The following is a 106,282-nucleotide window of genomic DNA, read 5'->3' as shown; positions in this document are numbered from 1 at the left end:
ACAGAGGCCCCTCCCCTCAACCCACAGGACCCAAAGACCTCCACTAACAACATCCTATTGCCAGACACTACAGGACACTCTCAGAAAGCCCATGTCCATTCTCTGATGAGTCACAACTGTTTTGGAGGCACAAGGGAGACCTACACAACATTAGGCAGGTGGTCATAATGTTATGACTGATGGGTCCAAGTGTTTGATTTGTGGTACATTTTATTTTGCACCACTGACCTCAAACCAGAGTGGTCATAAATACATTTTATTCAGAGGTGTGTTTTTCAGAAAGTTGCCTAGCTCTTTGTAGTTTCTTCAACAGTCACTGAGACTAATGTGTCTTGATTAAGCCCGTCAGGAGCCAAAAGTCCCAAAGTCTAAGGGAGGCGTATGTGCCTCTCCTCCGTGACAAGGTCAGGATAGATGTGAGAATTTTAATGCCGGTTGAATGAGGACAGAGACAAACCCAGAGCTTAAATTTGGGGATCTTAGGAGTTTTAAACACTTTGAATAGGGAGTAAAATAATCTGGTCGCTGCTTCAAAGTAGAAGGAATAAAGATAGTCTACACTTCCTTGCCAAAACAGAATCTTCAGCTTCACAAATCTTATAATGTTCAGTTATATGTTGAAGCAACGTCAGAAAGGTGCTAAGTCGACCTATGTACCTAATGAACTGGTAAGTGAGTTTACACGCATTAATAGAGTAGAGTAGATCAATTGAGGCATTAACCATTTCTTGACACCTGTCGCACAACAGGGATTTTCTGGGATTTTGCCAACAGTTCATTGAGAAAGTTGGTTATTTATTTGCGATCGTATCAGATGTCAGATCAAGAGAAAAAGAAATGTCAGCCAAAACACAAAGAATAACTCTCTTCTTCTCGAGCATCACCCCTCCTCCTATTTCTTCTCATGAATCCGCAAATCACTTCTTACTCCACCTGCTGCTTTATGTAATAATCTGTGGGTGACTCCTTACAAGCCCACCAAGTTTCGTGCAATACGGTCTATAGGGGGCGCTACTGGTGACATGTACATATTTGAGTTCTATCAGAGCCCGTCTACGGAGAGCCTTGGCACTTCCTATTAGCCCCATTGTATCTATCTTGATTGCAGTTCCATTAGAATTCCACTGGAGGTGATCGCGGGCGAGTGCAGACTGAATGGAAGTCTATGGAGCTAGACGGCTAAATGTATCTCTTTCTCCTGCTTGTCGTTGAATCAACGTAGATTTTAGTGTTGATTCCGCAAGTTCAATATAGATTATAGTCCAAAAGTCGAATGAATGAGTACTTATGCCTTTTCAATTTCTTACAGGTTGGGCCGTTGTTGGCCGGAACACGCTAGCATTCTGCTAATGAATGCTGATTGGTTAGTGACGGACTTGCGACTGATTACGACCAGAGACCTCGTTTGATGGCACCTGAAACTAAAGCAGAATCAGAAACATTTTCTTAAGGAGGACTTTGTGTCGAAGTTAATTTTTGTGTGCAGTATTTATGTTTTCCTGCGGGCACTTTTATTTTCATATCGTTATATATGTGCTGTAAAAAGTACACGGGTGAAATTGCCATAAAGCAGCACCTCTGGCAGTATGAAAATATGTGACGTCATCACATTTTTTGAACGGATTTTTAGAACAGATAAATGAACTTAAAAATGCAATTTTCAGCTGAGTGTATTATCTTAGCCCCCCCTTTTGAATGCAACTTCCAATTACTTGACAAAAAATTACATCCTGAGAAAAGTGGATTCTGGGGGTGAAACCCCATCAGCTCCCATTCATTCTGTACTCGCCTGCGAGCGCCCCATGGACAGAGACGTGTTACTGCAGCCAGTCCAGAAACCGGAAGTCCAGAACCAGAGAGTGCCAATTCTCTTCCTATTAGACATTCTCTGGTTCTATCTCCTACTCAGTTGGCAGACCCAGCTTTCCCCTAGTCACACTTGACTTCCTGTCAGGTGTTTTCCCACCTACGTTAGCCTTTGACTCCCTCTAGTGGCAGACTGAGGCAAGGGCATCTGTGGAAGACTGCATTCAAGCCAACCAAATTTCGCTGCTACCGACCCGCCTGACTCTCATTCACTTGTCAGCCAAAGGATTCCTCCGCAGACACTTTGCCTCCTTTCAGGCCGTGTCCGACCCGCTTATGCCTCTGCGTCCCGCTCCGGTACAGCTTGCGATCATCTATTTTTATTTTTATTTTTACACACCTACAGCTCCTGCTTCTCCTCTGACCTCCCCTAACTATTTGCATCACCCCTTTCCCCTCTTTCAGGGGTCTGGTCCTCGTGTTTGACCACTTGCATGTTCTTATTGCAGCACCCTGCTTAAGAAAACAACTGTCATCACACCACAGGGAGTCTTTCAACTTTGACCCCGAGACAAACCTCCCGAAAGCTTCTCTCTAAATAAAGTTGGAGCTGCTGTGCCTCCTCGTGACCACGTGGTGTCGCCCTCCCGTCACACAGACTCCGCTTTAGGGCGGTGGGGGAGAGACCTGACCATTGGGCATTCAGCTTGGGTCAGGTGGAAAAGCACGGTTGATTGGTTTACGAGCCGCCATCCTCTCTCCTGATTGGACGGAAAGGTGTGAAGAAGGAACAGGGCTGAGAGGGGAGAGAGCAGGGATCCAGCAGCAGCCTGTCCCCCTCCCCGTCAGTCCCCGCTGACTCCGCCGGTTCCGCACGCACAAACTGCGGACTGAGATGTGACTGTTCACCGGAGGAATACGGCGTCTTTCTGTTGGGATTGGGATTTTTTTTTTTTTTTTTTTTTTCCTTCTTTTAATTTCCTGTGGATAATGGGAGAGGACAGACGGGGAGTCGCTGTGACCACAGTGCCGGCCACTTGGGCAGCGCTGCTTCTCAGTGTGATTACTTTGGTGTGCGCAGTGGAAGGTAAGAAGGGAGCATTTCTCAGTTGATGTAGGGTGAAGCCTGGAATTAATTAAAGAGTGATTAAAGCAGGAGGCTTCAGAAGCTGCAAAGCCAACTCATCTCCTTTTCATATGATTTAACTTTTGCTATCCAAAGAAACCAGTTTTGTTGTTTTTTATGTGGTGCTGCTTTAAGATGAAAGTTTTCTGGTTCTGCAGGCAGGCAGGTGAGCTGGCTCTCTTTTCAGTAGTGGAATGTGGGATCACTTGCTTCCACTACACCTTACATTTAGTGTGCACAACGTTATTTCATGCGCATATTAAAAATACGTGCATGGAATAACCCTGCACTGTGTTTGCCCATCAATTCTCTTCTAAAATGATGTTTATTGTACTTTTACTCAGCTGTATCAGAGCTGCATCCAAATCAGTGCATAATGTCCTTTTGATATGGATATAACACTGAGTGGTGTTTCCTATCAAACATTACCTCCTGAGTGCACTGTTGTGGCTCTATTATCCCGCAGGCCGCCGCTCACCTGGAGCAGCAAAGTGAATCATAATTACAGCTCGCAGGTGCTCAGTGGCTCCTTGTCGCTGCTGCCGCCTCCTCCACCCCACTGCTCGTCCCGCTGCTCCTCCCCAACATCACCTCTTGTTCCTCCCGCTGCTTTCCCCCTGAAGCGCCGTCTCTCCCCTGTACGCTCCTTTCCAAACATCACCTTCTGCCTCTTTTGTTGCACCTCTCCCAGCATGATTTCCTCCTACTCATCTCCGAGCATCGCACACTGCTGCTGCTGCTGCTGCTGCTCTAGCTCCTTACCAGGCTTTGCACGCTTGCTGCTCCTTCTGAGCACTGCCTGCTGCCACTGCTTCTCTCCAGGAATACCCCTGGTCCTCCTCTTCATCTACACCTTCTTCTGCTCTTTCTCCTCAAGCGTGACCTTACCTGCTCTCTCTCCGTCTGCACCCCACTCATATTCTGCTTTCCTTCCAGCTTCATCTCCTTCTGCTCCTCTCTATAACCTCACTTCCCTATTCCTTTGCTGCAGCTCTCAAAGCATGACCTCCTCTGCTCCTCGCTGCTTCTCCTCAAGCAATATTTCCCCCGCTTGTGCTATTTCCTTGCAAACATTATAATTGCTGTTGCTTTTTAGAGCGCGTCATAATGCCTCTGCACATCTCCAAGCATTAACCTGCTCTTCTTCTTGCTGTTTCTCCTCAGTCATGATCTCCTCTCCAAGCATCTCCTCCTGCTACTGCTTCTCTCCAAACATCATATTTTGCTCCTGCTGCTTATCTACTATTTCTGCTCATGTTCCTCAGTCACGACCCCCTGCTCCCTATTTTGCGACGCCCCACTCATAGCCCCCTGCTTCTTTCTTTGATTTCCTTCAGCATCTTCTGTTCATCCCCTGCAAGCATCATCTCCTCCTTTTCTTTTGCCCCAGCCCTCCTCTGCTGCTCACTACTTCTCCCCAAGCATTGCCAGTTGCTCTTGTGCTGTTTCTTTCCAATCATCACCTCCTAATCCGTGTGTTTGCTCATGGTGAGCATCTCCTACCTGCCCCCCCTTCTTCACCTCAACCTCCTCCTTCCTCTATCTCGACACCTCTCCAAGAATCCCATAATGATGCTCCTTCCTAAGTAGTGCCCTTATTCTGCTCCTCTTTGAACATCTTCAGTTCCTTCCATAGCTCCTGCTTCTCCTCCAACTCTTCATCCTCCTCAGGCGCCACCGTCTTCCTCCTCTTCTCCCCATGCATCGCCTGCTGTTTCACCCTTTACTCTTGTCTCCTGCTGTTTCTCCTCATGCATCACTTCTCACTGAACCTGCTGCTGCTACTCCTCTGACATCCCAGACTGTTTTATCTTTCTAATCCTCCTTCTGCTCTTTCCGCCGCTGCTCTTCCTCGCAAGCTCCTTCGTTTCCTACTCTTTTCCAGCATTTTTCTTTGCAACTTATTTGCTTTACCTCCACTTCTCCTCCTGCTTCTTTCTCTGCCTCTTCTACCACGTCCTCTGCTTCTTCTTCTTCTCCTTCTCCTACTGCTGTTGTTGCTGTTGCTTATGGAAGCACTAGATTAGTCTACTGCTGTGTTTTAATGGTGCACGTAATGACAGGCTCCGTACTGAGTCCCCCCCCTCCATTACGAGACATGTAAATGTGTTGAAAGGCCAGGTCTATTGTGATTAAACAGAATGCTGCTTGTCTCTCTATGTGCGTTTGTATGTATTTGTGTGTCTGTGTGGGGGAGAGAGAGAGAAAGAGGGGGAGGGTTAGCTGCAGAGGAGAGACAAATAGGTACAGTGTGGGTGGTGGGTTGTTTGGTGGTCACGGTGGCCTTTTCATGGTAAGTAGGTGCCTAATGAACTGATGTATAAGCTGATCTTAGTCTGTCGGTGTAAAATAGACCCACTGCTGACACAGTCACTGTTATTATCCGTGCTCTGTGTATGCTTTGACACCGCTCCTCTGTAAACTCTCCGACTTTCTCCACCGCCCGCCAGGATGCAGACAAGCCGCAAATATTTGCATTTGAGAAACTAAAGCTACAGCATGGCTGCTTTTTGTGTTGAGATCTCGAAACATTAACGGGACAGTCTTAAAGATCTTCGTCCCAGTTGATTTGGGAGACACCTGTGGCTACTGGTGGTAATAACAAACGCTACAGGTGGCAGATAATGCACAAAGGAAATCATTCTGTGTGAAAGCAGCTGATCAATTCTCTTAGAAGTGGGAGGTATGCAGCCTGTCACCTGCAGCTCTTCACCGAACAGCTCACTATGGTCGCTCCTTCTTATTTTTTTCCATTACTCCCAGCACCTCTTTCAACTCATCCACTGGGAAAAAAAATAAAAATAATTCTCTTGTTTTGTAGACACACAGTGCTTATCTCGCTGACAAACACATTGCATTGAGTATTTTCCTAATGCTAAGCCGCTGCAGTAGGAAATGTTCAGTTTGCATTAGCAGAGATCTCTAGACACATCAGCCATTTTATTATGACTGATTAGCATTCTGCATTCACATCCAGAGATCTGCTCGTAGAGATGACATTAGTTGCAATTTAATGCGAATGTGTCCACGGATACAAAGTTAATGTTAGTGCAAATGTAGAACTATTACAGGAAATGAATCAGTGTGTCACAGGCTCAGGCACCGTAGCGTTGCCTCATTTGGAAATAGTTAGGTAACAGACATTTATTTATTTTAATGGAAAACCTCGAGATTTGGATATTTAATGCTCTAAACAAAGTATGAATGAATACCTGTCGTCCTGTGTTAATGCTAACCAAAATATATGCAAGAAAAATATATTAGAAGAAAGTAGTGGAAAGTGCCCATTTGGATTTTTAAGAGCCCCAAGAGGCCTCTTTGTATTTTATGCTCCGTTTATGTTCATTCTCCTAAAACCTACAGAGATATTTAGTTTCGCATCACACATAACAGTGAAGTAAACTAGCAGAGAGTCACACTGGAAATGCTAGACCCAGACCAGCTTAAGTGTAATCAATACACCCAGTCAGTTATTAATCCTGGGTTTGTGTGACATGGAGTCACTTTAAAAACAAATATGCACCAGTGCATCATTAAAAACGGATTAATCTCTCACTTCAGGAATACAGGTTCAATCTTGTTCTGCTGGTTTTTGTGTATCAAGTGAGTTCTTTTCCAGATTTTAAAGCTCTCTGACTTGCTCATATCTGTTTACAAAAGCAGTTTTTTGAAAGTGTGAAGTCAAGCGCCCTTTGCAGATTTGGAGTAAGAGTGGAGATGCGGGAAAATAGCCCAGCACACTCAAAAAGAGTGCTATCGAAACATATTGTTCCTGCTTTATCTATTGGCTGTCATCTCCATAGCCTGAAAATGCTGCAGTTGTTCAGCGACCTTTACCTTCCCCCAGGATTTTCACCTATTCAGCGAGCCTAAAATGCAGCGCAGTAATCCGGCGCTTGACCCTGTTATTTTGAAAGTCAATGCAAACCCTGACCCAGCGGATATTGTTGGGTGTAAGTGCTACATATCCCGCAAACAAGCCTTGCGAGAGGTGGCAAAGTCATCTGTGTCAGCAGCGGGCTCTGTCACCGAAATTGCTGATTTGTGTCAGTGTTGAGTGTCGAGGGGTCGAGGAGTTAATTTCCTTCGAATTTCCCGTCCAAGAGCTGCTAGTTAGGGCCCAATTTAGAGACTGCGAAGTGGCCTCACCATCCCATGAACCTAAAAATGTGAACTGAAAATATGATTAGACTATACTATTATTTATTTCCCTAAACTATTTCAGTCCTTCTCCCTGGAGGCTGGACTCATACATGCCCATGCCCATGCCCCATCTGCCACCTAAAGGTTAACCACCGCTGATCCAGTTTTAGATGCTTGTTGTGTTAACATGTGACAAGCTGTAATTTGTGTTCAGCGTGTGTTTACGTGCAACAAACGAACAAATGATCGCCTCGGGGGAAACCTATCACACCCTTATTGTGAATGGATATGCAGATGACACACTGGCCCGGCACACACGCGTGCATGCATACATACTGTGGCCTGCTCCACGCTCTGTCAGCTCATGTTTTAAAGATGCTGTTTTTGTATTCGTCTGGTGACAGGTTATCAATGTGACAGACAGATAGTTGAACTGGGGGAAAGTAGGAGCTTGGAAGGAGATCCTTCGCACCCGTGCTGAGGCTTTTACTCCAGAGTTACCCAGTCTATTTTTCCTCAGGGCTTGCCTTCACTATGAAATATTTATTTCCACACAGCATTCAAATTGTTTCAGAATAAATTTGGTTTTGTTCTTCCTCAAGGTACTTTGAACCTGTGGGAATATTTACCTTTTGCTCAGAGCCCGAGAGTCCTGGGCTCTGGGGGTGTGTGTTTCCCTCAGCGAGTTGGGCATTAAGAGGCAATTTTGGATCAGTCATGTCTGGTAACATACCCACAGGCTATCACACTTAACTGTCACGGCTTGCAGGTGTACATGAAGTCACTGCTAACAAAACATGCCCAGCGTTTACCGGGATGTGATTAATAAATTATATTAGGGGCGAAAATATATCCTTAACTATGAACGTTCACACCTTGGCTGTGAATTTTCACACAACAATCCTGTTCTCATGTTCAGGAAGAGCTTGTTGGTCCTCTCTATCAGCGGTGAGTCACGTCAGTCACAGGGGAAATATAGCATTTCTAAATGCATACTTCTGGCAGCATCTCTATACCAAATGTTTGGGTCACGTCCCTCTCTGGTGACTGCAGACGCAACCTGTGCAACATGTTCGAAAGTTGTTTATGCTGTAGCTGAGGGCGTCTAGGTCAGGTCACCGTATCAGCTTGAAAATCCAGTTTTAATAAGCAAATTGCAACACTAGATCTAAATGACAGAATTAAAGCATTTTCCTTTCAAAGTTAATTGTTATATAATATAACCCTAGTGTCTGAATCACTCAGGCCAGCTGTGCATACACATGGTCTCCTAACGTGCCAAAATAGCCAGTTTGGTCTAGTCGGTTTGTCAATTTCGATGCTGAGCCGTGACGCTTTAAACATCATGTTGACCAGTCACTTACCACGTCAAAATTACAACATGGACACCTCCGAGAAGACGGATGAGGAGCCCAATGGGTTGTTGCAGGAAACTAGCGGCAGCAATACTTCACTAAAGATGAAGCCTATTCTACTGTGACATGCAAAATATGTAAGTCAGTCCTGAAATACAACAAAAACACTACTGCAATGCACACTCATCTGAAAAGGCATCCGCTAACGCTAGCAGAGGAACGGTCCAAATCCTCTTGACAGCAGTCAGTTAATAACTTCACTAAATGCCTGTGGTGACAGAGAGAAGGAGCCTGCAAATCAACAATTTGTTGGTAAATTTCATTGTCAAAGTTATTAGACCTTTAGCTGCAGTACACGGAGAAAAACACTTTTAAACGCTATTGATGGTGCTGAGTTGCAGCCTGTTTTTATACAGGCTATACATACCTGCAGTGCACAGTATGTAGCGCATGACCTGTCTGTTCTCATAATATGTATACAGGTCAAGAATGTAAATGTCATTGTTGCAGAGCATTACTTTCTCCTGCGTTTTTATTAGCGGCGTCATCTGCGACTAGTCCACTTGACTTTCATTACATAACTTTAAAAAAGTAGCTGCTCCGATGTACTCAGCTATTTTGGCCCTGTCATTCAGCAGTAGTAAGAGGCCGAGTGTTTAAAATGATTGACAATAGAAACTGTATTTGATTGATTAAAAAAAATTGATTAAGATCCTGTGATGGTGACCAGTAACGCTAAAAATTTCCAGTAAGTTGACTTTCAGTAAACCATGCGTTTGTCATTTTTATGATAATATGCACATTAAGGCATTCTCCACATACAGTTTTCCAGAGCGTGCCATATCATTCTTCTCATTTACAATCTAGCCGTGTGGGATCTTTGAATTTTATCCTGAGCTTTCAGCGCTCGTTTCTGACACTCCAGTAACGCTGATGCAGATATCACTGCATCACTTGGTTTGCCTCTGTGTGATAAATTAGCAGTACTGCGGGCGATAAACAGCCGCGCGTGTTACGGTTGTGCGCAAAGACACCTTTTCTGCCGACGTGACACAACCGGTGAAACTGCTCTTCTTCATCCCGTTGACAAATCCAAGGAGCAGCAAAAGGTCACAAGTCTCGATTTCAAATGGTTGTTTACGGCCTCTTCTGCGTCCATTTAAAGCCAACCGTGGGACTGAAAATGAGGCTGCACAAAGATCGTTTCTATCAATTTCGGTCACAGATCTTGACTTAGTTTTGTGTGTCTGTCATTAGATGTTTTAGCAGCCTCTGCATACTGCAAGATTTTGAGGAATCACATTCAACTTGAGGTGATTTTTTAAAAAATATGTTTTTGCCTTTGCGATGACCATTTAAAAATGAGAGAGAGATGGAAAATGATATGCAGCAAAGGCCCTCATTTGGAGGTGTACAGCGCAAATTGCAGTTCAGGATCTCTTTTGAAAAAGGTCAACAGTTAATCCATTTATTGACGAGCTGCTCATTGATTTGATGCTCACTGGGACTTCTCTTGTTCAGTCCGTGAGGTTTTTCTTCTTTGTTCTTTGTATAATTTAAATCTAACATCTCTAGACGTTAGTCAAACCAAAAAGCAATTTAAATAATAATCTTTCTTGTTTGGTATTAAAAAGGGCTTAGAATTGTTGATTTCTGCTCTTTTGTAAACTAAGAAGGCTAAAATGCAGTCAAGTAGTAAAACCTTTGTCACGAAAGTTACAAAATCTCTTCTGACGACTGATGTTTGATGCTTATATAGCTCTAACAACATGAGTGATCCCTGCACTATTTAACCTACTTCTGGTATGTCTCATCCGTATGAGTCAATGCACAACTAAACCCCCTTCATTACATTTAACTACGTTCACCGTCTCTCTTCTGTAGCTGTCATCGCTGACACGATTGAAAAAGCATAAATTGATTTCGGCTTCAGAGAGCAGCAGAAGGCTTCTACATTATAAAACACTTCACCGCCCAAATTCCTCAGGTTATTTGCATAACAAACCAGTCTAAATAGATTATATTTCTCTGATATGAGACTATAATTGATACCGTTAGAGAACAGAGCTCTGGTGGGCATAAAAGAAATGAAAGAATCCTTTGTTTTCACCTAAATTTCTTCCTTTCCTTTCACTGGGCTCCATTATACTGTCACTTCAACTAATTTGCAGCTCAAAGAGTCACATCAATACACCGCTATGTTAGACAGACGGCAATGGCAAGCTCCTTGAGTTGTGCTGTCTTCTGTATTGATTCTTTCTTTCTTTTTTTTTCCTCCAACATGCAAGGTAAGCGATAGCATCAATTAGCCTTTTGTATCAGACGAAGCCGAAATTATTTCACCACACGTAGACTTCGCCGGTTAATTGACCCTGACCTCAGGCCTCCCACCAGCTTCTCCAACCAACCGGCCGGAGGTTAAGAAAGAAAACGAGGCATGAGAGAAATTTAAATGTGCCAAGAATTATCCTGGAAGAGGATGGCAAACCAGCATGCTCCCACTTCAGGACACCACGCATATAACTTATAAATTTGTTATGCTGACATTACACAATATATATGTTTGTACTTTAATGGTTATTATGTCCGAGAATTATGTATTTAACTCTGAACAGAGTGCACCTGCATGTTTTGTTATTATTAGGACTACATCTAATCATCATCACAATAACTTTAATTACTGATTAATCACTCATTTGTTTGTTTTGTCTTAATTGTGTGTGCAAATTGAAGAGTACACTTCACATGTGCCACATCCTCAGATTGCTTGTTTTGTCTGACAAATTGCCAAAAGTAAGATTTGCTTGGGAAGAGCTGCTTATTTGACAACCTGGCATCAGTAAATGTTTTTCGTTTCTCCCTCACAATTCTCCCATATTTAAAAATCAAAGTGCCAGCTTGCTGTTTCGAATAATTGAAGATATAATTTGTAGAATTAAAATGCTTAAAAAGTTTAGAAATCTGTAAACAGCAATACACTATAAAATTTATTATTTGGTTCTGTGAGTGTACCTGACTCCTTAATAACCGCTACTTTTAATGGAAGTGCAACAGTATGTCTGATTTTTTTTTGGACAATAGAGCCATGTTGTATGGAGTAAAGTATATATCAGGCTCTGACCCTTGCAGAAGGACTGCGGTCTATCCTGTTTTTCCATCCTCCATGTTGCATATACTGCAGCTCTGAGCTTTAGACCTTTATAGCTCAGCATATGATTGAACATAATGGCCCATTATTTATTTGCTGGTAGTGAGTGGGCCCTCTGCCAGCCTCTTCAGGGTTCCTGCCGTGGGCATATGGTCTCAGAGATAGCCATGCTGGATATTAAGGGCTGTGTCACTGCTGGAGCAAACGCAAAGTGGGAGAGGATATAATGGGTGAGACAATGTACATCAGTTATTTTGCCTCACCTTGAAAAGGTTGCGGAAGAGGAAGAGCTTATTCAAGAATTTTAATGTCTCTTCATTTGATAATGTTTTAAAGGATGTCAGACATCTAAAGTACATCAAGGGCCGTGCATATATTTATTATTGATTACCGCCACAGAAAATTTTCAGCCTTGGATGTCTACACCTAAAAAAATGTTCAACACAACTCATAAAACTGTCGCATATGAGGAGCATTCATTGCCATGATAACGGTGAGGAAGCAGCTGAAATATTTAAATGTCTGGATGAATTACCATGAAATTATTCATGTTATACAGAGAATTATTTGTTAATAAATGTGGAGATCTCCTTACTTTTCATCTAGGTTCATGACCAGACCTGCAGAATTCACATCTGCCTCAACCGCTGCTGTTTTTAGTGTGTGAAGAGCTACTTAGCACATGTTAGCATGCTTTAGATCCATAAACCAAAACTGTCCCTGTAGCGTCAAAATGTCTTCTTCCTCTTTTGTTGTACTGGTGATTATCTAGCGTCAAAGCTTCCCCAAAAAAAACAAAGAAGACATGACTAAACATGTCTCCAGTGTGGAAGAATTTCACTCCTAAAAATGAAGTCAGACAGAAAAACATATATTGTGCAATGTGGATGTTTGGCGAGGTGGTAGTAGTTGATCAACCTCTTCTACACTAACAACTTGATTTGCCACCTATAATAAACCACAAAACTGAATGTGTTGAGAATACACTCAGGTGCACTGAAAGCTGTGTTTAAAGGAAGAGAAAATTTTCCTCAAGACTGACTTAAAGCAAATAGCATTACGGAGAGGGTTATGGAGTTTATGACGTCGGATAACCAGAGAGAAAACAGGTTTTCTGGAGCCAAGGAATGAGCTACCCTCTCGACACTGCATTAACTTTGATAGCCCTATTTATTGCACTTAATCCAGCTGTGTGGTGCACACCTGATCTAGAAAAATACAAGTAAGATAAGAAAAGCCTTTATGAATCTCCATGGGAGGACATTTTGTTCATTTAAGATTGGATCGGGACTTTGTTGGCTGACACTCAGTATTAAAAGATTGGTATTGGATCGGGGGCAAAAAACATTTTAGGAAAATATCACTATTGTATGAATCAAGTTTTCTTACCGTCACCGTTCTCTGCCAGCATTGCTCCATCTGGGTTCACCCAGTACTCCACATCTGCTCATCAGCATGATGAATTTGGTGGTAGCAACCAAAGTCGTAGACGTTGTTTCATTGCGTCCCTTAAAGTTGAGATTAGCTCATTTGGGTACCAGCCCACTTCACGTCACCAGTAGTTGGCATTTAGCTTGAAGAAAAGTAGTTCTACAGCCTCACAGAGCTGCAACAGTTGTAGCCTTCAAAGTCTTAAATGATGAACGTCCCAAAGGATTAACTGATTATCAAACAAGATGTTAATTTTGCTGTCAAATTTGTGATTGATTATAATTGTTTTAACCCCCAAAATCTCATGTTTTCAGCACCTGTGAGGAATAATTTACTGTATTGATGTGTTTTGAAGAGTGTGTTTAAAAAGCATTTCTCACCTTTAACGGTGTCACTTCTTAGATTTAGCTCTCCACATTATTATTTTTAGCTCTGTTGTTTTTTTAGCTCTCCACCTGCACAGTCTTACATTCCTCTTCCAGTTAAAACGTCATCTACCCACGGTAGGTTGACCAAGCGTCTGTGCTCTTTTGCAGAGGTACCCGGCTTCGCGCTCGCTCAGTTTCATCCACACCTGCCTTTTACAGCCACAGGCTTCTGTTCTGTTGGCCCGCTAAGCTGCTCTGCCGGAGCAGTGGGGCGTTCAGTGCTTCCACTCAGGAACAAAAGGAAAGTGACCGCAAGAAAAAAAGAAAAGAAAGAAAGATTACTGTTCGGGTCCGACACTTGTTCCCCCAGCGCAGACTTTTGTCTGGCAAAATGTCACACACTTAGACTGTTCATGTATCATGACCCTACACATCGGGCTTTTTGTGTTCTCATAAGCTCATCTTGTTCTCCTTGATAGTTTAATAATACTACAGGAAATACCAGGGCAGAGAAGACGGGACAGGTACTGGGACGGACGACTGGGACAATTTTACAGCGTTGCTCTGTATGACAGCAGTTATGATAAGAAGTCTCCTGAGAGATGAAGACCGTTAAAAACGCTGAAGGAGGATGAAAATAATTTGAAGCAAGAAAGAGACATAAAGAGATGACAATGAACCCAGTGGACAGTCCTCTTCAGTTTTATATATGGGGCAGAGAGACAAAAAGTGTCAGGTCCCTCTCACTAAGAGCCATTTTAACAAGGTCTTTGAATCCGAATCGCCATTTGCAGGCTTGTAATCCAGCCTGGAAATGTCTTTTACTGCTCAGAAATTTTACTTGTAGGTAAACAGAACATATAGGATCAACTTTTTATCAGTCCTACATGATTATTATTCAACATATAGTCTTTTAGATAACCCGGAGGAAATGAACAAAGAGGAAAAACTGCGAGATCCAGGGGTTGGCATGCAACATCCTCGCTGGTCACGAGCCAGATTCAATATTCACTCTGCAAACATACAATGCACTGAGTGCTTTCAGCCTCCGGTTCACTGGTACGCTTCGTTTCAGTGTGTGAAAATTACTTTTTTTTTGTTTGGGCCTTTGCCTGAACCCCTGCTGCAGGATCCAGAGTGTGCACACTAGTGAATGGTATAGATAATCATTTGTGTGAAAACTTCAGTAGGAACATGAAGCTGTTTGCTGTTTTCTACATTCTGATGTCATGGTTACTCTATGTTCATGCCATGATATTGAGTTTTGGTACCTTTTGTTATCCAGCTTGGTTACTTTAATTTTGCTTCCTTTCCTTGTCTTTTCCACCTGTCTTGCCGTGGGTCCATTGTCTGCATGCTCATTAGTGTATATTGCCCTGCCCCTCCCTCTGCCTTTTGTTGCTGTTGTTTTAGTTTTTTTGGATTATCCTGGATTTCTCTTTTGTTTGGACTCACTTTTGGAAGACCTGCTTTTACATACCAGCACTAAAAGGGGAACTACTGTTTCGTACAACATGGGCCTTATTTCTGGCATAAAATATGATCGTTTACTCACCCATATAACTTTGGTGTAATTTGTCGTTCGGGAGATATTTAGATCCACATATATCCATATAGTGGGAGTGACTGGGGCACCGAAAACGCAGTCTCTGTGCGCAACGCACAGACATGACATCATCCAGGTCAGAAGACATCATCTGGGGTCTGTAGGTCAATCTACAGACCCCAGATGATGATAACAGGTAACTCCGGACTCAGTGGGGAATAGCACTAGCGTATCATAACAAAATATTGGTGAAATGAACGAGTTTCATGGCATATAATGCGTTATTTAGATTCTGCGTTTCGGTGCCCCAGTCACTCCCACTATATGGATATACGCTCATCTAAATATCTCCCGAACGACTACAAATTACACAAAAGTTATATGGGTGAGTAAACAACCGGATTTTATTCCAGAAATAAGGTCGAAGGTTGTAAAAAAACAACAGTTCCCCTTTAATGTTACCACCTCAAGTCTTCATTAAACTGAACTTTGTTATTTTATACCGTCCCTTGCTTCTTTGTGTGAGTGCCCTGCGTTTGGTCCAACCTTTCCTGCTATACCTGTGACAGTTCAATCAGATTTATTACATTTTTAAAATGTTTACAGCTCAAAGTAAGCAACAATCAAAATATGCATACATGAAGGTACGCTCTAAAAGTCCAGAAATGTCTCTTTTGATCCGAGGTCCTACATCCTCCAGTAAATTACGTTTAAATTGAATTGAATTAAATTTATAAATACATTTTGGTGACAAACTTATTTTCTGCATGATATATATTCAGAGGATACCCTTTGCAGAATTAATGGTGTTGTTGTGAATTGCACCTGAGGAAGGAGGTGATCATAGATGGATGGTGGGTGTACACAACACAGGATTGTGATGCTGGATTTCAACAAGCGCATAGCCGGCAATGCTCGGCCGTTTTGTAACTTTTGTCGTCGTTGCATTACTACAACTTCCACGTGATTCACAATTGTGCAAAAAGGAAAAAAGAGAAACCGAGCATCTCAAGGCAAATTGCACCGAAGGGTTTATTTCTAATATACTATATATAAGTCGGTGTAGACAGTTACGTGTATTTTGGGGGGAAAGTACATTTTTGATGTAATTTTGGACAAAATGCAAAGAAATAAACAGCGAACAAGATCAATATTATCTGTTAAACTAATAATCATCTTCTGGGAATTGATACAGGAGCAAGTTACCCAATAGCTATCATAAAAAAACTAATCTAAATATGTATGGCATGTTCTTAAAAAGTACCTGACTGACAAACATGACTAATATTTTTACTTTTATTTTCACTTATTCTGCACGGATTCAGAAGGCCACAGCAAAGACTAACAGCTAGTTGGGGATTCAGTTTATACTTAAAGGTTGATAAGCCAAGCGCCAAGGCCCACCGGAGAAAAAGAAAGCGAGATGTGAGGGAGGGAAGCTGAGATCCGCAGAGGAAGAGCAGAGCTGGCTGCAGCTGTTGTATTGATGTCCTCAGGGTCGATCCGAGAGGAGACATGGGCACATCTTTGTGACAGCAGGTCAAACTGTGTGAGTGTGTGAGTCAGTGTGAAAGAGTGTGTGTGCTCTCGAGTGAACCAATGCAGTTGACTAGACACCAGCACTTGACTTCGACGACCCTCTAACACACACACACACACACACAGGAGCACACACTTTACACTAACACAAAGAGCAGCTTCAAGGCACACATGATGATCAGTGTGACAGCAATCAAAGTGACACGGATAACACTGCTGAGAAGAGGCTGAAGAACTGAGATTTACATTTTAGTCGTTCCTAGTCATTTTCCTGAAAGTGAACACAGTTTTAACCTGCGAGTCCATCCTCATACCTTCAACCCACTTCAGCAACTGATCCTCCTCAGGTTTCTACCTCAAGGAGCAAAGAGGCCGGCGAGCTTGAAACTTCCCCTCCCGAAGCTAAACATATCTCTCACATAGCTGAAATACTTTGGGAATGCTTCTTTACCTTAGCTCGCGTGGAGAATATACGTGGTCATTCCTCACTGACTGAAAACGTAGCTGCTGCAGGGTCACGGTACTGGTGACCTTTTGCCAAATTCTGGTGCTGAAGTTACACCTCACATCCTCGATCGGATCCCTTCACCCCCGTGACTCCTAATCTGATGAGAAAAATGGGTTTTGAAGAGTTTTTCGCGGTCATACTCGCACTTCATTTTGCAGCACCTCTAAAACGTGTAGAAGTGGGGCTCTCAGCATTTGATTAAATAACGGGATTTAAAATGATTCACTTTCAAGCACTTTGAGCTGCGAAGAAAAACGTTTATTTCACTGTGTGAAAGAGAAACGATCAAATTTATTCTCACAGAACCTGTAATTTACAAGTTGAATCATAAACTGCTAATTTAGCATTACGTGGTTATCCGAATTCCTACTCGAATTCCTTGGTTGTTTAAATGGTGTAAAATCTCTTTTTAATAAAATGTGTGACAGAATAACATGATTTCACTAACAGCACTGACCATTATAAGATTTTTTGATGACTTTTGCTGGTTGTTGCTTTGAAATGTAAGAAAGAAAATCGTATAACTAAAAAATCATATGTTTGAACAATGTCCTACAATAAAGTCTGTCATTTCCTTCACTTGATATGTGTTGATAAGATGCTAATTATACAAAAAAGAAAAATGTAATGCGGGTTCTTTTTTTTAGATGCTTTTAACGAGAACCATTACTTGCAGACTAAAATAGTTTTCACTTTCTGTGTCAGCGTCAGAAATAATGAAACGGTTTTCTCAGCACTGTGACATTTGATTTGTGGATAAGAGTTAACCAGCTAAAATGCTAAGGTTCAAATCCGTCTTAACTATAAATAGATTTAATTTTACACATAGCTTTCTGGATATTTTTGACGTATATTCAGCCTCCACCGCTTCAACCTTATTTTCCCTCTTAACTCTACTTAACTTTGGATTGTTTCTCAGCAAACTGTTCGTAAGTTACTCGGGCTACCAAATATATTTGGTTCAGATGACATAGATAGATAGATTAAAGATAGAGTGATACCTTATTGATATCATGGGAAATTCAAGGATTCAAGGAGTTTTATTGTCATTTCACACATGTTGGAACATGAGGTGGAACGAAATTAGTTACTCTGGTCCTGGTGCAAGCCAATGGCAGAAACAGTAAAATGTATTCAGTATCCAGTAGCATTATCATACAGATCAAATCAATAAAAAGGTAAAAATAAAAAGTGAAAATGGGATGGAACCGATGAAAAATTTATATATGAAGTATAAAAGGAAACACAAACCAATCAGGCATAACATTCCTAATATTGTGTAGGTCTCCCTTGTGCCTCCAAAACAGTTGTGACACATCAGAGAATGGACATGGGTCTTCTGAGGACATCCTGCGGTGTCCAGTAACATAATGTTGTTAGTCGGGTGGCTTTGGGTCCTGTGGGTTGAGGAGAGGGGCCTCTGTGGATCATCCCACAGACACTTGATCAGTTTGAGATCTAGTGAATTTGGAGGTCAGGTCAACACCTTGTGCTGTTCTTCTGAGTTGTTCCTAAACCGTTTTTGTGTGTGTGTCTGTGTCAGGCTGCATCCTGCTAGGGATGGCTGCTGCCATCAAGGAGTGTCATTGCTATGGGGTGGGGGTGCCTGGTCTGGTCTAGGTGGGTGCTACATGTCTAAGTAACATGCGCAAGAATGTCAGGTCCAAAGGTTTCCCAGCAGAACATTGTATAATAATAATATGGGGTAATAGAAATGTACATACACTGTATACAGTATATAAGGATGTAAAAATGTTGGGCAAATACTGTAACGACAATATATCAGAGTATATAACATGGTATGGACATGAGATATATTGTATACATTTCTAGATAAATACGTCTGATATAATGAATTGAGTTTAAGTTGATGTGAAAACAAGGAAAAGCAACAAAGTGTCACTCTGGATAAACTGGTGCCACAACATGTCAATGTCAAAGTTCTCTTTCAAAGTCAAAGTCAAAGTCAGCTTTATTGTCAATTCTGACATGTGCAACACATAACAGGATTGAACAGGATTTCGTTATTAATTTAATGTTTAGAGTTTATGCATAAATTCCTGATCGATCTAAAGTATCTACTGGTAATATTTAGTACACAGTGTAGCTGACAGCAACAGAGTGCAGCTCCACAAAGGTTTCTTCCACTCCAGGGTGGGCCAAGCAGTCACCCCACCCTTCACATTGTGTGTGTCTGGTAGCGCGAGGCTCCACACTGACATGACCGGGCTTCACACTGCGCGAGCATGTGTCGCTAAGCCGTGCTGCACATTCAGAGTTAGCAGAAGGTGTCTCACTGAGCTAGCGGATGTCTTTTAGGCGGGTATTTTCGTTGTAATATCAGTCAACAGATTGACCTGCTGATAGATTGAGACTGTCAGGGGAGATGCAGCAGAGGCCTGGTGGCATGTGGTCAGCTGATATCTCTTTCTCTCTCTTTGTTAATTTCCGTCTCTCTCTTGCTGTCTCCGGGGAGACAAGCGGAGACACATGCTGACATGTGATAAACAGATCTGTGACTAATGGTCTGCTTTAATAGAATACAAATTAGATGATTAGACGACCTCTTTTATGCCAAGGAAGGAAACTCTGCTGACAAAATAATGCTTGAAGCTAGAGTGCTGGTTTTAATTATATATTCCATCTGTATAGTGGGGGGTGGTAGTCCATTAAAACTGGAACATCAGCTTTGTAGCAAGCCTTGTTTGGGGAAGTTTTGATTTGCTTGACAGGTTACAACGTCCGTAAAATAAATTATATATTCAAGTTCAAATTACCCTGTCACTCAGTGACATTTCTCCTGGCATGATGTTTGCTAGATAACAACAAAATCCCTGCAACTCTATAATTTCTCCTGGAATTCCAGGTGATTTGTTGACCTCTGTAAAACCTGTGAAGCGTATTTTTCACTGAAGACTAAAAACAAATGAATGAAATGTCTGAGTTCATTCATTGTTTACTGTCATTTAATGTCATTTGATGACAGTAGACAGTGAAGGGCTTGTCATTAGAAAATGTATTCAGAGTTGTATGTTGTTAACCTGAAGAGCCAGATGGTTTGTTGCACGAACCATCTGGGCGCTTGTCCATGGAACCCGTTTGGAAAAGGACAGGCAAAAAAAATAGTTGGCGGGTGATTGGAAGAGCCATCTGTCTATCATTTAGTCAGATCAATGAACCATATCTTATACACCGATCAGGCATAACATTATGATCACCTTCCTAATATTGTGTAGGTCTCCCTTGTGCCTCCAAAACAGTTGTGACACATCAGAGAATGGACATGGGCCTTCTGAGGGTGTCCTGTGGTGTATGTTGTCAGTTGGGTCCTATGGGTTGAGGGGAGGGGACTCTGTGGATCATCCCACAGATAATTGATCAGTTTGGGATCTGGTAAATTTGGAGGCCATGTTTTTTTTAGTTGCTCCTAAGTCGCTGCGTGTGTGAAAGCAGCATTACCGTCTTTGTGAGGAAAATTTGTGCATAAGAGGCACTCAGAGTTGTGACCGACACTACTTCTAAGACAGCAATCGTAGCTGCCAGTTCTCTGTGGACAGTCACGAATGCAAATCTTGAATCCTGCTGAGATGGATTGTCATGTGATTTTATAATCTCAAGTAAACTGTGCCAGCGGCGAAAAATACTTCCATTTTTTCTTATTTAGAAGCATTAGCATGCCTAATTATGTGAAACAAAATTGTGGCTAGACAAAACAAACATATTGTAGGAAGAAAATAGACACATACCAAAACAGGAAAAATGTTAGTGCCATTCTTTCAAAGGAAATCATTAGGAATACTGTCTTTCTTTCTTATCTTTAGCTTAGCTTAGTATTTGTTTTACCGTCATTTAAATCTTGATTCTTTTTTTTTAATGATTTTCTCCCCCTACAAATATAAACATAAATAATAAAACAGTTTTCCTCCTAGGCTCATGGTTTCCGTTCTGTGCCTTCACCCTAAGTATTTACTCTGGCATTTATGGTTTCTGCACATTTAGCTGTCCGTGTCGTATCGGATACGTCCATTTCATTCAATGAAATACGCGGATGTTGTTTGAAAAGTTCTTGTTCGCCTCACAGGACATATTTGAATTTTTTTTTCCAGCAGTAGGAAGCTTTGGTTCACTTATTCTCTTCCATAACAGACAAAAAGGCTCAGCAGTTTGTTCGATTTATTTAGCTTTTATTGCGCTAAATATTAATTTTAGCCGTTTGCCTTTAGTGTTGTTTAAAGTGCCCTATTTTTCTGAGGTTTGCTTAAAAATGAGCTTATTTGAAGAACTGTGCTGCATTCAGAACAATTCAAATAACGTGTTTTTTCATGCGAAGATGTACGAGTGGCTGAGTGTAGGCTCGGAGAAAAGGTTTGGCTCGCTCTAGCTTCCATTATGCTGGAATTTTGAATTTTTCTGTATTTATTTTTTTCCCCCTCTGTACAGTGCCTTCTCAGTGCACTTACATAAACTTAAGAAGCCGTAATGCTGTTGTGGGTGTATTCGCTTTGAAGAGGATGAGCTTGTCACCGCCGGAGTTTCAGTGTAGATGTACTTACTGTAGACGCACAATACAACGGGTGGCCCATTTCTTTTCAGCTGTGTTTCATTCATCTACGGAGTCGTTTTCCATCAAGCTTTTTCTGGTCGCAAGTCACATCCAAAACGATGCTTATGCCCCACTTTGACAGACTCCTGTGGCTCTAAATTCCGATCAGTTTACACGTCTAAGTCCAAAAGAAATATTAAATGGAAGTGTATGTACTCAAGATTGATTTGATGAAAAACGTGCATGGATTAGGGCTTTAATGTCGGGGCTTGGAGATTTCGTGTTGGCGCTTGGAGCTGTAACACTTTGGTGTGGAGCTCGCAGTTCTGCCTCGTCTGATTTCGTTTCCCATTCATCTTTCATTTCTGACTGGCAGCTCAGAGACGCACACAGTAAAAACACCAGAAATCTCTTGATGCTCTTAAAACCCTGCTGGAGTTTGTCTCATTTAAACTGTACTATATACGCCAAGTTAAAAGCCGTGGAGTTTACCAGATTTTGACTTTCAAACTAAAGTTAACAAGTTCACTCAAGTTGCTGAATTATAATAAAAATGTATAGTACAATACATGTTATCCATTAAGTCCATTAATAGAAGACTGGATACTGACAGTAATAAAGATAATTTTCAGTTAATCGCTCATTCATTCAGTGATTTGGTCTATAAGAAGCGTGAAAAAGTCCAAGGTGATGTCTTCTTTGTTGTCTAATCAACACACCAAAAATAAAACTATAAAAACCAGCAGATGATCACAACTGGGAACTAAATCAACTTTATTTTGGCCAATGGAGTGGTTGACGTGGCAACTGGTGGGCGCCATTATGTCACATCCTGTTTCTACAGCGTCAAATAGCTAACTAAAACGAACAATTCTGCCGTTTTCACTTATTTACTTACTTGTTTCAAGCATACTAATTCACATCAGAGTGACAGTAGTGCGCTACCATCTTAAATCACATGATCTGAGTTGCATGATGAGGTCACATGCTCTTATACCTGTGTAATGCTTGACATAGTTCTTTATAAAGTCAACAATTCATCTCTGTACAAAGAAGTTAGAATAATAATGTTAAAACGATGAACCCAACATATGATCAAAGCTAAAATAAAGTCAACTGGACTTGTGTTTTCTCAATGACCTTTCAACATCATCCAAGGGGATTCTTCAGCTCTGAACGACTCAGTGGCACCTGATGCCTCACAGCAAGAAGGTCCCGGGTTCGAATCCATGGGCCGACTGGGCCGTTCTTTGTGGGGTTTGCATGTTCTCCCTGTGTCTGCGTGGGTTCTCTCCAGGTACTCCGGCTTCCTCCCACGTCCAAAGACATGCTGGTTAGGTTCATTGGTGATTCTAAATTGTCCGTAGGTGTGCATGTGAGTGTGAATGGTTGTCCGTCTCTCAGTTACGGAAGATGAAGACAAACGACTCAGGTGGAGTTTAGGTTTTTAGTGGACGTTGTTCAGATTAACCTGGGTGGTATTTAATTATTAATGGTTCTCGCGCGGCCTATCAACATCCAAAGTAAAAACGTGAACCAGTCATTGAGACCTGAAGAAGCTACGGTCTTCAGCTGGACTTGTTTCGCTGTGTCTTAGACACCTAATGACCTGGATGACTAAGAATCTTCACAGACGTATTACTGCATGCTGTATTCTAAGAACCATGTGCACCAAACCTGTGTGTTTACCAGAGAATATATTTAGAGCAACACTCTCTGTGGGGTATCCCTATTCAGCTTCGGGCTTGTGTGCTGATATCAATTCCAGGAAAAACACGGAAAAGGCTTATCTGTTTGTCCTTGACAGGGAGTGCAATATTATTATCTACAGACCGACAGCACAAGATATAAAACAGAGATGATCAGTAATGTTATAGGCAGATAATATACTGAGAATATGCATTGATATTCGATTCAGGGGATTCACACAAAGGGGTTGATGTCCATTTCCTCATTTAGGCCCTTAGGTGACATAGTGTCTAATCAGTCGGTTTGCTGAGTACTAAATGATTTTCTGTCACTCAACTAATCAATTGTTCCAGCTTCAGTGAAGGAGAGACACTGATTTTATTCATAAAGGTCAGTTTTTTTTTTACTCCTGAGCAGCATTGCAGCCAATGAAGACAGTTGGATGATGTCTTGTGTGGCTCTGGAGGAGATTAGTGAGATTTGAGAAAATAACCCCGATTGTGTCATCAGTTATCTTCCGCTCGAGCTCGGAGATTACGCATTCACACCAGAAAGCCTGCAAGTTATTGGTTGCATTATGGGTAAAGTGTGTGGAGGTTGATTCTTTTGAGAGACTAACAGTCTGGATATGTCCAGGGCTTAAATTTGATCTTCAGACTGCGCCTGTACAGGATACAGGAGCGCTGCGAGGAAGTCACGGCAGTTTTAACTGTGCTCAACCAAATCAGCATGTCACTTTGGCAGCAAGACATACAGTAGAGGTGAATAAGCTATACCTGTCGAAGGGAGGACCTAAATGCTGGAGAATGCTGCAAGGCTGGGTGAAATAATTAGGTTCAGTTCAATGAGACGGTACAATGAAGGTAACAAAAAGCGCTGCAGAGTGAGGCAAGGGAAATCCAAATTAAGTCAAACTAAACACGACCCAACTGAGTAAAAGAAATAGACAGGAGGGAAAGCTAGGACTATATTTACAGACACTCAGGGTAAGGAGAGACAGGTGAAACAAATTGGGGAGAAGCAAGCAAACTACAGACAAGGAAGGAGAGTTGACAAGACGCAAGTGAGGATCAGTCTCGTCCCACATTATTATAGCTCCATACTTAATGTTACCTTCAAATGGTGTGGTGTTTACTGTGGTCATGACAAGACGCCATATAAACAGAATCCTCTTGTGGTATTCATAACCTTGAAATTGTCGGGGTTTTTCGGCTAAATGTTATAATACTGTATGTCTGAATAAAATGCCCTTGTCCTTTCCTACATTAAATTCTGAATGTGCATTTTCTCGCTAAACTCTTTGGATTCACTGGATTCTTGATGGTGAAATTGAATGTTGCCACTTCAGGGCCAAACATTTTGTGTACACAACTTTTCATTTTGGTCCCTAGAGCTCGCAAGTTTCTTTTTAAGGCGGCACTAAAGCGCAGACATGTTAAATATTCTAGGCTAGTCTTCAACAACATGAAAGACACATGGTGAAAGCTGGTCAACAGCGAATAGGCTAAGCCTGTATTTAAACATGCGGTAGACAGTCGTCATCCTCCTCAATCTCCCATATTTTCCCTTCATCCCGTTCACCATATGTCCCACAGCAAACAGATAACCTTTAATTTGCGTCTACAGAAGCTATATCATCCCCGCTCATGCCTCGCTCATGTAGCCCTCTGAGTAACCCGCCCTTATCGGCGCTCTGAACATCATTTCAGAAAATGAGCCAGCGTGTGACAGTGTCTAATGTGGCATCTACACTCACTCTCCTTAAAAACACAGCATGTCAGTTAGAGGCATGTTCCCCTTGTGTTAGGCACAAAGGCACAAAGGATGCTGCCACAGTGACAGACTGGATGCTTCACACGGCGCCTGTGTCTCCGAGCGAGCGCCCGCGTTTGTGTATGCGCGCGTTTCTTTTTGTGGTAGTGTGGCAGTTTCATGTTAAGTTTTCTTCCAGAGAAAGAGAGAACGACAGGCTTCACCGAGGTTCTAAAAATAAGACGACAGTATGTTCTCGTTTTATTGTTGTGCCATTGCTCTTTTCTAAAAGACAATAAGTTATTCATTTATTTATTTATTTTACAGTGACTAGCACATCCTGTTGTCTAAAAATTCAATATGCTGCAGTTGTATTTATAGTGACAAGCCTCCACTGTGACAAGAGCTCGTACTTTAGTGGGCCACAACACGTAGCCTGTTTTGCTGTATTTTATTGAATTTACCGACGTATAAATAGTCATCAAACTCTTGAACTTTATAGACGCCACGGCAGCAGCAATTCTCTTGTGTTGGAAGCGACACAAATGATGCGGAAAGCTGTGAATTGTCAAAATGTGCAGGTGTCAAGGGGGATTCGACGGGCCCATTTCAGTTTCAGAAAAGCAGGAGACAGAAGGTTTCTCTCGGACAGAGATTAGACGTTATTTTTTTTTTATTTTTTTTGCAGCGGTGATGAACATGTCCTCTTTCATCAAGTGAAATCATGACACCGCAAATTTTCTAGGTCAAGGCTGTTAACGGCGGAGTGGGGATTGAGAGGAGAGGTGAAATCGGAGGGTGAGGCAGAGACATAAAGCCGGAGAAAGAAACAAAGACAGGGACCACAAAGTCTGAGAATGAGATTGACTGTGTGTGTGTGTGTTTTGTGTGGGATACTTGTTCAATAAGAAAGTGTGACACAGATAAGTGCTCATGTGTGACAGCTCGGTTGTTCTTTTTAACGCGGCGGCCCCTGTGCTTCCATTCACGACAGCAACGACGTGTCATGAAGAAAACAACAATCTGATACCTCAAGGCATTGGTTCCACTGGTGCACACGTCTAATCTGTACGATCTGTTGCCGTGAGAGACCACTGTTTAGTGGGCACACTTGGCCTGAAAATGTCTACCTTGAGTTTCCCCTCTGATGGATGAAACCTGTGTCCATGCATTTTTTTTTTTTTCGGATTGGATTACTGCTTCACCACCTGTTGTTTGCTGGGCAGTTTTGGCCTTGTGTTTGCTCCTTTTTCTACAGCAGAAAATGCCTTTTAACAGTACGTATATATAAGTAATACTGCATAAAAGAAGTCGACATAACAACATGATGTTACCATGTTACCATAGACTGTATAACTATGCATTGACCAAACTGACGCTTTTTTCCTGGGGATACGGGCAGCGCCATCTTGCGACTTTGGATCCAGAGTCTGTGCAGTACAGTCCCAGTCTGGAGCCACACGGAGCCGCGATATCAATGACTTGATCACACTTCCACCAGACTGACACGCATTAACATTTAATTAATACTACACCCTGCTCTACCTCCACCAGTTATAAAGAAATGTTGGATTATACATTGTATTTTTTTTTTTTTAAATTTTGCCACAGTCTCACTGGACCGCTTTATGGAGCGGTTGGCAGGGCAGCTCGTGGTTGCCATTATGTCACATCTTGTAGCGTCAAATAGCTAACTAAAATGAAACTTATCCAAAAAAATAGCACATGAACATTCATCAGCATTATATTAACTATCTAAAGTGACAAACACACGTCAAATATTTTTTTTCAAGGATGGTTTCTAAGTGTTTAGTTCGGCTCAAGTCCCATCCACTAACATGGAGGGGGTGGAGCTTATGACCTATACTGCAGCCAGCCACCAGGGGGAGCTCTACTTGCTTTGGCTTCACTGTTGAGAAGCAGTTTCTCCATCCATCTTTATACTCTCTATGGATTTTACCCATTGGTTTGTTGACAACTATTTTGAAGCCTCAAGTTTGCATTTTGGTTTCTTTAGAGCAGAAAGTGCTTTAGACAAGAGCTGAAATGGATCAGGGGTGGTGGGTCTGACTGAAAATCTGAGGGAAAATTGTATGCTCATGGGGTTGCAACTTGTCAGTCATAAGGTAGCCAAAACTAAGGTAGTTTTTTGCTTCTACTTTAAGTGGAATATAATTAACAAGATCCATAGCATGCTGTTTTGAAGTACACCTGAAAACAGCTTTAGGAAGATTTATTTTTTTAGTTTATTGAGGTTTAAAAACGTGTAAGAAGTAGGTTTATTTTTCTAGCTTTTGTCTGCAGCCACTGGATTTGCCGTTGAAAATCAAATGCATTTTAAGCAGGAGTGGATATATTGAAGCATTTTCTCAAAACATCCACCAGGAAGTTAAAGCTTGGTCAAATAACAGGGTTTGCATGTGGGTCACGATCCAGAGCATACTTCTAAAGTTGCGGCAAAACGGCTTAAGGACAACAATGTTGAGATATTCCAGTGGCCATCACTAAGCCCCAACCACAATCCAATTGAAAATTTCTGGTCAGAAGTGAAAAAAAAATATGCGTGAGTGAGTGAAGAGGTATACAAGCCTGACTGCGTCACAGTTACAGTTCTGTCAGAACTAAAATTCCTGCAACGTATCGTAAGAAGCTTGTGGAACGATGTCGGATATGGATATAAACAATTTAGAGGCACTGCTACTTCTAAACTTCAGACCCCCAGGGAATGCGATGAAAGGAATAAAAGCAGAAATAAATCTTCCTCCACGCTATCCCACATTTATAAAATAAACTAGCCATCACAACTGATGGGAAGATTGGGAATGTTTACAGATTAAATCTCAGGAATGAGTTTAAATGGTCAAAGTGCATGTAAACTGTACATATCCATATCTATGATAAGCTTTTTCGTTCATATAAATAATGGCAAAATATGGCAACAACACTTTATTAAAGATAAGAAAACCATTTAGCTCCACGACACTCTATTTGCTTTCTGACCTTTCTACATATATGGTTATAATTACTTTGTTCAAACACATTTTATTTATGGATTTAGTTGTTTGTCAAGGAGAAGTACCTAAAAACATTTACAGTTGCAGAAGCAATACTTGATGTGTCTGTGTGCGTAGCTGAAGATAATTTCTAACACAATTCCCCTGATGGACACACTGATAAGCTACATCTGTAAAACACATTATTATTTAGAATCAGTGTTGTGGATGTATATTAAAACAATGGCATCCACCTGCAATAGACAAAGAAAGTAATAATAAAAAGTAAAAAAATAAATAAATGAGCTCATATACACAAGTAATGGTTGCAGTTCCAACAAGGCTTTAACCAGGTCTTTGTTATTGTTGGATGTGTAACTTGTACGGAGTGAATTCCCCACCATCTGGACCTTTGACTGAAAATGCTGTCCGTGCAATGGGAATCTTTTAAGCATCTGGTTCAGCAGTGTTCTTCTGACACTGCATGGCATATGGGGTGACCCAAACCCTTCTTGCTGCCTCACAGAAATCTGGGTCTGGGTTCGAATCCATCGGCGTCCAAAGACATGCTCGTTAGGTTATTTGGTGATTCGAAATGTGAGTGTGAATTGTCCGTCTCTCTGTGTTAGCCCTGAGATAGACTGGCGACCTGTCCAGAGTGTACTCCGCCTCTCACCCACTGACAGCTGGGATAGGCTCCAGCCCCTCCGCATCCCTCCAGAGTTACAGAAAATGAATGAATAAATGTGTTGCACATTGCTGTCCTCTTCAGAATCTTTGTGTCGCGGATTACTGTTCTTGAGCAGGGATGAAGGATCTTGAACCCCCCCCCCCCCCCCCCCCCCCCACCACCACCACCACACCCCTATGAAGTGAAATAAGTCGAAATGTGCATAAATAAGAGCGGAGCTGACAGTAGTCGAGAACAAAAAAAAATACTTAAAGAGCTGTGGAAGCTAATTTAGCATTCAGAAACTAGAAAGCAAATGCTAAAAACCTATAAAGAGCAATTCAGCAACCTTGAGAGAAACTTTGACACTGTGATATTTCATCACGGAGACTGCTCTTGACATAAATGCACCTAATAAAGCATCGCTTAAAGGAATCAATCTCTAACAGAATCTCTAAAATCTCCAATATCTCAAGTACTCCCTGCAAGGACTGTGAGCGAATATACGAGGATTTGATTTTTATACGCTCATACACAGGTGTGATGCATTGTGCTTCTTATTAACTGTAACATAAGTAGATTTGCCGGTGGCGCACTGTTCACAGAGCTCAGTGTTTCATGGGAAATATAGTGGGTTGTAGTAGTAGCTATAAAGCTGGAAAGACACTGAGTTTTGGACATTTTCTATCGAGTTACTGACAGTGATGATAGACTGTATCAGTTACTCTATGTTCAAATCACACGCAAAACATGTGAAAACATCCCAAAACAAACTCCCACTTTAATTTTACGACATGACGGTGTCACGCCATTGTAGCAGAAATGGAAATTTTGTCCACCACATCTGCGGGCCCCACGTGTGACTCCACTGTTGTTGCATAGTGATGCCTATTTTTGCTGATGCGACGCGTTCTTAAACACGCTGAGCACACTCTTTTAAGACAACAGTGTCAGCCCATTAGCTGGTGCGTCAAGAGTGATCTTGAGACTTTGCAGGTTGTGTACATGCCAGAGTTTGGCTGAAGGGGAATTGCATATTGCATGCAGATAAGAGGATACAATACAGAGCCTGTTGTCGCTGCTGCTGTTGCTGCTGCTGCTGCTGCCAAAGAATGGGGAAAATAGTTGGACATGAGACCATGCGTTTTCTTATTATTCAAGCCACATTTGCATCTCTTCATTCATGTTTAAGTTCAATTACATAATTTCCTGCGGCGCTGCTGAACGTCCGGCCTGTTTTTCTTGGTGGAAGAATTATTTTAAGATTTTAAAAGCACTACCTTGTCTTCCTAATTGATTTCGCCGCATGAGTCCTGCGTATTTTGCGTGTGCATGTATATTCAATTCTAATAAATGCACATCTGCGTCTGAATGTGTGCGCTCTCGACTGAGTTGTCCTTCCGCGACGCTGTGTCATTCCACTTGAACGCCTGATCGGTCAACAAATATCTCTGCGGGCGGCTCGCCGTCTTTCTCCCCAGGTGGGCTTTTAGCGTGTGTTTGGCTTGGAACATGTGAGCTTCCTTAACCACGAGTATGAAGCTCCCGGCCTTAATGCATTCCCCTTACTCCTTGACAGTATATTTACAATGATTAGCTAAATGCATAAACCCAATTCTACCTCTCAAAACCTGCCAAAAAGCCCTCGCTATAATGGTTTTACCACTAAAATGTGTCAACACAAACAAAGAAAGACATCAACACACACAGACACACACACACACACACACACACAGAGGCATATAAATCAGTACTAATTGCAGTCTTTGAGCAGCAGACTAATCTGGTTAGAACACACTTGGCTAATTAGCATAAGATGAACCAACCTCACTTGCCATTTGACCACCGGTACTTATACATCACACAAACATAAAGGGAGAGAAAAGAGAAGCAGGCAAAATTACTTCTAATCCAGCATCTGTGGTGGAAATACTTTTATTTCTCCCTCGTGGGCCACAACAAGGATTTAACAGCCTCCTCGACTGCTACAACATCGCGCAGATTTACCTGCTGCTTCCTCCGCCATAAAATGGCTTTTGGTTTCGTTCAGTGGCGTGGTACTGGTTGTGTGAGGAGGCGCACCACTGCGGGGGAGGCCGGCACACTGCGATCACAGCCTCCAATACGTCAAAAGTAATTAGGCTGATCAGAGAGTATACCCTATTATAAGCAGAGAGGTGTGTGCTGTTAATTAGACTGATGAGCAGATACACTCTAATAAGCCCAGCGTAGACCGTCAAATGCATGCCTCGTTTTGTTCTGATTAGACTTCTGTTCTCTTTTAAGCTGAGGATTCACAAGGCATGTTTGCTGGTGTATGAGAAAATTTGAGATGAAATGATTAGTAAAAGAGTTGATGGGGAAATTTAATTGGCAAATACAACAATCAATCACTTGTTTTAGTGTATTCCAATATACATTACATCATATTCCAATATATTTCCCTCGTCGTACATTGAACATATGTTGGTTCTGGACAAAAAAAATAATGCACTAAAGAAAATGTTCAGTTGATTAATTGTGTTTGTTGTGAATATTTGATGGATATAAAATAGAACTGAGTTTAAAAATAATAAATTCTATTTTTAATGTCTACATATTACTCTCCCAGCGCCGGGTCATAATGTGAGCAAGCTGTGAGCAGAATGTAATAACGGGAAATGATGAATCACATCGTCCTGCCAAGGGTTTTCTGGGTACGACGGTGCAATCAATTTTCAATAAATGTATTAGCCAGCAAAGTCCGTATATAGTATGGTAAAAATTGCCTGAGAGTATTCCTTTAGCACCCTGTTTTGAAGCAGACAGATTCTATTCTCGAAGCAAAGCCTTGAAACAAATCCCTTCTTGCAAGACTTTGCTGGAAGGTATAGCTTGTAAGACTACACGAGCTATTTCAACATATCTTCTGTCAACATTGTGGATTTCTCTCTATATTACCATATTTCCTTTTAGCCTCTTTTTTTTTTTTTTTTTTTTTTTAAACCCAATCTTCAAAGACTTCCGAATAGGCAAAATATTCAAGGTAGAAATAAACTGGGTCTGTATTTGGCTGCTGATCGTTTTTTGAAAATCTTTGTTGACAACATGCCACAAGACGCTCTGAAGCTACAAATTAGACAGTGACACTTGTCACCGTTTGAATAAGCTTTGGTCCAAGAATTTGATAGTCGACTACATTTTCGCGTGACAAGCATTTCATTTTCCAAAACGACCTTCCCTCTCGGGGGAGAGCTGGGAAAAAGTGGGTTCTGCTGTAATTAGGCTAGCTCGCTGACAAAAAAAGAAGCACCCAAGGTAGTGGAGGGATGAAAGATAGGGAGGCAGAGTGAAGGAGAGGATGAAGGTGGGGAGGGTGTGAGGAGGAGGAGAGCAGATAATGAGAGGCAGGGTGACAGTATGAAAGAGTGCAAGAGGAGGAGAGCATGTCAAGAATCAAGGGGGTGGGGGGGTGTTTGCCTGCGGCCACCTCATGGTGTGATGTCGTCGGATCTTCTCACCATGTTTTATCACAAAGGGCTCTGTTTGGGTCCGTTTTGTCAGCATGCCAGCTAACTTATGTTGGCCCAAGCGTCTCAGCGTGTCCGCTTGCTGCGTTGTCACACTGTTAATGTTGTTTAGTTCATCTATAAAGGACGCAGAAGAAATAAGAAACCCACTGACGTGCAAAATCATGTTTATAAAAAGAACATTAATGAGTGCACAGGCATCGTCTCACAATGCAGAAGATGAACCAGAAAAAAAACTATTCGCAGCAAAGTGGAATTCAGACTGTTTTGAGCTCCGTTTCTATTTTTTTATTTTTTATTTCAAGCTTCTCTGACATCTGACGAGTTCATTTCTTCTTCTGAGCTTTAATGGTAGAACAGAAGTAAAATATCATGCAAATTGTTGACTCTAGATTGACTTTGTGGTTTATGTTGATTTCCTCCCACTTGCTCTACTCTATTAACTCTAACATGCATGGATATGTTAATGCTAATTAATCATTTCCTAATTAAATTTCTCTCAATTTCCAATTTCCTTGCATCCAAGACTTTGCATATGCAATGCTTAAAATATTTCTTTATGTTGCTCGCACATTAGTGTTTCACCATTAACGTGGAGGGATCTGTAGTGCGGAGACATATTGTGACATGTTTTTCCAGTGAGCGCTACCATCTGGGCTTTTGCTGTCAAGTGGCTTTGTTGTCGAGTCCTCATACGGTGTATTCTTAGGTTTCCTACACCTTTTTTTTTTTCGCAATCTGAGAGGACATGATTAGCTTTGTGAAGTACATCACTGTGCCAGTATCACCCAGCTGTGATTTAATCAGTGTGTCAGGTTAGTATGTGAGGTTACGGTAGAGGATAGATCTGACGGTGTAGGTTCAGGTGGGGACATGAAGTCATTAGCGGTACACACATCCGCTTGGTGCTACCTTCGCACATTCACATTGTATTCATTTATTTAATTGCCACCAATGCCGCTGACTGGTTTCACCTGCATGTAATTATTATTTAATTTATGCCAGTGTTGGGCAGTATACGTTTAATTTATGTGATTACTGCAGAGGAGGAATTATACTGAGCAGGAATAACTCTATAATGTGTATAAAATCCTCTGTTTATGGCAAGACATTATACATGGAATTAAGTTTTTTAGAAAGTTAAATCCTAGACAAATCAACGTATGTAATCACACTGGTGAAAATGTAATTTGAAAATTCAGTATAGCCTCATTGCACTGGTAGAAGTGCTGCTTATCATTTTGAACCTAATGTGCACAATTATCTGTAGCCCACTGTACAGTGCACATAGAAATGAATAGAATAGAATAATTAACTGCTAGAGCTTCTAAGCATTTTGGGTTGCTAGCTGCCATTGTTGTTGGCAGACCTGACCTCGTAACTCATGCTTATCTGAACATATTAAGAAGGCTTTGTTCGCTATTTCTGTAATGTCAGCAGGATTTTGTAAAACTCTTAGTTCCTTAAGTTTGTCCTTAGGTTCTGGTTTTAAATCAGCTTGCTATAACTCCTTCCATTGCCAGGGGTTCTCGGTAGCACTAACATATTTCCACTGTAAACTGGTACTTTAAGTTTATGTGGTGTAAGAAGTACCTGGCAAATCAAATGCTAGAAACAGCTATCAACATGTTGTTTAAGTGCTTGGACTTGGACAAAACACACCACATCTTGTAAGTAGTCCATGTTGTTTCCACAAGGTCATTTAAACGCACATGAACACATCAAAGTCTTAGAAACTATTTCTCATCTCTGGAAGTATGACCACCCGAGGAGCATGTGAATGGCAGTTCTTCTTTTGTTGCTAACTATTATAGCTGTTGTTAACTTCCATCCATTGTTAATTGTTATAGATCTGACCATTTTCCTCTTATTGCTGTTATGTCTGTTAATGTCCACCTGTTGCTAACTGCTAATAATGGCTTCTGACTTCTGACTAATCCATTGCAAACTATTACCGCTGTTACTAGCTTCCATCTATTTCTAACTGTTGCAACTGTTGCTTACTTCCTACCACTGCTAAGTGTTGCAGTTGTTGCTAATGTTCATCGAATTGCTAACTGTTGCTAGCTTCCATCCATTGCTAACAGTTAGCCAATGTCTTTTGCTAAGAATCATTCACGGCTAATTGTTCTAACTGTTATAGCTGTTGCTAACTTCCATCTGTTGCTAACAGTTATGTCTATTGCTAACATTCGTCAATTGTTAACAGTTAAAGCTGTTGCTAACTCCCATCCTTTGCTAACTGTTATAGCTGTTGCTAACGTCCAGCCATGGATAACTGTTACAACTTTTGCTAACTTCCATCCATTGCTGACTGGTCTAGCTCTTACTAAGTGTCATTGCTTACTGCATTTTTAAGATATTGCAAACTGCACTCCATTGCTCATTGCCCTTCATTGTTGCTTTTATTTATACTGTACGACACAAATCTTGGAAAGTAGGCTTTGATGAATATGAATGGCACACATCATGATGAAGCAGAACTTGGCACTGACTACTAATTAAACCCATACCTGTCCTCTACCTGCAGCTCCCCCTTTTCACCTCTTTCTCCCTGTCTGTTTCTCTTTTCGTCCGACAGAGACAGTGATGGATACAAGGACGGCGACAGCTGAGCTTGGCTGGATATCGTTCCCTGCCAATGGAGTAAGAACAATGTGCAAAGGTGTACTGTATGTGTGTGTGTGTATCCTTGGGGAAAGCAGTTTGAGTACACTTTACAGTGGTCCATTAACGGATCTGTCAAAGTCTTAATTACAGTGGCAAGGTGACACCAATTAACCACTATTGATGCAGAACAGAGTTGATTCCAAGAGACCAGAGAGGTGCAGAAAAAAAACAAGTCTGTCATAGATGAATTAAAAAAAAAAAATGAATAGAATAGAATAGAATATTTACGTCCTTCCTCTTTTTGTTGAACTACTTGGCTTTTTTAAATTCTGGCCTGGCATCTTGCCGGTCACAATGGTCTGCTGTGTGTTTGAGGTGAGTGACTCTAATTGTGATGAATGGTTGTCCCTGTGCAGCACAGAACAAAGTGGAGGAGAGAATGAGGGAGGCAGGAAAAGAGAGGGAGACAAAAATGGAAGGGAGGGATAGAGAAAGTTTAATTTGTGTCAGGTCTTGGTAAACCCATTAATCAATTTAGCCTCTCCCCTCTCCGTCTATTTCATACCCCCTCGTACCCCCTGTCCCTTCTTGTCTCACACACACGTTCCCTAGTGGGAGGAGGTGAGCGGCTATGATGAGAACCTCAACACCATCAGGACGTACCAGGTGTGCAACGTTTTTGAGCCCAGCCAAAATAACTGGCTCCTCACCACTTACATCGACCGCCGGGCTGCACAGCGAATCTATGTGGAGATCCGCTTCACTGTACGCGACTGCGCCTCCATACCCAGTGTCCTGGGGTCTTGCAAAGAGACGTTCAACCTCTACTACCTAGAGACAGACAGGACTGTGTCTGATGCCAGCAAAGGGGTGGAGTACTGGGCCAATGCTCCCTTTCTGAAGGTAACTGCCCAGAAAATAGACCCTTTTAATAGAGGAGCAACATCTGAGGATTCGCTGCTCTGGGAATAATATAACAGTATAAATCAAAACGTATAAATTTAAACGATACTGTTGAGCTACGTACCCTTAGTCTGAACCTGGTACTCACGAGCCTCATGTGTTGCCGTTGCCAATCTGGCGTGTTTGCACCCTCAGTAAACTGTATGGAGTTTAAAAGAAAACGTGAGTGCTGTTCAAGAATCTATATAGATTGCCCCAAAAAGAAGATTTTATGAAAAATGTTCTGCCAGCCTCAAGCTTTAACCTCTACCAGCTATTAGAATTTAATGCTTATTGACTCGGTGTGTTTTTCCCAGAGCTCGTTGAGATTCATGTCTGACTTCTCCACTAAAAATGTCATGCACACGGTCTCACACATTTGTTATTTTTCAGTGAATGTTCTCCAGCAACAAAAACAGTTTCCTTTGATAAATCAGAGTTACACATTCAAATGTTGACATTCCTTACAAGCCTTTTTTTGGAAATTTATGGTGGAAATAGATTATGATATGATGAAAATGTATTGGTCCCAAGCCCATTTAATCAGCATTTTTACAGCAACTTTAAGCATTGCTTAGCAAATGTTACTTTCTGTTATTTTACTTATTTCCTCTCTCCACCAGGTGGACACCATTGCAGCAGACGAGAGTTTCTCCCAGGTTGATTTTGGGGGAAGGCTAATGAAAGTGAATACAGAAGTTAGGAGTTTTGGGCCGCTGTCCAAAGGCAGAGGGTTCCACTTGGCCTTCCAGGATCTGGGTGCTTGCATGTCCCTTTTGGCTGTCAGAGTGTTCTACAAGAAATGCCCCAGCGTGGTGCAGAACTTTGCTTTTTTCCCAGAGGTATGGACCAGAGCTAAATGAAAATGTGGTGATTTTGCAGCAGGGGGGATTGACATTTAACTTTTTTGTTTTTCTTCTAATTGTGCAGACGCTGACTGGGGCCGAGTCCACCTCATTAGTCATCGCCAGAGGAAGCTGCATCCCAAACGCTGAGGAAGTAGACGTGCCCATAAAGCTCTACTGTAACGGAGATGGAGAGTGGATGGTGCCCATCGGTAGCTGCAGCTGCAAGGCCGGATATGAGCCAGACAATAGCAACGTGTGCCGAGGTAAATCCACGTATTAATAAGACTGTGCTGGTTCAGACTGAGCATGTAAAAACTGAAGATGAAAACATCAGCACACGTTCAAGTATGCTAATGTTTGCACAGGTTCAAGTACAAGACAACAAAATGCAGTTTGCATCCAACCAGAAGTGCAGATATTTGTATAGATGTACATATACTGCCGCAGGATATTTTACAGTGTAAAACTGTACTGCATCACACCCATGTAGACTCAATTAATTTGCTGTTTTCAAATCTATTCTGGTGACCTCCGCTGAAGCGGACCCTGTTGCATGCTGTGCAAACATGTCATATTCTTTGGTATCAAAAGCTAACAAGCTACTATGACAGCAGATCAATATCCAGCATACATGTATCCAATATTCAGCCACAGCAGCCATGATACTGCTGCAGTCAATATGTCAGAAAGCATGCAAGCGCTAACACATCACACAAATGGAAGACAACATTAAAATGTCATCACCCTTCGTTTTTTTATATTCCTGGAATAAAATGTGTGTGTAAATGTAATATAAATATAGTACATTACACTGTATATTTAAGCACTAAATTGGTTTACAGTATGTCACAAATGGATGAATATGTGCTGAGTAAAGTCTGTAGGGAATGCAAATGGTTTATTGAGTCAGGGCTAACAAAGTATTTCTGGCAGTCTAAGCTAAATAATTTCAGGCATGTATATACTTCATGATGTATTCCTGCCCAAGGGTGCTGCACACCATGCTCCATATGTTAATATTTGTAGAGGCAGACTTGGGTGAACGTACAGAAATAGCTCCTCTTCCGTCAATGCTCCAAATATCACCACCTCTTTTCCTTCCTTTTTATATCTGGCCTCCTTCCCCATTTCCTCTCCCGACGAGTACCCATCATTTCTTATTCTCCCCGGAGAGTCTCATCCATTAAGCGTGCGTATGTGTGGGTGTGTGTGTGGGCGTGTGAGTGTGTGATGTATGTACATATGGTGAAATGATAAGTGAGGCCGCTTCATCCCATGTTAATTAGTTCAGCGTGTTCCAGCCAGATTAGTCTGCTGCAAATTAGACCCGGACTGTCGGAGAGTGTCGAAGAGATAGAGGGGTGAATGAAAGAAAGAAAGAAAGACCAGTCTGTGAGGTTGGATTGGGAGGAGAGTAAGGAAATTTGAGCAAATCAAGTACAGAAAGGTAAAGCAGGAAGCAAGCATGAATATTATTCTACCTGCCACTGGTGAAATGCAGTAAGTGCACTGCACAGAGACGGTTTCATCTTGTGATGTTTGTGTGGGTGTGTAGAAGGTGAACCAGTCATGATTCAAGGAAGATGGTGATTAAATCTGACAGTATGTGAACTGTCATTGCTGAATGACTTAAGTTCAAATCTTGAATTATTTAGTCTTCCCGGTCCTTTGCTGTGGGTTTCTAAACAATACCAGGCTTGTTATCGCTGACCTTGGAAGAACAAAACTTGAAGCTATGGCTGTAACATAAGGCAAAACTTTATATAACAATATATATATATATATATATATTGAGAGCGAAATTTGGAACATGAAAAATGATTTGATGAGTTAAGCCCATATCTTTTGTCAGTGTTAGTGTTTTCTGGCATCATGCATTTGCTTCTTGTTCCTAGGGATGAGTCTAATAAATTGTCTTCTTTATTATCAGATAGGGATGCTTTAAGTATTCGGTCTTTTCAGTAATGTTAGCCGAGCCCTGTTTGAGACTGATTCATATTCCAGAGAGGCCTAATGGGACTTTAAAGGGACCTAAGGAAGAGACTAACATCGAAGTGGCGACAAGAGACTGAATGAAATGTTACGCCAATTCAGCCAGTTGTTTCGATGATGGGCAAAAACACCTTTGGCAATGGAAAGCTTCCATGTTGGCAACAGCCAGTGGAAGCGCCTGATACAGTTCATGCACATATGATGAAAGCAGCGGATTCCTCAGATGTTTACCCCAGGGAAACATCTTTCATGACTTTGGTCCCTACCACCAGATTCACCATGCCAGTAGCCGGCTTGGAGCGTCGGGTAAACCCAGAGGGAGCTATACTTTCTTCTCAAATAGAGAGTGCTGATGGCAAAAAGAGCTGTCTCCACCCATACTCTATCCCAACCCTTTGGGGTGGGGAATATGCTAGAGGGTTACCATGGTGACCAGAGCCTGGAACGTTCACTAGCGACCAAGCTACGAAGTGCTGGTAGACGAGAGGGTTGCTTTATATGTGGACAGAATAGGACTAAACTAATGCTGCGTTCCAGAAAGCCGGGATGTCGGATTTATCCCACTTGGAGTGTACTAGATGCAACCTCAAACAGTTCCAGGAGAACAAAGCTGAACATAAACAACCAACATGGCCGACCGCGATAAGATAATATTTGTTTTGTTTTTAAAGTTACTGACAATGGTCGAAATTAAGGTCTCCCAAAGCTTTTCCACCAACAATAGGTAATATACTTCTCTCTGTGCTGAAAGCTAACGGTAGACCAATCAATGCATTAAGGGAAGCCATGGGATTGGACATTGACCTTTACAATTAAGTTCTTAATTTATTGCACAATCGACAACTGGTCAATCCTCTTTCAAAAGCACAACTCAATGGGACATTCTTGAATTGTATGATGATCTTTTCAGTACTAGGTTTTACAGTTTCTGCAGTGTGTTGTCTTCATACACCTGCTACACGTGCTTCATCTAAAGCTTCTGAGTTTAAGCGGTGATTTAAGGTGTTTCGGTACCGAGCACGTCCCGCTTGTCTTCTCTGAGCTGGCATCTTTTTGGTGTGCCTCTCTGCCAATCAGCTGATAACAACTTGGCAGGAAGCTGCACTCACTATTACAGCAGATGGTTGTCTTTTATGCGTGTGTGTGTGTCAGGCAGTGATGGTATTTATTTTGCACCAAATCAGCATATTGTGCAAACCATACGGCAAATCTGGCTCGCGATCAAAGTGCTGCATGATTGTGTGCGTGTCTGTCTGTGTTTTGTGTGTGTGTGTGTGTGTGTGTGTGTGCGTGCGTGTTTGTACAAAGTAAATATTCAAAGCCCTTACTTTAAATGCATCACACTTCAAAAGTAAGCACTACCACCAAATACACACAAACTTCTCCTGCTGCGAACCCCAACAACGCTCCCAGAGGTTTTTAAACCAGCAGGCTTTTAACACACTCACACAGACACCTGCACATGCACACACACACACACTCATGCGAGTCTTTAATAATTGATTAGCGAGCCTGTATGCCAGCTTTCGACAATTGTCATCCACATGGGCTCTGCGTGACTCCACACAGCTGGCAAAGGGCACAAAGGGAAACAGAGGAACAATCTTTTTTCCTTTGTCCCTTTTTTAACGCTTTCTTTATTCCTCTTAGTTTTTTTTTTATCTCTCTGGCCTTTGGCATTTTCTCTCTCAGAGCATTCCTGTCTGTTGCCATGCCTAATACTCCTTAAATTTAATGTCAAACTCTAGAATTAGATAATTCACGTACTGTTGTTTATCAGACCTGATTCTCCCTGTAGAAGTCTGTGCGACAAAAAAAAACAAACAAAAAAAAAACATGTGGGCTTGCTAGTTGGAAACCTTTTGACAGTTGGGACACGGAGAGAGAAACAGATAACTACACAGAGAGGTATCTAGAGATAAGTAATGGAGAGAGGGAGCAAGACTTGTTGCCATGGTGACACGCCCCATGTGAATGAGCGAGGTTGTTGAATAAATGACCTTGACAAGCCAGATGTCTATCTGCCTATTCAAGACCGAAACATGCGCACACACACACACACACACACACACACACACACACACAGAAAGAAAGACACTCCGACACACCTGAGGAAATGGCTTCAAAGAAATGTAGATGTATTTATATTAGGAAACTAGCAGAAGGGTAGGCAGACATAGATGGAGGCAGTGACTCCTAATTTAAGACAGAATTTGAATATGTTGTATGTTGTTTTTTTTAAAAAATCATTTCCAGTATTGCACACACTTTAAAAGACGCTGGACTCTTAGGGAGTGTGCTTGCATCGATAAGCCTCGAACATTATGACCACTGACAGTGGCAATACAACGTTGCGCTGGGAAACTTTTGGACCTGGCATTCAATCGTGTGGATGATACTTAGACATGTAGCACCCACCTAGACCAGACCAGTTACCCTGTCCCCATAGCAATGACAACCCTTGATGGCAGCAGCCATCCGCAGCAGGATGCAGCCTGACACAGGAACACACACAAAAACGCTTTAGGAACAACTAAAAAAAACATGAAGAACAGCACAAGGTGTTGACCTGGCCTCCAAATTCACCACATCCCAAACTGATCAAGTGTTTGTGGGTTGATCCACAGAGGCCCCTCCCCTCAACCCAAAGGACCCAAATGCCCCCACAAATAACATTGCGTTGTTCTTAGACACCACTGGACACCCTCAGAAGGCCCATGTCCATTCTCTGATGAGTCACAACTGTTTTGGAGGCACAAGGGAGACCTACACAATATTAGGCAGGTGGTCATAATGTTATGCCTGATCGGTGTATTGCTATCTTTGCTAAATCAAAACCTTTTTTATCCTCTTCAACCTTCAAACCTGTCTCAACACTTTAACAGCTTTACTCTTTTCTTTTTCTTATAATATGGCAGTCATGTTTATGCATTTACTGCAAAGTGTGGTGGAGTTAGCAATAAATATGACTTTTAAAAGTCAAGCAGAGCACACAAACCACTAGCTGCAAGGGCTCCCCGCAGCTTTTTACTCTCAAACTGTCACCATAGTATATTCTAACCTTTCCCAACTAAGAAGGGCTTCTTCAAACAATTTATGTAGCTTTCTGAAACCAAAATTGCCTTTAGCAAGTAATTAGCCAGGAGCGTGAAGGTGTGAAAGTAAGTAGGGACTGAACGTCTCTACCAGGGTCTTTTTTTAATTACTATTCAACTATTTATCTAACTTGTTCTGTATACAAATGTGTGCAACACCACAAATGTCTCCCACGAGAAATTATCCAAGTGTGTTTGCCATTATCCACATTTCCACATTTATACTCAGCAACACAGCTACTACTAACTAGTTCATTTGAGCACACTGCAGCCTTTTGGGTCTTTAATCGGTTTATTGGGGATGGTAGCCAACGGCACTGATTGACTAGTTGAGTTACAGCTGAGATATACAGGGAAGAGGAAAATGCAGTGAACATGTTAGGGGACTAGACGGGAAGCAATGTGGAGATGAGAGACCAAGAAAATGTAGTGAAATTCAACAAGTTTTAGCGATGACACGCAAAAAAAAACCCAAAAAACTTCAGCAATACATATACTGTAGGGAAACACCGTCCATAACTTTGGTTCCTACCACCAAATTCACCACATCGTCCAAGGCCACTATCAGCGGGACTCAGACGGAGTGGCGGCATGGTTGATGGTATTTTCTTCTCGGACAGAGCGCAGTGACGGCGAGAAGAGCTAGCTCTGTCTCTGAAACATTTGGGGTGAGAAATATACAAGAGCATTACCTTGGCAACGCCAGCCTTCAAATGTCCACAAGCAACCAAATGTCGGATGTGAACAGATGCATGTACTGTACTGTATGCCAGTATCAGTACGTACATTCTGGCGTACAGTACATGTGTAGGATGCATGCTATATTCAATCTGATTAATCTGAAATAGTTAATTTCTTTTGATTACTATTTTTTTGATCAAAGACAAACATAATGGGATGAAATAATAATTACTGACTACTCCAGAGACCCTCTGCTTATATTCAGTTTACAAAAAAAAAAAAACAGCAGATGGTCATATACGAGGAGCTGGAATAAATATATCTTTGGTATATTTGTTCAATTAAAATATGATGAAAACAGTTTCTAAAGTCATAAATCTACGAATTGTCTCAGATTGCAAAGCTGCGGGATGTCAGGAAGAAGCCCTTTAAACCTAACAAAGACATCGCTGCCTCTGATAGCGTATAATGTCTAAGCGGTTAAGTCGTTTTTCTTGCTATCATTTAAGGCCAGGTAAGTATGAAATTGTTCACACTGAACCCAGGCTTGATCAAGCCCTTTAGTGTGGTGTAAAATACACTTCCACAGTGAGACCTGAGTAGTTCCATAAAGCTCCGTGGCCCATGTACGACATAATATGCAGTAAAGTGGGACAAAGGACAGTTTCCTCCATTGTAAATCATGTTAGAACAAAAGCATCAGCAAAACCAAGAAATGACAATATAACATTCCAGGGACAGCAACACAATAGAAGAACAGTACTGCAGAAATACAGAGACATTGAGGAGGAAGAATAAAAACAGCAGCCTTGTCGTGTTTCTCTTCATCTTATTCTATTATCCCCCATCATTTTCTCTCCTTTCCTTGAATATTTCTTTGCTTGCGTATTTTTTTATTTTTTTATATAATGTCTTTTCTCCTGAGCCTCGGACTCTTTGAGAATCTTAACTTCTCGCCTCGTTTTGCTTCTGCGTCATCGTTTTGGACTTCATTAAAAGGTTGTGCTCGTGCAGCCTTGCACCATAAATCTCTGCAGCATTTGCATTTTGATCTCACCGCGACGAAAGTATCTCGCGGATGAAGTGAACATTCATTACAGAGGAGGAAAGAAAACAAAGTGCTAAAGATAAATCAAAACTGAAAAAGAAGGAACGGTAAAAAAAAAAAAAAAACTCATTTTGGTTTGTCAGAGCTTTTCGTTTTAGTCTTATTCCTCATTTCACACCTCTCTGTTTCCCTGCAAGGCTTTTATTTATTTATTTATTTTTTTAACGTGAAGTCATATTTGAGAATGTGTTGCCCTCACAAAGATGCACTTATGGAATCCCACGTGTGAATTAAAAAGAGGCATCCGTCTGGAACACAGTAACGTACTCTCAGGTAACATGTGATATGTTTAACTTCAGATGTGTCATGAGGTTACTTTTGAATAAATTTTACTTTTTCTCATCCAACTAGACCGCTGTTTTATTTGGTTGGAGTATAGAATAGAATATTTTCTATTCTTTATATCGTACACAGGATTAGTCATAATCATGTTTCTTCGACATGTCGTCAGTGTCAGTAGCACTGGTGCTAGCATGTCAAACAAATGTGCGGTAGTTTGCTCAAAGAGCCAGCGAAATGATTGCTCAGCCCTGCTTCTGCTCCGTGACATCATGTTCAGGCCGAGAGGTCGTGCTTTGTTGGGATTAAAAATGCATGTTAAAAATTAAAAATTCAACACTACTCTTGCGAGAGCGGCCGATAAAAGCGGGATGATGCATGTGAGGGATCATAAACCCGCTGGTTTTGGATGAAAATATGCACGAGAGTTGGTGTGCATAGGCAGTTCTCCTGCAGCGAAAACTTTTAAATAAGTCAGTTGTTTGTGCAACTTTTTTGACTTTTCTTTTTCACCACATACTCGTCTAAGATCCTTTGACCTTATTCACAAACACTGCACATTCATATGTCTGTACTTAAACCATGCACACAAATACAGGATTAGTATTTCTTCAATTTATTCACGCTCCAGAAACAAATTTAGAACTGCCTCAGACCATGCGTAGGCACAAATGATGAAACCCTGGCTCCACCGTTTCACTGAATGCATAGCTTATTAAAGGCCCATTCATTAAGAAAACGGTTAATTGGACAACAGTATTAATTTACAAATGCATTCATCCTCATCGACTACTGTCATAATTGATATATTTATGTGCCCTGTTCTGTGCCATTTACATTTGAATAAAAGTGTCACTCTGATTGCATCTTACAATAAAACAGACAATTGCAAATATGTACATATCAGACATTATCTCTCATTTGAGAGATCAGGTTTCCTTCTTCTTCCTCTCGTCTGTTTTTTTGTGATCTGCATCTCGTCTTCATCTCAGAGTACACAACATTCATTGCCTCATTTATTGCAGCCCGAGCCTTTTATTTAACCAGCCATTTCTTGTGTAAATAATTTTTGGCTATTTTCCTTTAGGTGCCACAACTTAACATAAGCAGACGTATTACCTTAGACAGAGGAATTGGGATGTGGCAAATGACTGCAAGCGTACTATCTATTTTAATACACTGTGTGCATGGTAATACAATAACATGAAAACTGAGGGGTGCGCTGTTAAATTTGTGCAAGCACACTTATTTTGTGCACAAGAACCTTAATGCACGGTTAGTGAATAAGGACTATAGTTTTTACGCTTTGCTGAGGATTTTGCAGGTTGAACCGGGAAAACATTCACTGCACGGCGTTAATGCAAAGTATACAGATGCGTGTAAAACTTGGAAAGTAGCACGCAAATGGCTCGATGAATTTTTATCTAATTAATCAACTCAATTAGTCAAAAATCTGTAGTCGTGAAACCTCTAGTATTTAATCCCCTTGATTGGTATAGCTCTCGCTTGTCTTGCTGCTTTCAGATTGCTATTGGCAGCCGTGGATGATGATTCTTGTCACAGAATAATCCAATACATACTGATTCTCACTACCATCGCTAGGCTCATCTTATCCTAGAAGAACCCTAAAGAATTCACATATGCGCTTCACGTCATAATTTGGTTAATATGTATGAACACAAACATCTCTGACCCAGATAAAGGAGCCAGAGGAAACTTACCATAATCTGCATCACAGACGATCGGTGCGACCCTGATTTTGTGCGATCGTGCACAAAATGTTTCTGTGTATCTTGTCATAGCCAGATAATGTGCTGCTATCCTCACAAAATCCCCCTCTGTGCTGTGTCAACCTTATAGTACCAATAATATCTCCACTGGCACGTCGCCTTTCTAAAACAAAGTTTACCAAATGCCTCATGATCAAGACAAACAAAAGGCACAAAAACACGATTCAAGCTAAGAACGATATTACTTAGAATTTGTTGTGTGGAGTTATGTGTTTTATTTATGTGTCTCTCTCTCTCTCTCTTATCTCCCCAGCCTGCCCTCAAGGCACCTTTAAGTCATCCCAAGGGGCAGGATTATGTCAGCAATGTCCGCTCAACAGTCGCTCCACCATTGAAGCCGCCACCATCTGTGGTTGTCGGAACGGCTATTACCGTGGTGACATGGATAAACCAGAGGACGTGTGCACCAGTGAGTCAGTCTTTGTCAAACACACAAACTAAGTACACACTCAATACACCTTCGGCCTCAAGATGAGAAATACCGTCTCGTGAAGGCAGATTTTTGGACTGACGTTGCGAGTAGCTGACATATTACAGCGTATCGGAGGTTGACACCAATGACAGTCAAATATTTCATAATCTAATTAAAGGCCAACATCTGCTTTGATTTATAATTCAACCCCTAATTTTATGCAACTAATTCAGAGTGCTGCAACACTGCTGTCCTTGTTAGGGGATTTGGGGAGCAGTAAGTAATAATGCTGCCACATTCCTCAGGCTTTCCATTGGAGTGAATATGTGTTTAGTGTGTCGAGGAGGCTGTATCGCTATGCACGGCGAAGCACACAGTCTGAAAAATGCAGCCTCTCGGTTCCACAGAGAGATGGTGTAAGTAGGTTGAGACATGAATCATTTTGAACTGAATGTAGCAAGTCTCAAACTCTGAAACTGTGTGTGTATATCCTGTGAGTTCTGTGTGTATCGTCTTGTGTGTCTGTTCTGGTGACCTGGTTTCTAAAACTCATATTTTTTCCGGTTAAAAAAAAAATAAAAAATCTCAGGCTCATTCAGAGTCTGTTCTTTATTTTACAGTTCATGAATAAATTTGCAACATTTTACTAGAAGCACATATAAAAGGGCGCTCACGTTATAATAAAGTAGATTTGTCAAATAAAGCAAACGACAATGAATCCCCCGCTTTTCATAATATTCTTTTACGCATTTTACTAGCTGTGGTTGAGTTATTTTAGACCAACTGAGAGTTAGAAGCACGAAATCAAATTCATGAATTAGACATGTTGGTAAATTATATTTCAGTCACTGTTGGGACATTTTAATCATTAACTGCATATGAAGATGGACAAATCCTTGTGACGTCATCCATCGGTTTCCTGAACAGCAGTTTCCTTTGAAGCTCAGTGTGGTATCTGCGGCTGCCGCCATCTTGGCAGAGCCTGATTCCACTTAACTTCCAATTAATTAAAAAAAAATGGGCATGAGTGTAAATGAGTTATGAGGGCACCCACTTGTCACTAAAAATGCCCACATCCTTAATTATGCACAACTGTAAGTTCTGATATAATTTAAACAGATGAGTCACACAAAAACTCACCCATGTACAGTTGTCAAGAATTAGGAAATTAGCTATAGAGACTAAACTACTTTTGCACCAGGCTGTAAACAAGATTACTTCTGTTGTAAAAGTTTCAACATGGAGATCTACGGGGATCAACCACAGACGGTATAAATATAGACAATGTGTCGCCACTTCCTTGCATTGGCCAAAATTGACGCTATTTTCCTGACTAACTAACTAAAGCGAAACTTATCCAAAAAACTGGCACATGAACATTCATCAGCGTTATATTAACTACCTAAAATAACAGAAACTATCCTTGAAAAAAATTTATTTGGCGTGTGTTTTAGTGTTTAAGTCCCATCCACTAACGTGGAGGAGGTGGAGCTTATGACCTATGCTACAGCCAAACACCAAGGGGAGCTCTACTTGCTTGGGCTTCACTTTTGAAGATCGGTTCCGCCGTCCATCTTTATACTGTCTATGGCATCAACCATAGGCCAGCCAGCCTCAAGTCATCTTTCAAAGAACTGAAGGTTTTTGCACTTCCATGTTGGAGAAACATAACAATAAACACGTGTCTTGCACCTTAATATCAAGGCAGAGTAGTTTATACAAGCATTGGCAGCTAAGCTATGGCTTACTACCTGAGTAATGAGGAGCATCTACACAAATAGATGTGTATCACTGAAGTTGTTCATAAGTTCAGTATGAACAAATTATTCATTCGTTATTCGTTAAATGAAGCATTGCAACACATCCTGCTCAGTTAGGAGGTAGGGCTGCATTCACTACAGCATTGATTGGGATCCCATTACAACCGAGACCTGGTGGAGTTCTGCCACAGATCTGTATGGACCTGGTCCCAGACTAGTCATGGACTAGCTGTTAGTTGACCCATAGTTGGCCTTCTGATTGGTCTGCTGACCACCAACCAGAGAGCTCCTACTCATTGCCAAGTCCTGACTTCCTATGTTGCTGTGCCTAGGTTATGTAGTTAGCAAGCAAACTAGTAATCGGGAGTTGTCGGAACAGCTATCACCAAAAACATGGAAAACATATAGTCAGCAAGTGTGTGTGTAGCTTAGGAAATAACCTTGCATGAAAATTGACAACTGGTGAAAAGGGTAGCAATTCAATTCAATGCAGCAATGCAGTTCAAATGTTAGCACAGCTGCTACCTCTTGCCTTTTACGTTTACCTCCATTATTACAGGTTTCCAATGTTTTTTCTACAGGAATGGGCCCTCTCATTGCTATAGTTTGTCTAACCTAGCAACAGTAACATAGGGCGACGGGACTTGACAAAGGGTAGAAGCACTCTGGTTGGTTGTTAGCAGACCAATCAAAAGGCTAGCAAATGGTAAATTCTAAGTAGCACTATTGGTTAAATCTCTAGAGCACCAAGCCTTCTTGTCTTGGTTCTGCTTTGTTGAAATATATTACAGGGGGAGCCTCAAAGTGGACATTCAAAAAGATGCTCCTGCCACAGTTGTTATGGAACAGTTGATGTAGTTAACCTATTCTGACAGCAGAAAAAAAAAAAAAACACAAAGAAAGCCTCACCTCAACAGCGCTAGCACCCTCTCAAATTGATGCTGATAGAAGAAAATCAACTTTCCCAGTGAAAAGGTGTCAGGTGTCAACATGCTCTGCCTACACAGCTCTGTGAATTACCTCGGTGCTTTCCATTCAAGGACAAAAACAAATTGAGTTACAAGTTTTTCAACAGCGATGGAAAGGACGAGCAAAAACTTTTAAAGAGAGAGAGCGGGATGGAAGTTTAATACAGGAAGGAGCTTCAGTTTATTTATGTTTGGCACGAAGTCAGTCAGATATAAAATCAGATCAGTGAGGTGGAAGAGTGAACGTGCAGTGTGTGGATAGTTGCCTGACAGAAAATCATTCCCTCAGCGTGCCTTACGGGCTGCATAGGTACCGAGGAGGTGTGTGTACACTTTATGCCTGTGTGGGTTTTTCTGTAGTGTATTTTTGTGTATAGGTCAGATTAATGTTGTGTAAGCCACTTGCAGAACTGTGAAAAAAAAAAAAAAGCACAGAGTGTGGCTGTGAACAGCAGCACAGATTGTCTCTCCAACTCTTTTGGAAGAGTGTGTCTTGCCGCAGCAGAAAGTGGAAGTGGAACATTTAAAATGTGATTATCACCTCTTCTTCCTCTTCTGCATTTGAATGTGTGCTTGCTGTGAACTCCGCGAGTGCCTGACAGTTTAAAAGAATTCATATTTGTGCTGTTTAGATAAAAAGCAAGATGGAGTGAATATCTGTGTCAACACACTGCATGCGACTGTGTGTATAATTATGAATGCACTGACAGGTCGTCTCTCACTCTCTCTCTTTCTCCCTCTCCCTCACTCTTTCTTTCTCAGTCGAAATGTTCATACGATGGTGCTACTCAGATTTTCAACCCCCTACCGATTGTTAGCACTTTGATTTTGCAACATGTCTGTCTCTGAGTGACTGTCTGAGAAATATACACATACACATCTTCCACAAGGCTGTCTTAGTCAATTCTGTGATTCAGCATATGCCAAGGTTGAACATCCGTTTCATCTGAACTGCTCTTGTTTTTGCGCGCGCGTCGCAGAGTGTGTGATGATGAATGCGTGAACGTTCAAGGAGCAGAGCACCCGCTAGGTTTAACCTTGTGAAAACTCTGGTTGTGCACTAAAGACTCACTTTAACACCCTAAAAAGCCAGAGCCGCTCCGCAGATCAAAGGAGAGAGACAAAAGAGAAGCAGCAAGAGAGAAGCTGACTGACTGACTGCAAAAAGACACTGATGCTCCGGCTGGCGGTGAGCTGTTGGGTCACTTTTTGACTGCCGGAAACGGCGCTGGCTGAAACCCAATTTTTCTATATGCTGAGTGGAAACTGCACTTGGCAACTTGGCATGTGGGCAGTCCTGAAATGACAGTTTAGTTTAAAATCTAAAATCCCCGGGGCCGGTTGCGCCAGCTGGAAGTAAAAAAAAAAAGTTTGGTGTAAGCCTTACGTCCTTACATCGGGCTCAGCTACTTCCAGACTTGTGATAAATATTTATACCAGTTGCACCATTTAAAACTGCGACTGAGTGCAGCTGCACATAGCGTAGAAGATGCACGTCCACGTTAAAGTGAAGGCAAAATAGTCTGTGGCCTAATGTGTGCTCCAATGCAACATTTTAATCTACAATATAGCTCAAAGATTACTCAGATTCAAAATCAGGAAAGGGACAGGATGCTGTATATAATAATGAGTATTTAAAATATCAGTTTTTCCTCCAAATATTACAAAAAAACTAGAAAAGCATGCATTACATTTGACCAAAGCCTTAACCCTGACCTGATTATGCACCACAAAATGTAATATTATTGCACGTTTATTATCTTTATCTTTCCTACTAGTCTGACATACGAGAATGCGTCCATAACGTGATGATAAAACTCCGTCCTCTGCACAAACACACAAACAACTCGTAATAAATCTGATGTGCAACACACCCATCACACCATTATTTTAACGACTTGGCATGCTAGTTACCGTTATGTTATATTACTGAAATGTGTCCAAACACAGTTTATTGCGTGTATGAAGCGATGCTATAAACTACCAGACATCTTGATAGTAAAAAAATAAATTAAAAAATCCATATGCAAGCTATTACTTAGCGACGCTTAGAAAAATAAACAAATTATTTTCTCAAGTGAACACCGCAATAAACTACGTGTTAATTCAAGTGGTTGACATGTGCAGCACTTTTGCATGGTCCATTACCAGGTCCATAAAACACAGACTGAAACAGATATTGGAATTTTTTTTTATTTCTTGTGTTCATTCCCTCTTATTCTTTTCTCTCTCTGCAGGTGTCCCTTCAGCTCCTCGCAATGTGGTCTCGGTCGTCAACCAGACGTCGGTGCTGCTGGAGTGGCACTCGCCGCGTGACACCGGGCACCGCGACGACTTGTCATACAACGTCCTGTGCCGCCGATGCCACAGCAGTGAGCGGCGTGCGTGCCAGCCGTGCGATGACAGCGTGGCGTTCGTTCCGGGCAAGCGCATGTTAAAGGACACGAGGGTCGAGATCAGCAAGCTGCGCGCTCACACGTCGTACACCTTTGAAATACAGGTTAGTCCCCAGAGAAAGAGTGCCCTCCTTTAAAGCGTGGCATTCATTCGTGTGGGTGTTACTTAGACATGTATCACAAACCTAGACCAGACCAGACACCCCCACCGCATAGCAATGACACTCCTTGATGGCAGCAGCCATCCCCAGCAGGATGCAGCCTGACACAGGCACAAACACAAAAATGGTTTAGGAACAACTCAAAAAAACATGAAAAACCTGACCTGGCCTTCATATTCACTAGATCCCAAACTGATCAAGTATCTGTGGGATGATCCCCTCAACCCACTGGACCCAAAGGCCCCCACTAACAACATCCTGTTGTCAGACACCACAGGACACCCTCAAAAGGCCCATGTCCATTCTCTGATGAGTCACAACTTTTTTGGAGGCACATGGGAAAACTACACAATATTACGAAGGTGGTCATAACGTTACGCCTGATCGGTGTACATAGCTACAGTGCACAACTGGATTACACTCTAAACTCCGAAAATCCAAGAAACCACCAAGACATCGGCTTCATTTACAATGACGATATTTCTTCAGCCCAACTGAAATCATTCTGATTCTGTATGTATTTACTTACAGCCCCAAATCATCTTCAGAGTAGAACCTGTGCAAGATAGTTTTGTGCTCTATGGAGCAGGTTTTTTGTCTGAACTTCATTGACAACACTGACTTCATTCAACAAAAGAAGATGGCTGGGGCCGATAACAATTTTGGCTTTGTTCATCTTTTCAAACTCTTATTCGAACAACTAGTTGTTTTGCTATCTCCATGTTCCTCCAAGAAAACATGGTCAGCTGATGTTTACCCCAAAACATGGGAAAAACCAACCAAACTAATAATGCAAGCTATTTATTTTCCTATTGAAAACATTATCAGGGGTTTACACCAGCCCTCTCAATTGAATAGAAAATCGCTTCTGTTTGGCCCAGTCTGTTCTGACTGAGGTGATTATATGCAACATTTTTATTCTGATTATTAGTGGAGCACTAGTGTCCATCTAAACAAAGCCACTGACTATTTGATGCTCAGAGTCGATTTTCCCTCCAGAGGTTACTTTGCCATCTACTGTAACGTCATCCAATAACTGATAACAAATTAAAATATGCAGCCACTGGAAAAAAGTAGCTATTACCTACTTTAGAAACAGCCTTGCTGCTGTCAGCTCTTGTTTTGAATACAAATAGCTGCCAGATATTCACTATAATGCTCAAGGATACATGGAAGCTTGCTGACATGCAGGCTTTTATGCACAATCTGCAGTTATGTCTCTGAACACGCAAGGTCAGAATGGAGTCTGTAAAGCCAGTATAATGGGGAACCTTCAATATTCTGCCATTGTCCTCCTGTACCATAGATGTTTAGAGCCAAAATCGTTTTCCTTTAGTTTCCCTGAGCTGTGAAAAGTTAAATGTCATTGGAAGACATTTACTTATAATAATATATCACATGTATCAATGTATTTGTGAAATCCTGCGCTTTTTATAATCTTGAAAGCTTGTATTGTTTGAATGTAAAAAACTAAAAGTCCAAAAATAAAGAACAAGACAATATAGAAGTAGAGCTCGGAGTAAATCATCAGTAATTACCGCCCTTTGTTTGATGATTTGCTTTGACTGAAGACATTGTTTCAACCGTCTTAATGATTAACCGAGCTCGGGATAGACAATATGTGGCAGCTAATTAGTTGGTCTTTTAAAACACTCTCAGAACCTGCTAATTATGTCTTTGATTTGCTGAGATGAGACCGTCTCTGAGACCGTTCAGTTTTAAAGAAGAAGCAGAGTTTCTACACTGTGACATCCAAACCTCATCTCATTGTTTCTGAGAATTGAGTGACTGCTAAACCACAACAAGTGTCCAGTCACAGCTTGTAAGCTGTAATTGGAAAAGGCAGCGCTGTCACACTTAGGCTTTCTGTGCATGTTGAAGCGCTGTGCATGCAGGTGTGGCGAGGGAGAAACTGTGTATCTAAAGGTTTTCGAGGATATTTTTGTTTAGCCTTTGCGAATCCTAAAATAGCCCACATACTGTACACTGACCACATCCTGTGGTCGTGGAAAAGATGTTAGTCTGTTTGACAAGGGTCAAATCATTGGCATGCATCAAGCAGAGAAAACATCGAAGGAGATTGAAGAAACTACTAAAATTGGGTTAAGAACTGTCGAAGTCATTATTAAAAACTGGAAGGATAGTGGAGAACCATCGTCTTCGAGGAAGAAACGTGGTCAGAAAAAAATCCTGATTGTGATCGGCGATCACTTAAAGGTTTGGTGAAATCAAATCGAAGAAAAACAACAGTAGAACTCAGGGCTATGTTTAATAGTGAAAGTAAGAGCATTTCCACACGTACAATGTGAAGAGAACTCAAGGGATTGGGACTGAACAGCTGTGTAGCCTTAAGAAAACCACTAATCAGTGAGGGTAACTGGGAAAAAAAGGCTTCAATTAGTGAGGGAGCATAAAGATTGGACTCTGGAGCAATGGAAGAAGGTCATGTGGTCTGATGAGTCCAGATTTACCCTGTTCCAGAGTGATGGGGGGCATCAGGGTAAGAAGAGAGGCAGATGAAGTGATGCACCCATCATGCCTAGTGCCTACTGTACAAGCCTGTGGGGGCATTGCTATAATCTGGGGTTGCTGCAGTTGCTCTGGTCTAGGTTCAACAACATTATGTGTCCAAAGAATGAGGTCAGCTGACTACCTGGATATACTGAATGACCAGGTTATTCCATCAATGGATTTTTTTCTTCTCTGATGGCACGGGCATATTCCAAGATGACAATGCCAGGATTCATGGGGCTCAAATTGTGAAAGAGTGGTTCAGGGAGCATGAGTCATCATTTTCACACATGGATTGGCCACCACAGAGTCCAGACCTTAGCCCCATTGAGAATCTTTATGCAGTATAAGATGTTCTTCCTTTATTTCCATGTCTTCTAACCCCAGCCTTGGAGATAGCGGTTTCCATCCATACATGAAAGCATCTAGTTCATGTTTGGGGCCCTTTTACAGAGTTCTCCTCTCAAATTCATCAGCCAGAGAGGGGCTTTCTATCCGGCTCATGGAGCTTAAGCAGCTAGCCTATGTGCTAGAACAAGTTGTTGTTGTTGTTTCTGGCTAAAAATGAGGACCTTGATTTTGGCAATCTGAAATCGAGGGCCTATTTTAAGTAATAAATCAGTTGCTGTTATTGTTAAAAGCTACATATCTGCAGGCCACAATAATTAAACAGTCCCCTGATGAGAATAGTCTGAGCTGACCGTGATAATTTTGCAGAATTGGTACCATTCACTTGTATAAAAACACATGCATGAAACTAACAGCGATTCCATATTTCCACCGCTATTGTCTCATCAGGTTCCACTGTTTGGCTGGTGCTCGTTTAATGAGGTCATTTTGTTGCTTCCCCTTCTTCTGCTATGGTTTAATGGCACCTGAGGGAAGAATTAGTGCCACCAACTGTTTATCTCCAGACACTTCTAATATGGTGACGAGGAATGGCTAGAGAGTGGTCATTTAATAAGGTTGTAAAAGAAAAAATAAATAAATAAAGAAGCATTTAACAAAGTGCTCCCAAAGTTTTACAAACAAATCGTTAATCTCTGTTATTTCTTATGACAACTGCTCCTTAACAACAACAGCCGTACATACATTCATTCATTCATCTGCTGTAACCGCTTGTTCCTGTGAAGGGTCGCGGGGTCTGCTGGAGCCTATCCCAGCTGTCATCGGGCGAGAGGCAGGGTACACCCTGGACAGGTCGCCAGTCTATCGCCGTGCATACAGTTTGGTCATATATGTTTGGACGCTGACACAGTTATTGGTATTTTAGCTGTCACCATTGCAGACTGGTCTGCACCCCCAAATTGGAGGAAGGGTTTATGCACAGTTTATTTTCAGCTGCTCGGATGCTACTTGACAAATTAACATAATCAGAAATCAAATGTTAGAAAATCCTTTGCAGGCAATGACTGCTGGAAGTGTGGGACCCATGGGACATCTCAGAAGAATTGATTTCCTCTTTTGTGATGTTCTTCCAGGCCATTATTCTGCCTGTCATTAGTTGTTGTTTGCTCGTGGATCTTTCTGCCTCTAGCTTTGTCTTCAGCAAATAAAACAAATTCTCGATTTGGTCCAGATCAGGTGAGTGAGTCAGCCCGTGCAGAATATTTCACTTCTTTGTCTTCAAGAAAATCCGAGTTGCGTATGCAGAACTTTTTTTCAGTCATTGTTCATCTATACAGTGAGGCACAATCCATTCAGCTTCATTTGTGTCATTTAAAGTCAAACTTGTTCATGCATCACACTGCGTCACAAGCCGTTTCAAGACCTCTCCACACTTTTTAATTCCAGTAATTCTCTTACAGGTTGATCTTACTTCAATCACTTTTGAGCTCCTGAAAATATAAAAAAAACATAGTTGTAATTCCTGCACCTTTCCTCCAGTTTTGTTGCCCTAAAATTAGAGCTTATGCTTTGAACTTTAAGCCTCTTAAAGTGAAAGCATATATGGACTTAACCGCATATACCGTGCAGGAATAGAAAGCTTAAGAGGTAAAGCAATAGTTACTGAGACTTTGCAGTCAACTAGAATAAGTATTAACGTCGGCAAGGTGGAATAACTGACCGTTAAACGTTGTTCTCCACAGGCAGTCAACGGCGTCTCCAACAAGAGCCCTTACCCCGCCCAGCAACTGTCAATCAACATTACGACCAATCAGGCCGGTGAGTTGTGTGTGCAAAAGGCCGTGCACGTGTGTGTCTAAGCATCTGTGTATGTGTGTGTAAGCATGCCCTGGGGCGCAGTGGATTATGTGAGGGAGGGATGGCTGGGGAGATAAAGGAAATTGAGCTACAGCCTTTTAATTCATAAATCATGTTATAAGCTTGTCATTTCTCGTCCCCCGTCTCTGTCTTTCCTGCACATCCGCAGCCTTCATCCGTCTTTTCTTCTGCTTCTCTCTCGGCCCTCTTTTCTCTCTGTTTTATCCCCTCTCCCCTGCCTTCCTTCTCCCTCAGTCACCCGCAGTATAATTCTTAGAGACCATAAAGTAACTGAGTTATTGCTCCATCAATACTTTATGGAGACAGACACAAGTGATATTTCCACCTCTACCCAAATTTAGATTTAAAAGCCGTTTTGCTCTGATGGAAAACACATCATTTACCTCATATAGCAACGCAGGCTCATTCCTAATCGAAACATGATCCATTGTCACCCCGCCGCTTTCTGAGCGCATTTGTAACTGCTGCCGGATGCAAGCCTCTCGTTTTATCCCTGAAATCTTTTAGGACTCAACAAAAACTGATTTATTTTCAGGTTGACTGCACTCGGGGGTTTTTAAATTATGCAGTGGGCTTTGAGCGTATTTCATTGGACTGTAGTATATGAAACTCGCTGCTCGTATAGAGAACCGTGTAAAATGTCAGTTGTGGCGATATTAAGAAAAGACTGAGGTTTTTCTGGAGACGGCTCGCTCACGCTGTCAGATTATGACTACTGAAGATGAAGTATTTGGCTCTTGAGTTTTCACAGCATTTACTGAGCATTATCGCAGCACCGTGATGTCCTGATGACTCAGCTATATGAGATGAATACACTCTATTTAGGACATAATGGCTTCAAACAAAAATCCCCATAAAAACCAAAGGAACAAATTGAATTATACTCTCTCTTTTTTTTTTTCTCTCGCTTTAAAACATCCATTTTAATTAAATTTAGAACAATGTAATACATCTCATCATAATATGTAGTATCAGTCTTCTTGTCTTGATTCCTTCCTCTCGCCGTTTTACTCCGTCAAAGTACAAATGTGATGAAAAACCGTCTCGTAAAACGACCCCAGAGGCAAAACCATGAAATGCATTACAGCCAACAGCTTCTGGTTCCTACAATTATGAGTAGAAATGCATTGCAGACATAACTCTTGTTTCCCCATCAGTGACAAGTGCAGTAATTTGTTTTCATGAGCCAGGAAGAGGAAACATTTTTTTTTCTCTTTTGGGTGTAAATAATCTCAGACAATACGTCATCTCATTACACTCTATATTTCCATATTTATAACATTTAAACATGCCTGTGAATCCTCTGACTGCCTAATTGATTGTGTGTTCTTGTGTGTGTGTGTGTTTTGTTTTATTTTTTTTGTCAGCTCCCTCAGTAGTTCCCATAATGCACCAAGTGAGTTCAACGAGCCGCAGTTTCTCATTGTCATGGCCACCGCCCGAACAGCCCAACGGAATCATCCTCGACTACGAGATACGATACTACGACAAGGTAGAGTGGGATGATAAATGATAAATGATAAATGCAAGTGTTTTTTTTATTTACCTGTGGGCTTTTTGGTTTATACGGTCGTAGCCAGTCGATAAAACAGGCAAATCAATAACAACCGCATCGAAATAATCTATTATCAGGACTCGTACTGAGGACCAGCAGCAGTTTTACTTCTAAACAAATACCTCAACTTGTAAAAAACAAGAACAAAAAGGAAAAATGCTCATGCTTATTGCAGGTAAGTTTATTTTCTTAGTGATATCAAGACATATTTCTGCTGGTTACAGGCTTTATGGACAGTTTCCTGGATTTATCTGAGCTTATCGTGATGATGCAAGTTTCCGTCTACTTTAACTTCATCAAATATATGGATAAGATACACACATGCTGGGTAAATGAACCAACCACAGGAACCGATTTATTCTATATAAAGATGCATGAGCCCTCCGAGCAGTTTTGAAGCTCAGTGGGATGTTTCTGGCCATCACCATCTTGGCAGTCGCCTGACCCCTCCTAACTCCTGGCTTATCCAGAAAATGAGCAAAGACGTAGAGCTGAGGCAGCAGATTGCGACAAGGCAGACAGGAGTCGACCCGTGAAGGCACCAAGCTGTCGTTCCCTTAATTATCCATAACTTTAAACCCTGACTTTGGTATAAATGTGTGATTTATTTAAAAATCCACCCCCGTACAGTTGTCACGAAGGGGATTATTAGCTAATGAGACCAAATCAGGCTGTTAAAGTGTTAATTTCTTCTGTAAACTTGGCCATTTTATTGTAAAAGTCAATAGAGATTGACTTGCTTTTGGAGCCATTTGAGAAACTACACTTTTTGGTACTTCCACGTTGGATCCACCTGTCAGCCCCGGAGGATGCCACTTGCTCAAATGTAGACAAGTCAAAGTCAAATTCAAGTCAAATTGCTTCTGATCGTTATGCCAAGCTAAAGTAACTATCTTATGTTTCCAGATGCAGAGGATCAGAGCTTGTAACTCTTACTAACTGAATACAAGAACCAAAGTTAAAGTATTTGGAAAAAGTATTTGATGAATGAAGACAATGGAGCGCTCTTCAAAATGTAACACCTGCTTCTAAATAACTTGAACAAACATTCATATACATAAGATATGGGCATGCACATTATTATTTTTAATACCCGACAGCACGACGTGGGCTGTAGTTTTTGAACATTGACAGAAACTGACATGATAACCAATTAAGGGCCGCTGAAGGCAGAAACCTGTCAGCGTATCTCTGAGATGTATCGTTCCTGTAGCTGATTGTATTTTCTCTCCCACTTGTACTGAGATGTCCAATCGTGTATTATCCTTTACACTGTATTATTTCCTAATAAGTGACGATTGATCGTGGAGCTGCAAAGCGTACTTTGTTTAGCCCGTAGTCACACTGACAGGGTTTTACAGTGATGGAGGGCCTCGCGTTACACCGGCACACATGAACTGTTTTGTGCAGTAAAAATGATCATTCCTTCATTAAACCCTTGTTTGGCGTTAACACTGGAAAGGTTTATTGATTTATTGAATGTAATAAAAACGTGAGTGTTTCTCGTATGAACAACTGACAAAAAGCAACATTTTATTCATCAAAAACACTATAAACTCTTATAAACTCTCGTTATGGACAGTAGTTTAGACAAATTTTATTTTTACCAAAAGTTTCCATCTGGTCCCATCTTAGCTGAATCATCAGGTTTTTGTTTTATATCACACTGCAGACAGTAAAACAACATATTTTCTAGTTCTTTTATAGGAATATAATCATATCAGCAGACGTGTTTTTACACCTCTGATGCAGAATTTTCTATAGGCTCCAAAGTCCGTGGGGACGGATATCATATTGCTTGTGCACCGCAGCCGCTAATATTGCTGTAATGTTTGCTGAGTGAGATTGTCTCCTAGATTCATCTCCTCGGCTGTGTGGGCTTCAAGGCTCTCTGTGGATCTTAGTACGTGCCAGAAGTCAGCACAGGCCACTGGTATTACAAGCAGTACTTACCCCTATCTATGACTATATAGGAGTGTATGCAGCGAAGGTTGAGCATCTCTGCAGGAAATCCTGGTCTGAATGCTCTAGGATTTCTTGTCCAGGCAGTAGGCGGTTCAGGAGGTTGAAGAATAACTGTAGCTATCCAAAATAATTGTTTGTATTGTTGTTTCTGACCCAGTTTCCAATCATTATGATATGAAATGATAGACAAAAATAGTGCTTGGTAAATAACAGGCTCGACCCCTGATTTAAGAGTCAAAGGAATTAGTTTGATACAGGACAATCAAGACATCCTTCACTGTGCAACATTTCCAGCTTCTCCTTAAAGGCCTTGATGCATTCCCAAGACAGATAAGTGACTATATAGTCCACCCAGCACGTTTTGAGTCTGCCCCATCGTCTACCAGGTGCACATACACAGACAAGAAGTCTTGTTTCAGATTCCCGAGCAACCTCACTTTGCTTTTGATGTAAACTGATGAGCAGCTCTACTCTGGACTCCCTCCAGATGTCTTATCGCCTCACCTTATCTTTAAGGGTTAGCCCAGCCACACACTTGTATTTTTGATATCCCCGTTTTTCTCAGTACACACACTTTGTAGCCAGGTGAAGCTTGGGACATAAACCAGCTCATAAATGTTCCAGCAAAATGCCCACAAAATTGCTGCCCCACCACAGTGTCTCCACTACAGATGCCTTGGTGTAGGGATTTGTACACGAACATGAATCAGCAGAATGTGACTAAAACTGCAACAACCCCTATAACTTCAACTTGGTGCAACACCCAGGAGGAGAACTCAGTGACCCTTATCTAGCAGCCTGACATTAAGCCATAGTCCAGAAGAGTTACAAACAGCCATTGGGCTCACCCCCTGCAGAGACAGGCCTCTGGGTTCAGAAGAGATGGCATGGCTTGGCCCCGGACGGGCTGACCCTTGGCAACTTCCACATGTACCTAAGAGATATTTCTATCTCTGTGATCGTATTTCTTTTCCTTGGACACTCTGGTGCTCTTGCTTCTAAGCTCTAAAGCAATTTCCTGTGCAGAAATAATGTTATTGATCCTCGTGAATGTACCGTTTCTGTTGTTTTCATTGTTTTCCGAAAGAGATTACAGCGTGAATGTGATGATAAAATTGTTGCTCCTACTGTTTAAGTGCAGCCCTGGAAGATCTTTTTGTCTCTGTAAGTGAATCACTTGAAGAGGACTAAATCACTAATTTATTCCCTCGCGGGTGCTGTTCAAAGCTGCTCTGTGAGGCTGTCTGACTGAACCAATCAAGCCTTCAGATGGGTCTAATCTGTATGAACCAGGAGACTACGAACAAAAGACTTCATTACAGAATTCACTGATCAAACTAGTGCGAATAGAGAGTGGAAAACTGGTGGCACCAATGAGAGCTACGGATTCAGGGTTAAACCTCATCCACATGTAAATGGTTTTGATAGTTGTAGCTGACGGTTGGTTGCTAGGGGTTGTACAGACTAGTTGTACCATGACGTTTTAAGCATGTTGACATTGATCACGTGAGGAGCCCAGTGGGTCATTGCAGCAAACTAGCAGCGGTTCATCAAATGCGTGGAAATACTTCGCAAAAGACGTAGCCCATTCTACGGTGACATGCAAAATATTTACGTCAGTCCTGAAATACAACAAATGTACTACTGCAATGCACACTCATCTGAAAAGGCATCCGCTAACGCTAGCAGAGGAACGGTCCAAATCCTCTCGACAGCAGTCAATTAACGACTTCACTAAACGCCCTGCGGTGATAGAGAGAAGGAGGCTGTACATCAACACAATTTGCGAATGAATTTCATTCTTTTTTTAAACCCAGCTATGCTATCCTATCTTACAACACGCTGTGGAGCACTATTAAATGCTACTGATGGTGCTGAGTTGCAGCCAGTTCTTATACAGGCTATACATTTGGTTCATCTGACACTACAAGCCTGCTATCAGCATGGTGACTTTAGTGGTAGGAACCAAAGTCTTGGAAGGTGTCTCCCTGTGGTGACATTTTGGAGAACTCCATGTTTGCCTCATGTATCCATAGACATATATACACAGACGCCTCATTGAGCGCTAGACCGTACGTCAGCGTCGCCGCCATATTGGAGGAGGCAGATAGGAACCAAAAACAACGTCTGTAACATTAACTACTCAGAACGTTACAGACGTTGTTTTTGGTTCATATCGGTTGCATATATACGATTGTGTGTGAATGTGTAAATGAGAGGCATTAACTTATAGCACTTTGTAGAAGATGCTTAATAAGGTTCACTCCATTGACTCGTATTGGTTAGTGGGACAGAGCTGCCTCCTCCAATCCTCCGCAACAACGGGCCAACACACTCAATGTCTATGCATGTATCAGTCAGCTGTATTAGGGGCTCCCAGTGGTCATCACCTCAATTGCGTTCCCTCAAAATTGAGATTAATTCAACTTGATACCTGTCCACTTCGCCTAATCAAAAGTTATTTTCTGCCTGCCTTTTCTGCAACTTTTTCAATTTCATTAACATTTCCTGGTCTCTTGTCACCGCATCACTGCTGTTTTTTTTCCCATGTGTACTCCCCTTAAGACATACAGGACCTAATTACTTTCCCATCAAAAGCAGCTGCTGTAGGAGTGCGCATATCTCATCTTTGTAATGCAGTGAAAGGGAGGAAATGGATTTTGAGACTTAAATAACGTCCTCATCTTTCCTGAAGCTGGGCCTTCAGCTGCAAAAACAGAGCGTTGCGTCAAAACAAAGAGCAAAGCACCTACAAGGGATTGTGTAAGACATACCAAAAAATAAAAAATAAAAATCCTCATCCTCAGCCCACATTTCACTGCCCACCATCTTCCCATACTTTTCACAAAACTGAAGAAAACAGTTAGGGGCATTCTTTAGGATACCACTGCTGGTCTCTGCACTCATTTTTTTTTTTTCTTTTTAATACATACTGTCAGTGAGTTGGTACTTTCATAACTCACTGAAAACTCTCTACTGCAAACAGAACTACAACTTTAAGACTCTTGTCAACCTTTTCTTATCTATCCTCTTTGATGAAAACACTCTTAAAGTCCACGGCTCTAGAGGACTCGCACAGATTCCAATTTTCCAGCTCGTAATAGTGCATGGCTATACGTTCACTATGCTGCGCAAGGAGAAGGGAGAACGTGTGTTTGTGTGAGTGGCATTTTTATGTTCAGGGTTACTAGTGCTGCTCCTTTTAAAGTCCTAACACAGCACTTACACAACCATTTATCATCATCATAATGTGTTAATAGTTTTAATAAAGTTCCTGTAATCGTTTAATGAAATTGTGTTTTTTATGTGTGCTGGTGTAAGTATGCACAGAATAACCTTGTTATCTTTCCGAGGTAAACTTCTAATGAGGCTACTCCAGTAACCTCAGTGGTTTTTATACAAAATATATTCAAACCCGGCTCCTCCACGTCTCCCTATCACAGTGGGATGCTATTAAAAATTACCTACTCATGCAGATCTGGTGTCTAATGTCTATAATGGAAGACACGTCGTAAATGTACTCATTAATTACTTTCTTTTTTTTTTTCATGAAATATAACTCAAAGAGAGCTAATTTAGTGTGATTCTTCTCCAATTAGCAAGGTGCATTAATGTCAGATTCAGAATATGTTATCAGAAAGCATTTCATCAGAAGTGTTCTGGTGTTGCCGAAGTCACTGTTGTCCTCACCAAACAGAACAATTGTGTCTTACTGAAGTGTCTATTGTACAAATCGAGGTGGATTCCTCTTACATCCAAAAGTAATGGTGTATGGGGAAATTTTATAATATTTTAATTGAAAATAGATATATTCCCAAAGGGCTTATCTTTTCTTTATGCCTTTACATTTACTACATTAAGTTGCTAGCTTGCTTAACTGTTAAGTTGCTTATCAGTGGTGTTCTCACAGCTTAAGACCAACATCACCACTTGAGGGCAAGTATTTTTCGCACACGACTTAAAATGTTGAATGCTGCGATCAAATAGGATCATGTGTGCCATGTTCAAGAGAGGAGTATATAGGAATACCCCCCTCTTGTGGTATTGGCAGCCTCGTACGTGGACATTGTCGGTAAGTAAGAGTTGTGACGTTTTCATAAATTACAGTTGTGTAGTAGTAGAGTTAGATGGTATGTGAGTATATTGCAGTTAAGTTATATGAATGTTGATATTCCCAACCATTTCATACTTTTATTATGCTTTTGTATTAACTAGCCTACGTTAAGTCACCCAGTCGTTAGCTTGCTAACCGTTAGCCTCAGTGGCTTCTGAGCGGCAACAGTTGCCTAGCGATAATGTTCTAACGATTTACACCTGATGTTACCACTTGAATAAGAACAGCTGGTCCGAGTCGCATTTCCTCATCCACGTCTGTCAGTGACCAGAAAAGCACAGAAAAATTACCCACCTAAAAGATCTACTCTGACGTCTTCTCTCTTTTCTGTTGCAGTGATTTCAGTAAAAGTTAAATCAGTTGTTTTTTAAAGTGCAAAGAGAAACTCAACACAACTGACCAGCATTTTAGGGCTATTATTACAGAACAATGCTAACACACAAGCAAGCAATCTGGTGTTGTCTACCGCCGTTGTCGAAGTGTAAACCAAGCTTTAGTCCTACCAATGTCAGTATTGGTTTCTTTCAACCATAACCACTATGTCCTCAACTTTAGAGGCGGCAGGTCGTTCCTTTGACGGTCATACGGGTCTAGGAAGGCATTAGTAGACACGTAATTTGTGCAGTGCAAGGGCAAGTATCATATATAGTCAAAAAAAATAATAATGGAATTTCCCCTTGAGCAAAAGCACATCACTAGAAACTGCTTTGCACATCAGATGTTTAAATTACGCCAAATCATCAAGGAGCCGCCTGACCAGCCTCAAATTCATTCTGCAGCATTGCAGTGAAACTGGACATGCAGCAGGACATCTTACCGAACTTTCTTTAGCCACAAAAAGAACAAAGAGTCCTTCAATGGATGTTCTGGTCCCCAAGGAGCCCTGAGCTCAGCATCATGAGGTCAGTTTGGAATTACAGAAAGAGATATGAAACACTTACACTGACTAAACCCACAGAAATAACTGCAAAGTTTTTTGAGATGCTGGAACAAGCTACCTGCCGAGTACGTCTGCACATGTGCACCCAAGAGAATTGTTGTCTTAAAAATATGTCTTTTTTTCTTTCACTCTTGTTTTTCCAGAAGCATCCTTACTGTACTTTTAGTGCCTAAAACTTACTTATCAGCACCACCAGCACCAACCACAGTTTTAGTAACAGCAAAGTTCCAGGAAGAGATAGAGAACAACGATAAAGAAGGAGAAAGTTGAGATTCTTCCTCTCGGAGAGCAATTACAGCGAGGACGGAGTGAGAAGCAGTGCACCGGCTGAGAGATGCAGTGTAGCTGCAGTCTGACAGTCGCAGATAAAACCCTTACTTAGTCAAAATCATGGCAGCGACTTTACCGTAAGTCAGTCTTATTTGCTGCCGGTTTTATTTTTTTATTAATATTACCTAAAACGGGAGCCAATTAAGATACTGTATTTCATACAGTAGAGCGGTCGACCACATAATGACTAATTTTAGCTCATGGCTTGAAGTGAATATGTCCTCAGGGAGCAGTTTGATAAGCTTGCAGAGAGAGGACAGGTTTTTCTTTCCAGACAGCTGCACTGTATCTCCTTCTCTGGCAGTTTTGTAATTTTTTCACCTTCCTTCCCCTCCATCTACTCCTCCGTTCCTTCCTCACCCCTTCCTCCCTCACTCTCACTCTATAAGATAATGAGGTTTTAATGTAGTAAATTTGATATGGCACAGGAAGGCAGGATTTTTTCCCCCCACAACTTATCTCTGGCTACCAGGCCTTCCCAGATGGGGTGGCCTCTAACCTCTCCACTCTGGCAAGCATAGAGCACCCCCACCTGCCCCGCCACACACACACACACACACACACACACCCCTCCAAACCCAAACCACACCTATACACAACCCCATTTCTCTATAGATGTCCACATGTCACGTCCTAATTAGCTTAAAGCAAAGCCCTGCAATGATAAGTGCAATAAATTAAGGTAAATGTATAAAAGATTATAAATGGGACAAGGAATCCCTCTATGTATCAATAAATATAAAAATTGCAGTAATAAAAATATTCAATCATCTTTAACCCTTTTTCATTCAAGCCCATGCCTTCTTCTGACAACCCACCCATCTCCCCTCAATATATTCCCACTCTTTTCCCCCCCTGAACTGTCCACCTCATCACCCATCATTTCTTTTCCTCTCTTCTTTGCCGCCACCCCCCCCCCCCCATCCTCACGGCATGATTCCCTCCCCTCCTCCTTTCATACCATCACCTCACCATATCTATCTTTCTCCCTGGACCGTTTCAATTTAGCCCCAGCAAAACCTCTTTTATCTGGAAGAAACTGCCGGAAGAGTGGAAGCCCAGAAGGAGGGCGTGGGTAGATAGAGGTAAAAGGTGGTGGCCTTGGGTTTATGAGATAGGCCTGATGCCTAATTCACCTCGGGGGGGAGGGGGGGGGGAGGCCAAATACTCACCTGTCTCTTTGGGTAATGGCTAATTAAGTGCATTATCACTGGGTTATATTTGCAGGGAATGAAGAAGTGAATGGGTCAAAGAGGGCGCTGGTGGGGGACAAAATGAGCAAAGGGTGGATAGATGAGAGGAGGTATAAGAGAAGAGAATGGAAAACAGCTGGAGGTGAAAATGGGAGGTTCAGAAATTAGAAGAAAATTAGTTCCTTGGGTTGGTAGGTTCAACCAAATTACAGAATTTGTTTTTTTAATAACTACACTGTAAAACATTACAGCTCCAAGTTATATGAACGTTTTTCTTCTCTTTAACTCCAATAGTCATGACAAGTTTCTGATATTGAAGTCAATTTAATAAGTTTTCTAAACTTAAAGTAATCCATTGTCTTGACTTCTCGTGAGTTTTTGTCTGTGTGGTTAACGTTCATTTAACTCACGTCTTTATGTTTTGAGTTGGAAAAAAGTGAAGGTGATATGATTTGAATATTGGGAAATGTAGAGGCTGCTGCCACTTTCGCATGTTTTATTAAACCACTGTATTACAACGTCAGCAATAATATTGGCACCATGAGTGTAATAGACGGGTGGATTTAAGAAGTCGTTTCCCTATTTCCTCCTCTCTAAATAAAATAAATGTCAAACTTGTGAATGAATGAGATGTGAGTTGAATCTGTCTGAAATTTAGGTAAACTTTGAGTCGTCAAGATGAGAAATAGTAGAAACTAGAACATTAGTGCTCTCAACTTAAAATGTCAGCCGATATGAATTTAGTATTTTAGTAAATTGATCTTAAAGGGGAACTACTGTTTTTTTACAACCTGGACCTTATTTCTTGCATAAAATACGATCGTTTACTCACCCATACAACTTTTGTGTAATTTGTAGTCATTCGGGAGATATTTAGATCTGCGTATATCCATATAGTGGGAGTGACTGGGGCACCGAAACACAGCCTCTAAATAACGCATTGTTTGCCGCGAAACTCGTTCATTTCACCAATATTTTGTTATTGTATGCCAGTGCTATTCCCCGTTGAGTCCAGAGTTACCTGTTATCGTGTCTTCTGACCTGGATGATGTCATCTCTGAGCGCCGCGCGCACCTGCGATGGTCAGCTTGTTCACCTGTAATTTGCTACTGCTATGGTTCGTCCACAACCTCAGAATTGGAAAAATATTCAGCCATGTTGCAAAAAACTAGCAGTAGCAAATTACAAGTAAACAACCTGACCATCGCGGGTGCCCACAACAAAATATTGGCGAAATGAACGAGTTTCGCGGCAGATAATGCGTTATTTAGAGGCTGCGTTTCGGTGCCCCAATCACTTCCACTATATGGATATACGCAGATCTAACAGTTGACTACAAATGACACAAAAGTTATATGAGTGAGTAAACGATCGTATTTTATGCCAGAAATAAGGTCCAGGTTGTAAAAAAACAGTAGTTCCCTTTTAACTTGGAAGTAAGTAGAAATAGCAAAGGGAATAATTGTGAGTTCATTTGACAAGATGAAATGAGTTTTCTTCAACGGATAATGTAACCATATAACTTATACTATCAAGTTGAAACAAGAAATTGATCGTTCGTTGTATCTTAGCTTTTTGAGTTGAAAGAGAGGTTTTCTTCATTTTGAGTTTACTCCACTCATCCAAACGGCTTCTTCAGATCTAATTGACCAATGTCCTATTTTAGAACATCCGCGTGTTTTTGCCCTCCTGTAAACAACATGACTAGGGTATACATATATTTTTTATTCACAGATACCTTATTTTAATGATATATTTCTCTACTGTGTTTTTTCCCATCTGTGTGTAGCTGCTTTTGTGAGCCAGTGAAACGAAATTTCATTCTAATGTTCCCTGCTGGTGTAAAGCTTTGACTGACAATAATAATAATAAAAAAAAAGTCTAGGTCTAAGTCTGTTAATTACCCAATACTCACCTGAATTAGAGGATGTTGTTCAGATTAACGTGGGGGACATTGTCTTTGGTTAATGGTTCTGTAATGACCTATTAATGACGAGGAACTCTCCGGACTTAAGCTGTAAATGGGGATGAGACGTTAAACCTGTGTTGTGAGCGTCCGATAAGTGGTGTCTCAGTCCGCCTGTTTAGGAGAGGGTTCAAGCTTAGTGTTGTCTCGTAATGCAAAAAAACTTTCAAGGCTTTTAAATATTTGACTTTTAATGAAATATAAAATATATAGTTAGTGAAACATAGTGTGTTTTACTACCGTTGCTTAGTGACGCTGCTATAGGTCTTTGCTTCTGGGGGACTTCCCATGATGCACTGTGCACCTGTCCCCTGTCTTCTTCTTTAATTGCTTCTCATGCATTTGTGTCCTGCTGCTGCTGTGTAGCATGTTATTAGATGTGCGTTCCTTTCTCCAGCTGTGTGTTTCTGATCTGCGGAGGTGCATACTGCTCATCAATCCATTCTGAATGCATAATTCTCCAACCTACTTATGATACTTCTTCTATTCCTACCTTACAGCTAACTCACTACATCAGCTGCATCGTGTAGTCTTGTTTGTATCACGCTGGTGCTACATCTAAGCGTTAATCAGGTGTATGTATAATGTTGTTCCTCCTGCTGCTCTCTTTCTCTTCCAGCCGGCCTCAAGCAGATGGGTCTGATTTTATATGAGCTGGGTTCTGCTCAAAGTTTCTTCCTGTTAAAAGGGAGTTTGTCCTTACCACTGTGGCCTTAGTACTTGCTCTGGGGGTTTCAGTTTCTGGGTTCTGTAAAGCGTCTTGAGATTGACTCTATATTAATAAAATTGAATTGAATAAGCAGTAATCCAGGTTCTCTACGTAGCTATTCCAGTGAATACGGTTGCTGCCAAGGTCTGTGGATTATCCAGAGTAATTCAGACTGTATCTCTGTCTTTGGTTTAATTTGTGTATCTGAAACTTTATGTTCAAATGAATTAAATAAAATATAAGGCCCAAGACTGAATTCAAAGCAACTCTGTAGCTACTCGGTCCTACCAGGCTTCATGTAGCATCACTGTAGACTAAAAAAGTAGATGTCTTAGCTTGCTTTGGTGTTTAAGATTAATCAGCTTACAACCAAAAACAAGTTTTTGAATTCAGTTTGTGACCAAAAAATTATTCCTTTCATGTCCTGGAATGAAAAACCAAAACCTATTTGTGTTTCTGTACCTCCTCCTCAGTCCCAGTCGTCAGTGCTGAACAGCTCAGTGGTCCAGAGCGAGACACCTAATGTTGTTCTGGAGGGTCTGAGGCCTGGGACCGGCTATGTGGTCCAGGTGAGGGCCCGCACCGTGGCTGGCTACGGGGCCTACAGCAAGGAGATGCTGTTCCAAACCCTCACTGACGGTGAGTGGGTGGGTGGGTGGTTAGGCTGGAGTGTGTGGAGGTGTGTGTGCGTGGAGGTGTGTGTGTGGGTGGGTGGGTGGAGGTTTATAGTGGAGAGGAGAGAGAGTGCAGAGCTGAGAGAAGCAATGTGAGAGGCTGCGCAAGAGTGAAAATCTGGCTGTGAAGTAATTAAATTCTGCCCTACTTTGTGTGTGTGTGTGAGTGTGTGTGAATGCTTGGCATCATGTAAAATGAGCCTTGTAAAATGATACTGTATGTGTGTTAGAGAGAAAAACACTGTCAGTTGTTTATTTTCCCTTTAAGACATGTCCAGCTGTGTGTATGTGAGACTCTCAAAAATGCAGGAAATATAATAAGAAATATAATATTCCATTTTCTCAATTTGTGTGCTGGGCTGTCGTTGTGTGTTTCTGCAGACGAGTACAAGTCAGAGCTCGGACAGCAGCTCTCCCTGATAGCAGGATCTTTAGTCGGCGGAGTGTGTATCGTCTCATTGGTAGCCATCGCCATCATCTGTACCAGGTAACACACCGCAGACACACACACACATGCTGGGACATGACAAGAGACTGCAGATATATGCCTGTGTTCTTCATAACTGTCATCTAATTGGTAGAGATGGCAGACATTTGTCCTGTTAAACAACACACAGTACATACATACAGCAGCTTCCCAGCCGTTTGAGTATGTTAATTCTGCGGCAAGTTACGTCACTTAGAAAGATCACTCTGACAGGCTGATCAGCCTCAGGAACCATAACATTATGACCGCTGACAGGAGAAGCAAATAACATTGACCATATTGTGACAACTCAGTGTTCTGCTGAGAAACTTTTGGACCTGGCATTCATTCATGTGCATGTTACTTAGACATGTAGCACCCACCTAGACCAGACCAGACACCCCCACCCCATAGCAATGACACTCCTTGATGGCAGCAGCCCATAGACACAGGCACACACACAAAAACGGTTTAGGAACAACTAAAAAAAAAAAAAAAAAAAACAGCACAAGGTGTTGACCTGGTCTCTGAAGTCACTAGATCCCAAACTGATTAAGTATCTGTGGGATGATCCACAGAGGCCCCTCCCCTCAACCCGTAGGACCCAAAAGCCCCCCCACTAACAACATTCTGTTGCCGGACACCACAGGACACCCTCAGAAGGCCCATGTCCATTCTCTGGTCATAATGTTATGCCTGATTGGTGTGTGCCATTTGACTGTTGGCTGCAGTCTGTACCATTAGTTGAAGTGCAACTTTATGGTCCATACACGGGCGACGTAAGGTTACTGCCGGCTTTTGATGATAGTCGTTCTTCCCTTATGAGTTTAAAATGCAATACAGTTAATATAAAATACAAATGCAAGAAATATAACACAACTCTTTTGTCTTTTCTGAGTTGCACATGCAGTTCACTCAACCTGTCTCACAGTGCATTGAGCCCTCCCTGCCAAGTTAACAACTCAACCTCAACTTGCTGATCCAGCCCAGACTTCTACCTGTTATGTGGCATCAGAGATGTTTGACACCATTTGGTTTTTAATTGTCTATACCATTTCTAAGATTATCCAACTCAAACGCAAAATAAAAAATAACCAATTTTGTGTTTTTTATTGTCTGTTTCACAACTCACGCCAGACCTGTTGCTGCACCTGCGCTTGCTGCCAACATTACATAAGTTACTGTTATTGTCCAGTATCTCCACCATCGGCCGCTTCTTCACATTTTCAGAATTCTGATACTGAAGTAACTTTCTTGCAGGAAGAAACTTTAGGATGCATGTAAAATCCCTGCAAACATATATTTTTTAAAAGGTTTAACATGATTTATTATTAATATTGCTTATGTCCACATAAATTAGGACAGAATATGCCTAAGTCTAAGTCTCACGAGGGAAAAGGCAGCACTTAAATATATGTATAAAAGACTTTATAATTACTAAAAAATGGAAATTCAACAACTCAAAGGCACAAATATCCCAAAAGGTCAATGTTTCCTTGACCCTGTGACCTCCTTGAAATAGCAAGCGTCAGGCTGTCTCTCCTGTTTACCGTATAAGATGTCTGTTGTGAAGATCATTTGCTGTATTAAAATATTACAGAGTGCACTTCTTTGGTTCCATCTTCAGATGAAAGCGAGAAACAAGAGCTGATGACACAGAAGTCACTCGATATTAATGAATTCCTGGAAGAGAGCATTCAGGAAAACTGTCTATTTTATCTCAGTCCAGGTGAAGAGAAGACAACCAATTAGCAATTTACTCTCACGACACATTATTTTTAATGCAAAATCTCCCTCTGTGTGTTCCTGTCTGAAGAAGAAGGGGCCTAAAGGAGAGTGTCTATGGTGACAAGCTGCAGCAGTACAACACAGGAGGAGGTACGACCACAGCTGACGCCCTGCTCTTTATTTCTTTAGCGGTAAGCGCTAATGCTAACCACGCTCTTAAAACACCGCTTGGAATTTCTCACTTTCTCCTCAGAAGTGACTCTGAGGCCAGACATGTTCAGCGGCCCCACTCCCACGGTGACCTTTCCCAGCCTGTCTGAGGGCCACAGTTCACCGGGGGTCAAGATCTACATCGACCCTTTCACCTACGAGGACCCCAACGAGGCCGTCCGGGAGTTCGCCAAGGAAATCGACTCCTCCTGTGTCAAAATAGAGGAAGTAATCGGATCAGGTATAGATTTTCATGGACTTTCTTTGACCCCTCGGCTTTGCCGTCTTCTCTCTCGTGTTGCGTCTATAAGCTGTTAAAAAAAATATATAAAAATCTCGACAAATGTGATGATTATTTCAACATGTGCTGCTTTCATTCTGTTTTAAAAAAGTCCTTCAGTTGAAAAGGAAAATAATAATAATAATAAAAATCACTGCCTCAGAATCGAAGCTAGAAAAAACTAAACTTTTATTTAATGAGACCAGCTGTCACTTGAAGCAGGAGATACTCTGCAGCAAATTAATCAATTACTTCAACTATGCCCAGCTTTTGAGTCAATGAGAAAGATCTGGAAACACACAATGCCAATTTAATATTTTTCTTTTTCCTCCTTTGAAGTCAGAAGGGATGTTTTATTCATGTTTGAAAAAGTTTCACATGAATAAATTAAAACCGTATTCATGCATTCTCTTTGGCCAGGCGTGATCTCACCGTAGAAATGCTGTGTGATGTTGGCAAACGGAGGAAGTCGGTCCCAAAGCTTCATCTGACTTGTTTTAATGTGTTTTTGGAGAGAGGCTGGGGCAGAGTTTTAGCGTTTTAGCTTTTGGCTGTAAAAAAAGGTTAAAAAAACGTAGTCAAGCCGAGGTCAAGTGACTCATTTTACTATTATTTTGCTGTAACTATACACAGAAGATGCAAGTTTAGTACATAGGATACACTCACTTGTCAAAACATTAGGGACACCAGTGAAGACTAGGTCATTCATTCATTCATTCATCTTCTATACCCGCTTAGTCCTGTTAAGGGTCGTGGGGGTCTGCTGGAGCCTATCCCAGCTGTCATCGGGCGAGAGGCGGGGGTACACCCTGGACAGGTCGCCAGTCCATCGCAGGGCCAACACAGAGACAGACAACCATTCACACTCACGCTCACACCTACGGCCAATTTAGAATCACCAATTAACCTAATGAGCATGTCTTTGGTCGGTGGGAGGTAGCCGGAGTACCCGGAGAGAACCCACGCAGACACAGAGAGAACATGCAAACTCCAAACAAAAAGGCCCAGCCAGCCCATGGATTCGAACCGGTGACCTTCTCGCTGTGAGGCATCAGTGCTCGCCACCTCACCACTGTCATTTTAATGTAACATGCCTGGACTAGATCTGCCTTCATGACTGTTATAATGTTGAATTAATGCTGAAACAACTCCAGAAAGGTTGTAATTCAACTGTATGATCATTTTGGAGGCCTAGCCCAATGAGTAAAACGGGGCTGTCAAAATAATGGAAACATGTGTCAGTACAGCACATTTCATATAGTACTGTAAACCGCAGCCTTCGAGATGAAAACACAGTTGAATCAGCAGCTCTCTCAGTTATTTGAAACTCATTCTGAATACCATAACCATCATGGAGCTAAAGTTTATTGCATACGTTTTCACTAGTGTACCTAATGAACTGGCAAGTGAGTGTACATGTAACACAGCCGTCACCATCTAACCCAGTCATGAATTGTTGTTCTGTGTAAAATTATTATTTATCACGAATAAATTTCCCCAAAACAATTACACACAAAGTAAGAAGAAGAATAATCAAATATACTCTGTAGCAGAATTTCATGAAATTATTATTTCTCGCCCCAAGTAGGTGTGATCAGGGAGTGCAGTATGAGCTAAGGTGTATTCTGCGTTATGATCTTATGTTGTGGTTATTGAAATAGAAATTTATATTGTGGTATATGTCACACATTCCCCCCTTAGATGATATATAATATATAAATAATGTAAATATGAATTCATTTACAAGCAAGTGACTCATGAGTTTGTGAACAGCAGCAGTTTGAATATGTGCACTGCTGTAAATCCACTTGAAATGATAATAACATTTAATACCCCAGGTCTGATTTAAGTTATTTTTGGGGGGTTATTCCTAGTTCACACGTCCCGCCTATCAGGGATTAAAGTATGAATCAAATTACATTCTGCATCCTCTCGTCCAAGACTGAATTAAAGTAGAAGTTTATGTTGTTGTCATCTGTCACATCACACAGTATGATTAACCCTTTCAGATGTTTTTTTTTTTGTTTTTGCTTTACTTCTTCTTCAGATCTCTCACCATACAAGACACAAGCAACAGCAATTTCGATATGTGCACACTGCTGTAAGTCAGCATGAAATCATGAAAAGTTAAAGAGTTAAAAAATAAATACCGTATGCTCAAACTTGTTGCCCGAAGGTCATGAACCAAAATATCAATTCAGTGTTTTTTTTCTCACAACTCAGTCATTCACGCCTGCAGAGAGCTCAGAGGGTTGATCAATAAGTTATCACAGACTTATTAGTTGGAGCTGTAATATTTAAACTTCAAAGTGCCGGTTGTTTTTTACACCTGTTGGGAACTTTCAAGGTAAATTTGATCTACATATTCTACTTTTGTTTGGTGGGTAAATGGTTCTGGAGAAGGTTACTACAGCATAAAGTAACCACACTACTTTGTTCTAGGGTCGTAGTTTCATTTAGTAATCTTAGTCTTGTTTTTACCTCAAACCATACTCGATGGAGGAGTGTTTTCACGTCAGAGTTTATAACCCTAGTAACTTATTTTCTTTTGGACCAAAACCAATCAAACCCAAATGGCCACTGAGCTCCTGGTGTTAAAGGTCGTGAACCAGATTCAGTCCCTCGCTGCCGCGAGTGTGTGCTCTGGGCTTTGGTCTGCTGAGCCACTCTGAGAGGCTTTCGGTAATCCCTCAGATTCTGGCTTTATTTCTCTCAGGGAAGGGTTTCTCACCTCAGCCAGGGGTGACGGAGGAGGGATAAAAATGACGGGGAGGGAGGGGATAATATGAGCCGGGGTGATATGAGACGTGGCCGGATTTTGAGCCCTTTTAAATGGCTGGATCTCTCCCATTCGGAGTTGAAACTGAATATGCATCCACGGTTATTTCTCTCATCCTTTCTCCTATCTTCAACTCTCTCTCTCTTTCTCTCTGTGTCTGTGATTTAGCCCCTCCAGAGTTTTGGAGTTTGTTGTATGTGTATAGCTAAACAAAGAACGGAGGGGAGGAGGAAGCAGAACAACAGATTGAGGAGAGAAGATAAAAGAAGAAAGCACCCTAAGGAGATAATAAAAATATCTCACCTTACTCCCTCATCTTCTCCCTCTGCTGTAACACCGTCTCTTTTCCACTTTTCTTATGACTATCTCTCACACCGCGAGAAATGTCCTTCACATAAAACGCTTTATTTGAACAAAGACAAGTTCTGAAACACTTTAATTTATTATAGTGAGGATGGATAATATCTCATCTTAGAGCCCTTTACTAACAATATATTTAGATAGACTTTAGATTTAGGACAGATGTTTATGAGAAAAGCAGTAAATCTTTCTGTTGATGCTGCATCCTCTCCTTGACCTCCTCTATTTTCGACAAAGAAGCGTCATGTCATCAGATTTCGCCTCTCTTGGAGAAAATTACCGTTTTCGTGCCTCTCCGTCCGTCCTCTCGTCTTCCCCCCTATTATCAATCTTGTCCCATTTCCATCCTTCCTTCATTCTACACACCCTCTCCCCTTCCTTTTTTCCTCCCTCCTCTACCCTCCATCCATCTCTTCTTCTGCTGCTGCTGGGTTACAGCAGTGACAGTAGATAGTTTTTAATGAGCGCGGAGATGTGGAGCAGAGATCACAGTGAGACAGGACGGCACGGCCTGTCATCCAATTCCCATCACTCATCCATTATTCACACGCCGATTTTTATCTCCGGGACGAGGACTTTTATTTTGAAGTGATATTCAATTTTCATGTTCCCCGGCAGCACGCAGCTGCATTTATTTTGACAAAAGACATCTGTGTCTCCGCAGAAAGGAAATTTTTCCGTACATCGAACAGGTTCATTGAAGTTACAGCCAGATCTTATTCTTGACATTGGAAGTGACATGATCATCATATCAGTACATAAAGAAAATAAGACTTTTTTATTTTTTTTTTTTTTGTTAACAATTCACCAAACTTCCAAATGGACACATTAACTTGATGAAAAAAATGGTTAAAGAAGAAGGTATTATCGAGTAACATAATTCATAAACAAAGAAAACAGCTGAATAAATGTGCTAACAATTTAGAAACCCTACACAGGTAAAATATGAACCTGTGTTTTAACTTTTAACTCTCTTTTCTCTGGTAACTACAACAACTGGCTTTACACTCCTTCACACCCCCACTCTGGTTAGCTTGGAGGAGCTTTTTGAATGATTGTGATCGCTACTGTGATCATTGCTTTTGTTCAGGAGTCCTGAAACCTTAAGCAGAAAGCCTTTAGATCTGAGTCATGTAAGATGTGGGCATTCTCCAGTTAGAATGGGTCCAAATTTCAGACAGGAGCCTGGAATTTAACTTCTCTTATTCGCCTTTGACATCAAATGCTTGGCAACTGTAGCATCTCCCACCCGACATGCCATTGTGGATATTGGAAGCAGCTGTAACCCTTTTTGATATTGTACGTGCTTGTTGTGATCAAGTGATTAAGCCTAGGCTCAAAACTGAAAGAGCCTTTTAAATGATTATGATCATCTGAGTTGTCTTGATTTGGTTTAGATATTGGAATGGATATTGGAAATAGAAGCAAGGTTCAAATCCAGGCCAAGTGGGGCCTTTCTGTGTGGAGTTTGCATGTTCTCCCTGTGTCTGTGTGGGTTCTCTCCGGGTACTCCGGCTTCCTCCCACCATCCAAAAACATGCTTGTTAGGTTCATTGGTGATTCTAAATTGGCTGTAGGTGTGCATGTGAGTGTGAATGGTCTGTCTCTGTCTCGTGGTTACAGAAGAAGAATGAATGAATGAATAACCATAAGCCTCTTTGATCCTTCCTCCTGATGATCATCATAGATGTCTTGGTATGGTTTAAGAGACTAGAAACCTCCAGAGAAAGTCACGTATGTCATGTAAGCTGTGGACTTTCTCCAGTTAGAAGGGTCCACAAATAGAGACACTAACAAGCTGCACTATTGAAGATGTTGGCCAGATATCTTTTGGTACATTGCTAATTGCCTTCAAAGACTCAGCCTCTGCTACATCGATTTTGACCGTTTGTTTTTGAATTTTCTGACAGGGTAGCTCATGCTAAGCAAATAGGCTGGCATCCCACATGACCACAGAAACCTCCGCTCAATAAATTGATGCTACAGTGCACATGCACATGTTAGAAACGGCTTTAGCGTACAAGACAAATTAAACTGCAGCCAGTGACTGAGCTCATGAACGTTTTGCTTCAGCACAGTTTCTTTATCCATGAAACCACCAGGCTGTCTTTATTTAACCAAGAGATTATATTGAAGCTATGGTGTGCAAAGCCAAGGATCTAAGCAGCAAAAAATAAATAAAAAATGCCACTGTCTCTTTTATCTTGTTTGCCATCTCTGCTACGTAACCTTTTCTCACCCCTGAGTGCAGATATTGAAGGGATCCAATTTTTGTTGTTCTTTCAGTTTGAAAAAAGAAAACTGCCCTTGAGCAAAGCCCTCGACCTCAATCTGCTCCGGTGGAGCTGCTCAGAGACCATCAGTATGTGAAGGAGTGTGCAGACGACAGCTCACAGCGTTGAGAGTGTGTTTGTGTGTTTAATGCACCCTGCCCTAAACGCTACTCCCCAATTGAGCTTCTGCAAAGAGCAATGTGCTCGTTCTTGTTCATAGTCATTCATGTTTAATGATGAAAAGTGCTATGAACTTAAGCCCTCCTGACTTCTCTGGTGACCCATTTACACCATAAACATGATTAAAGCACAATAATTTATTGCCCTGTTTTATTATTCAATCATTTATTTAAGGGTTCTGAACTGAGCGACTCACAACAGCGCACTTGTTGTTTCTTACTGTTTTCCGAACAGCAGCGCATATGCAGTCATTTTGCTTTTGGTCAGTGCTTTCATTTAACCATGATAACATTTTCTCCTTTGTCAGGTGAATTTGGGGAGGTGTACAAAGGTCGCCTCAAGCCTGTCGGGAAAAAAGAGATCCCCGTGGCCATCAAGACGCTGAAGGTGGGCTACTCTGAGAGGCAGAGGAGGGACTTCCTGTCCGAGGCGTCGATCATGGGCCAGTTTGACCAACCGAACATCATCAGACTGGAGGGCGTGGTCACCAAGAGCAGGCCCACGATGATCATCACAGAGTTTATGGAGAACGGAGCACTTGACTCATTTCTCAGGGTTAGTAACACACACTGCTACACTCTGAATCACTGTGAGGAAAATTTGGTCTGCTGTTTTAGTGTTGAGCAGATGAAGACACACAGATGTCTTTGAATTAAAGCTGCACATTTATGATTTTTTTTAAGGTCTCATATTATTATTCTTTTTTTGTTAATAAAGCTTTTTTTACCTGGAAATGTGCTTGACAGACTGAAAATCCCCATACACCAATCAGCCACAACATTATGACCGTGTGAAGTAAATAACTTTGACCATCTTGTGACAAAACAAAGTTCTGCTGTGAAACTTTTGGACCTGGCTTTCATGTGGATGTTACTTCATGTGGATGCTACTTAGACCACCCACCTAGACCAGACCGGGCACCCCCACCCCATAGCTATGATACGCCTTGATGGCAGCAGCCAATCCCAGCAGGATGCACAAAAACAGTTTAGGAACAAGTAAAAAAAAAAAACATGAAAAACAGCACAAGGTGTTGACCTGGCCTCCAAATTCACGAGATCCCAAACTGATCAAGTGTCTGTGGGATGATCCACAGAGGCCCCTCCCCTCACTAACTAAAATATTTTGGATTCGTGGGGTTGATTTGATCAGATTTCACTGGTGATAATCGATTGGTTTAAAGAAGCGGCTGCTATCACATTATTTATACTGCCTTCGTTTTAGCTAGATGTACCTTTTAAACCGGTAACTGAGCATGTGTATCTTTAGTTCAAAATCACACAGGGCTCAAACACATAAATACCCAAACAGCTCAAGAGTGGACGATTTCAGAAAGAGACACAAAGACCGAAGCAACCTCCTGCTCTTCCTTCCTGTGCTCTTTCCTCCTCATCCTGCCAGCATCTCTGACTGTCTGTCAGTCTGTCCGTCTCTTTGATCCTGCCCTCCTTTTGAGGCGGCTCTAAAAACAGAAAGAGAAACTCTTTGATGTTTGGTTCTCACAGCGTGACCCCTTTTGACTCAGAAACCATCCAGTGACTCATGCACACACACACACACACATTCACAAACACAATGATCGATCCTGCCGGTGTTGCTGTCCTAGCGTGACCATCTTGCAGGCGCAAGGCCCGAAGGATCAATGCAGTGTGTTTGTGTGTACCTAGAAGAAGGCTTCTGCCTGCAGAGGATTAAGCTACAGGAGCATCAAAGGCACGGTTTGATGCGCAAAGTGAATTAAAAGACACACCTTCGACTGCAACTATGTCAGCAGGGGATGTCAGTGATGTCCATCGGAGAAATAGACGAGCTGGCCCAAATATAAAAGAGGCAGACATTTGGAGTCTAAAAATATAAGCTTTCTTAACTCTCCAAGTTCTGTTGAAGCCAGTTTTATAGCCAGGGTTAACTTGCTTTATGTTATTCACAATATCCCACAATTCATGTCGACACACTAAAGAGACAGCATATGCAAATTAAAGTGCCACGTGTGTGTTTTTTAACCCGTTAATGTATGAAAATGATGTGTATTTGTGAGGATGGCTGGATGTTCTTCAGAGATCGATTCTGCTTAAAGCTCACTACTTTGCACACGCTGTTGTCCAGCTACATCTGAAGGCAAATATCTCTAAAGTACTTCCAAATGTCCACCTTGTACTGGCGTAGAAGGACTGCCGTCATACCCTTCTTCAGGGACTTTTGGACAGTCTCACTTCAAAGACATTTGCTGGGTTACTCTCAGAAATGTACCAAAACATACCATAAGCAATTCTGTTTGTATTTTGTAACCTTTATGTATTCAGTGATAGTTTCACTGAGAGTAATACTTCACTTACATTTTCACACCTGGAAACTGCACAGTACAACCACTCTTTCAGTTGTTGGCCACCGAGCGGCTTGAAGCAGTGTTGCTCAAGTGCTCACTACCATTGTTACCTTGAAACCAACACGTACTGGCGCTGGTAAAAGTTGAGGCCAAGTGTTGTCATGCTGCTGTGGTCTGAGATTGGTTTGTAGTTTCATACCGCCGGCGCCATCCGAGAATGACTTGGAATGTTTTTTTCACCAGTGACCTGAACACACCATTACTCAAGTGCACGAGAGGTGTGTCAGACTCTCTTTCCCATTCAAGTTTCGCCCTTGTGGTCACAGGCTCTCTTACTTTAAGGGGTGAGGTGGGTGCGAATTTGGAATATTTCAAAGTCTGAAAAACTGTCAGACTCAAACCTCCAGTTTTGGCATCAGAAAGGAGGTTTCAAATACAATTAAACCAATTGCCCATAACGCTTACACCTAACCAATTCCATTCTGATATCAGGATTCATCTATGCATCAATCATCAATTAAAACAAAACGCTGATGCCGGACTTTTAACTCGTACTGAGAGAACCGATCACATTAAACCTGTCCTTGCCGTCCTTCACTTTTCAGCTTTAAATCAGTTTTAGAACAGATTTTAAAGCCTTGAATGGTCAGGTTCCTGCCTACATCTGCAATTTATTAATCTTATGAGCCTGATCGCTGACTGAGATCGTCCAGCAGGGCCCTACCAATGGTCCCGAAACCTTGGCAGGTCACTAAAGACGACTGGGCCTTTGCTGTTCGGGTCCATCGGAACTCTGTCTCCTCTTGGTATTTGTTGTGATCGTATGAGTTATTTTATCTTACTGGTTTCATGTCCTGGACTTTATTGTGTATCAGTTTTGTAAATTTGCTTTCAGAGGTCCTATATAAATACATATATTTCTATTATTAATGCAAGACTATTATAATATGAATAAAGATGTTAAAGAGGAGATTTGAGTCACTGCAATGAGCTGCAGTAGTCGAGTTTAATTTTCTTTACTTGCAGCATCTTAATCACTTTCTTATTTCTTACTGTAACATAATGCACCTGTCTGGTAAATGACACATTACCACATAGAAGTTGCCTGTCTTTTCATTTTATGTAAAATACAGACACTCACCTACAAGTTTTCTCTGAAAAAAATAATAAATAATAAAAAAAAAGTCTGATAATGGAAAATAAAAATATTCTTGTCACGGTTTGTGGATTTGCAGCAAAACGATGGACAGTTCCCGGTGATCCAGCTGGTTGGTATGCTGAGGGGCATCGCATCTGGGATGAGGTACACGAACACACACACACACACACACACTTCCAATGCAGAAACTCGTTTTATTATACAGATGAAGAAGAAACTTTTTTACAATCTTTCACTGATTGTTGTGAGAAGTTCTATTTCTTTCTAACAGTATCAGCTCTTTCACGCTGAGATTTCATGCGGTGACATTCAGCACTGTCTGCTCATGTGTATCAGCAGCCAGAGATATGCTGCCTCCACATCCTGCAAGCTCTCTTCCACACACACTTGCACGCATACACATAAAAACACAAACCCCGCTAGACAGCGTATACTAATCCAAGGAATGTATTCAAGTTAACAGCACCGGAGTCGGTTGGCTCTGCAGATTGAAATACTTCTTACACACACATCTGGGTTTTATTACCGGCTGCGATAACACAAGAACAGGTACATATACACAAACATTACATCCCATTCTTCTTATAGCGAAGATAGCTCGCCGTGATAACACACACACACACACACACACACACACACACACACACACACAAACATACTCTAAATCCCATTACCTTTTCATAGTAGCCTAGCTAGCTGGCAGCAGATAACACACAATCACACAATAAATCCTGTTGATGTTACAGGTACCTGGCGGAGATGAGTTACGTCCACCGGGACCTGGCAGCTCGAAATATCTTGGTTAACAGTAACCTGGTGTGTAAAGTGTCCGACTTTGGCTTATCGCGATATCTGGAGGAGGACACCTCTGACCCTACCTACACCAGCTCACTGGTAAGGAGGCACAGAGCTCGAGACGACACAGTAGTTTTGCAATCTGACTCGAGGACTAGGACAGAAATTCTTGAAAGAGTCTAGGGTTTTAGGTGTTCCACTAAATATGGACCCTTATGTTGTAACATTAGGAACTTTAATAACCAACCCCTCACACGTTACCAACTTAGAAACTGACGTACTGTCCTTCACTTCTCTTCTGGCTTGACGTCATATCCTATTTATTATATATTTAAGTCTTCAAAAGTACCATCTATTTCTTTGTGGCTCAAGGATGTTATGGCCTACCTTAAATGTTTCATCAGAAACATTAAGCAGTTTTGTAGTTCTAGTGTCCTACTGTCAGATAACAAAACAAGGGGACGACATGTGTATTTATATTGTTTGTATGTGTAGTAATTAATTTAAAATCAATCTAAGAATGAAAAAATGCTTGTTGCAATGGATAGATCTCTTTAATACTTATATTTTATAGAATAATTATGTTTTTGTTCCTCACTTTTTTGTCTTCATTAAGAGATAACAAGTTTCGTATTAGTTTTATTTCCATATACTCACCCAAGTGCAGGATGAGTCATCAATATTTTATTGTCAGTTTAAACTGTTTTTATATAATTTTACAGGTAATAACAATCTCCAGGAGTGGAAGCAGGCAGTATTTCTGAAGGATTCTGAGGGAGAGACACAAGAAATTTTGAGATTATATTCGGTTTGACACGAGATTAGTATACTCCCCCAAGTGCAGGATGACTCATCAACATTTTTAAATTGTTTTCCAGGAAACTATGATCTTTAAAATAGAAATAAAACGATTCTATATCAGTGTATAGAGATACTGGTGTATAAATGGCAATAGTGGTACTGATGCGGAAAAGTGACCCATGGAAATTTGTTAATGTATTAAATTGGGAGCGAAATTAGTAAACACTCCCTTGAGTGCAGGATGACTCATCAACATTTTTAAATCGTTTTCCAGGAAAGAACGATCTCTTAAATACAAATAAAACGACTCTATGTCAGTGTTGGCTTAGATACTGGTGTATAGATAGTATATATTGCAAGAAATATATAAAAGTATCATATTAGATTCGGTTTAATTTTCAGTCCTCACCTTTAAGTTGATGGCATGCTGCAGCAGACATACTGTGTGAACTGTCTATGACCTCAGTTTAGTACCATGTGAAGAATGTATACAGTATGTGAAACTTTCAGGTGTAAAGGATTACATCTTTGTATTCCTTCCTTTACCTTTGCCTTTCTTCTTCTCTTTCTTCTTTCTGTCTCCCAGGGAGGTAAAATCCCAGTGCGGTGGACGGCACCGGAGGCGATCGCCTACAGGAAATTCACGTCAGCTTCAGATGTCTGGAGTTACGGGATCGTCACCTGGGAGGTGATGTCATACGGAGAGAGACCTTACTGGGACATGAGCAACCAAGATGTAAGTCATCACCTGCCTGTGTGAGAGAGACATAGACAGAGAGAGAGAGAGACTGTCTCTTGTTTTGAGTTTTCTGTGACTCCAAGAAGATTGTGAATGCCTTTCTAGTGTGTGTGTGTGTGGCATTTGGAGGTTGCGCTTGTTTGTTTCCTTTGCCTTGTCTCACAGCGGGGTGTCTGCATGTCTAGGAAAACATGCGGAAAATGAGGACATCAATTTGAGTGTCACATAAGTGTTTGTTCCCTGAACATCAGACGAAAAGGCGCCAGGATTCATATTTTCTTCGGGGAATATTTTATTGTACTGACAGCTTTATTCCAATTACCTGCGCAGTGTGATCAATTTGCTGCAGCATTTCTGTACCTTATTCATTTTTTTCTTTGTGCCCGTATCGCATTGATTTTATTAAGTGCTTTAGGATTGCATTCTTTCTGATGTTTTTTTTTTTTTTTTTTTAGACTAGTGATCATGAGCAATTTTCAAAACAAGAAGTTTACAATTACCAGCTGTTTTTGTGTTTTAGTATTAAGTATTCAATTTTACTTTTAAGCCCTAAAGAGGATCATGTACCCATAGGTAAAATACATAAAAAAGGAGATTCCATAAGATTGGATTGCTGACGTTTTTAATTTAAGGGTTTTTATTCCGAGAAGCAAAGTGATACACAGATTATAGTTAGTTTTGGCTCTAAAACCTACTTCAAAGCACCGAGGCTCTAAATCCCAATACTTGCTTTCTGAGACTATATATCTAATGGCTCTGACACAGAAGAGCCTGGAATTTCAAAAGCCTCCAGTTTATCTTTAGTTAAAATTAATTTGGCTTCTGCGGAAAAAAACATGCCAAAGCTCCACCGAGTGGCTTTACTTGTGCTTCTTACTGGGAAAATATGCTTAATCAACAACTCTCTGCACTCTCTTTTAGGAAATATTTTGAGTTGTGTCGTGTTATTTCTCCCTGTAGATTCATTGGAGCTCCGCTCGAGCAACGTTTAGCTTGCTTTAGACCTTGTTAACTTAGACTATATGAGAAGTTTTCTCTATAAGGTCAGCTGTCTCATTATTGATGAGCTAATCAGTGGCAGGATCCTCTCGCAGCCATGAGACGGGACACATACTTTCAAGTAATAAAACGAAATCACTCTCTTATTTTTGTCTGCAGAGCACATTTTCCCTGTCTAGCGTTTGCATCACCTTAACATCCCTTTCCCCTTATTTCACACTTTCTCCTCCTCACCCCCTCCCTCTCAGCCTCACCCCTCAATCCCTCCCGAGCAAAAGAAGCAGACTATGCAGCAGTAATGACAGAGAGTCAGAATAATGACAGAGACAGATTTATAATGGCACAGACTGTGTATAATGATGGGGAAAGTGTGTGTTACTACTGTAGCTAACGAGGGTCTGCCGGGGCATTAACTATGCATGAAGCTCACACCCTAAACTCACACATACACACACACGTCTAAACCACACACATGCAGACACACATATATAAAGGCGCACACACACACATACATACATGATTTCAAAGAACACGGAGCGCTGAAATTGTCAGCGGAGCCACTGCAGGTGCTCTGTTCGACATGAATTAATCATGAAAGAGACCTGTGATGTTTCACTACACTTGCTGCTATTTTGATTGACGCCGGTGCTTAGAGTGAATTTATGCGGCACAAAGCCTGAGAAGTGTGTCGGGGTCAAGTAGAGTTCGCTCAGCGAGCAGACAAATCCCCGGCGCTGCGTTTACAGTAGCAGAAGCAGTATATTACCTTAGCTTAGCTCAGCGTAGGATTACAAGTACACTGGCACGGACTTATAACTTTTAAATTAACAAGAAGCTGCGGAAGAAAAACACAAAGGTATTATTTCAAGGAATTTTATGGCACTTTCTTTAAAGGAGCCGACATCAGTACTCAGAGCACAGCACAACAGCTCTGATTTGGAACAGGTGGCACCAATGCAAGGCGTACTAGGTCGATAATCAAAGCGCGGAGAGGAAGAGGAACCCAAGCGGGCAAAAGCTGACAGGCAGAAGTCCAAAAAAACAAGCAGAGGGCATAAAATAAGACAGACATGATAACAAGATGAAATGCTGCGCCACTTTGGCAGGGAGGCAAAATGGAAAATCTGGCAGTGCGGAGGCGACAGGGCAGGTAAACTGGAGGAGCAAATGAGGGGATGAGGAGCAGGTGTGCAGGTGAGTGTGGAGGTCAGAAGATAGAAAATGGAGGGAATACACTGGGGACTGGGACATGTATTAGAAATTAAAATGTGCCGGGCTATATCTTGGCCAGGTGCAGCGAATATTTGCTTTTTCAACCTCATATCAACAACCAGTTTGGGCTGATCTGACTGTCTGCTGGTCTTACCAAGACAACAAATAAGCTTCTTTACCACAGAGGGAAATTATTCCTTTGAATGTAGATGAAGTATCTAAATAATACGTTGCCACATAATCTTCCCATGTCTCATTGTGCTTGTTATCGTACATTCAAACTAAATATGATGTTGTCAGTAACAAGGTTGCAGACCTTTTGACCCTTATTAAAGTCTTTGAAAGTCTTTCACACAGGGTTGGAAGCGGCTTTCACTTCCAATGTAAGCCATGAATAAATTTAGCTTTCTTAATTGATGCTCTAAGCCCTTTTTTTGGCATGAGCACCGTTTGTTTCCCATTAATCCCATTTCCATTAATCCAATTTTCACACAATGCTTTATTGTCATTAAGACAAACTTTATATATATATAAATATTAATGTAGCTGTAATTTAAGACGCTAAAAAGATACTGATGGGGCTTCTAAAAAAATAAAGTCTGGGGAGTGTTTGAATATCTGATATGTGAAGAAAGCTGCAAGAAAAATATTACGCATTGGGATTGTTAAACACTAAGAGCACCATGATTAGAGACATTTAAAAAATTACTTTCACGTTCCTGGTGTAGGGGGCAGAATAATTTCAGATAATGATCACCGAACTTAATATTCCCCTTCTACGGTTATTTTTTAAGGTGCCGAAGCTCAGAGTTTCGTCTTTCTCTGATATTTAGGATTAATTATGTTCTGTACTCAGGAATCAGACTCATCTACCACAATGTCTCCAGTGCAAAATTCCTGCCTAAATTTTTTTACATAAAAACCTTGGAAAACCTTTATCATCCTCAATAACTGCACCGGCATAATGAAATCAAAAGCTCCTCTGTGTGAAACTACCTGTCTCTGCATCAGAGACCGCCGCAGACGTTACCGCTGCTTAGAGATGAATATCTGGATGTACTGTGCGATTGCCCGCTGTGTCGGGATGAAGTTCTCAAACGGAAATTGGATCCTCTTAACTAATCCGAGTTTTTTTTTTTCCTCTTTCTTACGGTTTTAAATAAAGCTGAACGAGGCAAGGTTGCTCTGTAAAAATACACCTGTCTTATCAGCTGAAATAACAAAGGAGCTGTAAAAGAGAAGATCCTCGTCTCGTCTCCCCGCCGAACATAAGTCTGCCTGCAGGAAAAATCAAAACTTGAGTGCAAAATATATACGTCCCCCATCACAGACTGGCACCTTCCTGTGTGCAGTCATCTTGCAAGATTAAATTTCTTCTTCAAAATATTTCCTCTCGTCTACCTCATTTTATGAAGAGCTGGCTCGATTAAATTGCATAGAGGGGTGAAAAAAATGCTCCTGGTATCTCTAAAATGTATTTCAAGGCAAGCATTTTTGAGTATTTTGTACTACACCAGTGACACGTGTATATACTTTTGCATGGCACATGGGAAATACACTATACATAAACTTTAGTGATTTGGTGAAATCACTCCTTCATATAAAACCTCCCCGATCCTGTTAAGTTGTGAGTAATAGTAGCTGCAGTAGATGTGCAGGATCATGTGTAAGATGTTTCTTGGTCCTCCAGGTCATAGCATATCTGAAAACAATGCTAAAACAAAGGCAACTGGACTTATTGGAGTTTTCTTGAAGATGTTTCACCAGTCAGTAAACCCTTGTTAATACAGCACAGTCTTAACGTCTCTCCCAAAAAGCTTCAACCCCATCCACACCTTGAGTCTGGAGAGTTTCTGGCCTTTATGGAATCACTAAACATGATAAACAGAGGATACCACTCAGGTTATATCCTGTACTTTCAGCAGAGTACTGCGTCTTTACTGAAACTCTAGACCCCAGCACCACCCACAGGTTTCGCCTAACCCTAACCATTCATTTAGAACTAAAGAAGCAACTTGAATGATGGTGAAACGTTTTCAAATTGCTTTCATTGTAGTTTTGTCAAAGATTTCATGTGTTAGAGGTAAAGGGATGCACTCTGAGTAGCTAGAAATCTATGAACTGCTTCATTTCAAGTGGAAGGCTTTACATTTGCAAGAAAGCTTTGGAACAACCACACAAGTATTATTTCAAGGGATTTTATGGACCAGAAGATAAAAAGAACCAGCACCAAAATTCAGAACACAGTTCAACAGCTCCAACAATTAAAGTTTGGAAAAGGTGGAACTAAAACGCGGCTGCTCGGTCAATAATCAAAGCAAGGAGAGGAAGAGAAATCCAAGGGGGCAAAAGTCCAAAAAACAAGCCATGACACAGATTCTGATCAAATCCTTGATAGTCTTTACTGCAGGATATAAATGCTGGTGGAGTTATGAAGCTCGGCTTTGGTCTCCACCAACTCCTGAAGGAAAAAAATCAGTTTATTTTATCTGCTAAATACCCCAAAAATGTTCACCGGCCAGTTGGTGTGTGCTGTTTAGTGCTGAACAGTAAGTCAACAAATAATCTTTTTAGCATCTACATGTTGTGTCTGGAAACCAAACTGATACAACAAAAACGTACGATCTGTGTCTGTAAAACCAGAACAGTGAGTTGAAAGATGCTGGAATGATCTGCTCAGCTTCAACAGCATCTTTCATTTACTCCAATTCAAAATGGAGAAGTCATTTGGAAGTGTGTGACAATATTTATTGATGTAATAACAGAAAGGTTTAGCTCAGACTCAGACACTGAGAAGCATCTTCATAAAGTGAAGTCCTAAATCAAGGCAGGCGACAGGACAGAACGCAATGGGGTCTGTGGTTATAAAGTTAGCAGATTGAAGATTGGAACTTAGTTTGAGACTTCATGGACATTGTGCTGAATGATATTTAAAGAACATGGATCAGGGACTGATTTGCTTTAAGCATGCTGGCAGAAAGGTCATGGCTGGACAAATATAGTAATGATGAAAAAGGGAATAACGTGGGAAAGCAAAGGTGAGGCAACTGGACTCCTTCAGAACTGAAGAAGCTACTTGGATGAGTAATGAAACATCTACACGTCCAGTCCTTGGTTCAGCTTGGTTTTTGGATGTCCCATGACCTGCAAGACTGAAGGCTCCTTTAGGGTAGGATATAGACGCAGTAATCTGTACACGTAACCTAGCCATTTACTCTTGTGCACTTGTCAGTCTAGCTCGCTCTGTAAATCGCCACCCAAACTCTAGTCGGCGCTTTTTTGCCAGTTAGGTTAATTTTTGTTTCTACTTCCTGCTTCATTTTCAACAATGGCAACTGAAACTTTCGCCAAAGACAGGTCATACAAATGTTTGTATCTCCGAACCTCCTCAGTTAATCTTTCCTCCATGTGTTCCATCTTTATTGATCCAAAACAATCAATACTAAAGCGGACCAATCACAGCTCTTGCAGTCTGTGTCGCCGTGACACGTAATTACATTTCTGGGGAGGTGCACGTCAATTACGGCGTTTGTGGGGTCTGTGTCTTGGTCTGGACTGTTGCCAAATTGACGCAGAACCCTAAACCACCTATGAGAACCTTCACAGATAATATATCAGATCAGCAGGAATAGGACACATACACCTAAAGTGGAATAAATACAGAACACGATGTAACAGATGCACCTAATTGGTATTCTTGCAGATTATAGCCGCTTTAATCAATGAATCTGTGTTTTTTCCGGCTGCAACCATTACACCATTCGTATCGCTCCTCTGCTGTGACCCAGGTGATAAATGCCATAGAGCAGGACTTCAGGCTGCCAGCTCCCATGGACTGTCCGGTTGTGCTGCACCAACTGATGCTGGACTGCTGGCAGAAAGACAGGAACGCTCGGCCAAAGTTCCCCGATATTGTCAGCATGTTGGACAAGATGATACGCAACCCTGCTTCTCTCAAGGCCGGCACGAACAACATTGCCCCGTGGTGAGCAGAGATACAAACTCATTTACACACACACACAAACACACTCTTCTCATTTCGCCCCTCCGTGTCCCTATTCGCTATTCTCTTCTATGTACTCTGTGCAGTCCTCCCCATCATCCCTTGTTAGACCGTGGAGCTCCAGACCTGAGCAGGGTGAGCTCAGTGGACGACTGGCTGGCTGCACTGAAGATGACCCAGTATAGAGACTCCTTCCTGGGCTCGGGCTTCACCTCTTTGCCACTCGTCACACAAATCACAGCCGAGTAGGTTTATGCTTTAAACTGCCTCTCTGTTTGTTTCTTGCCGTCTCACTGTGTGTGGTGTAATATACAACAAGGGCAATTACAGAACAAAAATGTATCTATGTAGCCACTGGACAGGCTCCGTTGCTTTTTCCCTGCCTAAACAAGCCTTTAAAGCAAATGTGCAAGAGAGGTGCAATATGCGCTTCAGTTGTGTGACAGCCTCTGGCCCTGGCCTCTGTAATCTTGTGTCAGCAACTAGTCCACCAGAGGCTCCTGTCGTTACCTCTGGCTGCGGCACCGGCGTCGGACCTGGAGCTGGTCCCCGTACGATGCACTTTAGCTGCCCGCTGCCCTTAAAAATAGTTAGAATGGGTCAAATGCAGAGGGTAAATTTCGCCGGAGGGATTAATTAAGTCTATTTCAACACAGTGGCAGTGAGAAGAAGGCAGACTGCAGGTGTTTGAGTCGGTGAACTTTATTTAAGCCTCTTTTCATGCAGAATGAACCGTTAAAACATGGACAGAATACCCAGATGAACTCACTTTTCTTGAGTTTTTAATTTTGGTTTCTCGGCATCATAAATATCAGATTGCACATTGCTTTGGGTGAATGTATTTTGTATTATTCTGTGCTGAGACATCTAATTAGATCAGCAAAATGAATGATTCATAATTTATTGATATGAATGAAAAGCACATTATTTTTTTAACTACTAGAAACTACTACTTTTTTCAATCAATTAATAGATCAATTATTTATTCAGTTAGCTGTCTAATTTATCAATTTATTTATTTTTTATTAACTTATCAACTATTTTTTTCTAATAAACGTTATCCAGACATCATGATGACATATTTAAACACGACATCTATGAATGAAAAACCCCTTTCACGCTTGAAGTTTTACCAAACAATACTAAACAACAAAAGTTCAGATTTACTGAGTGTAATTAGATGTTTTTTACGATATTCTGCATCCATAGTGTATGTCAACGGTTTCCGCTGATTGCAACCGGAAATGCATCCATATTATCCTGTAACAGAGGGTCACCATTCATGTTCATGTGAACCTAAACTGTATGACTATGTGAGAGGAAACACAGCAGACACAGGAAAATCATTTAAACTCCACATTAAGAACCCAGTCGACCAGAAGCTTCATGCTGTGATGCAACACTAACGGTTGCTTCCACCAGTTTAGAGCGTAATGCTATTTGAAATGAATACGTCGTCTAGTTTTTCAGGCCATACGTGAACAAACAGTCTGCTGGAAAGCAGCACTGCCATGCCAGCGGTCAGCATTGTGATTAGTATCTGCTCTTGAGTCTCTGCTTTTCTGAAAAACAACTGATAAGGACACAACAGTGACTTCCAGGCTCTGTCCATCAACCAACCATCAGACTAACCACAGTGTAATAATACTCGGCACTTCAGCTACAGAGTAGTTATCTGATGAGTCACAACTGTTTTGGAGACACAAGGGAGACCGCCACATTAGAAATGTTAACTAGAAATTAGGTCATAATGTTATGCCTGATCAGTGTAATTAATGTAGTAATGATTTACTGGTCTAAAATCTATGCACAGCCGTCGTATATGCTTCTAATGATGCCTCAACCTCATACTTCATGTATCTTTGTTCTCCCAGAGACCTGCAGAGGATCGGCGTGTCTCTCGCCGGACACCAGAAGAAAATCCTGACCAGCGTTCAGTCGATGAGGCACCAAGTCGACGACCAGTCTCCTACCGAATCCGTTTAGCCACAGGGAGGATCGACACAGTACGAAACGATCGACCAGTGAGCCGCCTGCGAGCGAACAGGCTGTCATCTCACACTTCTGTTTGACCCTCATACCCTCGAGTATGTTGTTTTTAAAACAATCATCGTGGCCATTTTTTATAAGTCTGCATGGCCAGATCAGACTCCTCTCATGCGTCCAAGATTGAAAAGCCTCCTGGAATGAATTCAGTGTACGGGCATGATTTGATACACGGGCCAGAAACAAAAAAAAATTAATAAAAAAAAAAATAAGCAGTGGAAAATATAAAACTAGTGCCCTTCATCCCCACTCACCCAAAACCTGCTTGAAAGATAACTTTGAATTCCATCACTGAAACCCACAAAGCGCTTTAGAAACTGATTGGATGTCTTTTTTTTTAGTATAAAGCACACAAATGCGCTACTGTGAAGAAGGCTGAGCAGACATTTTTATGTGAAGGGACACAAAATGGGCTAAAAAAGGCTGAAAGAAAAGGAAAAGGTCTTTGAAAGTGGAGACCGTTACCTCCAGCACGGTGTGAAAAAGAATACTTCAGTGAATCCAGACCAGAGCCAACAGTTCAAACTGAACTTATCTTCATATTGAAGAGTGTGTACATATTAAGATATGGAATGTTTATTTCCTATAATTTGCTTTTTGCCAACAGCATCCTACTCTTTGGTGTCACTGGAGTATTTGTGACTTCTCATTTATTATCTTTCCCCGTCTGACTCATCACTGGAACAAACTTTGAAGTGCTGTAGACTGAAGGAAAATAGGTTTCATAGTTCTAATTTTTGTGCTTTCCGTGCAGACAGCCAGTGAGGCCTGGCCTACTTAAAGTACTTAATGCAGAGAGAACTCATAATGGATGCTGTTTTACAATCAGCACAAATGCCCTCTGAGTAAAGCCAATTACGCATCAGAAAAGCAAGGGAATCAGATAAAGAAATATTAAACCATAGCAGTGTCTGTGCTCGAGCTCGGAAGCAAGGCTCGCTCGGAGGTGCGGAATAAGAAAACAGCTTCAGAGACCGCGGATATCGAGTCATTACCAGCCACGAGGACGCACCTGTTGCGAACACGCTGCAGTGGCCAGACGATCTCAAAAGACAGAAGAAGGTATTGTCGTCCAATGTTCTTGTGATTTGGCTGCGAACCCTGAAGCTGACTGCCAGTCAAGCATTAATACATTGCATGAACCAACCAGGAATCCAATGCTCGAGTCTGTCGGCACATGGAACAAATCTCATTTCTGTCTAAACTGTATGGCCGCCGTCCAGATGGCAGTCGTCGCTCTGCAGCAGGCGGTCGGGCAGGGCCCCCTTTGTAATCGTTCTGTTTTACTCGTATTCATCGGTCGCCGGACATGTCGTCGCCGCCCGAGTCTGTTTTGACAGCCTCATTTTCCGATTGACGTCTCTGATTAATTCTGTTGTGTCGGCCTGCAGATGAAATGACATCAAGCGACCTATCCGTGTTCTCATCTGTGGACAGCAACCTTTTCAGTAGCGGGCTGCACGCAACCAGCATTTACAAGATTGATTTCTAATATGACAGGAAAGGAAAGATAGTAAAATACCAAATGCTCTGGGTCAGAAAGGAAATTGGCAGCTTATTTTTCATGTCCCAGCTCTTAATGTGATGTTTGACTCAGTAGTTCTCAGAAAATACGATATCAAGAAGGCCTGATCTCACTGCGGGGCACACTGGTGGAGAAGCTCTGGGAGATCTCTTTTATCTGAGCGCTGAGCGGATTACCAGCTGTGAAACAACAGCAGGCTCGCTCTGCCTTCAGCCCGAACCTCTGGTCATGCGTGTGCACCCACATCCCAAGGATTACCAGTCATGATTTTATTTGTCGTCCGCGGCGAGCGTCGGTTTTTACTTGTTTGCTTCCAGCGCGCTTTGCTGCAGCGTGTCTCAGATGCATCCTGCAAACCGCTGTGTTTGTATCGCGCCGCTGCTGGGACGCCCTGAAGTCCTTTATTTATGAACATCGTGACATTGAGAGGTCCGCGGCTGTTATGTTTTGTTTTCGTTTTTTTTCCCGCCGAAACTCTGCTCCGGCTGCTGCAATTGCGTTTGTTGCCTGGCAACGGCAGCTTATTGAACGTTTTATTAGGAAGTATTGAGATCAACTGGGAGCGTGTCAGTGGTTCAGAGGCATAATTCGTTGTAAATAGATGCCTCTGGAAAAACAGTTTCAACGCCGGCTCGGGGGTTTAATAAAGAGTGAGACCACAAGTGTGCCCTAAAAGCTCGTACTGAATGCCACAATGCCACCTAAAAAAAATTGTCACACAGTCGAAATGAAAGCTATCAGCACAGGCAGCCATCTTACTGCATTATGTAACATGTGGAACTGAGCTTAATGTGTCTGTCCTTTGCTCTATGGTTTTTAGGAGGTGAGCTTTGAGACATTCTTCCACGTTACTGCGTCTGTGCTTGTTGAAAACAACGAAGGCGTAAATGATCTACCTTGGTTAATATCTCGGTTTGAGCACAGTGTTCACCACAGAGAAGGAGGTAGATCTGAGTTTAGTGCGTATCGCTGCATAAAATGGGAACTTCTGTAGGTAAAATATGCGCTCTGTAGAGATTAATCCATGATGATGTGCTGAAATACTAATTAAAAGTTAAATCCACCCTAAATCTATTGAACGAAAAGAGGAGCATTCTCTGCAGAAAAGACTGGGTTAAAAGACTGTCTGATTATATCTGAAGATGCATTTCTGGATGCATCTTCTACTTCAGACTACACATTTAGTCGTCTTTATTGGAAGAGGGGAATTGTAAAGTTTTTAAATGTTTCTCGTTTTATGAATCGTATTGTTGTGAACAAAAAAGAAAAAAATCTCCACGCTTCCAGTGAACGTCCGTCCTTGACTTTTTGTTTTTTTTTAGGTATCTTACACAAAGAAAAGTGGGGAAAAAAAGTTGAGTTAGAGATGTTTCTCTTAGACACTAGCTGTGTTCCACAATACAAGCTAATTCTAGTCGGAAGAATGTCTTCATATTGGAAAAGAAGTGAAGAAACTGCCGACAGCCGCAAGTAAACAGAAAACCGATGGTGGATTTTGGTGGAGTAGCTTTGTGAACACTGCGGTAAATAAAAATTGATGAGTGGAAGACTTTATTTGGATGTGTACAAGTTTAATTAACGCTGACATTTAAAAGTCTCAACTTGTTTGTCATGCATCAGTGCGTTTAATGTATCATGTCGGTAGGAAACAGGCTCCCTGGTATGTTCTGTCTAGTCATACTCACGCTTTGTGTGTTAGTCGTTGCCACACCGAGCTGACGGTCCGGTGTCGGTGGGAATCTGTGGCAATCACCGTTGGCACGAGTCGGATCCTTTTTTGTGAGCGTAAAAACAGAAAGCTTCCCACAGAAATATAAATCCCTGATCCTGCTAGTGGTAAAAATAAAAATAGGTTTGACGTAATAAAAATATGGACTTGGAACACAGCTAATGTTTTAATGTGAAGGAACCCTTTAGTATCCTTTAAGGTTTTATGGTGATACTTGTTATTTATTAGGACATACACCGATCAGGCATAACATTATGACCACCGACAGGAGAAGTAAATACCACTGACCATCTTGTGACGATCCAGTGTTCTGCTGGGAAACTTTTGGACCTGGCATTCATTAGTGTGGTTGTTGCTTAGACAAGTAGCACCCACCTAGACCAGACCAGACCAGGCACCCCCACCCCATAGCAATGACACTCCTTGATGGCAGCAGCCGGTTTAGGAACAACTCAAAAAACATGAAGAACAGCACAAGGTGTTGACCTGGCCTCCAAATTCCCTAGATCCCAAACTGATCAAGTATCTGTGGGATGATCCACAGAGGCCCCTCCCCTCAACCCATAGGACCCAAAGACCCCCACTAACAACATGCTGTTGCCAGACACCACAGGACACCCTCAGAAGGCCCATGTCCACACTGTTTTATAAGCACAAGGGAGACCTACACAGTATTAGAAAGGTGGTCATAATGTTATGCCTAATCTCTGTTTACTTTTGTTATGATGTGTTGCATGAGATTTTTTTTTTTTAGTGTGGAAACCTTTTGCTCTGTATATACAAACCTGATTATTTTGTGAAGTGTATACATGTGACCACAGCCCATCATCTAAACTGTAAAAAAAAAAAAAAAACTCAAAATGTTTCATGCAGCTGTGACGCATTCTGGTCTGCTGGGATTACCGTCAGTGGAAACCACGATGAGTTCACTTCTAAATGGAGGCACAGAACCTGACATTTACTGCAGATGTTTCAGATAAAAACTCCATCCAGGCCCCACTGCAGCTGGAAATACATCAACATGATGTCACATTATGTTTGGCCGGCACAGGAATAGAAAGAAAAAACAAACCACGAAACAACAAGAAAGGCAGAGAAATGCAAGGCGAGTCTCCTCGAAGTGCTTTAGGGTGGATTTATCTTTTAATTGCAGATATTTTTTTGGACACCGGTCAGATTCTGGTGTAATAGATTCTGTAGGTGAGGATGGAGATGAGAGTAGCCATGAAGAAAAGGGAAAAAGTGAAAGGGAATAGGTAATATAGGGGGCAAGAAGAGAGGAAGGAGGGAGGAGGAGGAGGAGAGGGCAGCAAAGCTCGACTTTCGTTTGAATAAAAATGAGGCTGGGTGTGGAGAGATTACTCTCTCTCTGTTTTTGTCTTTCCTCCTTTTTCTCCTCTTAACGCCCGCAACCTCTCCGAACAACTCACTCTGCTTCCAGTCCACATTTCCCCTGTCTCCTTTGACAAACAGCTTGAAGGCGAAACCGTCACCCTTTTTTTTTTTTTTTTTTTTCTCAGATGCACCATTCTCGCAAACATTTTGAACTTGCATCTCTTAAGGATTTATTGGCACGTATAGCGTCTTTCACACAAAAGCCCCTGCAGTCTTTTGTTGTGGGTTTTCAGGAGAGTATTTTATTTTTTCTCTCTTTTATATTTTACCTGTTTAGCTCCATGTGTGCGGTCTTTTCAGATTTCCAACAAGCTAAGCGGGACTGACGCAGTCTGGGCGAACACGCGCAGAAAAGGTTTTGTGGTCGGTTTATTAAACACCGAAATTTCTCAAACACTTCTAAATTGACTGCTTTGTGGTCTGGTATAGAGGTTCACGTTTAATTTAAATCATGACCAAATACCTGCTAAACTATTGTCATCACTGTTTGTTCTGACTCAGAGCGCCAATCCCAGAACTGTGAACATATTTTTAATTTTTTTTTGGTCCAAATGTAAAATGTAAAAACTATCTCTTCCGAATCTCAATTTATTCAGTGTTTCATCAGACTAACTCTAACTGAATCCGTCTGGCTGTACACACTCTGTTTCTCTTTATTTTACTTCTAATTGCTTGCCATACTTTTCAGTATGTATGTAACGTACGGTTTATCTTGAAAAAAAAAAGAAAAAAGAAAAGAAAAAAAGAAAAACGGCTCAATAATCAGCTGTAGTCTGCCTTTCTCTGTTTACCTACGATACTGTTATAGGTGTTACAGCTCATATAGTCAGAGCATCCCACTGTAATGTATAATAATACTGTAATATAATGTGAGTATGCGCACGCCTGTGCATCTTGTGTGTTTGTGTGCGGGTGTAATATATATTGTGTGTGTGTGTGCGTGCGTGTGTGCGTGCGTGCGCATGTGTGTGTGTGCTGTTCAGTGTACAGTAACATGTTTGTACATCGTGTGAGTTTGTAGCTGTGAACTTTCTGAATCTTACATTTACAATGCACTGTTTGTCAATAAAGAAGACGAATCAAACTCATCACATCTGGTCGTCGATCAACTTTCGAGCTTGAGATCCGACACAGACAAGAAGGGAAATTAATTTACTTAGTCAGTATACGTGCAGGTTAGCTTAGCTTAGCTTAGCTTAGCATAAAAACTGAAAACAGCAGGAAACAGCAGCTCTTGAGCTAAGTAGATATCTTAGAAACATCCTCTTTGCTGATTCAATATAGCAACAAAAAAGTAAATTGTATTTGTCCAGTGAACTGAACTTCACTACTTTCGGCCAGTTACACCGACAAAGATACGCATACCCCTCGTGCTACCTTTGGGGTCTCTGGGACCCCAAGTGAATGGACAGACAGATAGAGATCATGCAAGAGGGTAGCACGAGGGTTAAGTACTTTTCTACTTTTAATAAGGAAGATTTTTAAAGAGGGAGCAATTTGGTGAAACTTAGAATGCACTATTTGTTAGTAAAGAAGACGAATCAGACTCATTAGATCTGGTCATCGATTGACTTTTGAGCCTGAGATCCGATACAGACAAAAAGGGAAACTGATCATATATTAATTTACTTAAATTATTTTTTTTTTACATGCTTTGATTGTCACTGTTTTACTGATTACTGGATGATCAGTACAATCTCAAATCAGTTCTGCATGCAGGTTAACTTAGCATAGCATAGCGTAGCTTAGCATAGCTTAGCTTAGCATAGCTTAGCTTAGCATAAAAAACTGAAAACAGCAGGAAACAGCAGCTCTTGAGCTCAGTAGATATCTCAGAAACATCCTCTTTGCTAATCCAATATAGCAACAAAAAAGTTAATTGTATTTGTCGAGTGAGCTGAACTTCACTACTTTCGGCCAGTTACGCCAACAAAGATGCACTTCGGTACTTTTCTACTTTAAATAAGGAAGATTTTTAAAGAGGGAGCAATTTGGTGTTAGTTGCTTGCTCAAGGCACCTCAGCCATAAACACAGGACAGGAGGTGAACCTACATCACTAACTAAAAACTAAAAATTATTCCCTAAGAAGTAAGCTAGCTTTGTTCAAGCTAGCTAACTTCAGCTGGACTTACCTGGAGTCGTTCCACACATGAGAGAAGTCACAAATCGATGGCAGATGAAATCGACGAGAACGCAAGCGCGAAACGGCGGTTTTAGTTGTTTGCGGTTTGGTTTTAGTTTGTTTGAAGGTTTTAGTTTAGTTTTGTTTGTTGGTTAGTTTAGTTTTTTGTTAGGTGTGTTTTTGCGTACCTCGTGGGATTCGAACCCATGCCTCCTGCGTCCAGATGCAGCGTCGCTCCCCACTGGACCATCTTCAGTACTGAAGACCCCATGGCTGTGACATAAGCGGGTTGGAAAGATGACAACAGGACATCTTTAAGTGCAGACTATACAGGACGCGGCTGTGATAATGACAATAAAATATCCTTTCATCCCTGGAGGCAACATTAAGCCTGAATTTTACCTGAGATTTTGTATGATACATTTTCTCGTAGATTACAGAAGACAACTGCGTCCTGGAAAGTAATAAAACAAAAAAGCTAATAAAACTCCATAATGAGTTCTTCTTTTATGCCAGGCAGACTAAATTAATTTACGGGAGCGAGAGTTTTTGAAAGTATGAATGACTCATGTTTTCGACTGTAACTCTTTCCTGATAAATGGCAAAGTTTACAATCAGCGAGGATGAGTGTGAGTGATACAGCGTGGCTCTCCTCAGAGCGTTGGAGGCATTTAACATCACTGAGCCGACACAGGAATTCGCAAAACCTGGCAAAACCCATGACGTGGGTTAAACTGAATCTCATTTAAAACTAGATTCACTGAGAAAAGAAACCTATTACCTGACAGCCCGCGGAGTCGGCTGCATTGTATTATTGAGAGCAGTGAGAGCCCCATCAATTCAAATGAAACAGATTAACAGCACAGGAAGTGTTGCAAATTGCTAATGAGTGTCATGAATACACACTAGGAGTGTAATTGACATTAACTCGTTAACTGTAGCTAAGTGACGGAGAGTAAAATTTGATTACACCGAAGTGTGGCCTGCGAGTTAAATGTAATGAATAAATTCTCCATGTATACAAGTTCCACCCCAAAAAATTCAAGTTGAATGGTCTCTACAGCCGATCAGCTCCTTCATACTGATCCCATGAAAAAAATGAACCAAAGAACAAGTGTCCAAAGCTTTATATAACTTATTCTTCCATCAGAACTCATAAGTGAGCTACACTGGTGTCATGTTTCCTTCCTTATTTTAGATAGATAGATAGATAGATATACACAGATCAGCCACAACATTAAAGCCACTCACAGGAGACCTAAATAACATTGACCATCTTGTGACAATACAATGTTCTGCTGGGAAACGTTTGGACCTGACATTCATGTAGATGTTACTTAGACACCACCCACCTAGACCATTCAATTCACTAGATCCCGAACTAATCAAGTATCTGTGGGATGCACTGGAACAAGCCTGATCCACAGAGGCCCTTCCCCTCAACCCATAGGACCCAAAGGCCCCCACCAACAACATCCTGGTACCACACATCAAACAGACTGGTCCTTAAAAAACAGAGTCTGCTCGTCATCTTCTTGTACACAGCATCGGCGTGGTCCCTCCAGTCCAGACTGGTCTCTGTACAAGTTGACACCTACCTGTAGATCTGAATAGTCTCCACCTCCTCCCTCAAGATCTGTATTGTTTTGGCTGCAGTCTTCTCCTGTCCTCCTAAAGTCCACCAGCATCTCCTTAGTCTTCTTAAAACTTAGAAGCAGATGATTCCCTGCTGCACCACTCCGCAAGGTTCTCCACCAGGTGTCCATACTTCACCCCATGTCCATCTCTAATGCACCCCACCACCATTTCACCACCATGCACCTCCTATTTCGAGGACAGGGTGGAGCTAGTGAGGGGTGCACCTGGCTCAGAATCAGACAGACACACCAATCAGACACACCAAATGGACATCAAGGAACTACCAGCAACAAAGGCCAACTATGACGTCACCCCACGTTGCCTGTGCACTTGGACGCACTTGAAAAGGCCCCGTCTGTGTTTCATTACCTTCAGAGTTTAGGAAGGTCTGCCAGAGGATGTAAACGGAGCTCATATCTTATGAATGATAACGCGTGCGTCGCCTCAGCACTCAGTTTCAAGGGTTAATGGCTTTTAGTAGTAGGAGGGCCGGGCGTGTTAGCTGGGAGCATGACAGCGGGCGTGGCGGCATGACTTCATCACCCCACCAGAAAGAGTGAGTGACAGAAAGAGGCTAAAGGAGAGAGAGAGACAGGACGGGGGGGAGAGAGAAAAACGAGAGAGATGAAGCGATGAAAGAGATTCTTTAAGAGAGAGCTTGTGTGTGTCACGCACAGTGAGTCATCTTCACATAACCTCACCAACCCAAATCCGTCTTCCCTCTCCTCTCCTACCCCCAAAAACCCCGCTGGATAAATAATTGACTCTCTTTTCTGACACGGGTCCGCTGGTGTGAAAGCATTTTGCTCTCCGGACCTCGACTTCAGAGACGAGGCGACATGATTCTTTCTTTTTCTGTCCGTCTGCGTTTCCTCTTTCATTCTCGTCTATCTTTCTCTCGCAGAACTCTCTGCAGGAAACGATGAATAGTTGGTGTTTTTTTTTTTTTTTTTTTGAACGGTTATCTATTATTGAGCAGCAGTCAGCAGCAGCTATCTCTATCTACTAGGCTGCTAAAATAAATATGACACGGCACCAGAGAGATTTGCACAGATCTGAACTGAGCCCCCTCATGCTCGGAGCTGTTCTGGGTTACATTTACAAAGAAAGCAAAGGCAAAAAAAAAAAAAACCTGAGCTCAGCCAGTTGCCTAAAGCAACTAGTAAATAAAATGTTCTTTTTTTTTGTTGTGTACTAACATATCAAATGGAAGAAAGAAAGCATCACGTGCATTCACTATAAAATGATTGTTTAAGGTGATTTGGCTTCATTTTGCAAAAGCTAACTTTCCCGTTCAGTCAGATTCTGCATGTCGGTCCCTGATTTTGCTCCTCTCCACCATGCACACCTGCTTTTCATTAGTCAATTACCATGCCATTTAATTCCCCAGTCAACCACTAACTCCTCTCCTGATTGTCTCTGTTGTCTAGCTACTGGATCTTTCCAACACGAGCTGCCTGCATTTGATTTTTTATTTTTATTTTTTTGATTCAGTCTTTCTCTTCGTAAACCTGACTCTTTGACTTTCCATTTTTCTCCTGGGTGCTCACAGGACTAAATAAAACATGATTTTGTGGGGTTTGATTTTTCATGAATACACCGCAGTCTGGATAACAAGCAGACGCGGCTCTGTGGAGGAACACCGAGGACGGAGGGTGTAGTCGTGGGGCGCTGCCTGCAGGTGAAAAGGGAGGCAGGATCACAACCTCGAGTCACCATCAGCAAGGTGAAGAGTAAGGAGCCAAGGACACAACACCTACCAAGTGCAGAGTGTGACGATTTGCAATTAAGGAACTCGCCACTGTTGGTGAAAGAAGCAGTCACTGGCTGTGCCTGAAGAGAAAGGCATGAACTGCCTAATGACTGTTTTGTCACCATGCGACACACACCCGGGCCTGATTAGTCTGTGCCAGGCTGCTTAAAATGCAAAAAAAACGCCCAATGTAGCCAGAGTGAAAAGGTACATGTGTCTTCTGTGACAAGTTTATCCATCTCTCTCTCCCTGCCTCATCTCCCACATGAAAATATGGGGATTCGTGGGAGGCAGAGCGTACAGCCCGATCAGACAGAGTGAGTTGGTTCCTCTTTCGTGCTCCTGGATGGCAGAGTCACCCCAGAGAAGTCGTCTTAACTCCACTCAAGGTAAGTGCTGTTTTCAATGATAGGGATTTTAACACCCAGTCTTTTTAGCAACCACCAGTCATCCAGATCATGGGTTTGTCTGAAAACAAACGCAACCAGACTTGTTTGAGTTTTGTGAAAGATGTTTTATCCAAGTAGCTCCTTAAGTCTCAAAGGACAGGTGGGGTGTTTTTATTTGGATCTTGTGTGGGTGTTGCTCACCTGAAACTCACACGACTAGAGTGATCACTTGCAAGTAGGACATGTTCAGATTCACCTTGGGGAATAAGATGTTTTCCAGTGACTAAAGAACAGGGATAAACCTTCAAGGTGTCAATGTGAAGGGGTTGTTTTGTTACCAGTGTACAGTTCGCTTTGTATTGGACAGTTAAGTACAAAGAGATTGGGGATGAGCTCTGTGATAGACTGGCGACCTGCCCAGGGTGTACCCTGCCTCTCGCCCAATGACAGCGAGGATAGTCTCCAGGCCCCCCCGCAAACCCTTCACAGAACAAGCGGCAGAAGATGAATGAATGAGATTGGGGATGTTACTGCCATGTGCTATGCAAATATTCAGCTTCTGGGGCACCACTCATCTCATTTTTCCAGGACTCACTAGGGCAGTAGGGCAATGAAGTCTCTGGGTGCCCTGCAGTTTTCTTAATATTCAGCTTCTCGTCAAATCACAAGGTCGGACGAACATGCTAAATTAAATTCCTGCCTCGCTAAACCTTTCAAAAACTTGAAACCTGCTTATGTTACACAGATACAATTTGTTTAGGTTAGTAGCAGGTTGGTGGTTTAAAAAAAAAGAATAAACACAGGATCCAACACAGTCCAACACAGAACAGCTGTGCAACACAGAATTGCTGCAGACCAGACCGTGCTCACAGGGAAAACAACAGAAGTGGTTGAATTTTGAAGACTGAAGCAAGCGGTTATTATGTAGCTCTGCGGCCTCCTGCAGCCGTGTGAATAATTTATTGTAAAATCTTCCAGCCAGGGTGGGACTCCCAACCATAACGGACAAGATGATGTCGGGCAAACGTGCTGCAGATCCGAGAAGTTTGTTTTGTACCTTTTTAACTCAGGAAGAGAAATAAAGAGATTGAGATATTTTGAAGTACATAAAATTACATTTATTGTATGTAGAAAAAATAAGAGTCTCTGGCGTTTAGATCCTGGAAAGGGAGGAGCGTGCCATCACAATGAGGAAATAATCCTGAGGATGTGGTATCCTCATGAGAGGGAGACTTGTCTGGTCTGTCTAGGTGGTGAAGGGATTGAGAGTGGGCGACAACACTCAGTGGAACTGAAATGACAGCTGAGTGACAGCAGAGAGAGAGACTTTTAAATTTACTAATATGAAGACGAATGATGGTTTCAGGTGTCAGTAAGTGTTGGGACTGAGATCGGATGAAGACCGGTATGAACTAGAGCCTAGAGATAGTGGTAAACTTAAGTCTCTTTTAACCAAAATCATGATCTTTTTTCCAAACCCAATCAACCGGTGACACAATATGAAGCCATAATCCATAAAGGCAATAGGTCTGATAACACAGAATACAAGCCCAAATGAGAAATGTGTAATGTTGACTTCTAATTGCAGAATAACTTTCTTGTGAATAACTTTAATATTTCTGAACACTGACAAAGCTCTCAGGGAAGTTGCATCTTAGATAATCACGTTCCAGGTGAAGATGTTTGACCTGTTATTAAACCCTATTTTGCTAAACACACATGAATTAGTAATGAATGTAATATGTCTGGAAAAAAAAAAGTTCAAACAAGCACCCCATGAGAACAGTTCATGCTGTCTTCCGCGCTAAATCATATTTGCTGCATCGTTGCTGCAGCTTTCATCAAACTCAAACCAGCAGGAGGCCGTTTAATCTCACAAGCCTTGCACAGCCAATTTAAGCATTCAAGCATACACCGATCAGGCATAACATTATGACTGCTGACAGGAGAAGTAAATAACATTGAGCATCATGTAACAATTCAGTGTTCTGCTGGGAAACTTCTGGACCTGGCATTGATGGCAGCAGCCATCCCCCACCCTCAGAAGGCCCATGTCCATTCTCTGATGAGTCACAACTGTTTTGGAGGCACAACGGAGACCTACACAATATTAGACAGGTGGTCATAATGTTATGCCTGATCAGTGTATATGTGTTTGAACTTCTGTGGAAAAGAAAAAACACAGAAACAACAAGTGTAAAACAGTTAAGGAAATTCCAGAAACAACAACAACAGTGCTGTAAATCTCTGCTCAGAGTGGCGCTGGACCTCAGCAGGAAGCAAACACCTTGTTTATGGCATTCCTGCCTTTTATGAACTGGGAGCTGCTGCGATGGCATGTGATCTAAATCACTCTTGACCTCACCGCATCACAGCCGCAGTAAAAGCTTGAGCTGCCTGACTCAAAACAGGGTCACATAACTTGACATAAATAAATTCAAATTATGTTTTCTGTGCTCAGACCACTCAAACCAAAGCCTCAAAAAGCACAAGTTGTTATGTTTGGGTCTGCATGTTGGCTTGTGCCTATTCATAGTGAACAAACAGTGTGTTGGGAAAAATAATTAGCATTTAAAAGTACATGATTGAAAAATTAAGTTTGAAGAAATCTGCCCTTTTTTTTTAAGTGACTGGAACTATTGTTTCATGTTTAGATCTGACACCGTGTTTTAGATCCAGATGAAATAGACACTTTTTTTATGACTCTTTTCTTTGAGCATCTTCTTTTTAAAAATTTGGGTCAAATCTAACTTTAATGCGCAACTCCTTAAACTTCATCTGAACTTAATATCCCCCATTAATCATCCCTGAAGTTGATTAAGAGGTAAGATAAACAACTTTGTCTTCAGCTTGGGTTCATACTAATTACCTGCCAGCTCTGTTTGAGTTATTGTTGAGAGGGATACCTAGAAGTTATTCAGTGTTTAAACCTTTTATCACGGTGCTTCCTTTAAACCATTTATTTATGACAATGTGCTCCATCAGAAATTATGCTTTAACTGTACTTTACTGTGAAAGGCCGAAATGTCACCTTTACACAACTGCATTTTCCCACTTCTCACCTACTCTTTCCTTTCCATCTCTTCTTCCTCCCACCTTCTTCCCCCTTTACCTTCCTCTCCCACCTCTGTTTCCTGCATCCCATTGTTTCTTTTCTGCCCTGAAGCCTCTGAAGACTAAATTTAGCTGGTGATTCTTCTGCGGGGATCTGTGCTTGTGCTGCTTTCCGAGGACGCCCTCAGTGTTTGCAGGAAGTAGTTCGGTTTAATCTTATTTTTCATGGTGTGAGTTCTTAAAGTATGTACAAGAAGAAATGAGACACCACTCTTAAACCGAAACGGCACAGAGGAACAGTGCAAGCTCAGGAAACTCTTATCCACTGAAGGTTTAAATGTCAGCAAGCTGATATCTAATCAATAATAAATATTTACTTAGACCGAGGAACACTGATCCACATAGACTTCATTAGATAGGAACATTTTTATCTATTTCCCTCTTATTTCTTAGACCTGATCTGAAGTCAACCCCTTATGTATTTAAAGGATCAGTTCACTCAAGTGAAATATGTCAAAAATACAAACCTTTTCAGTTTCAGGAGTGGATATACATAGATCCACCACCACTTTATGACCACTGACAGCTGAGGTGATTAACCAGTTATCTGGTTATCACGGTACCTGCAATTTGGTGGGATATATTAGGCAGCAACTGAACAGTTTATTCTCAAAGCTGATGTTAGCGGCAGGAAAAGTTTGAGCAACTTTGACATGGGCCGAATTTCAAGAGAAGCGACTGGGTTAGCTCATCCTAAAGATCTGCAGCTCTTCTGCGGTGTTCCTGGTCTGCAGTACCTGTAACCCCTCTCAGTACCTGTCAAAAGCGGAACAAGGAAGGAAAAGAACTGAGCCGGCGGCAGGGTTGTTGGCAGCCAAGGCTCGCTGGAGCAAAGGCTCTGATCCAACAGGCAGACAACAAATATAGAAAGGTGTCAGAACACGATGTATCTCAGTTTGTTTTATTCTG

General features: G+C 41.6%; 1 protein-coding gene across 1 annotated transcript; it reads left to right on the top strand.

Annotated features, from left to right (window-relative positions):
• The first annotated feature begins 2,713 nt into the window (after positions 1–2,713).
• On the top strand, positions 2,714–92,115 carry LOC311490646 (ephrin type-B receptor 1-like). Its single transcript, XM_084548250.1, has 20 exons — positions 2,714–2,893; positions 34,708–34,772; positions 35,349–35,639; positions 36,302–36,520; positions 36,609–36,789; positions 45,725–45,880; positions 50,849–51,111; positions 55,770–55,845; positions 57,273–57,397; positions 69,151–69,316; positions 69,733–69,838; positions 71,634–71,695; positions 71,799–71,996; positions 77,935–78,182; positions 81,189–81,256; positions 81,859–82,006; positions 83,295–83,444; positions 89,447–89,643; positions 89,748–89,906; positions 91,536–92,115. The coding sequence occupies exons 1-20, from the start codon at positions 2,797–2,799 to the stop codon at positions 91,645–91,647; spliced, it is 3,087 nt and encodes a 1,028-aa protein (XP_084404376.1). The 5' UTR covers positions 2,714–2,796; the 3' UTR covers positions 91,648–92,115.
• The last annotated feature ends 14,167 nt before the right edge of the window (positions 92,116–106,282 follow it).

This window comes from Chelon labrosus, assembly GCF_963514085.1.
Source record: "Chelon labrosus genome assembly, chromosome: 7".
Taxonomy (NCBI): domain Eukaryota; kingdom Metazoa; phylum Chordata; class Actinopteri; order Mugiliformes; family Mugilidae; genus Chelon; species Chelon labrosus.
This window is presented reverse-complemented; position numbering and strand designations above follow the sequence as displayed.

Coding starts and splice junctions, on each gene's coding strand:
- LOC311490646 (XM_084548250.1), top strand. CDS start 2,797: ATGGGAGAGGACAGACGGGGAGTCGCTGTGACCACAGTGCCGGCCACT. Junction 2,894..34,707: donor TTTGGTGTGCGCAGTGGAAG/GTAAGAAGGGAG, acceptor TTCGTCCGACAG/AGACAGTGATGGATACAAGG. Junction 89,907..91,535: donor GTCACACAAATCACAGCCGA/GTAGGTTTATGC, acceptor TTGTTCTCCCAG/AGACCTGCAGAGGATCGGCG.